This window comes from Leptosomus discolor, chromosome 4 (assembly GCF_034619465.1).
Source record: "Leptosomus discolor isolate bLepDis1 chromosome 4, bLepDis1.hap2, whole genome shotgun sequence".
In the NCBI taxonomy this organism is placed as follows: Eukaryota; Metazoa; Chordata; class Aves; order Leptosomiformes; family Leptosomidae; genus Leptosomus; species Leptosomus discolor.
The window spans coordinates 6,794,965-6,939,143 of record NC_141394.1 but is presented as its reverse complement, the minus strand read 5'-3'; the positions used below and the strand labels follow the sequence as shown (position 1 = coordinate 6,939,143).

The 144,179-nt window shown below is 38.2% G+C and overlaps 1 protein-coding gene across 5 annotated transcripts; it reads right to left on the bottom strand.

The window, feature by feature from the left end:
* Positions 1–31,551: 31,551 nt before the first annotated feature.
* On the bottom strand, positions 31,552–117,406 carry PRDM5 (PR/SET domain 5). Of its 5 annotated transcripts, none has more exons than XM_086464217.1 (17): positions 117,314–117,406; positions 112,149–112,232; positions 101,282–101,404; positions 90,741–90,924; positions 89,858–90,032; positions 88,615–88,707; positions 88,218–88,339; positions 85,855–85,934; positions 79,719–79,803; positions 79,347–79,350; positions 78,269–78,458; positions 72,636–72,729; positions 66,980–67,140; positions 63,704–63,797; positions 50,012–50,097; positions 37,232–37,336; positions 31,552–31,716 (listed from the first exon to the last, which is right to left on the bottom strand). In XM_086464217.1, exons 1-17 carry the CDS (start codon positions 117,404–117,406, stop codon positions 31,552–31,554), a joined length of 1,938 nt encoding a protein of 645 aa, XP_086320343.1. The 5 variants fall into 5 exon arrangements, with proteins under 5 accessions (XP_086320343.1, XP_086320342.1, XP_086320344.1 ...); XM_086464216.1 differs by lacking the exon at positions 79,347–79,350 and adding an exon at positions 74,194–74,280 and having other exon boundaries at positions 78,269–78,426; positions 90,756–90,924; XM_086464218.1 differs by lacking the exon at positions 79,347–79,350 and having other exon boundaries at positions 78,269–78,426.
* Positions 117,407–144,179: the final 26,773 nt, after the last annotated feature.

Genomic DNA, 144,179 nt, shown 5'->3' with positions numbered 1-144,179 from the left:
ACAGCTGAGACATATATTGTTATTTATGTAGAGAGGTCAGAAAAAAAAAAAAAGGACAAGCTAGAAATGTAATATTGCATTGAAGAGGAACGATCACTGACAAATACTGATGATACTAAAATAGCTGTAGGAGAAATACTTCAATATTGGCACTGTCCAAGCCATTCTGAAACCTCATCTGATTACACTAATCCCAAAATAGATAAAACAGGAAACCACATCAGGGATTTCCAGCTAATAGCTTTCCTAACTACTTTCAAAAGTTAGAAAAACTCACGGCTGTCAGACCATACTAACTGATATTCATAAATGTACAGAAAGGTCAAATGTGTTTCATAAATCAAGTGTTAAAAGCTATGTTCAAAACAAGCAGGGTTAATGTCTGAGGCCTGATCATCTGAATATTCTTCAACTGTCTTATCACAGGTTGCCAGAAAAGCACTTGATAGCACTGAACAGCCCTTGTAACGTTGCAGTTCTCAATAAAAAATAATCTGTTTGGGACTAACAACATCCAAAAGGCTTGAAATACCATATAAAGTGCACTGACACAATAGACAGATATAAACCCTGTCCCTTTCAGCAAAAACCATCAGTGCTTCAAGGATGACTTCCTCCTCTCCTTTAAACTTCTCCTCAGAGACAGGCACTCCTTATGCATATTATGTCCATATTACGTTTTATATTACAGGTAAAATACTGCTAGTGCGATCTTCAGGCAATCAAAATAGCTACAACCAATGTCATAGCTAATATGACACGACTGAGAGGAAACACAAAATACACTTTCAGATCTTTTTTGTACTGTACCTGTTCTAGTTCACTTAGGTGCACTTCCCCCACCAACATCCTTTATTCATATACTGTATAAATTATATCAATGTTTTTCAACCATGCATGATGCTGCTTAAGTACACTGTGAAATAAATCATAGCAAAAGATGGGGTTATTAGAATAATGACAAGGGAACACCAAAATCAAGGATACCTGTAGATGAGTGATTTTCATCTGTTTTTTTTTGAGATAAGTATCTAAATTCTCAGCATATATTTTACCCTCGGTTACCCTTTTCCCTCCATTCTTGTCCAGCAACAAAAATTGTCAAGCAATACTTTTGGGCAGTACACACCAGTAACTACATTTCTCAGTGTAGAATTCAGGCATACGTGTTTTCCTAGCAGCTACTGACAGGCTGCCTGCATACCAAGTATTTAATTTCAACTATTCTACCCACCGTCTACAAAATTACAAATTATGAGATTTTTAAAAAGATTGATTGTTATTTTCCAATCTCTACTTCCATTATACCCAGGAGAGTCTCCCTGATGGCTTTAATAGGAGAGACTCAGGCCAACAGAGCACTTTTGAAAATCCCCTCCTCAGTGACAGAAGGGAAGTACAAGCCACCATAACCACATTAAGAAGTACCAGAAACATATAAGCTGCCTGTTACCCAGATCTTTTCAAAATTAATACCCCCACCCAGCAAAAATGATAGACAGAAGGACCTCTGCCCCCCTGTGGAGATGATCACGGGAGCGAGGGTTGCATTTCTAAATAAATCCTTATGCACTCTCCACGAAGACCGCACAAGGCAAGGCAGAGAACAGAAAGAAGGGACCATAACAGCAGCAATTTGATCCATACTCTTCCAGGAATATATTCTCATTTGTTTTGAAACATTCAAGTCTTCTTTACCTTCTCATTACTTGCTCTAAGATCACTAAGAAAACAAGACACAATTATTCAATTTCCAGATAAACTCATATTATAACAATTTAGGGTTATGACAGGAAGACAACCATTCCTGCTATTGCTTGTTATTCAGCTAATTGGTTCTATTTTGGGTTTTTTTCTGACAAAAAGTAGGATTCACAAACAGCAGAAACCATCCTCCAAACAGCACGTTATTCCATTATAAATGCAAGGCTTCGTAAGTGGCGATAATGTACAACAGAGCGTGGGATTCACTGATGTAAGCTGCTGCTGCTGCTGTTATGAAACTGTTGGAAAATGCTTCTTTCCCCTCTGGCAGGGTGCGTGCATGCCGTGAGCTGAACAACCAAGTGTTCATTGGGAATTCTGCCCACAGGAAAGGCACATACCACACAAAAGGATAAATAAACCCCCAATTTTCTGTCAAAAAAACTGTCAGGAAACTTTCTCTCAACCTTTGCACAGAGTGCAATGCCTCTCCGCGGGTGAGATTCAGTTGTGTAAACATAGGTGTCCAGTGGCATTTCAGCTGCCTCGGGGCATGTGAAAATGGCTCCGTGAAGCTGACAAATGAGACAGGACCTTGTGCCCTTCTGGGCAAATGCAGGCCCAAATGAGTTGCCCTAGGGCATCTTCCAGAGCACAATAAGAGTTTGATGCTTAGGCAACTGAATCCCACCCACAGTGTTAGGCCTTACCACTATCAGAGTGAGCACATTCAGATCTGTTACAATAAATTCAACTTTTTGTTTGTTTGTTCATTGGTTTTTGGTTTTGTGTTATGAAAACAATTTGAAAAAAAGAGAGCAAAAAACATTAGTGAAGCACGGAGAGACCAGAAAAGGTATACAAAGATAAAGGGGGAAAATAAACAGAGGAACAACATGGACTGAAGTGTAGAGTCCCGAGATATTCAGACAGGGATCCTGAGGCAGTAAATCCTACCTGCAAGGCTCTCTTTTGCAGCCATCTGCTCCTGCAATTGTCATTCCCATTTGCATTTACTTTCTATCTCACCTTGCAGAGTAGAACAGCATCTGAGTGCTGCACAGTGGTAACAGGTGGTGATAATCCCACGGATTTCCTTGAAGATATTCTGGGAAATGAAGTTTTCACTGCCTGGCCCACACTACTAATGTAAGAATGTGAGCAAGAGTACAGGGGACAGCTGGGAGGGGAGGATCTGCTTCTGATTAGAAGGGAGGAATATTGCACACTGTGTGAAGGCTCCAGGATCAGAAATCATCCTATGCCAATGTCAGCATCTCCCTCTGAATTTTAATGTTCCTGACCCTGTAGCCACCTAATTCCAGCTGGTGGATTCAGGAACAGCTGACGGGTGAAAAGCTCTGCCCTCCAAACACATATTCTGCACACAGTAATGCTCAGACATTTCGGAGGCACTGTGCTCTTCCTGCACTTAAGAAAGTGACCCCAAGGAACATGAAGAATGTATTTCTTTGTCTACCTTAAGCATGGAGAATAGCACTGGAAACTGTATAGTTGAGACTGCACAGCCCTTTCCCAAATTAAGATGACCTGAAAAGTGGGTTTGCCAACTCAGGTCAAGAGCTAGGCTCTGCTGCTTCAAGTATCAACGCTAGTTTATCTACACGGAATTGAGTTGCACCTTACGGCCTCTCCAAATCAGAGCTAACTTAGAGGTCTTTGGACTCCTTTTTCCAGTTACTTTCATCCTAAATATGAGCACAGGTTTATAGAGAAACCTAAGCAGCAAACGTAAAGGGTTGAATGTCGGGATGCACCAGGCACAATGGGTATTCATTGATGGAAAAAAGATGATAAATTCATAGCATGCTAATTTGTAGTGTTAACTAACGTAGAATGAACTGCAATAAGCATCAACAAGCATACAATCTCTTAGCCTATTCAGGAGAAAAAAAAATGAAAAAATGTCAAATGGTATTTAATACATGGGATTTCACTAAACGCATATCACCAGATACACAAATACAATAAATTTGATCACAACAAGCAAGGAAAATACACCCAATTATTTGCAACTGTGCTATTAATGCTAAATATCCTCAAGTCTGAACCCATTTTAAGAGGTTCGAGTTCAGACTGTTGGAACACAACGTATGCATGTTTGATGCTACAGCCAGAAAGAGAGAGACATTACCAGTTCCATGTCCTTGTCTCAAAAGCCTTCCGTCCAGACCTTTGATGTGGATACAGAATACATGCCACTTGATTTCACGTCAGTGTTTCAGTTTACTTTGCTTCTTACTTTACATACAACATATGTTCAGTTGTTGGAGGTTTTCTGCATATTACATCACTTTTACAAGTGACCTCATGAACTTGCACCACTAATTCAAAAGGATTAGCGACATTTGCTCGACATTTCTTTGAACTTACTTCTACTAAAGGATGGGCTGTTGAACAGAAGTTCATCCTCCTGGAAAAATAATAGAAAAGAGGCTTTGGTATCTGTTAAAAACATATGTATCAGCAGGCAACCTCCTGTTACAACAGGGAATAACTTTTGATAACGCACAGAACTTTGATCAAACCCTTATACTCTGTTGAAATACATTCATCCCCATTGTCTCATGTAGTTCCAGTGGCTAAGCTACTTCAGTTTCTATTACTGCAGCCTGGCTCTGATAGATCACAGAATAAAGTAGCTACAGTAAATTATTCAGAGTTCTAGATCATAGTTGTTTCCAAAGTATCCCCAGTGAATTTGATGATAAGGCATTCAGCAATTTAGAGTTCTCAATGGTTTGCACTGAAAATGCCTTTTTCTTTCTGTTTTTCAAAAAAAAAAAAAAAAAAAAAAAAAAAGGGGGGGGGGGAGGGGCATTTTTTGTACTTCAGAGAAAAATCTACCTTTCATTAAGAGGCTAAACAAACCATGCAGCCATTTTTCATTTTCAGTTTCTAAAGCATCACTTCCCAGTGTGGCATACACACAGGGTTGGTTTTTTTTTTTTTTCTTATTCACAGTTGTAAATGGAGAAACATCAGGAGAATGAACTGAGGAACAGACAAAAAGGAAATAAAACAAAGAGCACAGTGCAAAAACAATGTCCATTATTTAGCTGAAAACTGTCTGTGTCCCATCTGGCTTTTAAGACACAGTCTTTGCTGTAGAGTCAGAAACAAAGGTTCATAAACTCAGGGGTCATTCCTTTGCCACTTTGGGATTCAGAGCCTTGGGTTATAAAACCAGCTCTTCCAGGGATAAATACAGCCACAAAAACCATCTTTTAAGGACAGTGATGCACCTGCCTCCCTCACTGTCCTCAGAGTGGCACATCCAAAACCATAACAAACTCCTCTATTCCACCGCGATGCAAAACAGGAAAACCAGAGAGCAAAATCAACCCAAGTTTCCCAAGGTTGCTGTGCACGCTCCAGTCACTGAAACACTGGTTAAGAGGAACAACTGCTTGTTCCTGTTCTAAGCGAAAGCGGCAGCTACTGTTGTGCTGAATTTAGAGCATTTCTCTATTAGTTATATTGCCGGGACTCCTCCTGATACGAGCTTTCAAGAGATACAGGAAGTTATGTGCCTAATAGATGCACCCTACGGGCTGCAAGCACAAGGCAAAAGATCAGTCTTGTCAAAACGAAGGCACCTACAGCAACAAAAGAGCTGCAAGCCTTTACTCACCTCTGGAATGGTATTACTACAACTAACATCCTTCCAGGTTTAGGAGGCAATTAAATGGGGCTTCAGTAAACTACATATTTTAGGCCTACCTTTAAGCAGTACAGACACCCTTCCATTTGTGCGTATTTTATAGAAAGTTACAGTGAATCTAATGCAGTTCTGTTTAAAAAAAAATACATGGAATTAAAACATATCCACATTTCTGCCTTTATTAATCTGTTTTTTACTTTCCCTTCTATTTACAACTCTATTTCCCTGGGCCTGCATTTTTAATAATTTTTGGATCCACACATGAGTATGTAGGATACACATTCTGAACGCATGTATAATCAAATAATCTTTAAGATACTTAGTACCCAAACAACTTTTGCCACACACACATTCAATTACAATTTGTTCAGACTCATATAAGTACTTTATATCATATAAGGACATGGGCATAGAAGGAATAAAATTTTAAAAGACATTTTTATTTCTTGGCATACTTGAAAAACATTTGGTTTAGAGATCTTCCCAGCTACATTGCTGCAAAAGCAATGGAAACAAAAAACCAAAAAGTCTTTGGTCTGAATGGGGTAAGATTTTCACAAAGCTGAAATCACGTATCTCAGTTATCACGTCTGGTTTCCCACGAGTTTATGCAATCTTTAATTCATTACATCATGCTTACTTGATACAGATAGAAGCGTTAATGTCAGGAAGAGAGAACTGTAGGTCAAGAGAGAAATAAGAAATGAAACAACAAGAACAGAAAACTTTGTTTTCACAGGTGTGTTATAAAAGGTAAAAAAAGGACGCACTATGCTTTCATCCAGCTTTTGTTTCGCCCTTCTTCAACTGCAGAGAAGACCAATTTTCTTATTATGTGCATACAGCACTGAGCACAACTATCAAGGACCTCTGGACTTTACTGAAACACAAACGACAAATAAGACAATGGAACAAACACAGTTTAATCTGAACAAATCTATAGACAGAAAAATTTTACCTGAAACAATCAGCCCTTTAAAGAACTATGCATCTTTCACCCATTTGCTGTGTTTCATAACATTTGTTTTATATATAGAAAGATGGCAGGGAAGGTGTTAAAATTAACTAAGTGTAATGTCAGTCCAAGAATTTGACACAAACCAGTACAATATACTGTTATCCTATAAATCTAACACGGTTTGGAAATTGGCCAGTGCTGCTGCATTTGAAATACAGTTTGCATATTTTAAGTACATGGGTAATAATATATATCAAAAGCAGATTTTTTTTCACATGGGGAAAATAAAATAAAGGAAAAATAATTGTAAAACATAGCCAGATTTTAAGTCAACGCAAATCCAAGAATAATCCCCAGGCACGTATGAATTATGTGGTGTCCTCACTCAATTGAAAAGCCACTGCTGCATTTGTGGCTTGGGAGGAGGGATGGGAGAGTTCTGTTGATCAAATAAACCACAATACTTAATGCATACTTAATATTACATAGTTTATTTGAGTTTATATAGGCTGAGAACGTTACTTTAGCCCCATGGCATACAGCAATTATAGCCACTCTCAAGTGGCTTCTCATCATCTACCCTTAGATCCTGCTTGCAGAAAATACCCAATGCCAAGCAATGTCTGAGAAGATGCAGATCCTCTGTGCCTCTCACTTACCCACTGAAGGCTGACCAAACTAAAGAACATCTCTATTGAAGCTGTTACTCACCAGATGGCTATTAATTTTAATGACAACAAAAGAAACTACAAGTGTGTGCTTTGCAATTCTGTTCAGTTCAGTAGATAAGAAATTTAAAGTTTACAAGTCCATGCTATTTACTAAAATAAGCTAGCACAGCACCGTCCTCTCCTCTCCCGCTAATAAAAGACAAAATACAATTCTCAATGTGACTGTCCTAGCCATTAATAATTCACATCTGGGCCACTGTCAATCTGTTGGTCGATGCTGAGCAATCTTTTTTTGGTCAGCAACGTCTGTGTCCCTTCAGCTGGGTCACAGAAACAGACCTTCAGCTAATGACAAGTCAACACAAGTCTCTTGAACTCTGTGCACGTGTTAGTTTACGCACCACTCCTAACAAGAGCTGACAGTTCAATTTCGCAGTTCAGTTTTCTGATTTTTCAGTCTTTAAAATCAATTTTTACACTTTTTTGCCTGTATGCAATTTCCTTCAAAAACTTTATAACAAGATAAAGTTCCACAGGTTGTAACTTATCCTAAAGAAATCTCTGAAGTTTAAAAATATCAGAGAAGGACTTTTAAAGCTGTTAACAAATGTTTTGGACTTGAATGCCAAAACCTAGGTTCAGATCAAAGTTTACACACTTAATCCTCATGGGCATTTAACACTTTTGAAAATGGCAGACCTTGTCAGAAATAGTTGCAGGGTTTCTTGATTGACTTCTGAAATCTTGCTGAGTTTTGCAACGTTGCTTTTCTACAGTGAGCTATAACTAAAGAGCACTATTTGAGGGAAACAAGTTTGTCTTGAAGGTATTGGCATTGAAACACATTGAATGACAGCTAGATAAAAAATAGCAAGCAAGTTCAACAAATTATTATGTTTCCACGAGTTTACTGGAACATGAGTTCGCCTATCACAACATGTGACTTACTGCTTTTATCTTTCAAGAGACTGACTACTAAGCAAATTTCAAAGCTACATGCCCGACTGCATAAGGAAGATGAATTTTGAATCACCTACACATCCCAACCGCAGAGCACTCATACCCTTCTCCAATAGGAAATAGAAGCAGTGCCACATGACTTATCTGAAATTCAATGCTATTTGAATTTCAAACACTAGATTAACATGCTGAAAAATGCAGGCACAAATACCAGCACTGAACGGGCAAGAAAGAATAAATTCAGCCTCATAGATATTCCTTCAGAGGATACATAAGTTAAATTACTCAAAAAGCTATTCATTGCAGACTTTTCACTCGGATCTAGTTAAAATGTAAACAACCCTTGAAAATTCAGTTTGTTTTTCCACTTCCTGTGTTATGCAATATACTCAAGTTACACAAGGCTGTTTTTTCAGCTGGATCACAACATGGTAGCTTTTGTAGACCAGTGCTGATGTTTCATTAATGATCTCCATAAAAAGATGATCATTGTTTTCTTTTATGTAAATGCTGGCTAAGTTACAATCACATTAAAATTTACTACATTCTTTTTGGTGGCCCAGTATCAGAGAGGGTCGTGCTTCATACCAGTAAGGACACTCCAACAATGTGTAGGGTATTTTGGGTGAGTGTCTGGTGATTAAAAAAGCCACACAGTCAATGAAGTCTGCCAGCAAAAGAGGAAATCTTGGTTATTAGTGTCAAAAACCAACCAACCAACCAAACAAACAAAAAGATAACTTGGTTTGTTAGGTGACATTAAAACTACTCCGTATTAAAAAAGGTTTTGTACAGCTGAAACTCTTCCCAGTCAAGGAGTCTGATCTAATAGCTGACTCAGAATACAGTTTCAAATTCTAGCTTTGCCTCAGACTTCAGAGCATGGCCAGGTCAATTCATTATTTCATTCCTCATTTATCAACCACAAACCAGAAACAGTATTTTTCTTCCTTTCTCGTAACTATTGATTTAAACTGTAAGCTCACTAGTTAGGAATAACTAACTAGGTAGGTGCAAAACAGTACAAGGTAAAATATCATTACAGGCTGTAACTGAGAAAAAGCAGACAATCACAGTGCACACATCAAATAAAACTGTAATTCTTAGAGTAACATTTTCAATTGACAGGCAGTGAGGTTTCAGTTCACAAATCACTCAGCAAACGTCTTTTCCCAAATCAAAATCATCTAGCATACTAATGAACTATTATATTAAGAAAGAAATCATACTATGTAACATCACACAGTTTGGGGTACAAACTGGCAGGAAAATGGTGACTGTTTAGGTAACACCCAAACACTATTCCAAGCTGAAATCAAGGTTTTCAGAACAAATGTTCTCTTGCAGCGTTAGTACTAACTTTACTGAATAGAAAATCATGCACAAAAATCCACCCAATGCCCTCCCCACATGCCAACCCTGCTCAACACTCAGAAAAGCAGCGTTTATGCAAACTGGAGATGCTTTAGGGAAAAAACACCACAAGATATAATGAATAAAATATCTGCAATAAACAAATAAGATTTTTTTTTTTAAAAAAAAAGACACAACAACAACAAAAAACCCAAACCACAACATTGCTAACAAATGTTTTCAATAAATATGCCACATTTAATCTTGTAATTGCCTTTGCTAGTTTCCTGAGGCAACAAGTGATGTTAAGAAAATGCTGCCACTAGCTGCAGCCTACACAGGGATGGACACGCGATGGGCTCCTCGTGGCTGTGTAAGGTGGGCAGCAGAGAAGCACTCCCAGAGTGACGCGACACCTAATCATCTGACACACCACCTCCCTCTCTCGTACATACTTGTGGGTCTCATTCGGCTGCTTCTTTTGAAATACTGAAATGGTAGATAACTACAAACGTGGTAAGGAACTAAGTATCTCAATATCTATATTCCCAGTCACTGCTTGGACACATAATCACAAGCAGCCAGTCTCAAATGCTCTCCTGAATGAGCCTAACAATGCTGCCTGCCTCTATTCATGCAGCTCTGAAAATGTTAGAAAAACACGGTTTAAAATGAACAGTGCTTTAGCAGTTGAGTAAAATAGCTACAGCATGCAGGAAATAGTGACAGCTACATTGCATCAAGGATAAAAATACATTATAAGGCGTGTCAAAGATAGCAGAATATAGTTTTCTAGGGACCTTGAACTCTGTGTAATTATTTATAATGCACTCGGATGCAAAGGAAGTGTTAACTTTTCTCTACAGAAAAACATTCCTGCTTTTATCACTTGCAGTCACATTTTCCTAGGTCACATCTTATCCTAGTAATCCACAGCAGCGAGAGTTTGAGCGGGGATCAAGATCTGGCAGGTGCCTCTAGAGGAAGGCTGCAAAAACACTGTGAAAAATATTGGTTCAAGTTGTGAAATCAGCAGGGAATACGCCACTCATTTTGTGCTTTTGTTCTTCTGCTTGGAAGGAAAATAGATGAGTACATCTTTCCAGATTTCTTAGAGAAAGATCTAAACACAGAAAAAGACAGCCAGGAAAGGAAGGGTTGGGAAGTTGACATGTGTAACAGCAACTATAACCTGAAGGGAAAAGGCAAAGAGAGGTGAAAAACAAAAACCCCACAACGTAGAGGGAAACAGATTTTGTACCATACCTAATCTACTCCAAGAATTCTACTAAAACAAGAGAAAAGATTCAGTGGAATTGAGAACACAATGGTAAAATCTTCCAAGGAAACAGTCCTGGCATTTGCCAGGACTTTCACAACAGCTAAAATTCCAGTTCCTTCTACTTCACATGCAAAACCACCTCAACTTAGATGAAACGATGAGTTCCTTCTGCATCTCGTTTACCTTACTCCTAGTCTCCCAGATATTGTCTCGTAAGTTTACATACAAAGCTATGGAAATCTACCTAAGGTTCTACAAACTTCTCTTTTCTGTAGCCTTTCTGATTGTAGCCTACACCTACCTCAGAGTCTTTTACCATGTACACACAAAGATGTACTTTTACTAAGAGTAAGACATCAAATCCCAAGCGTCCCATAGAAATTGTGAATTGCTGCTGTTCTCCCCTCCAGGCACAACCACATAAGCACTTGAGGTCTCTTCAGTACCTGGCAGCAAAAGCTGTTTCAATAAAATCAGCAATTTTCAGCAGGTATTGCAGCAACTATAGCAGATAGTGCAAATAATCTGAGCTCCAAGGAGGAGAAAAGCCTTTCTGTTATTGTACCTCTTTACTTAGACTAACTCCAATGTAAAATGTGGGGTCCAAAGAATCTTGTCATTAGGTGTCAGACTGGATTAAACTTGATTAAGACCGCTTGGAATAACACTGGCCTTTCACTTAAGATAGTTTTATAAAGCCATTTAAGCTGCTTCAGAGTAAAAGAGATGAAAAGAAATGCAAAGCATGCAAAGCAAAACTGCACACAAGGCCACCTCAAAACCTGGGCTACGTAGTGGAGGTGTTTCAGTGGATATGTTTTTGGCAGAACTGTGTATCTGTACATCTGAAGTGAGAAGGCAAAACAGAACAGACAAGAGAGAAGGTAACAAAACCCAGTCAGGAAGTCAGAGCAAGAACGGGGTGCACATACCTAGAAAAAAATAAGCTTTGATGGAAGGAGAGGTTTTTATACTGACCACTACAAAGAAATGCTTGGAATTGCACTCAAAGACTTTTTAGACTTTTATTTATTTATTTTAAATTCTTCTGTATTCAGAAAAAGAGTTTTGTACCTTCCTTGCAAACAAGTAAGATTTCATTGAAGATTTTCTTTATATTGCCAACAGTCTCCTCTCTTACTGGAAATCCCCTGCAAAGCCCCACATTTTGACTATTTCTCCTAGAGAAGAATAACATCTTGCACTCTGCTGCTAGCATGTTCTTGCTAGTTATTCTAGCAACAGCACTGCAATATCAGGGCAGCAAGGTGTGAGGAAAAAAATCAGGCTCTAAAGAAATAAATTTGTGTTAAAAAAGTAAACACGGCCAAATGGAAGTAAGGAAAAGTCTGCTGCTCAATCACCAATGCCTACAGCACTTTGAAACTCAGGAGAGACACTTAAAAAAAGAAAAAGGAAAAAAAAAATCTCACAAGCTGGGAAAAAAAGGCAAAAAATACGAGTGGAAGGTTTCACAAAAGGAAGTAAAGCGTCATTTAGAGTGTTTCCAGAAGAAGAGGCTAGGCAATGAGTTGCATGGAAAAATGAATCACGGTTCATTCAGTTTTGTGCTTAGATGATACAATGCATGCTAAAAGACCTGGGGTCTTTACAATACTCTCTGCCAATATGAAGTTAAATCCAGAAAAGTTTATAATGTGTCCAAAAGAGATCATCTACCTTTCATTCACCACCAGCAAGAAGGGAGTTACCACTGACCAGGCCTCACAATGCTGCATTGAACAAACCATCTCCAGAGGCACTCCCAAACATGCCATTCTGTACATCACTGCTCTAGCTACAGGTTTATTTGTGGGTATGCCAATACTATAAGCCCCCCACTCAGCAGAACAATTTAAGATTTTCAAGGCTGAAAAAGGCTCCTTTGTTGGCATACCCATTCTTCAAAACCCTTCAGACAGGACACAGATGATAGTGCATATGGACTGAGGTCAGTGTCAGCACAAAATCATGAAGTGTTTTAAGTAGTGGACATTTATTACTTAAGTCCCTGTTCCACAAAAAGAGATTGGTACAGCATCTGTAAAGAACTTGTGGGAGGGGCTGAATCTATAGGATGTTTTCTCTGACACTGCCAGCTTGTCAAGTGTCCAGAAATACTGCTGTGATTTCAGTAGCTCTGAGGCCTGTCCGCAGACCTGGTGACAAGGATGCAAATGGTCAGGTTGGTATAGGCAACTTTTCAGTGCGTGCTCATTTATACCTGTGTGCAAAATGCATTGTCCTCTGACATGTTGTCTGGCTCTGGAGAATTAGACTGGAGGTAGGTGCAGCCCCTCTAACAAGGTGGGAGCTGCCTTTCTTCCCAGGTCACTTCACATGCAGGTGACATCATCATCTGCATTTTTCAGCTCTATGCAGCTTTTCCAGTTCTCTCTGGCTCTTCACATCAGTCATTTGTGGCACAGAGGAACTGCAGTGCTTAGCTAGGAAGATCTAAATTGCCAGTACCACTGCAAGGGTTTTTAGCGTAAGGAAACACGATTCATTAGCAGATTTCCTCTGTTCCCCTCCTTACATCTATACCTAGAAGTCCATTCTGTTCTGTTGCTGAATCACTATAGAGGCTGGGCAAATCAGACATAACCAACTTGGTCACAGAAGTCACAAGTTTCTGCAGCTCTTGTTCCAGTCAATGGAAGATGCAAGTGTCTGGATTATCAGCAAACAGGGCAATTAACTGCCTTGTGCTTCAGTTCCCACATCCATAAAATGGGAGCAATTATTCCTCCTTTCTAAAGTGCCAGCAGAATCTCACATGAAAACTGCTGAAAACTTCCTCTTTCCTATAGACCATGGTGGTCTGTCATTATGCCAGTTCCTTTATCCAGTGTTATCGCCTGACTAGTTGCCCTTCTGTTTAATGAAACAACAAGAGCAACAAGCTGGAAGGCCTCAGCACACTTCCTTCCTTCTCATCCATCTTCCCACCCAGTTATTTATGGCACCTCTATCTGGCTACCTGCTCCTTTTCTCAGAGCTGGGGACACCTGTTCTGCTGCAGCAGAAAAGAGGATAAGAAAGTGAAAAAGAAAAGAGTCAGAGAGCTTATTCAGGAGTAACAGGAATTTGAATACTGTTTTACCCAGCCTACTAATTACACGGAAACAGCAGCAGCAGATCTAAGTCATGATTGGGTAGGAGGTGGCCCTGCCAGCAAATACGATAGAGTCCTAGCAGGCTCCGTTCAGCAGCTCTTTTGCTGTAAAAATATTATTACATTGAAGTGAAATATTTTGGCCTCACTCCAGTAATAAGCAAGGCAGGCTATTGTTGCTCTGGAAGGAAATTTTGCTCATGTGGTAGAAGCAGCCACTGCCTACTGGAGAGAAAATTTAGCAGAAATATCTCTTTGTTCTAGTATTCTGAACTGAGACTTGCTTTCTCTCCCCGCTGTCAAAAAAAGGAATACTCAGCAAGCGGGACCTTAGCAGCAGACAGTGGTTTGAATATATGTTGCCTTGGTCTGGCATACTGCCTGTTAAAACAGTTAGGCGTTTTCTTACAGCCCTAAGACCTTCTGGCTTTACTCCGAGACAGACAAGTTCATCTAAAACAAAGCACAGAGTGCATGTTAGATCTAGTCAGAGTGCACACATTTTATTGCTGGAAACTACTGGGCATCTTAGAAATCCAGACACTACAGCCTAAGCGTATAAGATGAATAAAAATAATGAAAATATTTTGATAATTAGACTGTCAAGCAGAAAAGCTAACAGAACACTTAGCTATTCAAACGTACTTCAGATGCTTGTGCATCAGCGCTTTGGCGGCCAATATACTGAAAAGAAAACAGCGATAATTTGCAGAAACAGAACACAGGCAAGACTTAGCCAGACAGTGCTCTAACTGCTAGACTCCTTTACTTCCCATCTCGTCACTGACACTGTTACCTTATAAAGCAACACTAGGCAGCAATTAAGTAGGGCTGTTATTCACCACTAACTTAGCAAAGGAAAAGAAATTAATGAGCTTTCCCAGGTTGCAGTAGTTCCAGATTGTCTCTCAAAGGGCTGCATCAATTACTGTCACTTATTTGTCAGCAGTATGCCATGATTAATTGGCGAGATCCACATTTTTGCGTGCCTTACGTCATACGCAGCTCTGCTCCCCCATCTGTTTTTATTGGTGTTATAGACCAAAACGTTCCACACCATGTACCTTGTCAAAGCGATATTAATGTCTCACAATGGACCCAAGCTAAAACAACTTAAAACCATACAGATTACCTAAATGTGCTGAAAATAAAGATGTAAAGAGAAGTGACTGAAAGATTTAGTAGAATTGAAAGTTGAGATGCAAAAAAGAGCAACAGACTTTAAGCTTTTTTCAGCAAAATAAGAATGTTACATTGGCAGAATAAGGGAATTTGTTGTCAGTACCAAAATATGCGGAAAAGTTTTTATCACTAATTCAGAGTAAGTAGCACTTTACAAAAACCCCCAAGACATTTACAATAGTAAATTGTTACTCTGTTGCAAGAACAAGTATGTCAAAACCAGCCTTAAGTTTCAGTTCCTCACATCCTTACTTTCCTATTTAGGATGGCGTTTGAATGCCTTTTCCTTATTTTCCAAAAACCATCTGTGTCCTATGGACTTTCACAGAAGTCCAACATGCATTTAAATGTTTCCTTGCAGTCTTAGCGAACACATACATACATGTACGTGCTAGGTAGTGAGTAAAAACCCCAATACATATACTAAAGAGCAGCACAGGAGGAGAGCATATAACACCACAACAATTTATAGTTATAACTATAATAAAGGCTTAAACATCAAACAGCATTCAACATTTATGTGGCCGTTTTCATGTCTAGAGATGAATGTGCTGTAAAAAAGAAGTAAGTAAACAAATGTTATTTCCATTCTAGCCTTGACAGTCATCAGGACTTTTTATATGTCTTGTAATACCTTTCAGAAATCATCTTTCTGAGAGTTTCTACTCAGAAATTGTAGCATTTTGAGATTCCAACTTTTGTTCTTTTAAAATACACTTCTCTCTCTCCTAGCTGGAGAAAAGGTAAAATATCTGAAATCTTCATGTTCAGCCACCAGAATCCATCCATTTTTAGAATCCATCTCCTTAGAGCCACAATATCCATTTCAGAAGATGCTGTGAGGGACACTATTGCACTTGTATGGGAATTATGCTTGCCTTTCCGTACTTCCTGACTTTCTGATCACCTGAAGCACTCAGCAAATATTTACATTATGAATATCAGCTGGCTTTTTGGTTACATTGACTTCCAAGTTCAGAATCATGAAAGTAGTACAGTGGGTAATTAGAAGTCTCATAATTATTGGACCATCCATTAGTAAGTCTGCAAAGATGGCACTTGTCCATAGTACAGTGGGAAAAACAAGCTGTTTTGTATATTTTTACTCTCAATATATACAACCTCAATTCAAAGGCACTATTTTTCTTTCAAAGGAACTACATTTTAATACACTTTCATTGCTTACCCTTCAGTTCACAGAAGTGATTGATAGTCCAGGCCAAATGTTAAAACACCTGTATATCCTCCTTTCATTTCCCCACAGCTCTGGAACATTCTCTCCAAGCTCAAATTAGAGTTCTTTTGAGTGAGCTAGATGATCAATTACTCTTCTTCTCCTGAAAATCTGATATTTTCTTCTTGTGTCAATGAAATAATGCAGGGAAGAAGAGGAGAAAATGAGATAAAACCTTTTAGGAAACTGAATATTCCACATCACGTGTTTTCCCTAAGAATGCTGTCAGGTATTTAAAGTTTCCCACTGCTCCACTATTAGCTGGGATAAATAAATTCCTCCCTATAACAATTCCCCCTCAACCTGCAAGTGCTTTTATAGAAACAGAGTCTTCTGATAAACTTTGTGCTCCTTCACCTCAGAATTCTGGTGCTAAACAGAGAAGAAAAAAGCACAGAGAAGAGGACCATCAGCCTTACCAGTCAAAACTGATTTTACAGTTTCAAGAGATGTAAATGGTCTGTAATGTCAAATACAAATACTATCAAACACAACTAATGAAATTTTACTCCCATTTCTATACATGTCAGAGCATAACAACAGCATCTTCCTGGGTTCAGGAGTTGTGGTCTATGTGATCTCTGCAAAAAAAATAGCATAAACTTACTTCAATGTCTTTGTCTCTCAGTTTCTATCTGTTGTTTCACTACTCATAACAGCAAGCTACTACCTCCATCTTTACCAGTGACCTCTAAAACCTCTGCTGTAACACTGCAGGCATGAAAATAACTGCAGACACCATTAAAAAAAAAAAAAAAAAAAAAAAAAACAAAAAACACAGCAAAGAAAAACCAACAAAAGCAGGTTTTGACCTGAGAAATTACAGAGATTAGGAACAAGGTCTACATGAGGCAGCAACGCTGCATGATGAAAGCTTAGCTACCAATAAAAAATGGATTTTCATAGGCTTCACATATTTTTGCTACTTTCTCAAAAATAGGTTACTACAATACCAACACCGTCAGTAAGATAGGCTTTGCCAGTTACTCATCCCATGCTGTTGTGTGGAACAGCACAAAGCCTGGCTCTGAGAGATCTGTCCTTTATCAGGAGGTTTACTGGTCCCAGAAGGCAGGTCCCCATTTTGTGATGTGGAGGTTGTCCACGTCTCCCCTCTCCATCAGCACCTTGGACAGTGCGAGCCTGGGCCTAACGAGTGGCACAGGCCACTGCCCCCCCCTCCCCAGAATGCCAGTGAAACAGCCACCTACTCACACACACCCCCAGAATGCCAGCGAACCAGCCACCCACTCACACACACCCCCAGAATGCCAGCGAACCAGCCACCCACTCACACACACCCCCCCCCCCCAGAATGCCAGCGTAACAGCCACCCACTCACACCATGCCAATGAAACAGCCACCTACTCACACCCCGCAACAGATTAGGGAAATCTCTACTATGGCTTTTTGCCTGAATTTTCATGGCTTGTACCAGAAATATGTTGACTTTTTCCATCAGGTCAGTTTGTGCGCATTCCAGCGGAGAACAGGGTTTCAATAATATAGTGCAATTGATGCAAGCTCTTGCCAGAGACAGTTTTCTGGTGTCATTAGCTGCTGTGCTCATTGAGCTGCTGACAGCAGCAGCGGTAGAAAACTGAAGAGGAAAAAATCAGGATCAGACTGGGCTTTTGTCTTGTCCTCCATTTTGTTATAAAGCTCTTCGGATTGCTCCTCCAGAATGCTCCCCGGTACTAGAACACCTCCTCCTTCTAGGAAACCAGTAACCTATTTCAAATTTCTATCCAGGTCACTTTTCACATCCCGACTTTGATCCCACTCTATTTATTTTTCCTTTCTTGACTTTAGACTGTTATATTTTAAGAGATATAAACCAACAGGCTACCTAAATTATTTTGCATTGACCATTATATTGCCAACAATACTGTCTGACATGTCGTGTCACATTAGCTGGGGTTTTCTCTCCCAGCTGCACACTATGAACACAATACACATCTTTCTCTTCTTTCTGTAGAAAAATTCAAAACTGCACTAGCTTAAAAACCAGAAACACAGTGAAAATGACAGATAATTTGAATGACTCAGAAAACCACAGAATGTACACACAATGTTTCAAATATCTGGGCTTGGATTTCCATTTTTATGCATTATTTGCTATATTTTCACCTTGCAGGCTTACACACTCTAATCCTCCCGGATGTATTCAGCACAGGGAGTGATCCCTGGCCTCCAGCTTTGAAGCAATTTACTACTTCTGCACACACAGCAATATTTTAGATAGAAATTATAGGTAGTATTGGCAAAGTGTTATGCTGTAAAAAACCTTGATCTGTTCACCTTATGACCTTTGAAAAAGTTCCCAAAGCTTTGAATAAATCACTGGTATTTCATATGCCTTGTTATTATCTTTCAATTTGTGGTTTCCTGAGACAGTCAAATTTGAAGAGGAATTGTGTGACAGTAGGGCGATGAGAAATGACAACAACATGCAAAAATCTGGCAGCTGTGCAGGTTTGACAAATATGGTTTAAAAAAACAGAACAAAAGAACTTCCCAAACCAGAGGGTAGGTAGAACAATTATTTTAGTCACACAACACACTCAGAAGAAATACAGCAGAAACCTAGAACAAGCACTCCTGTATTTTTTTCCTCAATAATGCAAATTAGTCATAAGATCATTACAAAGACCTGTAGTCTTAAAACCTGGGTAATATAAATCTACAGCATTTAATACATTTAAAATCCACAAGAGGGCAGAAGCATAGGTAAACTGATGAACATAAAGACAGACACACAGACACCAGATAAAAAGAAGCTCAACATCCTGGTGGTCTGAAATCTTGGTGTGGGCTGGTTGTTTGGTAGGGTTTTTTTGGATACAGGGGAATTTGACCATTTGGTAGCGGAAATTAGATTCATAATTGCATTTAGATTCCTGATTACATTTACTTAAACATATAACCTTCTCATATGGCGAAACACATGAATCTTATTAACCAGGTTCAGACAATTCTTTTTTTCTGAAACTGGCCTGCTTTGGTTTCACAGATATTCAAAATGACCACACTTATATTTGTTCACTGATTTCAGCTGGAAATTAATTGCTGTCAACGACATAATGACTTTTAAGAACACACCGAGAAAGCCTGCATCCTCAGCTCGGCAGTGATACGATCGGTTTGTACAACAGCTACCCAACTCAAATAGAACTGCAGCTGGAGAGTTTAGTTTCTCACATACAGTATCTCATGCTGTTTGTTAACAGGACAGCAAAAATTTGTCCTGACTGACTTGGAAGCCTAAAACTAATCTTCAAAATACATTCAAGTATTTGGGGCTACAACCATAAATAGACTTACTCCCAGACATTCTTTCACCCAGCAGAACCTACTGTCCCAAATTAGACGCCAACATCCATCTTGTAAAACACATGGAATGTTTTCGAAAACAAACTGCAAGGGGGAAGTTGGCTCATGGAATCAGTATAAAGTCAGAAGAATGACTAGGAACTTCATTTCAAAGCAGGTAGGCACCTATCTGATTAGGGATTCTCTATTCTCAATTCTGTTTTCTGTGGTGCTCAAGTAAGGACGCAATTAGACATGAAAGAAACCTGCCCACTGCAGCCTCTCTACTAATGTTATCACTATCTAGAAGATGAAAAACTTGTTTTCAGTTTTCACTCTTCTCCATTAGATTAAGGACTTCAATGTAGCTATTTTGAGAATCCAAGCCACAGGGTCAACATAAATTAGATTGTACAATATAAACTCACACTTTGGAGAATATACATATATAGGGATGCTTCTGTTTGTCTGCAGACATGGAAGCCATATCCTACGTTTCATTAAGAGGTTGTTCAATGAACCTCATAAATGAAAGGCCTTGTTAATACTGTCAGTTTTTCCTCACAGACACAAGGCAGAGACAGACTGTTCTCAGCCTAATAAATAAAGCAGGTTTTCATCCTTTCCAATGTAAAGGTGAACCTAATTTATCTCATTCGGTCATTACGTAAACATTAAGTCATATTCATAACATCTCTTTCCTACTGTGTACACATTTTGATCTGCACATGTGCGTGCATGCATACATATGCAAACTTTTTAACTTAAGTATACTGCTTATGCCTATTGTAAACAGTGAACTCCATTAACATACATTTGCATATATATTGACTACAGTAATTCCTTTCTCTTACACCAGTATAAATCGACTTCCCAAGAAAAATTAAGTACAAGATGAGAACAAGAAAACATTTTCAGTTTTCTCAGACTATATATTGCCAAAATCTACAGCAGCTGTAGATTCCACCTAAGGTAAGTCTGAAATGGAACATAAACCCGAGGATTCATCTGTGATCTATTTTGCTTGGTTTCTAGAAAATGTTGTTCTTTACGTCTGAGTCTTCTCAAAATATGGCGTGAGGGATACCAAGCGGGGAAAAAAAAAAAAAAAAAAAAAAGGTAAAACCAGCCATTTTATCCAGCCAGGGTCTGCTTTTAGAAAAAGCAAAGGCAAATTCCGCAGCCATTTTGAGTACACAGCAAATGTGTAGCTCTAAATTCTTTAAGAGTAAGTGCCTTCACAAGTTGGTTTTATCTTTCTGAAACTACCCTTTGAAGCAAAACATTTAAGTATCTATCCTCTATCGATAGAGATGAACTACAGTTAAAATGAACAACATCCTTGTGATCGTGACAGTAGTCTGTATGCTGAGCAGACCTTGCTGGACTCTAATTTAGGAAATAGCATAATTAATCATAAGAACTTGCAATAACAGAATTGACTACCGACTGGGCCTGTATATTCACAAGGGAAGTTACTAGCAATTATCAGAGAAGTCTGCTAGGAAACACCCACATGTTAAGCTTTGTTAAACAAATTTATTCACCTTACTAATAACTTAATACAACATTCAGTACTACGCTCAGGAGTTACAGTTTACAACCATGACTAAGGACTCCACAATCTGACTATTAATTTACTTTTTCTGGAAGAATCTTGCCTTGTAATATTTAAATGGAAACTGGTTGTTTTACTGGCTAGGAATTATATTTCTGCTTACTGATGGCATTTTAATATTGATGAAGGGGAAATGATTGAAGGGCAAAATAACATCATCTACTGTTAGCCTTTTAAAAAGAAATAATATCATGAGCTAATCCTAAAAGATAAAGGTATACTAATATACATAATAAAGTCCTTGCACTAGTATGACTCAGAAAATAGAACCCCATTCACCATCCATAGTGAGCAAGCACATGGCTGGTAGCCGGTAGACTGAAATCTACGTAGGATGATTCTCTGTAAGATTTCAAAGAAAAACTACACAACCTCAGCTGAAAAGACAGATAACTCATATTGTCACCAAAATATACAGCAGAAAGGTACCATCCTGGTACAAAGCAAATGCACTAATTTATACCAGGGAAAACCAACTTGTTTCAGGGTTTTTTTTCATTTTCTTTCTGATGGGCAGTTAATTCTTTAAGTTTAAAAAGAAACCATTAAACTTGCACACCAGTCATAGTAGTTTTTTCCATCTGACTGAGGACAGCTAACTTTTGACCAACAGGCAGCCCCTTTGCCATCTCTCCAGTGACTAGCTAAGTGACATTCAGTTTTGTGGTGGCACGGAAGGCCTGGTTTCTACGACTGATTTGTAGAATCGGGAAAACAAAACCAATGTCCAAATCATTAATTTCATAGCTTTTTTTCCCGCTCTAATCCTCATTTGAATTCTGAGGCCTCATTCAAACCTTACCTTCCTTACTATAATTGCTAAACTGATGAAGAGTATCAAAGCTGCATGGTAAAGCAGTGGACAGAAGACTTCACAGAAGCTTTGTTTTGCAGGTCAGTACAGCTGGCCTCATTTGTAACTCTAAAAGAGGGCTTACTGATCTTAGGGTCTTTTTCTGTATGGAAAAGCTAAGCCTAAGCCCTGTCATCCCACGCAAATATTTTGGACCTGGGTGAGGAGATAGCTTAGAAAGGGATAACTTCACCTGCTTGGCTTACTGACAACTACCCTCTGGACAGAAGAAACTTTCCACTGCACTCATTTGAGCAAAACCCTTAGGCCAGGTCACTGAAAACAAGCGCACAAATTTATCTCAGACACACAGGGTGAGTTTAGAAAACACAAAAGTATAGGAAGAGATTTAACAGAAGGTGTTCTTACATGACTCAAGGCTGCTCAAATAGCAAGAAAGGATATGAAATTCCGGCCTTGGCACCCTTTTCCCAGAATAACTGAGTAATTCAACAACCTTTTCTTTCTGTAAAAGCAAAGCAGTAGTAAAGGTCCTCTACATAAACTGGTAGCATCATCTGACAAGATTTAGTTATTATAAACTAAACTCTGTTCTTACAACCAGAAGGAAAGGTAGCAAGAAGCCCTGGTTAGAAACAGCAAGCGCCAGTAAACTAACACAGAAAACCTGTATCTTTTCTTTTTGTAAAGACTAGTTAATTTTAATTTAATAATTCATCCTCCTCTTGGATTTTCTAGATTTAATTTGTTTAAATAGCTATTTTCAAACAGTTTTATTATTCAAAGTTTTTGTTAATTCTAAGTAATAGAGATAAAGGAAGAAAACAAAGCAAAAGTGAGATCTGCAATTACACATTTTTTCTTCCACGCCCAAAGAGCTTTTATTATTTCATCTCAGCAGATTTAATCCCCAATCTACCCAATATGAAACTGAACAAATTGCACACAGATGTAGAAGATAGAGATGAATCCTTCTGAGCTTTATCACAGAATAAATGACCTAATATTAAAAAAGTCAGCATATACCAGACAAATGGACTTCCATGTTTTAAAACATTTAGAAAAAAAAAAGACGACATTTTATAAAATAACTTTGGCACTTCTTGACTTATAAAGTGCATTTAAGACCTACCTTGAATTTGGCAGATAAAGTTTGTTAAAGTGTATTTTAAAGTCTGCGGCATGACACAGAAAATGACCACAATATTAGTATCAAAGAATTAACCTGGATAATGCTGCAGTAAAGGTCTTTAATCCAGCAGCAACATTACCTGTTGTAGCACTTCCTCCTAGTTTTGTTTGAACAGCTGTTCAACTGGAAATGAACTTGTGGATTTAAGGGCTTACAGTCTTTTCCTTGTAGAAGGATGACCGAAAAAACCAAACCCACAAACCCAAAACAACTTTTATTAATGCTTCCTTTTTGCTGAATGCCCTTCTCAAAGAGAAACAGAAATGAAAACAACCTCTCCAATTATATTTCAGCAAACATGTTGCTTTGCCATACAACAAACACAAAGAGAAAATTGTGAACCAGTTCTTCACAGTGCACTACTTGCTAGATCTACCTGATGCTGGCTGCTGTAAAACATGCTGAGAGACACTTTCATTCCTTCAGGGATTTTATGGCTAAAGGGTATGAACACATGATCAACGATATTTGAAGTACAGCTCTTTAAGTTAACTGTATTGCTCAACAGCCTAAACACCACAGCTAACTATGTATTTACTTGCGACGCAAGATGCGTATGTCTCGTGGGAAATTAATCTTACATAGAACTGACACGATGTATTAATAAAAGGCCACAGTTTTGTCTGATTGTTGTTCTGATTTTTTTTTTTTTTAAACAAAAGAAATTTCAAATTGAAACGGGGACATATTCTGGTTATTTGTAGCCACATTAAATTCACAGTCCTCAAATACTGGTTTCCCCATCAGGTCCTACTACCCTGTCAGTAATTATCAAGCAATGTTCCTATTATTACTAGTACATTCAGTACAGTAACTAAGCAAAGGCAAGTGCACATGGCTACATAGGCAGGAGAGAGACCTTTTGTCTTGAGGAGCTCAGAGGCTAACCAGGAAGCAAAGAGTGATGACAGGAAAGAGGAAAACAGAGATATAGCAGTTCGCCCAAGTGGCAGACAGTCAAAAAGCAGATCCCAAAAGAGAATACCCGCATGCTTCGAAGCTCCTCAGACACCTTCTATCCTGGCTGTCATGCTTGTTCCAGAGAGTGAAAAGGTCTCAGAAGCCATGGCTCTCTTAAACTGTCTTCTCAGCTAAACGTGTTTTATTTTTAAAGATAAAGGTTTCGATTCACTTCTCACTTGTATTCAAACAACTCTTTTTACTCAAAGAGCAACTGTTTTCCATCTCTGCCTGTGTTTGTACAGAACTGAGTTCCTGCTTACCAGGACGTTCTGTTATGAAAAACCTTAAGAATGCAACCAAATTCAAAAATTTACTTAAATTCCACTGGTTTCCAGGAGCACTCACAGAATCAGGATTCAGAGCTCTACAAAACTATGACCTCACCTTTTCAGGCTAGACTGTCTTTTATATATCTGACCTACTTAATAGTTTACGGATACGCATGCCTAACAGTCTGTGGAATGCCTGTGAGATCACACCATTTCAAAAACCTAGGTGGCAACTCTTACTACTCTTCACTTTCTTACATTGAAGAATAACGCCTAACTCCAGGTTTTCTTCAGGTTAGTTGTCAGAAGGACCTCACAGTCTTACAGGCTAACACCAAGAGGTTTTGTTTTCTTCTTTCAGAAGCATCCCCTCTGAGATTTTGGTTGTATACAGTAGAAAGGTGGTAGGCATCTAAATTATTTACTTGAATTAAACACTTTCAGGCTTTATGTACAACGCATCTCATGTACATTCTAAGATACACTGGTTAAGTAATTTATCAAAATCCTATTCCACTCAGGACACACAAAGACTAAGAGCAGAGAGAATCCTCTCAGAACTCAGTTGATTCAAGTTACAACCGATCATTATATAGTCACTTCAGAATGACTGTGTTAACCAAAATTCCAATGGAAGTGGTGAAAATACCACTCTAAAATGAACATACTTCTCAATAACACACTTCTTGCCCACTTCTGCTGCACCCTCAAATCAAAGGGATTTTGGTTTTGTTTAAGCTACAAAGCACTTGCCACCAGTTTCAAGTCAAGCATCAAAACATATTACCGCATATATTTCTACCAATAAGTTAAACACTAAGTAACTTTGTTTTCGTTCCGCCATCTTACTATCTAGAGTTTTCTGAGGTGATCAGGCCCAGGACCTGTTCAGTGATGGAGATCCAAGAATATTTTCTTGCCTACCTCAGCTGGAGCCTACGTAGACAAATGGACCATCAAGTCTCTCCTCTGCTGTGACATGGGGTGGTGTTTCCTCCTTGTGTCTTTTGTCAGCGAAGGGTGATGACAGTTTCTATATCATGCATAGCCTCTGATCACATTCCTGTTGCAACATGAGAGGTAGCTGAGGTTAGCAAACTCAGAGGCATGCTACTTGAACATAACAAATAAGGCTCAGTGAAAGGGACACAGCACGGCAGCAAACGCTTTGCAGACGCCAAGTCTGCCTGTGTACTATCTGCCCTTGTTCACAGGGCGTTATGGATTCAGTACCAGCTTACAAGGGAATAGGGATGGGAGATAGACTAAAAATAGACAATAACTATTAAATAAAATTAAGACTGGCAGCCCCAGGTTGAAATGTTCAACAAAATTTTCCATGTCAAGGAAACTGTTTTTCAGTGACAACTTTTCAGCTGTTACGGTGCACCCTTACATTACTCCATCTTCCTGATGTGCCACAGTATGTACAAGACACAAAAATAAGCTCTCAGAATTCAAACATGTTTAAGAATACACAGCTGTAAATGCTATCATATTCTGCGTTTACACTAGCCAAAAAACCAAACAGGCAGATTTCAAACCTCACTGTGAAGGGAATCCCTATACTTTTGTGCAACAAGTACGTAAATAAACTTAAAACATTTTATTACAACCTGATTGTGCACTGACAACAGCACACTGAGCTCCTCCACCTCTAAAACTGATGTTTTAGAGAGACTATTATGCTATGTCTTTTAAACTGAAAAATTACAATAAACTACAGTCATAGGTCTTTGAAGAATAACAGTATTGGTATATATTGACATCAATGCAGAGCATTAAAGGTTGCAATATAAAACACAGACCAGAAACATATTCTTACAACAAATTAACTCACAGAACATACAAATTGCTTTGACTACACCATGTCTGTACATTCAAATACAGTGACACAGAATGCCCAGCACACGTTAACTTACACTGTTTCCTCCTTTGTTCAATATCTTATTAGTACTCGCTAGTGTAAACTAAAGGATGCATCAAACCCCTCACAATCGTATAAGACAAAACAGAATTGTAAATACCCTTTGCACTTGCTAATCTTATTAATGATTTGTATCAGCTTTTGGCTGTACCTGTCAGAATGGAAAACAAAAGGAGCAAGTGAGTTTGCTGCTGTTCTTAATGTCAGAGATGGAGTTCTCTCCCAGAGCGGTTAACTGTAATGGAAAAATAAAGAGAACAAATTGAACGTTATGAGCTGCAGAAAATTATACAATTTAGGGTGAAGAAAAAAAAACAGTGTCTTTAAAATTTCAGTGATCACATGTTATTTCAAGAATATCTCTAGCTTTTCATGTTATTCTGCATGGCACAACTTTGCATAAAAAAGTCAGTATTTCAACTAATGATGAATTTTGTCAGTCTGTCATAATAGACAGTTAAGCAAAACAAACACACACAAATTAACAATTACCTTTAAAACAACAGGTTTTGATTTCTCATTTCTGAAAAATCGGCTGAAGGGAATATTCTCTGTCTTTTCCAAAGGTAATACCAAGAGGGAGACTTGGAATTGAAGTTTTTACTCAGAGGAGAAGGGTTTGTTGGTTTGCTTTTTTTCTTTGTTTTTGGATTTGTTTGGATTGTTTTTTTCAAGAAAGCTATGACCAAACAGAAACATATTGCACAATGGTAAGTCTGCACTGTGTATAAACTCAATTATACAGTTCACCACCATGAGTTCAGTACTCTGATTCATATTACCTCCCACGGCGAGAATTTCAAGCACCTCATGGAAAGAACAGGGCAGCTCCTTTCATGGAAACACCTGCAGCTGCCAGCTCGGTAGGAGCTCAGGCAGATCTGCAGCCGCTTTAGCCCAAAAGGAAAGTTCCTGGAGAACACGATCGAAGAGTCATCATCTGGAGCTGGGCTTCAACCTCCTGCACCCACTTCTTGTGGTGCTGATGAAGGTCTTTCACTCACACATTGATGCTGTCCATCCCTTGCTCTATCAAAGCCATTTTCAAGATCAAAGCTTCAGTTAGTTAACTACTGCTATTGGTTACATACAGCATGACTAATCTTAGTATGTATGTTATAATTTACCCAGCAACGATTAAAACCAGAAAAAGTACACTCTCCTCTTCATGTACTGACTTCCAGCAAACAGCTATTTTTCTCAAATACAGTTATTAATCTTAAACACGTAACACAACTTTGCAGCAAAGATCTCTGGCAAAAACCCTATGCAAAATACATTAAATTATCCTTTTTATTTTCCCGAAAAAGATTTTCTTCTTTGTGTTTTAATAGCATTGTCCCTCAAAAATCACTTGGAAGATCTTCACTTCTGAACTTCGTCTGTTTTGGGTGTGTTGTTTTTTTTTTCTTCTGCTGTTGTCTGTGCCTTAGTTTGTATTGACCAAATGGAAGAAGGAAAAATATAATGGAAGAAAAACATAAAAAAAATTGTAATCTCAATTTTTCTATGACTAAATTCTTGATTTTTTTTATGTCAAAAAAGGCGAACAAACAAACAAAAGTCACTTTTGCAATGTTGTCCTACCCCAGACACATCAAAAAAAGCCACCTACCTAATTCTCCTTGCAGACAATTAAGAATATTTAGTTGAAACACCATCAGATGTCTCAATATATTGTACTGACAGATTTTGCTGCCTGAACACTTACATTATTTCTATAGTTATTATAAAAATTAATATAAGTTAAAGTTCTCTGAACCTAGAAATATAGTAGTCTGATAAACTCTCCAACAAAAGCTCTCCAAATAAGGAGAGGCAGTATTCTTTACTTATTTCTACTATATTTGCCTTACACAAGTACAACACATTTGATTTACATGAACAAATTATTTGTATAGAAATGGCAAAGACTCCAAGCTTTACATACCTCTCCAGAAACAAAAAGGGCACGAAGATGACCTAGTACACTTTTACACATAAGTCGTTGTCACAAACAAGTGAAATATTCATAATTACACTGCTTCAAAATCTGTGGGAATCCTAAACAATTTAAAAACAATTAAGTATATGCATTCCAACAGGCAAACTAAAGGCAATAAAATATTCAGTTACTGAATAATTATAATTCACGAAACATCAACCATGAAGTTTGCCTTCAAAACTAATAGTGAAAAAACCTACTAAAATTATAGGAAGATAATTTCTATTTTTAAATAAAATTAAAAAGAGCATAAAGGTTATTACATTACACCATAGAGGTAACAACATAACACAAAATTAGATAACACATACACGTAGCGATACGCTTTTCTGTCACACACCAGTGTAACACCTACGTCACTTGTTCCACACTGAACCGATACATTACAGAATAGGTTCTCTATATGCAGGCCTTCTCCAGGACCCTCTTCATATGAATTTACATCAGTGCAACTGCTGAGGTCTATTTTATACAACCACATTACAGTCTGGACCATATGCCTGTTGTTTTACTACGCTTTATTCTTTTTTTAATTCAGATCAGCCTAGGGGACACTGGATTCCAATTTCAAATCTGCAGATACAGCTGAAGGTTACCCCTTTGCCTTCAAGTGTCCTTGCAGATGGCTCATTCAAGCCTAATTAGTCATATGTATCTTGAGCCAAGGACCTTTTAAATAAATGGGAAGACATCACTTTGAAATTTTCTATAACGCTGAAAATGTTACAAATCTGCAGTGGTAAGAAAAACTTCTCTACACAAAGTTAGAGAAGTAGAGACGTCCTTTATTAACAATGCGCACCGTGTGCACCGGGGACATGGGATCCTTCCCAAAGATGTCCGCCTGCACACTGCAGTCAACAAATATTTAGATATTAACTTCATACATATTCAGTCTATACAATGCATATTCATTATCATTCTCTTGATGATTGGTTCTTCTTTCTTCACTTTCAATGCAAATTTGCGCACAGTCTCTGTCGTAGCCTTCTATTGTTCTCTTTTGACTAGGTGGTATAATTTGGGTAAGTGGACCATGAGTCGGAGGTCTTGACTACTCCCCAAACTGACCACGTATGGTCAAGGAACATGTCCTTGGCTCATAGGCTCTTGGCTCATACCTTCTTTGGTCACGACTCAAAGATTATACACAATGGGTACCATAATAAATCCTGTCTAGCAGACATCTTGGACTATAATACACTACTCTTGTTTTTAATCATTAATAGTTACTGGGACTTTACAGGGGTGTCTTAGCAGCATTGGCAATACAGATTTTATTTTATATTTGGTCATTTATTCCATTTGAGACTTACCTTCTCAAAATAATCATTAGTCTCTCCTACTAATATCCACTAATTAGAATTCTTGATATTCAAATCAAGAAGGGAAAAGCAAGGGGACTTTCAAGCAGTATCCTAAAATCCTAAATCTGGTGATTTCTGCAACGAAAACAGTGACAGTTCCTGCTTGTCCCTGATCAACTTTGTTAGAATTGTTAGCAGTAAGTGCCCCGGTTTCATTGAAAAAGGAAACCTGTAAACTTGAGTGTACATCTTCCTTGTAAGTGGGAAGGACACCCATAAACTTATAGCGTTATAGGCTTCCAAAAGGAAAGAAAGGAGATTGAAGACAAACAGACTCATAACAAAACAGGAGGCCTCCTTGAAAAGGAAGACCTTCTGATATAGCCCCTGTAATTATAATTACCTCTGTAAGTGGCATGCCTTCTTCAGCTTTTGAGAAAAACACAAAGTGTCTTCTGCTTATTTTCTGCAGAAAAGTAAAGTCTTTGGAAAAGATTACTATTGGGATCCAGTGCTGGGTCTCAAAACTGAACATGTAACGTACAGATGTCCATGCAGAAGAACCAAGCTATTAGTAGAGAAGGAAGGAAGTGTTAATCATGAAACATACCAACATCTGTTGCTAGCTATTTCCACCGCTAGCAATACTACTATTGCTATTTTTTTTGCTACTCTGAGTAGAAAATCTACCATGTGATAAACAGATTTGAGTAGAGAGTCTACCTTGAGATAAAGAATTATGCTGTTCATTTCAGCATAATTGTTCCTGCTGCAGTTCATAAAAGAAGCTGAATTCCTTTCCCATGAAAACTAGAAGCAAGATGTCCCAATGGAAGTTCAATTTACAAAACATTGACAGGTCCAAAATGAGTATGAACAGTTTACTAATGACTAATTACTGCTGATAACTCAGGAATTTCACATGTAATCACCCTCTGAAGTTACAGTTTTACTGTTCTTGTAGATAAAAATTTCTTGGTTATCTAACTGTGGTAGAAGAGGGCCTGTGAGAGTTTTACTACCACAAACAACTCAATCTGATAACATTAAGAATTGGATTGTTGCTTAGTTGTAAAGCAGTATTTTTCCCAGTGCTCATTAACAGAATTAAGAAAACAAAGGTAGTTAAGTAGCATGAAGAAATCCAGGGCATCTGATTTGGCAGGAAGAAACATTCTGGGAAACAGCTGTTCACCAGGAAATCAAATACATGTTAACTAGGCAACTGTAGCTGCTCAAGCCACTCTGTTAAGCTGCCTTGCCTGTCACAATGATGAGTATGAATACAGTACTGAAACTAAATTGTTCAGTTTTCACTTCAGTCTTGTTTCTTATAATCAGAAGAAATACATCCTTCTCTATACGAAACACTTAACGTGACAGATTTCCCCAATTTCTGGACCCATACATTCTGGCATCTCAAGAACCAAATTCAAGTTAAAGAGTTTCATCTAGTAATGAGAATGCTGTAAATAAAATGAGACAAAATCATGTTACAACAAAATGCAGAATTAAGATCTGAATAAAATATGCCTGAATGCAACCAGCAGTCAACCAGAATGACAAATTCTGTGCGGTTTCAAATTAAGAATTTTAATGGAGTGTTGAAGCTTAGATACAGAAATATAGTTGCAGACAGCCAAGGGTTCAGTTCCAAATGTCCAAGATTTCCAGGTAATGCCACCAATATCTAAGTTTCTAAGGCTGTAGTTGAGAAGACAAAGTTTGCGTAAAGCTTTTTTTTTTTGTCCTTTTTTTTTTTTTTGGTTTAAAAAGTTCCCAAAGTTCTTTTATCTTCAACATTTTATGTTCAAGTAATGTTTTACTTCAGGCGAATGTATTTCTTTGGTTTTTATCTTATTAGTACATTAAAAAAAATTGGGAATAATAATGTGAACACATTACAGTTGTTCCTTCTGACTATGCTTACTAGTCAGGTGAGAAGTCTGGAGTTTGTACACGTACAAATGGAGCACTTTGGAACGTGAGATCCATTCTTCTCACACACGTCACCGTAATTAGCTGTCAGTTTCACCATGGACATTTTCCATGTGCACTTTGAGGTAGTCATTTCTTGTAAACTTCTTGTGGCAAAGCTGGCATTCCGCCATCGGTCGATTGGGGTTGTGAGTCAGCTTGTGTCGGATCAGCATTTTCTTCAGGCTGAAGGACAGATCACAAACCTAAAGGCAGTGAAGACAAAAGAAGTCTTAAACTTCAAGCACATATAAAGCTCCTTGTGTTACATCACTGAGGCCACAGCCGCACATACCTGCAATACTTAATAAATGAGCTGGTCTTTGGAAGAATAACTCCTTCAGAAAGCACCTTAAAGATAATTACTCTGTCTGGTATCTTTCAGTGTTGTACATTAACAGTGGTACTACAGCCACAGAGGAAAAAAAAAAAAAAGAAAAACGGGAAAAAAAATACTCCATTTTCAAAATATGAACACACTGGGGTGTCACAGTTACAATCTGGGGGTTTTTTAAAACCTATTATTCTGTCTGGGATGCACCAAAAATTATGACAAAACATCACAAGCTTCTGTCAACTCAACCTCAAATGAGGTATTTCCTTCCTGACCTCCAGAATGACATCTGTGGGTTCAAACTGCTCGGTTACACGGAGGGAGGAAAAAAGAGGCTATGAACACTGCAAGAAAGGTTAATAATTATTACAGAGGAAACCTCATTGTTCCAGTCTTCCTCTGCCTGGCCAAGAAAACAGAAAACATCTTGCAAATGCAGGTTCAATTCCTCTGCTATATTATCTGGTGTGCTGCTTCCCTTCTTCCACTGTACTCCAAGCAGTCCAGTTCATTCTGCCATTTGAATAAATGGATAGAGGGATGAGGGACTCTGCCATGCTAAAACCATCACTTCTTATAAAAATTCCTGTACTGAAGCCAAAATGAAAGGTTAAGAACAAGTTCAGCCAAGAGAAATTAGAATGAAAAGTTAAGAATCTGTAGACAAGATATCAAGGCAATTGAAATTGTGCAGTTATATTGTCACATTTACCTTCCATCCAGGTACATATTGCACGCATGAATCTCCCAGAAAAAAAAATAATTTAGAAAGCATGCTCCTGATTTGAGAAATTAAATAGGCAAGAGTCATATAATTAAGTAAGAATGAACATCCATAGGCTTGCAACCTTAGAATTCCAGGTTCATTCCAGACAAAAATATCTTCTGTGCAGAGGAAACTCAAGCAACTCAGTACAAACCCTCTTTAGGAAAATGAAGTTTTTAATTTGTATTGGTATCAAACTAGAAATGAAAGAGCTGAATGATCACTGATTCCTTTTGAAACCAAGACAGACAAGTAGAGCTGACTATCCAAGTAAATAACCTTAACCTGCAGTATATGTATTTTATGCCAATTAATGCAAAACCATACAACGAATATAAAAAGGGCAATTGCCAGAGGCAAGTTTTGTACCCAAAATAATTTTTCCCCAGTCGAGCACTCTATGTGTTGTTGCAATGGAACATTTTTGAATTTATGACATGACGTAATACTGAGGACTTTTATACAGCAACTGTAACTCTCCAACTTTTTTCCCCTCAATGTATAATTACCTCTTTCAGACCCAAGCAACAGCCACCGTTTTGTTAAGCGACAGTGAACATCACGTACAGCAGCCACTGGTCAGGTCTTAATACTGCTTTTGCCAAATTCCATTTTTCTATTCCTCTTCCACCAGACACACAAAGTGAATCCATATCATTTATCTGATCATAATCATCATGCTTGCTCGTAAGTCTTGATATGTTAAAAGTATCATATTTGTAAACACAAACATATTTTTAAACATAAAGTATCATATATTTGTAAACACACATTGCTTGGAAGCCAGGAAGCCAATCAAGGATATACACAGCTACAAGATACATATATCTTCTGTGTATCTTACACGCACCTCTTCATTTTTAAAGTAAACAGCTTATAACACAGTCTTAAAGCACATTTTTTCATTTATAATGCTCATGCAACTAGTATAATGCATCCTGCTGTTCCTTCAAGGCTCTAGCATGTTCTACTACCTAACTTCTTCAGAAAGAGCATGGAATGCACAGGATGATTAAAGATGATACATCTCGTGCTGTGCTTATGCACAAAAGTTTTGGAGGTTTTTGTTTAGTTTTTTTGGTTGGTTGGGTTTTTTTTGGGGGGGGGGGTGTTTTAAGAGTTTGCTTCATATTTCAATTTTATAAGCAAGACTGACATTTTATAGATACAGAACTACGCTGCCAATGTGCACTTGAACTCTAATCAATCTCTTCAAAATGATCAAAGTTTTGATTGAGTAGGGAGGATGGTAAAGACTGACATTTGAAAGTAAGTGTAAGGTCAACTAAAGGCAGAGTGGAGGGAAATACTGTACTGGAAAGAAACCAGGACAGGCAGTACTTGACCTTTCTGCCCTCAAAGAAGAACCTGTTGTCTCTGAGGCAATTGAAGCTCAATTGGCCTTTCAGTAAAAAAATGGGCTGGCCTTAAGAGGACAGAAGTCTAATCTACTAGGAAAAAAACCACATTTTGTATTTCTGTGTTTCTGTTATTTTCACTTTCCTATGTGATATATATTAGAATTTTCACCTTAAAATGGGAATATTCAATTTTCACTGCTATCAGTGGGATGTGAAAGCTTTGAATCACTGACAGTAAGTTCTGAAAATGCTTCTGTTCACTGCTAAGACACAGAAATGGCCACATAAATAAATTGTAGCACCTTCATCAAACAGGGTACAAAGATTACTTTTACATGTAGCAAAATCCTGTACTGTAACCTGTGTTCCACATGCCTGAGAGAGGAGAGTGAGAAAGGAAGAGAAGAGATGGCTTTCATTTCTGATTCTGGAAGAAAATTCTATTTAATGCAAAAATGCAGTCTCAAAAAATTGGTATGTAATAGTTTCTATTGGGTGGGGAAGAGGTGTGTTGTGAAGCCTATTCTTGAGCCCATAAAAAACACATTATTTTTCGATAGCAAAAGTTTTCTTCAGTTCTTTGGCACTGAAGGCAATTCCTGTTTGTAAATGCTAATGGTACTAAGAAAGATAGAAAATCCTGACAGCAAATGTTAATATGTTGTTTAGAAGAAAGAGCTGAATATTTTCTATGACTGTTTCTAACGCCAGGTAGGAAACAAGACCAAACCCCTCAAGTCTCTTAAGACCTTTGTCTTTCAGTGAGACTTCACATACGATTACATTTATGAACATGCTAAACTTTGAAAACACAGCCTGGTTTTCACCTTTAAAGAATTCTTAGTAGGTCTGGGCATTGGCCTTCCAGACTTTTCCAATTAATTTAATGAGGAAGGGTATGCCAATAGTAAGCCTTCACCCCTTAAAACATGCAATGGAAATGTGGAAAAAAAAAAAAAAAAAAAACCAGAAAATAGTAACAAAAAATATTATGAACATGGGAAGTAGTCATCCAAAGTGTTGGAAAGACAAACAACTTCAGAGAAGTTGACTAAGGAGGAATATGGCACATGTAGAAAGAGCAATGAATGGAACAGTTATTAACCCTTTCTGTTAATGAAAGAACTGAAAGACAGTTATTGAAATTCCATCACAGTAATGTGACACACTGTCCCCTCCCCAAAGCCTCCTTCCACAGTTAAGAATTTGCAGAAGTTGTTGCCATAAATTACCACTCGAGTCATTATAAGAAGAAGAATGAGAACATCTACAGCTATCTCTAGCAGGATAAAAAACTGCAGGTGAGAATATTTGAGTGGAAAAAGCAATTTTTAATACCGGGGAGCCAACAATAAATGTCTCCCATCGGTACTTCTTCTGTAACTGTCCACTACTGGTTTTCCTGTAACTTCTGCTGAAACCTCTGGTAACATGCATTGTGCGAGACAGCTCTGCAGGAATAGTTTGCTCTGGGTGACATTTACTATGTCTCCAGCACCAACAGAAGTGGAGCCCAGATGAAATAAGGAGTAACTATTGAAAACAAAACTTTCACAACTCTCCAAGTCTGCATTAAGCAGCAGTCTATGGTAGGCAACTGGGCAACTGAAGAATGTATGAATGAATAATAGTCAGCTGCTGTTTATGTCCAAACCCTGAAAAATCAGCAATCTCTGCAATGTGTAGCTGGCATAAGACTAGGGCTGGAGAATAATTTTGGTGAAACATGGCAGTAATTTAAAGTATTAAAAAAATAAACAAACAAATAAAAAAAAACCAAACAAACAAAAAACCCCAACCAACTCCGGTAAATGAGAGCACATAAAAATTCTCAGAGAAGGACTAAGACTGAATACAGATTACAGTGGCTTCTAGGAATACTATGATTTGGGAAAATACAGCTCTAATTAATGAGGAAAATGGAAGGAATAGTTGAAGCAGGAAAGCATGTTTTCATATAGCTCCTATTTTCGATTGAAGAAAGAAAAAAGAATAAACATAACCACCACCCCAATCTGGTCTGAAAAAGCACAGTGTGAATCCAAGACCAGTGAATCTTGGATCCACACTGTGGGAAAAACTGCGTTTTTGCAATTGCAAGCTAGCCAGCAGCTGATAAACAGGATAGAAATCTGCAAGCTGAAAAAGTTATTGACAATGATTTAGAATAATAGCAATCCTCAAGGTACTATCTAGGGCCAGGCTGAGATTATCCCAAAATATTATAGCAAATCTCCTGATTGTAGACACCAGCAAAATATTGTAGCTGGATTTTTTGATTAAATTGATACATGTATTCTCAATGAAATATCACCAGATTATTTATTAAAAGCCATATCAATTAACAGACCCTTGTGACTTTCATTCCAAGTGGTTATTCTAATTTTGCATCTGATTTTATGAATTTGTAAACAAATGTTCAACTGTTCAGACTGAGCCATCTAGGATGTAACAGAAAGCTGTTGGTTCCTTGTGATTACCTCATTAAGAGCTAGTATCACAAACCAAAGCATCTATACTAATTCTATACCCTATTCTGATGCCCTTCTCTAAATCCTCAAGCAACAACTTAAATTCTGGCATTTGGTAATTCTGAAAGACACTCTTTTCCAATAGTTTCTTCACATTCAGCCTCCCCATCTACCTTCCAAAAGCTGCAAGGTATGCTGTACACAGGATGGGGTATGCCAAATGAAAGGTACTTGACAGTGATCTATGAACTGTAATATGATATGGTGCATTTCAGCACTGCAAGCATCTGGAGCATCAGTGATTTCTTCATTGAACAATAAAAAACCACAACGAGCAGACACTGAAAATATCAGACCAGACTTCACTAAACAGAAATTGGAAATTCTGAATTCACATTTGTGTCGTTCAACAACATCAGATGCATTCAGATTCCATATAACGAATTAAATATCTTCTCCTGTATAAGCTAATCCCCAACTATCAACCTGTCACACCATTTATATGGGAACCCAACCAGCACGAATTTGTAACTTGCAACATCCAAATTGCATTAATAATGGTGAAAATAACTCTTAAGGGATCCAAAACCATAAAATAAAAGGGTGTGCAACACTCTTGGCAGCTGAAGACGGTACATAAGATTCCCTGAATGGTCTTTCATTAGTTAGGCAATCAAAGACCATATGAAGTGTAATGCCACAGCCAAGAGGTGCAAGGCCATAGTCTCACTGCAATTAAGTCCTGCTGCCGCACTGGAGTCAAGAAGACAAAGGGATAGATCAACTCACATCACACTGAAACGGCTTCTCTCCGGTGTGGGTTCTCATGTGCTCATCTAGGCCTCGCTTTTGACTGAAAGCCTTGTTACACTCTGAACATTGGTACGGCTTTTCCTGTATGAAATGACAACAGTGAGTGAAAGTGAGTGAAAGTGAGTCAACGCAGAACCCGAGTCGTTAAAGGAGTGGAATTCCATGCTGGATGGTGCAAGTTTTATATTCTCTCTAAGGGATTACAGTCAGTGAAAACAACAGAAAACGACTTTCAAATGATTAAGTGAAAGCTGGGAAAGCTGTGGCCTGACAGTTTCCACTTCAACACCCACTTGTGAATTAATTATCTGTTCCAGTCTTTCAAGCCCAGCCATTCTGGGAGTCTGCTTTTTGTAATGTGAAAGGTACAGAAACATTAAATTCCAAGGTACTTTCCTTTATCCTCCACAAAAGCTTAAAGCATGAAGACAAGTAAGATGTTTATAAAAACTTCAGGTTTTTTAGCAGGTTTCCAAGCAGGGGAAGAGGTGAGGAGAAGAAGAGGGGGTACAAGGAAAGTCTGTGGTAGAGAAAAAACTTATTTTGAAAAGTGGTGACAGAAGGTTAATCACATATTCATTGCTGAATCTCAAAAGAAGTGCAGATGGCAACCAAGCCATCTGTATTTTTATTAGAAGTATTGGTTAGCAGCTACTGTAACACATGATGTTATAAAAGTTGCAAGCTCACTGACCTCAAATAAATAGTTAGATACGTATGGAAAACCACTTATATAAAGATTTTCTTCTTTAAAGTTCTTCCTTAATTTAGAAACTTACATAAGGTGTAATTCCTCTTTTATTCCATTAAATTTACAAAAGAACTGTATGGAAAAACAACATTTAAATAAATCAATTAAATGTAAAAGTTAGTATTATGGCACTGCACATTGCCTTGCCTCATTGAAATTTTGATGCTCTAGAGGCACCTTTATTATATTTCTTTCACTCTCATTCTACTACTTTACTGCGGTCCCTCATTCTGTATTGCTTAAGTTGTAAAAAAAAAATATTTTAGGCAAAGTAAACATTTTTTGCTGAATTAAATTGCAAACAAAGACTGAATATCAATAGGCAATAAAAATGCTAAGTCTATGAATTAAGAAATAATAGGCAATAATCTTAATGGTCTTTTGAGAGATAACGTGGGATCCAAGGTTAAGTAAGGAGGAACAGCTCCGCTTATACGTTGAAGCTACGAACTTAAGAAAATCTCTGGTTACCGAATTCCTACTCACAATATGTAGGGGACAATCAGGTCTCCATATATTGCTGAAGCCTGCCAGGCACTCTGGAAAAACTGCAGACATAATACAATGGACTAGAAATCAGTGTTGTTCTGGGTACATCCCAAGCTCTCTCTTTAGGGCAGCTCTTTGCAGGTCCAGAGATTTCAGCAGGGGTAAAGGCTAGGTCTTAGTATTGGAGCACCCACCCATGAGGTTTCTAGAAAATGCAGTGTCATAGACAGAAACATCTCAACTTGTAGTAGCAGGAATCCTCTAACTCACCAAAACCAGGTCATAGCTGTGTACACAGGGAAAAGCATTTCTCCAGTAGTTTCAATTTCAGATATGAGCAAATCATGAGATAAAATACATTTCAGTATGATGTAAGACAAATCTTCCTACTGACACAGGCCAAGAACACAGTGCCTAGCTGCACATAATCAAACTGGACCATAGAGGAGCCACTAAGGAGCTTTTCTGTGCAAGATTCTCCTTACACATGTTTATCATCTTTATGTTTTTCCATCGTTATCTTAATTTTGTAATTCCCACAATTCTTCAGTATACAGTAAAACATAATAAATTACCTAAAAAAGATCTGAGCTGATCTTAAAAAAAAAAAAAAAAATCATCATCTAGACCAAAACCTTCATGTACTGGAGAATTTTGCTAGACTAACTAAAGACTTCATGGAGCAGGTCTGTAATTTTTAAGGAAACGTGCAAATAAGTCAGGTGAAAAGCAGGTTCCTGCAACACACCCTTAACTGCTTTTGCATTGTGGTTAACATAAACCACATTTCCTGCGAATTCTCTGAAAACAGCCTTTCTCTGTGTAGGTTGTTCCACAGAAATTGGAAAGTAAAGTATATGATGTATACATCTTAAACACCTGTGAAAACATTCATTATTGCAAACTGTACCAGGTGTACTTGCTCATTTTTTATCATCTTGTTCTTCAGGTATTTGAAGAGTTAACTTGATTATGACTATCGTATGCATTTCAGAGTAAAATGGACTTCAGGATACCCTTTTGGAGAAGAAGCCATTATAAACTGTGGGAAGCTGAAGTCACAAATCTGGGCTGTAATATCATCCCCAAGGTTATGTTTGGCTATTTGTATTATTCTCTATGGCAAAAAAGGGTATATCTAACCATCCCCTTGGCATTTGTATTCAAATTCGCATATGCAGTGCATGAAACTCATCCAAAGCTGTCTTTGATCTAATTTTAGATTCCCTACATCTGTATATTCCAATGACTTCAGCAGACACAATTCTGATTCACACCAGCCCCTTCTCTCCTAAGCTAAGCTGCTCTTCATTCACATCTGTGTCCATTTCAGTAAAATCGGTAGTGTTGTCCAGACCAAAACTTGGCCCTAAGGTTTTCTCCAGAGAAAAAGGTTGGGGGGTTTTGTTGGTTTCAAAGAAGACATCACTCTCTGAGACTAATTGCTTCAAAACAAAACATTCTGTGCTTTTCCTTTTCTTTCTCCCCCTCATATCAAATTTCCTTTGCACAATACTTGGAGAAGGCAACATTTCTAACACAGAAAAGATGATGTTGGCTTGGCATAACCACCACTGCTCTAAACGTGAACAGAAAAAATAAAATAGATAAAAACCACAGCAATAAATCTGAAAGAAAGTTATTGCCACCACAAAAGGACAATAGGGACCAACGATGAGATTAGAACAAAACTGGACAAATTTAAAACATCAAGCAAAGGGGAAAACCTGCTAACTGTCAACAAAACAGGAGGTCATTGGGAAGATCATATAAGTCTGACTTCAGAGGAGTTAGCAACTGCTAGTACTATAAATCTACCCTCTACTCAAAAAGCATCTGCCAGGCCATGACTACGGTGGCAGCAAAGCCAGAGGATTACATGTGTTTTCTTTTATCGATGATATAAATGAGGAAGAGAGCAGGGAGAGCAAGGGAGACAGGATGTAGCTGATAATGCAGTGATTTTTTTTTTTAAGTATACCAGGTATAAATAGAAATATATAGAGTAGGATTTATAACCTTCCTGCCTCTAAGCAAAGAAAGGCCAAGGAGAGCCCAAATGGGACTTCATATTCTGGAAGGTGCTTTCCTGTAAGACTGGTACGCTAACTTAGAAGCTCTCATCTCTGATGATTTTCACTTCACAGTGTTAAAACTGAGAGGAATTCAACATTTTAACAACTATGACAAATAAAACAGTGCCTGCAATACATGCTTCATCTGTCTGTCGATAGCTGAATCACAAATGACTACCTTGGAGTCTGCGCAAATTGTCCTTCGCATTAGGAAGACACCAGAACACAACCAATTCCCAAGGCCATTTGACATCACCTTTAACAGACTGATAGAACATGTGTACAAAGTATATCACAACCACGGCAGATGGAAATACTCGAATGCAGAATATTTTAACTGTTAACTGCTGCTGTATTTGACTGTATCTCCCCACAAGAGATATGAATACGATATGTATTTTTTTCTGTAAACCTGGTAAAATTGATTACACAAGTAAAAGACGAACAACTTTGGTAGGAGTACCTCCAAGTAACTTCTAAAATCTGAATTTAGAACTATTACACGAGCTCAACAGCAAGAAAAACAATCTAGACACTATTATTTCTACATGCTGAAAACTGAAAAAAAAAAAAAAAAGTAGTAAAAACGTTCTTTTGAAAAAAATCGGCAAGAATGGAAAAATCTGGCCTAGAATTAACAAACATGACCTGACAGACAACATTAAAATATACTAGTCAGGCTTGCAGCTACAAAGAACTGACCTCTCAAACACGATCCTGGAAATCCTATAGCTTTGCCAAGCTGAAAATGCAGAAAAGCCAGTCGTGTTATCTGCTTGCAAACAAGGAGGACAGTTACAAATACAGACTCCAGGAAGCATTATCTAAAGGGCACCTTAGGCATTGAGGGAACGATGCTAAGTTTAAGACACCTGTGTATTCCACAGAAACCTCTTTTGTGTGTGTTTTAAACTTTTTCCTAATACCAGTAAGATTTTGCCTCAGTTGTTACTAATTATTAATGTTGATGTGTCCCTCAAACCGCAGTCGGGAGCTCTTCAGCCAGTTGTACATGGCATGTATCAAAGACAGTGACCAGAACAGGTATCATCCTGTCAAAAAAAACACCTGAATGTGAACTGAAGGTTCAGGGCTCTGACAGAGCCTGAAAAGCATGATCTTAGGGGCCTGGAAAGAGTCCAGCCAGAGGCAGCCTAACACAGGGTTCATGATGCATACCCATAAGCAACCTGCAACCTTCACTGCAGCCTCACTAACAGCAAACTTCTACCAAAAGTTAAGCAGAACAGCGATGAACAAGTACGGAAGCCCTGGAGAATCAGAAGGACCTTTTTGCTTGGTCCAGAAACACCCCACAGATCGTGTCAGACCATGCTGATGGCCAGGCCAAGCAAGTTGTTCTTTACAAGAAAACCTGTTAGACAGTAGCTGTGGTAACAGACCTTCAAGCCTCAGCAAATTCCAGTGTCCATGCACAGGACTTTTCTATATTTAAGAAGAGTGATGGGTAGTTTCACCAGCAATGAAGTGGTGACATGCAAGTATTACTCAACTCTCTTTAAAAGACCAGCTTTCAACTTAATCAAAGGGCTGGGAATTGAGGTATAGTGCAGTAAGACAGACAGTAAAGTGCCTACTGAAACAAGGGTGGCTTATGATGTTTAGTTACATTTCAGCCCTAAAAGAAAAAAAAAAAAAAACAACAAAAAATCCACTAAGCTGATTAACCAGTGATACTTTCTGCTAGGTCATCACCACTAGCAACACATCCCCCATTGAGAAGAGAGGCTAAGTCACTTAAGATCACAGATGGTGCGAGTTAATGGAGTCCAGTTTTGTATTTAAGTGTGAAAAACATGCAAGAACTAACAAGATGCTCTCTTAGTAAGTGGAAGGTTTTTGGAAGTTAGAGCAAATGGTTCACCCACAGAGAGAGGCCTACTTAAACTATCAGCCTTGCATTAAATTACTAAAGAAATGTTGACACAGGAAGTCAAAGGCTGATTGAAAATTTACAACTCTACAGAAGTAGTAGGTATTTGAATCTTCTAATGATTAAAACCCAATAAACAACTACAAGTACACATTTCTTCAGTCGAGAAGTAAGATCCTTTAAAAAAATAACTGGAGTAGGCACAGAAACTGTCCTGTTGAAACAACTGTCAAAGAATTTTGGCAAATTTAAACAAAAACATCACTTTCATTAGAAGTTTGTTAGAAAAGTTCTCAATTAATTCAGATTTTGGGGTTTTAAAAAAAACCTGAAATTCTTACAATAAACTTGTAATAAAACACCCATGCATTTTCACTGAAGTGCCGTCTGGAAGAAAAAAAGGTATATTTCTTCAAAAGCTCCAGTATATGCAATTAGTTGCACTTTATTTTACCATTAACTTCCCAATTTCCACAGTCATTCTGCCTGTTTGCTACCTACAATCTGAAAAGATTTGTTTGATTGGTTTTTTTAAACTGCTGAAGTAATTTCTGCTCCTAAGATTTAGTGAAGGAAGTTTTATTTAATCAGCCGTGATGAAAATTCAATAGATGTTGATCTGCTCTTGGAAAAAAGGACAGTATCAATATATTAAAAAAATATGTTTTCACTCTATGAGGGAAAGATGATGATCTTCATCATCTTATACAAAAAAAAGAGTGTGAAAATAGAGGTGCAGTGGGATTCAAACCTTTCACATTCTGTATACAAGCACAGATTCCACAGGCAAGGAAACCACAGCACTGGCAAAGTCATCATCCTCAGACAGATGTTTGGTAACTCACTCATGTCTCACCAATAGGGAAATATAGAGAAAATCTAATATTGAAAAAAATTCAAAATTCCATCAACACCTCATATTATTTCATTACACACTGTCATGTGCATAGAAGACTATATTTAATACCCAGTGTAATAATTTTTTTTTTTTTTTGGCACTAGCATGGTATGCTGTTTCTAGAACACATGACCTTTTTTTAAACTTTCTTAGGCCCAAATATTTCCTACGATATACAGAAGAAGTGAAATTATGTCACAATTTGTTTTAACATTCTTCTGCACTAAAAAAAGAATAGAGGGGCTTGCGCGAAGTTCCAAATGAGTGCCTTAGAAAGCCTGTTTAACTCAGGACCTGGATGAGAACAGTTTTCTTGTATGGTCCAACAGCAAGCTGAAACACTGACTTGAAGAGAAAACCTCAGCAGGAGGCTGCCTATCTTCCATACTTATCACGACTTATACCTATTCCCATGAAATTCATAAATAAAACTCAAAACTAACTCAAGGTTGGCTAACTCTTGCACATACTATATCAGGCCTTGAGTCCCCAGTGTCTAAGGATATCTTTAGACTGAAGTCACTTACGGGACTGCAGCCCATGCAAACATATTCATAAAAGCTTCAGATTAACACTCTCGGCCACCACTAACAAATTAACTATGAGATTAAGGAGTTCAAGAGTTGACTTCAAAACATGTCCAATACTCAGGCCACGAGATCACACCAATCCTTGCAATTTTGAGGCTACACTGCTAACGGCATGTAAGCTGTCCAGCTTTAAATGAACAAGAAAGAATAGGAGACTAAGCTTCCTCAATCATACTGTGAGTGCTGGTAGCTTAAGTGCCAAGAAGCCACATAACATCAACTGCAATCTACTGACCAGTCCACGCAACGTGTGTGTGTGTATAAATATATATATACACACATATACATATATATATACACACATATATATATTAAAAAAAAAATGTACACACACTGGCCAAGCATTTCAACTGTGGACAAATAAAGGTAGTTGCAGAGTTGCAAAGATACGTTTATCACTTAATTTGCTCTATTTCTTACAGTATACTCTCTGAACACTAGGTGCCTTTTCAAACATAAAGATTAATGCATTTTTAAATAGTAGGCATTTATGCATGAAACAAAGAAATGTACCTACTAATACATCTAATTTCCATAATTTTAAATATTACCTCAGAAATGTACAATTTGAGCATTACAGCCAGCAGACTTCCAACCACCAGAAATGAGATTTTTAAACAAGCTATAAAAATTACATGTATCTTATATCTTCAAAGTATAAATATTAAATATTCAAACCAAGTGATGAAAAACCCTTTGCAAATGGCTTCCACTCTCTTTTCCATCACTGCCATGTATCTAACTGAAACAAACTGTAATAAAACTACCATTTTTGAAAGTAATGTAAATATCAATTTGACAACAACCTATCAATGATCATATTTCCGAACATTAGCAATTATATTGCAGTGACATACAATAATTTCTCTACATGTTTAAGCTCAAACTATGCAATATTATGTAAAGCACTGAATAAAGCATTAGGAAAGAGCTGAAGTTTACTGTACTGCGAAGGCTGGAAGTATGTGTGTATTTCCTCAAAGCTGATAGGGTCTGTAAATTCATTTCATCAAGAACTTCAATGAGTTCCTCATTTATGTTTTCTTAGGCTGTTATATTTCTTCTTCTTAAGAAAAAAAAAAAAAGGAAAGTGAAAATACCCCACCAAACCATAAACCAAACCCGTCAGCCTTCATAGAAACAAATCAGTACTCAGGTGACATTTTAATATTAGGTCTTTGCTATTTTCTTCTTACATTGTCAGTAGGAGTTTTGGCTTACCTTCTCTGCTTACTCCAGAGTCTGAGCTGCCACCTGTGGCCACCCAGGTTGTACTCAGTTTAGCAGCTGACAGACTTTAATCAACTTTCTACAATGATTTTTCCAGCAGCCTTCCCTGATCCACAAGATCAGGTTTGGCATTTAATCCCACTGGTAAAATATATCTAGATTTAATCTCTACAATGGCATTTTCCTTGTTGAATGCCATATTATTACTTTTAAGCTACTTCACAATTTTTCTGGCCAAAAGACCAGAATCTTTTTTTCCAAGATATTTACAAGAATAGTCCTTGAGGAAGGGTACTATGGTTGTTTATTTCCACATTGCTAGGTTTAGCTGATAGAAAACCACCTTCTGGATTTATAGACCTTGTTCTTTATTCTTTGAATAATTATTTTGCACACAAGAATAAATTTCAAAATAAAATGTGTGTGAAGGAAAAGGTAAGAAAAGGAATAGCCAACATCCTTACAATCTTTTGTCTTGAAAAGTCAACACATTGGATGCCTGAAGAGAAACATTTCAGGTGTGACTTCCTGGCTTTTCTTGGTCTTAGTACTCAAACATTGGCAAACACACTACAATTTTATTTCCTAATCTTTATTTTTGTCTTTATTTAACTGGCCTAGGCTCACAGAACAAGTTATAGTGAAATAGTATCATGCTGAGGAGTTTCAAGCTATTTCTGCACAGGTATAATCTTTCTTCACTGGAAAAGTTTTTACAAACTTCTATCAATCCAGAAGGTTTAATGCATTCCAGGGAATGCTGTTTTGCATTCAGTCCATAGGACCAGACTACACACAATAGCAGTAAAATCCTTGAAACACATACAAGATAAACATCAAATGCTCAGCACCAACTGTTTCTCTTTACCTACCTACTACTGCATTGTACTACACGTTAACATACACATAGTCTCTGATTTCCAGAATGAAGAATTAGACCATGACTACCCTGAGCACCAGAGGTATAACTGCATGCATTCACTCCAAAAAAAGACTTACACATGAATAGATCAGAATTTTCAGTTCAGCTTATATTCCTCTTGGTTGAAGATTTGAAATGCTCAAAGCTGGAAATTCAACTGTCGGTACTACACAAAGATATGTTAGGCTATCAACCTTGTAAAGCAAATCATCTTCATATCCATAACTCAACCACCTCTACAAAACAGAGTAAAGACAGAATACGACTAAATGAGCAAGAGTACTGGAGAATTCCCACCTTTTCTTCCAGCAAGTAGCATGTACCTACTCGAGAATGAAATGGTGGGAAAGAGGAAAGGAGAGAACACCTCAGGCAGTAACGACAGACCTGCCTGGTCTTAAAGTACACGGCAGAAAGCGTCAAGAGTTCTGCATCTCAGCGCACAGATTTCAGCTTTGCTAGCATCCCTGTGTTCAGAGAAACCTCAAGGCAGGTGATCTTGATATTACAAGACTACTATATAACCTCCATACTAAACAACTGTTTTCTCTACTAAAACATGTTTTTTTGATTGTTTCCTGGATGCTTTTCTAGATTTTTTTTTTTTCTCTCAACACACCAAGTTAAAAAGCATGCATAAACAATATCAAACACAACAGGATCAATTATTTCAGTTTTTCAGTGTCTCTTAATGAGATCCTGAATGTCAACCACTACATTCATGGCAAGCATCAACCTAATACAAACGTTAAATAAATCTTCATATTCCTGCCAAGCACACTATTGCTTTTGGAAATAATGGTCTTTTTTCAATTTACCTCTCAGTACTTTATCTCTCCCTCTTCCTTCTTATTCCTTCCAAATACCCAAACTCCCCTCACCACTCAAGTTCTATTCCACTTATGTCTGAATCACACCACCTAAAATACATATTTATTCCCTTATACCTCTACTAATATTTACTCATCTGAACAAACTACAGCTTATTATTCTACAGTACTGCATGGATAATGCTCTGCAGAAGAACAAACTCAGCATAACCACTCCTTCTGACTTTGAAATCTGTGAAAGTTCATAATAAACTTTCCTTTCTGTTCTGTTGTTTTTATTAATACTACTAGTCAATTTTTTTCCTCTCCCACTAAGACTTTACAATTTTTAGCTGTCCAGTTCTATTTAGATTTTAAATAACGTGTTGAAATGTGAGAAAGAGGGAAAGTTGGGAGATGCAAGATGATAGCAACATGATCTGATTTTCAAAATTACTAGCAATATTAACGTCATCAATACTGATTCCGATTACCTCAAAATACAAAATAGTTATTTGGGGATAAACCAACATAAAATGCCATTCGTAGACTAATGAGCTTCATTGGGAAGCATCAGAACACGAGTAGCATATAAACAGCATGATTGCAAAAAGAATCAAAACGCCAAACCAAGGTCTAAAAAAACCCATGTTGTGCCTGCGTATTTTAATCTTCTAGCATTATTGCAAACACTTCCAGTAGTCTGCTTAGCACACACAAAAAAGAAAAACTGAAATATGACCTGTTCAGGCTTAGATAATAACGACGTCTCAAATATATTGAAACACTCGTACCACATCTGGTGAACCCAGTTCTTTCTTTCTGCAAGGATGATATTTTGACTATATGATACAGCAGAACATTTTGAGACTTTTTAAAATCAAATCTTGTTATGTTCTTAGTGCAACACAAAGTCTGTCTAATTATAATGTATATTAAAAAGAAATCTGCACTCTGTAAAATCTATTTTCCTAAATCTTCTCTTTCCTATTAGCTAATTAACAAACATCAGTTGAATCATTCTTCTATCATTCATAAGTCATGCTTAAATTATTTTCTTCTTCCTCCTGTTTCAAAATTAATGTAAAGTCCTCAGTTTGTCTTTCAGTTCAATTTTATAGAAGCATTTTGGAGCCAGCCTGCAGATTGCAGAGATTTTTTTTTTCTCACATATAACAGAAGCAAAATATGATGAAGTATGGGAATATATGTAAGCAACAAGTTACATAGAAGAGGTAGTAGCAAGTAGCCAAACAACAATAAAATAGTAAAATCTCTACTACAGTCCAAAATTATGTTTCAGAGCATAGCTATGAGCAAGAATCATCCCAAGAAAGTACACTCAGCTAAAGAGCAACTCCAAGTTTTCCATTCAGTGCAATTAAAAATCTCTGCTTTGAAATTACTTTTTTGTTTTAATTGTTAACATAGTATATCTGCATGTTTTATTATCTGCACTGTCCAGGTAATCAGGGCTGATGTATACAACTTTCAAGAAAAAATGCACAGCTTTCCTCCACTGAAGTACTACATTTTCTAAGACTGTAGGATATGCATTCTTGCTGTAAATAACTGCTATCAGTTAATTTACAGCTCTTAAGCAGTGAAGATAATGTTTGTAACCGCACTCACGAGCAGGCATTTTGGAAGAAATCATCACTTGGTGTAAATCATTAGTCAACAGAGATACATCATTACAGGCTCTAAAGGCCCATACTTTCTTCTTTTCTCTATTTTTTTTTTCTCATTCTTTTTTTATCCCCCACCCCGAGGCTGTCGGGATGGTTGTTTTTACTCAAACTGTATGACAAATCAGGAAAAAATTAAAGTTGGCACTATTTCACAGCTAGTCTTGTTTACCGCTCCTCCCACTCACAACCATGTAGAACATACATGGTAATGAAAATTTTCCTGGTGCAAAAACAGTAACATAGGACAGTAAGAACAGAAAGGATTTTATAGCATTTTTTAAAGTGATTTAACAGCTAGAAGGAAGGAGAAACAACTAACATCATGGGACTAGCCTGCTCCCAGTGAACTACCAGGAAGCATTGCACAAACTACTGATAACTTCTAAACTAAAGTTAGGGGTGCATGAACTAAAACTTTATCTAGGACCTCCAGTTAACATCCTCAAGACCTAGGTAGAATAGTAGAATATTAAACAGTTTTGATCTTATCTTTACTTATTTAGACCGCTAATTCTGTGCACAGATTTGCGTATGGAGACTACTAACTTAACTATCATCCTCCCTATTTCCTCATAGATAAAGAACTTTCTCAGTTTAGCCTCAAGGCTACCTTGACTTCTGTGAGCAGTAACAGCTCCCAAGGGATTACTAGTAAAAGCTACAGTTTACTTGTAACTTTTTATTTGTTTTTTTTTTTACAGTGCATGAGGAGGTAGCAGGTAGCATATGGAACGCTAGACTAGCTTAACTTCACTGGGAGATCTCCCTTCACTAAGGGAATCCACATCCAGCTGTTTGAAGACAGCTCTCCATCTCTTTGCTGGCCGAGTGGGGCCAAGATCCCGCCTTTGTCCTCTAGTAAGTATGCACGCATGACAAGAAATTTCCTAAAACAGGGAACCTTTGTGCCAACTGAGACTCAAGGTTCAAAAATAATCTTGGAGGCATCTGCAGTTTGCCTTTCATTCTGCCTTCAGTTAAATAAAAGCTAAATAAAGTCATCAGTAAAGTACAGTCTCTGCAAAAGCTCACAGTAACTGGAATTTAAAGGAAAGAATAAGAATCAATAGTGATTGAGAATAGTGAAGTATTTACAGAATTTTTTACTCAGTAAACAATCGCAAACATTAATTTATACCTATAAATAACCATAGGTTAAAAGAAGATGTTAGTACTGCTATTATTTCAACATATAAGAAATTAATCGCAAAAAAGATAGAAGATCAGTAAGGGAGTTTAATTAGAATTTAACAGCTAATGACTTAAATCTTTGCCTCTTATTTTGGCAAGTATAAAGTATCTCGGTTGGTATAGCCTAATCTCTACACGAACAGTAATTATTTACTTTTTGCCACTTATGATTCATAGACAATCCTCAAGTAACCATAAAAACTAAGATACACTTACCCTTGTGTGGGTGCGAATGTGCATCTTCAATCCATCGTTCTTGCTAAAAGCTTTGTCACAGTAAGGACACTGGTAAGGACGCTCACCTGAAAACAAGAAAAGCATTAGAATCCATAAATATGGCCTCAGTATAGGAAGACCTCACAGCACGGTTATTTGTCAAACAGAAGTACTTTTTTTCCTGAACTTTTCTTCACACTTGGTTCAAAAAACAAGAGAACTAAGCATTAGGAAAATTACAACCAAAAGTTCACCAGAGCAGGATACAGGCCTAGATCAAAATATTACTCTTCGCTGCTTGGTTTTGTTCTAGCAACATATCACATAGAGTGTCTTGAGGGGGGGAAGAAAAAAAAAAAAGCAAAAAACCAAAAACAAAACAAAAAAACACCAAACAAACAAAAAAAAACTTCCCTTGCCCAAATCATGTTCTACAGTGATTTACACATGCCCATTTTTATGGTTAAGCATTAACTGCTCCCAAAATATTTCTGCTATTTCACATCTAGTCATTTTTAGAGCCTTCTGAGTGTCAGAATCCCAATGAAATATAAAAATCTACTCTTCTTTAAGTAGAACTAACTGTTGGGAGTTAGTTAATCAAGATTTTCCTCAATTTTTGTGTCACAATTTATGATTGAAATGGAAGCAGAAGGGTCTTAGCAACTCCCTTGCAGCATCCCATATCTTAAAGGTATTTAGTTTAATGCTCCATTAAACTGATATCATTTAGCATCCATTTTCCGAAACTCACATTACGCTAATACGGATACTAAGCTATTCAGAATCAGAGCGAAGAGTTTCTAAGCTAACTCCACAATTCAGAAGTGATAAAGCTTAGTAATTCCTCAAGAGCATTTTAATTTTTAACTCTTTAGGCAACGCACTGGAATTTGAGTTGATTGTCTCCTTTCTGTAGACAACGCTTTAGGAGCAAGTATCAGGTTGTTCCTAGTACAAAAATATAGTTCAATGAATTAAGACACAACAACTGTTTTTCTATTAACAAAACGAAATTGTTTCTATGCTGAAGGTGTAACAAACATTTATTTGAAAATACAAATTATGCAGAGTCTATTCTAAGTCAATGCGCAGCTTTCTGCTCATGAAAGATCTTTGCATGTACAGATTTAACATAGTCCAAACGTCAAAAGCTTATTAACGCTCACACACAGTCCTGGAAAATAGGTAAGATTAACTACAGTCTTCAATTAAAAAACAAACAGGCAAACAAAACCCAAAACCAAACAGACATATTTCACTGATACGCCAAAGATCAGAGTGTAAGAGGGTGGTGGTAACACAGATAAGCACTTAAAGCTCCACGGTCCCTAATGACAGGGATGCTCATTTTGATTTAGAAAAAGGAAGCCTCATCTGTCTTCTCTTTTCTCCACATGAGGTGCTCCTCCATGATTGCTCAGAGGGACGATACGGGATGTTTTCTTTCTTGGGAACAAGACGTCAAAGTATCACAAAAAGCATGTAACGGAGACAGATTACAGAAGCAGCTCTTCTGTGATACAGTGCAGTTGATCAACTGATGTACATAATCTCCATATAGTGACAGGTTGTGTAGAGATCTGAGAGCAGTTGAGATTAGATGATTATTTAAGTAAGAGGATTAAAAAACCCTCTGTAGTCAATATTCTGTTCTTTTTTGTCATTTAGTACGGTTCAGATAACTCTGTTTATGACAGCAGCAAAAAGCTGTGTGCACAGTACTTGTGAAATACAAATATATTTCTCTCTTGTATTCTGCCATCGCTCAGAAAGCACAATTATGTGAACTTCAGGGGGTTTCGTTTTAGGATGATGACAACAATGACACTGTTAGAGCTGTGTTTTCATTGAGCAGTTTGAAATACAATACTCTCGCTCATGACCCTCAATGTCTTTAATCCATGCGTCTGAAATTCAAACACTCCGACAGTTGTCAGTACACAAGTACTTAATTCAGCCAACATTTTTATCTTTTCGGGCTTCTGAATGTAGAAGTTAAAGCTTTCAGCAGTTTGTAAGCAGATGAGCATTGACAGGTAGGAGTTGTACCCCTCCTCCGTCTCTCCCCCCACCCCCAAGTCTCTTCAAAGAGAAAGACTTTTCCTTTCAAAGAATGGTTTTGAGTATGTCTGAGATGGATTAACAGTGTTCTTCGGAAATTAACCATGGAGACAACGCTACTTGATGAGAAAGGCCCTAACAGCTTTCATCAGATGCCAGTAGAGGGCAACAGTATGACTTCATATCAACATGTTACACCTGAAAAAGGCTGGCTTCAAGCAGCTGTTACATACTGCAAAGTGTCAGAACTCTCCACTGTTCCAAAAAACGAGTTTACCATGTAACACAGACTGCAAGCTCTGACTTGACACTGATGCTTCGTCACATCCTATGTTTCTAAATTATACAAACAACTTCTCGTGAACTTGTGTCGTTAATAATTGTAAAATAACTTAAATGATACCCCAACTAATTTTTGTGTTCCTCTTACTTTTTATGTTATTTTCTTTGGCGTAATCTTTGTAGGCTGTATGCCCAAAACGCATACAACTGCTCTTGCACTTACATAAGCAACTCTTTCCCCAGTCCTCACACATCTTTTAAATGTGTAACTTTCCTTCTACCTCAAAGAGTTTTAGGATTTTACAAAATTAACTGTGGGCCACTTAAAACAAATCTCTGCTTGCGACAGCCATTATTCAAAGACATTATTCTTAGAATAAATGTCTTAGTCTCTCTGTGAGCAGTCCAAAGACAAGTTTCTGTCCCTGTGTAAGAAATATATGGATATATATGGATATTTATAATTGGTTTTAGTAAAAATAACTTGTATTTTAAAATTATTTGATCTGTAAACAAGCGTAAGATTCCTCTCATTTGACATCAGCCCTGTGAAAATATAATGTCTAATTTTAACTAGTTGTTCTGAATCCCAGTGAAATTAAGGATAGAACAAAGTTAGGATGAATTGCTCTTTGGAAATGGCCTAACTCTGTTGCCTGCCTGAGAACTGAATGAACTGTCCTCAGTCAATGCATCTTTTTCTCTAGTTACTGTATCAGGAGCCTAGAAAACTAATTCAGATTAGATGCCTGAACTTAAGGACAGCAGATTTTGGCAAGATTATTACAATCCTACTTACTAATTCTCTATCTCTGGTAAAAATTAACTTCCCTCCTTGCCTCAGAACTAGTCTAAACAAATATTGTTCATGCTACCAGTCAGTTGCCCTTCAGGATGATCCCAGTAACAGATTCATCAATGACACTACTGGGGAAGCAGTCAGTCCCCAAGACAAGTCTTACACAGTCTATCTGTAGCAGAAACAGGAGTAGCGGATCCTTTCTTTAATACTGTGAGATGTAAATGGCATAAGACGACAATAGAGAAAAAACAGATTTGAAGTAATGAATGCTAACTATATTCCTCCCACACATAAAGGTTTGCTGAAGTGCACTGCTTCATACAGAACTATTGCAAGTGTCCACAAATGAGAGGGTTTTGCGCTTCAAAGATTAGGATTGTCGCTAAGAAAAACTGGAGACCAAGTGCGATGTGATAAAAGCCCCTGGGGAAGTGACATTACCCATAAGTGCTTTCATATTTGTCTGCAATCAAGCAAAGACCACTAAAAATCCATTGTAAGTATTGGAACATTAAACTTCAGATCAACTCACACACAATAAATACTTGGAGATTTCCAGATGTAAAACTTAGCAGGTAAGAAAAGGAATGGATCTGTTAGGAGATTAAAAGTAAGAATGACTAAGACAAGCAAGTGAAATGATGTTGCAAGTCATGTACCTTCATCTATTTCTCTTGTCCTCACAAAAAGGAGTTACTAATCATCAAAATAAAAGAAGGCCATTTCCCCTATGACAAATTGCAATTTCTTCTTCAGTTTACTGCTAGAAACATGCTTACAAGACACGGTGTCAGTGCGTGACAACATCATACTAAGACAGGGTACACCTTAGGTGAAGTTGTTGACGCCATTTAATAGTTACGCCATTTGCACTCTACATCTTTAGAGAAATACATTTTTATAGATAAGTATAAATAAAATATAAAAACATCTTTGCATTTGAGGCAATGATAGATCCTTACCAGAGGTATCTATCATACTGAAGTAAATCAGCGCTTTTTTTTTTTTTTTTACTATACTGCCTTTTCAATACAGTGGATAGTAGAGTAAGTTTTCAAAGGTATTATTTCACAGAGTAAGGGTGGGTGGTTGTGGGTTTTTTTTTTTTAAATGTGCTTTATATTAAAAAAAAAACCCACAAAAAAAACAAAACAAAAAAAAAAAAAACCCAAAAACCAACCAAACATGGATAACACAGAGGAAAAAAAAAAATCTTTTCGCTTCCAAATACACTACCGAGCCTTAATCCTAACACTTCATGTTTCGAAAACATCTGAAAAAAGGCCTGACCTTTTTCCTTCTTGTTTGCAACTCTGCCATTGAACCACAACTGAGACTATGATCTGCACTTTTCACTAAAATATTTCACCAGGCTTTCTACTTCAGTACGGTATCAATACATCTTAAATACATCCTTATTTGACAGATTGTCCAGTCAACATGCCCAGAAGTAATGTTGTGAATGCAACAATAACCAAGAACAATTGCTATCGTTAAAATAGCAAAACATGCAAGTAAGACAGACTTAATAAATGCTATGTTTATCCTCAAGTTACAGCTGACTGTCATGTCCCTGCTGTCCGAGAGCACGCTGCTCAACACATTAATGGCACTTCTGCACAAATAACCCCAAATAAATAATCCTTGGATAAATTGCAGTGGATTTAATATAATTCAAAGTCTAGACATTCTACTTCCAGATTTTGTATGAACAAAACCAAAGCTTTTAACATAATAAAAATAAATTTAACCTTAATACAAGGATTACAAAAAACAATTCCATGATTGAAAACCATACGGGATTTTGATCTGAAAACATGTCACGATAGAATTTTTTTTTTTTTTTTTGCTCACATGTGTACATCTCTAGGTTAAGATCACAATACCTACTGGACCTTAACGTATCATAAGAAGTTAAACATCAGATTCTTCCATTTCAGTTCAACCCAGGATGGAGTCTCCTATGAGACATTTGCAATCAAATAAGGCAGTACTTATAGCAAGTTTAGTGCCCAGATTTCCCAAACTTAGATACCTCTGGGAGCAAAACAATTAAGCAACAAATACACATTAGTTCTTCAAGATTTCAGTGGCTACAGCTAGACATTTAATAAAGACTTTGAGATGCAATAATTCGAATTAGTCACACATGTTGCTATTTCCACACTGTATTTTGCATTCCCTGTAATCAGTTTAGCCACAAAAAAAAAAAAAAAAAGCCAATTAGAAAATCAGGTGGAAACCTAATATAAACACCAATGTTGGTGAACACTTTGAAACAGTGACCTCAGGTAGGTTCATCATCAAATGGGATAAATGAAACATGCAACAGAGAAATAGTCCTAACCTGAACATACTATAACAAAAGTGTCTGATGAAACCAGCAAACCGAAAAAGAAGCAGAGGCACAGAGAAGATGCTCAACAGCATGCTAAAGCATGCATTTGCCGAGCTCCTACATTCAGTTTTGGAACTGTCCCCGTTCCCATGGGCTCGGTTGGTCACTTGTATACACTTCTAAGGTACACACGTACCAATTCCCAGACTTTCTGTCTTTATTGGAACTGCTGTATTAAGGAATGAAGAATTTGAACTTCGCAGTGAAATTATCAAGTGGGTTTTTTTATACTTTTTAATATGTCTATGTTTGGTCTGTTGAGGTATTAAGCAACATTGCTCTAGGTCAACCCAAACATCAGAAAAGATACTTATGACGACTGCACTGAACATCAGACCACGTGCAGTATATGTAACTTAAAAGTAATTGTTTTCTTCAATTTTCTTTAAAAAATTTAACGAGTAATTATGGCAGTGTGCTCCCTCAGAATCTTTCACGACTATTTACCATCTTCTAAATATAGCTCCTTTTCAGATGTTGAACCACATATTATAAGGATTAGAAGATTATTTCTTTAAGAAAAATATCTGTATATATATTGGTGTATTATTTCAAAATGTTAATTTTCATAACAGTTGGTAGGGTAAAGCATAATCCTTTCTAAAGGCCTAATTTAAGACTGGGGTAGGGGAGAGGGGAAGAAGGGAGACTCCACCACCACCCAACTGTGGTAGAAGGAAGGCAGTTCACCTGAGGAGGAATTTGGAGGCAAGGGGGCCATCTGGATCACACATGCAACACTCCATACCAGGTGATCAACAGGGCAGCCCAGAATGGGAATTGCAAGAGGGCTTTTTTAGTCAGAGATAATCTGGGGTGATGACAGCATTCAACAGCAAGTAAGGATGGGCAAAAGGTTAACGGATATAACAAAATTATAATCTGTGACATATGCTTTAGAACATTATCTGCTCATATAGAGCACTTGACAGCTTTACACATTTATCCTCAGCTGCTGTTCCTCTGTATATGGTGTTCCCATCAAATTAAGAGGAAGTTTGTGACCTTAACTGTACAGAATTCAGTGAATGTATTATATAAATATGTACACAGAAAGAAACCTAAGATACACAGAACTGAATTTCTCCCACATGAAAGGAACTTCATTAGAAATTAAAATTCAATTGAATAGGAACTCAAGGAACCAAGTGATTTCAACAGAACTTAAATTAGAAAATGCCAGAAAACCAATTATTTAATGAAGACTAAATATTCACACTTTAAGAAAATATTTGGTACATTTCACAACCTTGGTGTTGTGCAGCATATCATATGGCCCTTGAGAAGACAAACACTTCTTCAAAATAATAAGTTTCCTCTTGTGTAGAGGTGACAATTTTCTAGATATTGCGTAGCATTTTCAAAAGTATTTAATACCTTAGGTTTCTTAAGCTTTTTTATAATTTTGACCAGCGATTCTAGGAAGGGAAAGTAAGAGGTGAGTAATCAAGAAGCTTGGCCAACTGCAGCAGCTAGCTGCTCTCTTTATGATGCCTGGACTAGTCAATAAAAACAGTGATCTGGCCTATACAAAATTCTGACCTGCCTTTAAATAATTTTGCCTTTTTTTTTTCTTCACCAATGATTAACAACCCTAAGCCTGTGTATTTGTGAACTTCTAACCAAGCTCTGATACTTGTCTATTTTCCAGGCACAAGGGAGAACTGGAATTGCTTTTATGTAAGTCAACCAAGTGCATTTCCCATTTAAAAATGGTCACATATTTAATAGGAAAAAAAAAACCCAAACAAACTACCTTGAATGTTATTCTTTTAAAAATAAGGAAAAAAGATTGCTTTAACCTTTTTTTCTTTCCTATTAATACCCTTTCTTCTAAGTATTGAGCCATGTTTTTTTTCTTTGAGGCATGGAAGGGGTTTTTTCAAAGCTAGGAAAATTGTTTGGGGTTTGGTTTTTGGGTATTTTTTTGCAAAGTTTTGCATTTATTCAGAAACTGTAGTTAAGATAAATAGTCAAAATGTTTTACGGACGATACCTTGTCCATAAAGGGTATCATGATATAATTCACATTTTAGCTATTTGTAACTAAATGAATTATAAAGACTAGTAAAGGACCCTACTAAATAAGAAGGCTATCTGAATCTGTACTGTAAATCATGAAATAACTACCACTTACAGACTCTCATCAGTTCTACAGTGGTATTAAAATTTTAGTCACAAAAACCCCAACACACTTTAAAGAATAAAACAGTTTCATTCTTTGCATCTATCAGTGGAATTAAGCAATTTGGTTTCCCTATGAATGGAGCATTAACATCTATGACTTCACCGCACCCAATGGTCAACCAAATCTTTTAAAGTATATGCATTAATCAATCAGTAATTCATTTGATCTGAAGATGTCACTAGCATTCAAATAATCCATCCCTTATAAGAACATTTCCTCATTCACGGAAGCTGACAGCTGCATGAAATTTTACAGGTACTTTTAAAGATTTAACTGTTGTCTGGAGATAAATAGGACAATGATGAATAAACTGAAAGGTTTAAAATGCAGAATCCTTACCTTTGAGGCCTTCTGCAAGCTCCTTTTTAAATTCAGTAGATAAAAGAGACATCATTTATAAGTTATTGAATAGAAACAACCTATCTGTAGACATTTGCAAGCTGTTCACTGACTAGCTACAGATACATTTTTTCACATACTTCATCGTGATATGAGAGGAAGTTCCTTCAAGCTTCCCTTTTATCTTTTCTTTTAATGTAAGAAAATATAAATCATAAGGTAATTTGCCAGAAGATTTGCTAGAATGAGGATCCTGGCTGTACATTATTTCTTATGTACATGAACAAACAGTTGCCTGTTTAGCTATTAAAACTTTGGAGACACATTTTACACAGTAATAAACAAAAGATACTGTACTTCAACTCATTACTTCAACTACTCTGAAGTCTTTTATGTTCATAGATGATTAAACTACTGTTAATAACCAGATTTTTATTATAACTCCACAACTAATAATTTGTTTGGTTACTGAATTTTTACACAAAAGTGCAAAATTTGGACCTAGATTTTTATACAGTGGGACCCTTAAATATGATTTTCAATATGCTCAAATGTCTACTTAATCAAATTGTAGAAATGAGACTACAATGGCAAAGTTAGGACCATAACATCAGGCTCTCAATGCAAAGGATGAGAGACATCTCAAGAAGGAATCTTGAAGGAGGTAGGGGATAAGTATGATGAAATGTTTTCATAAGCTTATAAAACAGCCTTTAATTATGGAAATGGAAATTGAAAAGGTAAGCTTAACTGTGTTGACACAAACCACATGAAAGTCCACAGTCTGAATGTTTTATGCTGTTTTAATGTAATCTCTTGGTATTACCTTTTATTCGCAAAACTGGAAGCAAATTTACAAAGAACCTTCTCAAATCATGCTTACAAAATAAAGCCGTTTTTTCCACATACCAGGGAATATAACATGCAAGAACGCCACATTAAGTCACAGCTTTCAAATGGTATAGAACAGAAACATTAATCTTTTCAGAAAACATTTAGGACAGATGTAAAGTCATAGATATCTTACTGTCTTATCAGGACTTTGACAAAATGTGATGGAAAAAGCAAAATAAAGTTATGATTTAACATATATTTGTACGTGTAAGATTTTCTGGAAGACACGTACGGTCATCAGTTGTCCCTCACCAGTCCCTATGTAATGGGATAGGTAAAAGACAGCATAGAAAGGACAGGATTGCAGTTAAAACACTTAATTCTCTTAACTCGAAAATAGATTAACCTGCAAGCATAAACTACCTCATAACAACTTTCATTGTTCCACAACTTGATTTACTACATAGCAAAGATGGAAGGGATCAGGATATAAGTGATTAGGAAAGCAACAGCATAAATACCAGGCAGAAAAAATGCATGTATATATATGTATATGTTACATAGGCACACAAGAATACATACATACACACACAACAGCAATTAACATATTAAAAATACCGATGTATAAGGTGATTGCAAAGCGGCACAAACTCCAGCCAGTAACTGTTAACACTGAGAGTTGCTTGAAACTTTAGGGAAGTAATTAACCTCCTGGCCCCCAGTTTTCAAGCCCAAGGACTAGACCATAGAATTTCTTTTACAATTTATGAACAAGCCAAGGAATTTATATCACAGTCAGAGGATTCTTTTGCTGAATTAACCCGAGCTCCCTCTGACCCCCAGAAGTCATAAACCAACAGGATACGGCAGAGGGAGAATGTGCTCTAGTGTTTCAGCTGACCTATGGAGCGCTGCCTCTGTCATGCCAAGGCTGGAAACCCAGATGATGAATTACAGAGCAACATGCTAGGTTCAGATGCAAACATCAACCCCTTTCCTCTAGATGTGCACATGCCGACATGTTCACTCACCCCAAACCAGCTCCATTTCTGCAAAAGGCCAAGTACTGTTAGGTTCATTTAGAGAGTCTTACTCTAAGATAAAAGAGGGAAGAAAATTGCTTATCGAGGAAGCATGCACAAATCTGTGAGTAACTGTATTTAGGAACACAGGCTGTGTACTAAATAAAAGCCAAACCCCTACTGAGTTTCTCTTTTGTATATGGATTATTAAGCATATCAACAATACAATTCCAAAGCAGATCCCAAGAACCTTGACTTTTATAAAGAACAGCTTTATAAATTTAAAAAAAAAAAAGAAAAGAAAAAAAAAAAAGGCAAAAAAAGAAAAAAAAAAAGGATAAAAACTGATACACAACTCTCTTCAAAAGAACTCTGCCTGGCTTTATTTTGTAAATACAGAACAAAGCCGCTTATACAAAGTAGCTAATAAAACAAAGTCCAGCTGACCACGTGCACAGAAAATGGGATAACACCAATGTCTGCACCAGGACCTCAAACCTAATCAGCTGTAATCACCAGGACGTGAAGGTCTTCACAATATTTACACTTCTGGTGTACTGCTTAGTTGCACCAGCAGCTTAACCCCAGCTGAAGGCTTAGTCACAAAGACGGATCGCCTCCTGAAAGCGGACAGTGGCTGGTTTTCACTTCTAGCTCAGAATGAAAAATGATACTTTGAAGTCTGACCAACAAAAAAAGAAGGGCAAAGTTTTGAGTTGATTAATTCAAAGCCGCAGCATTTAATAGATAGCAAGACCATGAAGTATCCAACACGGTAACATTTAGAAACCAAACACCCCGTCACTGAATAAAATAAGTTTGTGGCTCCACTGTTCGATGAACAGCTTCTCGGAAAATCCCTAAGTATTCGTCAAGGATTTTCACAATGCAGTGAACTTTGTTACTAAAAGCCATCAAAGGAGTACTGAACCTTTTTTGCACTGTTTGCAGAGGACATGGATTTCCTTCACCAACTACCCTTACTTTCTTTGGGAAGGATGCAAGCTATTCCTCAGAAAGCTATGCTTCCTCAGGCCCACTGAACGTTGGACAACAAAAACCACCTCTCCAGAAGTACAGCATGAATGTAATTGTGGCAATTTCTCACCAAATCTCACAGAAGGCATTTTGCCATATAACATACAGATTTTTTTTTTTTAAACCACAAGTCACAACCTAGTGGCAGCTCTCTCCCATTTTTGTTTGTTTTTTTCCCACATTTCATCAGGGTAATCAAGAAATGGTTAGAAACCATAATAGAACGACATCAAAAACAACCATGAAAAGGTAATTCACACTGAAGGATGTGAATTAGAAAATTCTCCACCAAGAATGTGATTGACATCACAATAGCACCTAGACTAGAAGAGGAAAGGAACAGAGTTTATTTATCACAGGTAATTATAAATGAACTTAGCAAGCTGTTTTTCCTGAATTAGTAAATCTCTTTAAAATGAGTGCTTCTAGCTTTTTAGGTAGAGAAAGAGGCCTTGAAATTTTCTCCTCCTTCTGCAGCGTTGCTCTTTCATAAGTTGTTTTCACACATAATTCCAACCTGGCAAAATAGTTTCTCCCACCATATTTAATTTACAAATGTACTGGCAATCTTCAGTGCCTTTCTACTTCAACTAAGTTCAAAATGTCGTAGTTTACTGTTTCTTGTATAATAGTGGCTACAAATTTTGCAATGCTCTACAGTCAAGGTTAGAGGTCTCTGGTGTGTGGTTTCATGCAACTCACCTTAGCCTAAATCCTAAATTTAGGAAAGCCTGCCTGAGAGAGCTGAAACATTAAATGTAACTGGTAGCAGCACATGTGTGAAAAACATTTTCACTCAGACAGCTATAAAGCATTTTCCCCAAGAGCTATCTGCACTATCAACTTTAAAAACTAGGGCTTTCCTACTCTGTGCAATCTGTTGCATAACATCGATAGTACATGGAGAACCTACCTAAAGTTTAAGGAAAGGGCCTGTGAAATAAGAATAAACAAAAGCGCCACACTAGTACAGGCAATAAAGCAGACTTACCTGCAAAAAACATTGGAATGTGAATCCAGAGATTTTAGTGAAGAAATAGAGTAATATTTTGATATTCTTTTAAGCATTCGGGGGGTGGGGGGGTAGGGAGAAATCTATAAAAGTCATAATTTTCATGAAAATCTAGTATGCCAAAATATCAGAAAAGTAAAGGGTAATGTAGTTCCTCATGGGACAGCAAGGTGAAAGTAAAGAAATACCCACAATTAAACCAGAAAATAACTTCATGAAAAAAATTAACACAGATTAGAAAACAAGTCAGTCACATTCTTAGAAGCCTGGATTGATGTGCTGAGTGACTAACAGTGCTACTGAACTGCTTCCTTTTACTCCTGTCTACCTGATTCATTAAAGGTGGGTAAGTGGTTGGTCCTTCCAAAAGGCACAGTCCCCAAGGGTTCTCTAAATCCTCATACCACATGCTCCATGAGCATTGCATTTTCTTTTTCCTTCCTCTTCTCTGCATCTTCAGAAAGTCAAAAAAAAAGAAGAGAAACCCAGAGCTTACAGGACAGAAGACTGAAGAGAAAGACAAAACACACAAGATTGTGCAGGAAGGGCTTTGAAAGAAGTCGCTAAGGTGGAGCAGTAGAAGAAAGAACAAGAACAAAGAGAAGGAACAGATAGAACTACGGCGTTGTGATTCCGGGTCTTGCCAGCTTTGACCTTCAGTATCTTTTGTGTCTATGATTATACAGTACACGCAAACCACCCAAGCAAAATGCATATACAGAGGCTTATATGTGTAGGCTTTTGAGGGATAAATGTTCCAAACATGGGATTTAGTAAAGAATAAGAGCTAAAGATAAAAGTCAATTTTAGACTTTTATTCTGACTGCAAGACCAGGATAAAAATTTGCTAGTGTCTATAGCAGCAAACAAAAATCACAATATATCAAGAACTAGTAAAACCTGTAATCTTAAGAGGTGGTCTTGATAGACTGAAGTGATTAAGACTTTTCCAAACATAGTGGAAAGCCAAATAATTAAAAGCACCAATTCTGTCATCTCCTTGCAAACCAAAATTGCTTATGCAAAGTGAATGGAATGTCATAGGAAGGCTATTTGTCAACTCATGCTTTGACTGCCAAAGGCAAACCTATACCATTTTATGTTGGAAACAAATTATCACAAAGAAAGCCCTTTCAGTTGCCTGCCGTGTATTTGAATGAACGCATAAGCTCACAAAATGAAACCTCTCAACATGACTAATTTATTTTCAGTGTGTTTACAGCAGCACGTATTTTATATTGCCACCCTATCATGTTATATAAGTTGCATAACTCAGACCCAGAAATATTAGGAGACCAGTAGAACAAGTCAGATGTTGCAAGAGAAAATAAATTCTGAGTTAAAGCATACTCAAGGTAGAACATTCTAATTTGAGTAACATGCAGGTTGTGGTAAGGTCAGAAGTTACATTAATATGAAATCAGAGTTTCAAAACACCTTCACAGCTACAGAGATGAATGAACTCATACTGTATATAGATATAAATATTCATGTATATATATACACACATGCAAGTTCATACATAATTACAATTGAGAATAGAATCTGGTTTTATACATTAAGCAGGTAAAATGTCTGAAAAAGATGCTGTGTTGGACCTACCTGTAAGTTTGTATTTCTGTTTGTGGATAGACAAATTGTGGACATACTTACAGATACCTTGTTATATATTTAGAAAGTCTTCTCTATTCATTACAATAAACAACACTGTACCTGTATGGCTTCGAATATGAACTCTCAGTGTTCCATTGCTTGCAAACTTCTGTCCACAATATGGGCAAATCTTCTCTTTTTCTCCTGTGTGAGTCTACATGGGACGAGAAAAGACAAGAATGAAAGCTTCAGCAAAGCTTTAAAAGAAGTGAAATACAGAATATTTTAACTGTATTACATTGACCACTATTATCCCCATTACATATTTTATACTACCACATCAGGCAGAGATTCTAAGGAATTAGCTACAGGTATTCTTTCAGTTTTCTGAAGTTTTCATTATTAATGGCAAAATAAACTGCTTTTTCAGTTCCTAAGTTTACTATTTCCTAAATAGTTACTATTAAAAATGCCCAATTCACCATTGTATATTTTCATGGCTGCAAGACTAAGACACCCATTTTTTCAGTTTGATATCTATGATACTGGTTTCTAAACCAGCAAACAATAGTTCAGTTACATAATAAAATTAGTCTTCATAAATGGGTTTATTTTTAAAAGCTTGTCATATCACAGAATTTTATTACATTATCAAATGTAGTGAAAATTGTTTGCTTAACCTAGTATAACATTTCCTGCTGCAAACTTGAAGTGGAGCTTTAAAAGGTCTCTACAGAGATTTGTGCATATCATTTCTGACTGACTGTCTCATATGAATGAAACACAGCCACCAGTTCATCTCAAGTATGACAACATTCCTTCGAAGTGCAAGTTCTTAGTGATTTCCGTCAACACAAGTTGCTTACTGGATCTATCTAGTTTGTGATAAATGATAGAATCAGATTGCATTTAGAGAACGGATCACGAGAAGTGTATTGTAATTGTCAGTAATACTAAATCATACTCAGAGTTTGCCTTTTGAAATCAAGCTTTTAAGGCAAGAGAACCTTGCTGCTATAAGAACAATTATTTCAAAACTGAAAAAAATTATCACAAATTCTCCCATCCATGATTTGGTCAGCAGTAAAAGCACCCTGAAGTAAGTTACATACACGTGTTCTCATCATTTTTCACACTGTACTTTCAAGGCCCAATTCTGAACTGAAGATTTATCAGCCTGTTGAATAATTTTTCCTTATCACTGTGACTGCTCTTTTAGTGGAGAATTTTGGATTACTTCATTTAAAAGTGTTAATTTAAATGGGATAAGAAAGATGACACATTAAATTATACGTATAGCTGACTATTTGAGTTTTAAGCTTTGCACATGACTCTCTTCAGATAGGGAAATTAATTCTTATTTTTATGAAAGACATTGAAGTGACACAAAATTCTTCATTGCATCATAAAAACCTTATCACACATAGTATGTATTATGATGCAGCTGAAGGAAGAGTAAATTTCAATACTGGACAGACTTGCATGGTTTTCATTCCCTGACATTAGGGATACGAATGTTAAAGTCCCTCTTGATTAGGACAGAGTTCTTTAGAAATTACTTGTATCTCTAACAGCAACATTGTGGGATGCCAGACAGACAGACATTAATTCATTACAAACAAACAACAAAAACCCAGAAAAAAAAAGGATTTCCAGGAGCAATGCATTACAACTACAAGGCTCACAAACATACACCTAGTCCTAGTCTGACAGAAGCACAAAGCAATGGAAATTACAATTAAGAAGGAATGTCAAAAAAAAGAATAAGGATGAACACTAAACAATAACAGCTGCTTTCCATTAAAATACAAATATATGTATATGGCCATTTAAAATGTGAAACAGTTAAGTCACACTGAATTTTTAGAAAGGAATCTGAGGAAAAGTTTAAGAATTTATGCAGAGCTCATCAATGATTCCAGGTAATATTTTTGATTTCTGGACCTTATGATCCATCTGAGCAAGATCTTTTATAAAAAGTTAACCCGAAGTCAACGTATCAGTATTATAGGCTAGGTCTGTTACTCAAGTGATTAAAACAAGTAGATAAGGATGAAAAGCATTGTGTGTCTGAAAAGCAGTCTGTTTTCTCCAAAAAAATCAGTTTGTCTAATAAAAGATACTATGCCTTCCTAACATCTTGCTCCCCAAGAACATAATTGGAAACAAAACAGCAAGTTTATTTTGTATAGCCTTTATTTTTGAGTTCCTTAGAAAAACAAATGTGCTTTAACACTCCTTCTTCCAAAAGTAATATAAGAGAAGAGAGGAAGAATATCCTATAACACAATACATGTACTGAAGTCTACAAACAAGGCAACCCCGTGTTATCCTAGTTCTTCTAAAGTATGGATTAAAATCTTCTACACAGTGTATCTGGTTACACAGTTATATCACTCAATCACAGGAAACTTTATCTTCCAGCAACTGTAATTACTAAGTAACTTAACACATACTAAATATGAGACAAGCAGCATTTAAAACAGACTGAAGGCAGACAAACAGCAAAGGCGTTAACATACACTTCATAGAAAATCAAGACCTTTAAAAGACCACAAAAGACGCCAGAGAGACATTGTTCCTACTTGGTTCCATTAGTTTTTGCAATCTGTGAACATGTTAAAAATCAAATACACATTAAGGAGGCAGTGTCATCCATTACACTAAAGAATTCAATAGTCTGCTAGCTGCCAATAACTTGGTTTAGGCTCCAAAGACATATGCTAGTCCCTACCTTTAAGACACAGCAGGGTTGGTGAGACATCGAAAGACTCCCTTGTATTTTTTCCCCCAATTTTAAATATATATTTGTGTTGTAATGCATAGTACTCCCCATAATCACGTGCTGAAACTATTTTAGCAAGTAACTCAGTTACACTCAGTTTTGTTATTACCACTTTACATGCACGTGTGAAGTGCATGCTATAGGGCAAATGATGTATGATGTTTTCCAATGAGCTCTCTCAGTCTGCATTTGGTGACAACACCTGAGCTCATTTTCCTCAGCTGATTTGTTCTTGATTCAATTATTTTCTTCACATTTCTTCCCTGTAACATGAATCTTACCTCAGGCCAAATTGGTGAGCAAGCTTTCTTTTAAAGTTTACCCCAATTCCATTGCAGAGATCAGTGGAAAGGAGTATGGTAAGATCAGTGCAGCAAGTCCCGTCTTGCCACACACGTGATGCTGGAGTACCTACACTGGATTTATACACGTGCTGCGGATTCTGCATGCCACCAGTAATCCCACTATTGCAATAAGCATTTTAGAATGTTAAGCACCATCACAGCTTTCTACTGAAAAGCCAGAAATGCAGAAACATCTGGGGATTTTATGTTTAGTCACGACCTTAAGGACACAGAAGGAATGAGTACGATAGAACTGATTCTACTCACTTTTTTATGACTCTTCAGGACTGAGGGTGTCACAAAAGCTTTGTCACAGAGATCACATTTGTATTTCTTATGTCCATCGTGTACAACTTGAATATGAACATTTAATGTGTCCTTTCTTTTGAAAGTAGCATCACAGTGATCACACTTGAAGGTCCTCTCACCTTACAAAGAGAAAAAACAAGGTTTAAAAATACCAGATTTTTGTGGAAATACAGGTAAAAATGTCACTGGGAAATTAAGAAAGTAGTCATGACAACAACATAGCTAGAAATGCGAGATTAAAAACAAAGGTAAAATGGCAACCAGTAGCAATGTCTTCCAGTGAAATGGAGCACAGGTTTCATCAGCACCTCCAGTAACAGACTCCCTTTATAGTAGCAAGGAAAAAGATTACATAGGCTTCACCTTTTGAAACCTAAATGGTAAGAGACATCTTCCTCAGTTTAAAAGACTTCTCAAAACAAGAAATACTTGCTTTGAGTAACCTATCTTATTCACATCAATAGAGGCAAACTCATATGACAAAGACTAAATAACTTGTAAGTGTTATAGCAGTATTACTACTAAAACTGTAGTGATGATGTTGAAGATTATGGCAGAGGCCAGGTTAATACTGCTAATAGTTTTAAAATTCAATTAATTACCTAAGAAAGGGGAAGAGACATTGCATTCTGAAAATCTGCATATATCTTTCGAAAGGAAAAAAAGACATGATTCTTCAGGGAAATCATTATAATGAACCTTCTCTTTATCACTACTGTGAATGCAGAAGAGAATATTCTCTTCCATTTGTTAACTTCTTGATTAAAATTGCAAGTTAAACATCTACAGCACGGCATTCATTCAGAAATCTGCAGTCTAAACTGGAAATCAGGTGCCCATATCCCAAAAAATCTTTCCAAGCAATTACATCACAAAGAAAGATCACCATAATCTAAAGACTATGCTCCACTTGCTGTTTTTCAGGACACAGAGCTGATCTGCACCCTCCTGATCCATACGAATAAGACACAGACTTGCATAAGCACAAGCTACTTTCTTCAGTAGCAATGATACACACGTAGAGCTACGCTTATTTCCGTGCTATAGCTCGTTAAAGGATGAAGTCATCCTAGCCTTGGTTGCGGTACAAAGGCCAATAGGAATGGAAATTTATTTCACTATGCTGTATATTAAAGCCCATTTGATGTTACATGTTGAAGCACCAAAACAATTTTTTCTTTATTATATATTATACATGTGATACATATAAGTGAAGCTTATCAATACAGTGGTGCCCCAAGTACCCACAGACATTCCAAAGCCTAGATAACCTGTTTCTCCCCCCCATAAATCAACCATAACTGCACCCCTCCACAAACCTTTCATTCTCTGTTATTTTGGAAACAAAAGTGGGTTTGTCTTGGATGACACGAGAAGAATATGCTAAATGGTATTAGAATTAAGTTGTCTTATCCAAAAATACTTTCAGTGTAGATATTCGGAAAAATTTTCAAGGTCAATGGGGTTGCAATTTAATATGATGTTGTGTAGAGGTTTAACACTGATACTGCTTCTAACTGTTCAGTGAATCATTTCAGTCCTCTTCTTGGGAACATGAGACTACCCTACTAACAAAGTGAAGTCATTACTACTGTTATTGAAGTAACATGCAATTTTCTACTGCTTCAAAGGAAAAATATTCAAGTAATTTCTTTTAAAAGTTAATTCTTATAAGAACTCCTAGGCTTCATGGAATTTTTTTTTAGTAATCATTTTTTTTTCTTCCCGTCACTTAACAACTTAGCTCCAAGTCTGAAAATAAACTGAAGAAAATGAAGCAATACCAGACACAATTTGATGAAATTGCCATGTCTTCTGAATCAGAAATATTTGTATGATTTCCATAAATTTACATGATATCATTATGGTTTAAGGCATGATTTGACATTTGTTGAATTTCAGAAGGATTTGTCCTTTTTATCATGAAAGTTTTGTTTGCAATCACTTCTGTCATTTTCAGTACTGTCTTATATTATGGTTTGAGAAGACAAAATTACTTTCAAACCACAACAAAAAATAATAAGGCAGTAAAAGATCAACCAGTTTTCAAATAAAAAACCTCCAATTTGGGGAAATTTCAGAACTAACATACTGTTCAACCACACCTCTTCTGTGTGTACACATGCAATGCCAAGTATGTATTTAGCCAAGTCCTGGCTTCAGTTTAGCAATATTTTTCAACATGCAAAGTAGTGGGAAGCCTAGAACTGGGTATTTTTTCAAATGTTATCCTGGATGAAGGCAAACAATCGGCATTTCTCCTCAGCTTCCTTACTTAGCAGAAACCCTATATCTTATTACAGAAAAGCCATCAGAACACTGCCTCCTCTCACAGTTGGCTCACTAAATGGTCCTTATGTCTTGTCTAGTTGCGTTTTTTTTTAAGCCATAGACAAAATGGCATGAAAACTTAATAAAAACCAATACCACTAACACACAACTATGGAAGGAGTTTCAGAAGGTTCCTCAATGGCATAAAGCAAAAGTCTAAATCACTTGCAACAAGACGCAAGTACTGAAACTCCTTGAGCAGCTCTAGAAATCCTCTTGTAGAAGACTGCAGAAAAAAAAAAAGCTACACAACCTATTTCATGATAAAGAAATATATTTCATATCATTGTTGTGATAAAGAACAAACAGATTTCATACAGTAAATGTAAAAAAATGCCTGTTGCTTAAGAACTATCACTACTGAAAAACAAACTCTTTCCGCTGCCTTTGGCAGATAAGCATAGTATTAAAGTTCTTATACTTCTAATAATAATATAGATATTTATCTATAAAAATTTCTAATATTAACATATAAGAAATAAAGAATTTCCATTATATATTTTCAGTCAGCAGGTTTGCACTGTGCTAGATCAAGAGGTTTGTTACAAAATAAAATAGCAAAAGATACACACAGATTCTCTTCAGGCCTAGGCACTCTAGACAAATGGAAGTAAACAAGAAAATGTATCAATGACTGCAGGTCTTGAAACCCCTGAAGACGGGAAACTTTTTCAGAGTACTTGACATGAAACTACAATATCAATATCCGTAAATGCCTCCAAAGAAGGAAACAGAGCAATGACATAATATATCCTACAGTGCTTGCTGCCAGAAATACACAACATAACACGTCTTTCCTGGGACTGGCTTTATCTACTCCACTGGTGCACTCTCTTTATGATAAAAAAGTTAATGAAATTCAAGTCTACTTTGCTTTACTTGGAATAAGCAACCTTCAGTGCCCACTTCCGCTGACCGCTGTAGAAGAAGCTAACTAATGTTTCTCTTACTAGCAAACATTCTGTGTGCAGATTTTTACTCTGGAAAGCAAATATAAAAAAAGGACCATGTCCTTCTCAACACATGCAAACCCGCTTGTGCATGTCTCCACAATCCTAGATAACAGAATGATCCAAGCTAAAACGCTCAGGGTTACTCATCCTTGTTAGCCAGGTCTCTTACAGTCTCATGAGCTAGTATTAGCCAAGCATGAGCTACCATACACCTATTGTTTATCGTATGTAGAACCTAGGAGAAATAAAAAACAGTTTGGATTTTTTTAATTATTTGTTAAACATATTTGATCTTGAATTTTGAAAGTTATATACATGATGCCTTTTCCAATTTCAAGACAGGAACACCTGGTAAGTGAGTTTATGAAATACATTTCTCCCAGTAAATTAAGTTTGTAAAATAAAATTTAAGGCGTTCTACATCATTCTCAGTGTCTGCTTCTAAAACAAGGGGATACTGAACTTAAAAAGATAGATAATGTAGGCTGAACTTCAATTATTCCTAGAGGTTTCAAGCTTCACAAAATTTTTTCTTTCCTACAGTACAGAACAGTAAAGCCAGCTAAATACACCCAGAGATTCTGGATTGTTTCTCTCCTTTCTTTATAGAACAGGTATATTTCAGGACTATGAGAGGGACTATCATCCAGCTGTAGCAGGATAATACCTACAATCCTGTGTTATTTCAGATATGAGAAACTCATTATCATGGCAGCACAATCTGTCAGTCTCAGGGTTAGGTCATGAGGGGAAGAGTTCTACATTTCTTCCCTGGGAACACAAGCTCTGCTCAGACAACAGCAGAGCCCCTTTTTTTAATCACAGCCTTGAAATGAAAACTGTTTATTCTTCAGTTCATCCTAGTAATGACTTTCACTTTGCTATTGGTCTGTCAACACTTCTTTTACAGGACTCTACAGACAGGAGCTTTGGTTATATTCTGCTGTATTACGGCCTCCTTGTTAAGTTAGTCAGCTGTTGGGTTGTTTTTTTTCAAAATTAAGCATTAAAAGGTTTAAAAGTCTTCCCTATGATTAATAAGAACATCAAATATTATTGGTTTAAGACTTTGACTCATTTTTGGAGACAGTTTTAGCTAAGCTGGCAGAAGTTACCACCTTCAAGTACCTACTCTGTCGTTTAGCAAGACATGCCTCCTTTTGCACCAAGGAAGACTGACTAGAAAATGTCTGTGCCATTGCAGTTCACAGTCTGATATATTTAGTATTTGCTTAAATAGTGGTGGTTCAGGAACAGCTAAACCTGCCACAGATCACAAACCTAGCTCAAAGATCTCAAATTTCCTGAGGTCCCATTCTCTTAAAAAAAAAAAAGTCAAAGTATGTGTTTTTAGAGAGACCTTTACCAAGGCCTACAATTCTGCATACTGTGAATTACTGCTTTTGGATATTTTGCAAATGCTTGGTTCATTAGAATACACATTACTGAAAAGGTTTTTAACTCCCCCCCCCCCCCCATCATTTTTAACATTTAACATTGGAAAAAGATTTTACAAAATTCAATGATTTATGAAATTGCAGAAACTTTGAAAGATAACTGTAAAAGAACAAACTAAACATGCCAGTCTAATAATTCATCTAATAGAAACACTGTTATACAGAATTAAAAAAAAAGAAAGGTTTGTGGTTTTCTTAATTGTATCAACATAAATATTACCCAAATCAAAGTACTAGCTTCTAAGCCACAAGGATTTTAAGATCATGAATATTTTCTAAAATATAAGTTGCTGACATTCACAGCATTGCATGCTTGTCTAGGGCTCTGTAAATATTAAAGATGGAGAAAATTCCACCAAAATTAAATCTCTACAGTCAGTTAAAAAACAGTACAGAATGCCAAGAACAAGTTACTCATGAGGAAAAATGGCCACAGCATTTCTCTGGGCTGCTAGTTCTATGCCAGAGGCAGGAAACATTAGCTTGGGCTGGCACAGGAGACAGAATCTCCATTTCAAGCTCTAAACCTGATTACCTACAAAAGCTGAGTAAGCCACCAAGTCATCTCTGCTTCCATTTCTCCATTCTTAAAATAGAGGTAACACTATCATACTTAATTCAGAAATAAATCTCATGTCATCAGACCTCAAAGCATTGCTAGATTTTCTACAACATATTTGGATTTGTATTTAAATGCATTTAAAGACAAGGTTTAAATTTGGCTCTGAATTTCCTAGCTCCCTGGGGTTCGAGTTGAATCTTAATACTAATTTAATATAGCAAGTTGCATATTGGAGCAAGTTGCCATATGTCTGTTTTTCTCAGTCAAATGTGAGAACTGAGGAAGTTCTTCCTCTCTGACTTAGCACTTACTGTTATGGATTAACAGATGTCTTTGTAGAGAGAATGGGGTTCGGAACAAAGCTTTGCATTCCTCACACTGGAAAGGTCTCTCTTCAGAATGGGTCTGCAGATGAAAGACAACATATCAGAAGAAAGGCTCAGGAAAATCAGTTAGCTGGCATTACAATAATTATAGCTAATTTTCTAGACTGGATTCAGGAGGGGATATCATAGCAATTTGAAACATCAGGGGATGAAGAATTAAAACAATCATTCTGCCATTATCCAAAATCCTGTAAGTCAGCATAGCAGCTACCAAATAAACGTACATTCCCAGTCCTCAGAAGTGTTACACGAGATGTGCATGTAAACAGAAACAAAATATAGAGTAACCAGGAACAAAACCTACAAGCTCAGTTGCATTGCTTCATCAGTACTAACACTGGCCTTAAGTATTTACTAATATGAATAAATGCTTTAAAATTAAACCCAGGTACACAAAACCCTTTTTCTCAGTTAAGTTTGAAGGTAAAACTGATCTGATTATCTCAAGATAGTATCTAAAATTTGGCAAAGAAGAGTTCTCAAATCATGAGACTAGTCTTAGCTGTCCTTGTTTCAGCTTCTTGTATTAAAAATAAAAAAAAAAAAAACCAAACCCAAAACACACATAGAAGCATCAGTATCAAGATTTTTGTTTGCTGTACAAAAATTCGTCATAGCTGAGTGACATCCTCAAAGCCATAAATAAAATAAAAGGCTAAGCTTAGATGAATCTCTCAAACTGCAGAGCTGCTGAAGCAGATTCCTTTTCTGGAGCTTGGGAAACATCCAGCTTCATTCTGCTTTTGTAAATTTCAAAGCACTTCCCCTGTTTCCTAGGGTTATTAAGTGCTGTCCCACTGGAGATACTAAATTAATCCATACAATTTACTATCAACCAATTTCCTACTATTTTTGCAAAGGAAAGCAAGTTTTTAAAGCATCAGTGTCTAAACATTATATTAGCTCACAATGACCTTAAGTAGAAGCTGCAGTGCTTCTGAGGAAAAGGGGATGGATAGTAAGTGTTTTATAATATGCACAAAATTAGGTAAAAGAGCTAATTTTGTTGACTAAGGGTCAATATAAGCATAGCACATATTTATATAAACTATTTGTGCTATTCAGAACACCATACCACATTTACAGCTATCCCTTAAACTATGGAGAAAGAGGAGACTGTGGGGAGTCAGCATAATTATTTAGATGTAGACTGAGGGCCTTGAACCTAGGCTGGTTTTAACACAGATGTCCTCTTACATGCGCAACAGAACCAAAACATTAGAGCACTTGCGACAGTGCACAGAGGCTTTGGGTTCACAGTCAACTCCTTGACCTCAGCCTATGCCACTTAAAGCAAAAAATGGCAACTGGAGCACCATCAAATGTGTGGAATATATCACACGTTACCTAAAACCTGCTGAATGTTTCAGTCCAGCTTCTGCAGGTTTACATCACAGTTTGCATTAGTTGACACCCTGCTTGGCAGTCTCAGCAATCAGGCCAAGGATTGACAGGACATGAAGAGACTGAACTACCTTCTCACCTCACTAGGTGGTTCCTCCAGAACAGGGTTGAGACACATTGACGAGACACTGTGGGGAAGCTCGCAGTGCTGCTGTCTGTGCTGTACCTGTTCTGTGGATAAATAGAAGGGTTCAGTCTCTAGGGCTGTCAATCTGGCACTTTTCACGAGCGCAAAATTTATGTTGTTTATTTTAAAAAACGCCCTGTTTCAGAACACTCACCACTTGAGTGATAGTTCTGAAGAGTACAGTGATTTCTAGAGAATTCCTTCTTAGCATTTCCTTGATAGTTCTCCTAGTCTTTTTATCAAAATACAAGTGTTCATCTGCACATCTTAAATTCACTACAAAGAAAAACACTTAACTAGGCATACCCACACACAAGGGTACACAGATCATCTGCCTCTCTTGTGTATGGTCCAGAAACAAGCTAGGTCTATTATAAAAAGCCATGCAAATCTTAATGAGGAGAGGTACCCCCCCCCCCAACAAGCATATTAGTTCCAACACTGTCCTGTTTTGTCCAACTAATAGGTTCCAGATCAGAGATGGCTTCCATCCAGTCAGAACAGGGGACAGCCATATGATCAAATTAACTGAGGATGGGCTCTTACGAAATGTTTCATGGCAGCCTTTCCTACAAGAGCATTTGTGGAGGCTTAAACTCAACCCAAGGCCACTTATTCCCAATAGAGAAACTGGGGGAATACAGTTGTTTCAATCCATTAGGCTACCCAGGACCAAACAACTCTGGATTAACCATAAACCCTTTAAAATCCTGTGTCTGCTGACCTATTTCTGCTCACCATCATATCCTCATATTTTATTCTCTGAACTCATCCTCTATAAATAGCAAAAAAAGGAGCAGATGGAACAAAAACTTCGCTTTCTCCTGTATGGAAGTAATCTGCATAGCACAGAACACGCACCTTCATCCAATCTAACCTGGATAAAAGGTGACTACTTTTGTCTGTAGCACAATGCAATACTACATTTGCCTCTTAATTTCAGACACTATTTTCTTCCACTGTCACAAAAATGGAACCATATTCTTATGATCACTTAACCTGAGCTTTTTCAAAAGACATCTGAGCTAGTTCCACATCACATAACACTTCCCAGTGCTGATCTCCCCAAAGAAAATGACAAAGCAAGCTTGAGCGTGCACCTACCCAGAGCAGTGTATGCAGAAGCAGCACATCAGAGGTTGTCTACGTTTAGCCGGTACCTGGGGCTAAACAACAACAGTTGCTCTGTCACCCAACAACCCCTCACCAGCCAGGGAGGGGAATAGGGAAAAGGAGGGCAGACCATAGGTTGAAATGAGAACAGATTTTAATTAGATAACACCAATACCAACAGAGATAGACAGTTATACTCAGCCAAATGAATATCCAGTCGTCACAATCAACCAGTGACCAGTCCTCAGAAGCAGGAAGAAGCCAGAGGAGGAGCAGGAGGAACCCAGCAGGACACCAGCCAGAATCCCAGCAGCAACCCCACAGCAGCTCTCTCTCCTCAGCAAACCTTCCCCCTTTATAACAACCACGACATCACGGTACGGGCTACACCTGCAGCCAACTCAGGTCAGCTGCCCTGGCTGACTCCAAACTGCTCACGGCCTGCCTGGCATGGCTGGGCTGTGGTTCTGTCCCAGACAAACCAGGACAGAGGTACCACAGGAAGACTAACAGTTCCTGCCTCTCAGATCTTTAGCTATAAGGGCGTAATGAGCGCTAAAATTAGGGTTCACGTCGCAGTGTTCCACTGAACAGAGCAGACAGTCTCAGCAACTCCACTGTCTATCTCCTAGCGAAATTCTGTGCAATGCACCTTTGAAACGACCCAACATTCACCCACATGAAAGCACATGCTGTGGGAGCTGTTTTTATTCTGATACTTCTAACACAAAATCAGATTAGATAACCCCCATAAAGGAATCACAGAAACAACAGCAACAGCAAGTTTCCATCTAAAACACAAAACAAGAATTCAAAAGCACAAGATGTGTATGTGTCCTGTTTCTTATTATAAAAAAAAAGTATGTAGCTCTGCTGTAAAACCCAAAGAGTTTTTCAAGCGTGTTGCTATCAAACTTGAAAACATGTTTTCCGTTAAATGTTGTTGATTTAAGTGTTTTTAACTACTATACCCATCATTCTTACCGCAGGTTTCTAAGCTCCCTGCTACTAGCAGGAACACACACCTCAAGAATCATTAAAAACCCAAGCTGAAGAAATACATAGAAGTATGGTACACAATAAAGGTTTAAATTTCCACTGTTACTGGATTGACGCTCCTATGAACAAGCGAAAGAACCATTGTCCTCTTCCCCTCATAGCAGAGCAGTCCTCCCAAAATCATGGCACTTAAAAATATTTTGGCACCCCAAACTACCCATCCTTGACTTACACCTTATGATTGGTTTTGTATATATACATCCATACTCCCATTATCTACTACCTTGCCTCGTTTATATTGTTTACTCAATGGAGAGAGGCGTATCTAAAAAAGCAATTCAGGATTTGTGTCAGTCTCCTGTCTGTCATGCTCATCTCTGCATTTAGCAAGTGAAATTAGAGACCTAAATGTGGATGGGTGAATATTCACAGCTGTTTGGGTAAACTTCACGTAAACATAAGAATAAGTTTCTTTCATTATAGGACCAGGCTGATTTACAGCCAGTACTATGTGCAAACAGGTTCAGGAAATAAGTATTCCAACATGCTTTAAGGAATTCTGTCAAAATTAGGTACTCACTAAATCTGTCTGAATTTAATATTTTTCCCATTATGTGGAGCCTCTAATCCTTGTTTATGCTAGTGGTGCTGCTGCTTTAAACACAGAACTGGGTCAAAGTGTTTACTCATTCATACTTAATCCTGAAGTCCGTTTTCAGCCCAAACTCCCTACCAGTCATCAACTGCAAATTAACCTAAGGAAACATGTAAAAAGTATTCATTTAAGATACAGAAGTATCTTTCCAGGTAGTATTTTACACATTTTCCTTAGAATATATCCAATTTGTGAGATTCTGCCCCATTTTCTTAATGGAGTCTAAAACACAAGATACAATAACAGCATATATGGGAGCTAATCTTGTCCTTCAGCAGGCTTCTGCATGCTTTCTGGTTTAGGCAGTCATCACCATTTCATCCTGCGAGAGGCATTATTACTACTCTTACATGATTTATGGCTGCAAGTGCAAGAGATGGTGCAAAGATCCTGTGCCAAATTCCCAGATGGCATATAACATGAGCCAAACTGCGAAAGGCTTCTAAGTATGGGTGTATCAGTTTCATCAAAAGGGGGAAAGAAAGGGGTAGTATTTAAAAAATGTGAAGAAAAAAATAAAAAAAAGAGCAAAGGGTTCCAAATACCGGGCACAAAACCAGACAGGTAATTTTTTTTGCTTTCTTTCTTACAGTCTTGTAATGCTGAAACAGCAGTGATGGATATAGCCTTGCCATTAAAAATGTAACCCCAGGTTAAAAATAATGACAGGCATTATAGAAATTAGGCCAAGCAGATTTGAGCTTAAATCAACAGAAGTGGAGCATCCCTTCATGAGCCTATTTTTCAGGTAACATTTCTTCTGATGTTGTTTTAATGTGTGGACACTACCCAGTGCAAATCCAGTATAGTTTGAAAGCATCTGCTGCTAAGTCCAACCATGACTGCAACAGTGCTACACTTAGTTTTATTCCAATACAGTGGTTTTTAAAAAACAAAATAATTTGAAGACATTTTAAATCAGTTACATTTTTAACTTGATAACCTAATATTAAAAACCAAAAAACCAACAAAAAAACAGAAACAGAAAAGTCAAAATGGGGATTTATTTGATGCTTTGCACCAAGCATCTGTGATTTCCTTCTGCTTATTTCACTTTTTTTTTTCACTAGGATTCTTTTAGTATTTTGAGATTTTTGGATATAACAAAGAACACTAAGAAAACACATTCTCCAATGCTTTAATCCCATGTTTATAAGCATGCCAGAGCTTAATGATGAACCACTTAAAAGAAAAAAAAAAAAAAAAATCTGCAAATCTGAGGCTGGCAGACCTGTAAACAACAACAGCAGAGTGCTTTACCTTCTTGTGATTCTTGTAAACATTTCTGTGAGCAAATCCCTTTCCACAAAGCTTGCATTTATAAGGTTTATCTTCACTGTGTATTATTTTGTGTGCAGTCACTTGATCAAGTCGTTTGAAGGACTTATTGCAAACCTCGCAGGTGTAGGGGCGTTTTTCTGCAGAAAATGAGTGGGGGACATTTAATCTCCTGTTTATACAGGGGGAGAAGATGAAAGGCAGAGACAGTCATCTCCTCAGAGAGATTTTTGCAATTAAGTCAACCCAATTAAGATTAAACCAATTAGAAAGACATCTAATGCCCTTTATGTTAGACAGTTAAGTCACTTCACAAAAGATGAGCCATGGTGTATCTCAAGAAATTGGCACATTCTTTGCAATAATCATTGCTAAAACTAAATTCTGATTAATTAGCTTAAATCAAAAGAGAATGACTTCAAAGAGGAAAACTCTGTTTCCAGATTACAAATGTGAAAGAGGGCATGACAGTTTAAATGTTTTAAAACTTAATTAACAATATACATATTAGCTTCCAAAACCAAAAGTTCCTATGCAAAAAGCCTTTATGCTTCAACTGGTGACTGCAACTTAACTACATTAATGCTCATCCAAAAGTGCCAAAAGAAAGGAGCCTCTGAGATATAGATTATGTTACAAGGAATGAGCTTTTAGTGCGGACTGATACCAAGAAAATAGTTCAATTATAAGCCTGTGCAGCTGTAAAAACCTGCATTTTTTAAATGCTAATGTATCTGACGGAACAATGTTTGTGTTTCCATTGTGTTGGATGATGTTTCTAATCACTGGCGAAAGACACAAAAATGCTAGATTGCAGTGATCAGAAATCCTGGCAGAGTCAATTTGTGTTGTACAGCCAAACCTACAGACCAGCCACTCCCCGCTCACAGTGTCCTGGCAGAGGACAGGCACAATAAAATATTTGTCTGTGGTCTATGAAATGGTGTGGAGCATGAGCTTTCCTCTGACTGGAAACTATGTGCACCTGAGTCCACTAATGTGTGTGTGTGTATATATATATATATATATATATATGAATGAATGTTTCCCTTTTTATCACAGATCTCTGTCTGACAGCATACCCACCCTCTTCAACATGAAATTTCAACCACTGGTTCTTCACCTCCTCTATAAGCCAAGTAACAATCTTTCGCCCCATCCCAGCTAACTGACATCATCGACCCCAGCTAGCATGAAAAAATAAGTTGAAGAAGCAGCAACAGGAAAAAAGACCACAGCATTACACTTGGATTTCTGAAAGTCTTAGAAAGGATAGCTTAGATGGTTTCCTTGGAACCTGATGTTTGACTGAACAGCTCAGGACAACACAAAATTCATCAAGCCTTCTATAAGAAACTAATTCAGTTAAAATTCAATATACATTAAATACATATACATATATATATAGTTTGTGTTATTTTTTGTACATTACCTGAATGAGTTATCATATGGCGTTTTAGCTGGTTAGCCGAAATAAATTTCTTGTCACATTCCTGACACTCAAAGATCTCATGGACCTGCAAAATGAGTGTTTAATGATAATTAAATACGTGTCTCAAACAAGATCACACATCTTACATTTACAGAAAATCTCTAACAGACCGTAACTATTTCTTATCCAGTAGCTATATAAATAGTCATGGATATTCTGTTATTTCCTCCTTGCTATTCCCTTGGTGAACAACAGTATCTCTCAAAAAATAAATATTCATAATTGCAAACAAAAAATTGTCACTGAAACTGTATTTACAAGCACGGGTTATGCAAATTTGTAATGTCAGATCCATTTAAAATACCATTATTATGAAAGCATTAAAAGAACCAGATCCAGAATACCTTTGCAGAACATTTCCTTCTAGTCAGTAAGACATAAGTAAAAATAAGGTGGTAACTACTTCATAACTGCTGTAAGAATTTTAAAAAACCCAAGGACTATCAAACTCTTTCAGGATTGTTTCTCTTAAAAGCTGTTAGAGTCAAGAGAGTGGAGGGGCAGCAGTGTCTCAAACTGTAAATGCAGTATGCATTATCAGGATTTTCAACAGCACAGCACAAAACTTCATCAAGGACTAAATGTTGGAAAAATAGAAGAGGCAGTTGAGAGCTGAAACTTCTGATACTCAATTTAAAAAAAAAAAATCCTGTGTTACTGTTCCCCAAAATCACAACATATACATAATTCTCCACCTGTCAAGTCTACCATTCACCTGCACTCTATTACATTTGCCATCAGCAGCCTCACCTCAACTTAGTTACAGTGCAACTGAACACACATTTCAGCTTTTTTGGAACTGCAGCCTTAGACAGCAAAACTTTGGGCAGAGATCACATTTCATAAGGCCTTTTTTGAGAACTCTATAGACTTTCCGTAGGAGAATCTAGCAGCTAAAAACAACAAATATCAAAGGTTCAACATAACAGTCTAATGAAAAACATTTGCAGACAGCACAGTAAAAAAGCTCAACTAAGACTTCCATTTAAAATAAACAAACAAATAAAAACTCAAAGAGATTCTCCATAAGTATTCTGCTGCACCATGGTTTTATGCTGCTATTCACAAACAAACTTTAGAGCAAATTAAATGTTCTAATAAACTACAAAGTGATCATGCCATTTCCTACGATCTCTGCAAACTTGCACACTTTGGACAGTGATGCTTAACAAAAGGCTCAGACAGAATCAGGTGGTAAGCTCAAATGAAGATCATTCATTCTAAATATTCTGTTCTCCCAGCTGCATTTTAGATTAATTTATCTTATATGTACACACAATCTACTACTCTACCCTTTCCCAAAACACCTGAATATTTATTTAGATTGTTGACTGCAGTTTACATAATTCTGCAACCAAGTGCTATCAGAAACTCCCTCAACACAATTATTTGAGATAACTTGTAAGGCATTCTTAAACATAATATTTAATATATCAGAACCCAGATTGTGCTTTAACACTACGCAAAAGTGTGATTCCAACTTATAAGCATTGTTTAATAAACAGTCTCATTGAATACATTTGCATCAAAACAGAGACTTCTGTGCATGTGCATTAAAAAGCTACAGCTATTAAATACACATTCTATAGCGGATACTCTTTAATCAATTCTTTAGAAGAGAATCAGACACAGACTTGTGTGCACGTGCACTAAATAGCTATAGCTATCAAGCATATATTCTATAAGCTGGCACTCTAATCAGTTCTTTAGAAAAGTGCAGTTACATGGTAAAACAACAGTAACAAAAGATAGCAAGTATTTTTATGAATAATGATGTTCAAACAGATTTTAAGAAAACTTGTCAAATAACATGCTCTGTGCGTATAGAGGCTGTAATACCACATATGAGTGCTCATGCAACGATTTATTTGTATAACAAAATTAGTCTCATTAGGGGGCTGCAACAGCTATCTACATAAACTTCTGCTACATTAAAGTCAGAGCACACTTACGATTGTTTTGTAGGCACTTGAAGAGCTATCCCTTCAGATAACAACTTGCGAAGTGCTATACAAAACAGCAAGCATCTGATTAATGTATGCACAGATAAATACACTCCTTCACTTACGGGACTGACAATCTTAAAATTTTCATGAGGTCTACTGAAAAGCAAAAGGTTGTTTGAAAGAGTTTTGGGGGTGAAACTGAGATAAAACTTTGAAGATAAAATAACCTATGATGAGCTTTTCCAAAAACTAATCTCAATTTCAATCTACCAGTCTGAGAACTGGATGAGACTCTGTCTGTTGGAAGGCAGTGATTTGAGAGAGTAAGTCTATGAGAATATCACATCCGATTGAAATTACTAAATTTTATTGAAAATTTTAAAGTGGTGTTCAAAATTTGGTGTCCTCTACCTTTCTATGGCTTTCATAGTGATTATGAAAAATAAAGATTGCACAGCAGAACAGAACACCCCCAATGTTGAATAAAAAGATTAGGGAAAAACCCAATGCAGAGACACTTGGAACTGACAGGTAAAAAAAGGCGGGAAGGTGGGACTGGGGCAGGGCGTGGGCACAGCAGGGAGCAGAAATCACAGATGATGTTTAAGAATGACTCTCCTCACCATAATTTTGCAGGAAGGCTGGCTCTACAACAAAGAGAGTTAGGAAAGAATTAAGGATTTTTCAGAAACAATATTACACTCACAAGGTCTTTGAACAAACGATGAGCAGGATTCTTCTCAGTTCTCCGTTTTCTCTCCAGCAGACTGTGCTACAGCATGCCACTTCATGGAATCTTACAGATCCATGCAAGAAATTGGCTAAGAAATTCAGAAGTGCAGCAGCACAAACTAGTCTTATCAGTGAAGCACAATCCTGCATTTCATACAGGTGTTTATTTTATGGCCTTTCCCAAAGTCAAAAAAGCTTTACTGCCTTACACTCAAAGGTGTCCTTAATCTTCTTTCTTAACAGGAGAATTAGGTACTTCACCATTGAAAACACCTGCCTACCACAAGAGTCAGAAACTCGCCCCACAGCTGTACAGCCAGAAAGAGACATACATCCCGCCCCAGTCTACCTACAAGTAATGAAAATGTAGCACTATCAATTCTGACTTCATCAGCCTGGGAAAAGAAACCAGCAATGCTGGGATCTGTTTTAATATTTCTTCCCTTTGCACTTACAGAACAGTAGAACCTCCACAGACAGGCCTGGCAGCCTGTGCTACTCACGTATATATACTCACTTTTAATTTTAAGTTCCTGTGAGCAATTCAGATCCAAAACATGAGACACCAGTATTCAAAGGTACAAAAGAAATCCTTTGGCAAGAATCTGCATGAATGAAGACAACATCTCCCTTGCTTGCTTGTTCACCATTATCACTGTTGAATGATTGAATTTTACATTTTACTTAAACTCCAGAACTTGGTAGCAGAATCTAGTTTAGACTGTGTGTCATTTGCTCTGCCAGTAGACATCACAAACCTGCAGAAAGGAGATTTTACAACAAACTTTTTCTTTCTTTTACCCAGTCTTCTGTAAGCTTCTGCACAGCATTTCCCGAGTTGGCTTGCTGGGAATTTATTTCTTTTAAACTACCATACCACTTAACAGCCCAAATCATGGGCTACAATAAAAATCAGATAGAAGGATGTCACTTAACAATTGGAGGATAAGACAAAAGACAAAAGAGAAAAGCTGGATATAGACAGAATGGAAAACAGATACTGCTCACCGCAAAAAGCGGTAACATCAGCCAATCAACAGCATAACTGCTGTTAAAGTTTTGTGGGAATCATGCAGGAGAAGAGTTGTACTATGGTAAGTAGTTTTGGAAATCAAGTAAAAAATAAAAGATGTAGATAACACTGTTCTGAGTAGGACTGTAATGACTAAGGAAGACAAGATCAGAATCCAAAATTGTTTCCACACTCTGAACGAAGCTCCAAAACACTCAATATTTAGGAAGGAGAAATCAAATGCACAAATGCTACATGGTGACCAACAGTTCACATAGCACCACTCGGAAAACATTAATGAAATCCAAACTATTGCTAACTGTTACAAAGAAGACAGTCATGAATTTTTCTTGGCATTTTCTCAGATAAGACAAAGAGCAATTAACTCAATTTGCAGTAAAGAAGGTTTAAGTAGGATATCAGAAGAAACAAAGGCTAGAAAAATGAACACATTCAAAAATGCTAATGGCACTAAAGCTGAAAGTCAGAATACAAAGAGACACCTATGGAGGTGGTAGAATTTTCTTTGGCAGAAGTCTTCAGGAAATGCGATAGGGCATATCTAGGATGATTTAGGTACACCCTTACTCCCTCTGAAAGCCATGCCACCAAAAATTAGCATGATACAAGCAACAGTCTGGAAAACGAGAAGGTAAGACTAAGGGACCAAAGACAATGACAGCAAAGTTTAATTGTGCATGGCTAAGAAAGGGCTTAGGTTTAAACATTTAGGGCACAAGCAATCCGCAAAACACACAAAGATAAAAATGGGTTTAAATCAAGGATGACATGAAAGCTACAGATCTGAATGACCACGTCTTGAAAGAATAAACAGATCTCTTAATCTCCCCTACAGCCACCCTCTAACTTGGTTCTCTGTGTTTGTCAGATTTCCCTCTTTCTGTTGTTTGGGCTTATATTCTTTTATCTCCTATACTTTACCTTTCTATTCTCTACTTTTGTTTCTTTACACTAACTGAGTGGGGAAAAAAAAATATCTCTTTTCCTCCATGTTTCACCTATTTTCTTACTGGTTTTATTACCTGTCTAAATATTTTTAGCAATATTGGTGACAGATCATGCCCCACTTCATACAAAATCAAAGTCATTCAAGCAAACAGAAGGCATGAGTCCTACATGCAATCTCCTTCTATCTGATGTAGATATGTGAATCTGGAATACCTATTTTCTGGATGTCTTAAAAGAGGAGCCAATCAGGAAAAGGAAATAAAGTTTTAAGCACAAAATCTTCATGGTGATTCTTAAAATAAGTAAGTGCTTAACGGACCTACCATCAATGCTGCTTGAAAAGCTTGTTAGTGTGTGTCATAGCATCTGCACAGAGCTACAACTATTGAAACAAAACAACCATTTTAATAAAAGGGACACACTAACCATGATATTTTGCATTTTCCAGGGCCAACATAAGGTGCACTGATGTGTAAAAATTGTAATTACATGTGGCAAGGCATACCATGATTTGGTGTGAGGAGTAGCAAAGTATAGCCCTGTTAGACAAGAAATGCAGGGCTTATAAATACAAGCAAGGAGAAAAACAAATGAAAAAGGAGGGGCCCCACCATTTCCTTTCCAACAACATCTTTTAATTGATATAATCTATATTCTCAATGGATTCAGGTTATAACCAGGGCATTATTAAAGACTTACAGTTAATCTGATAAACAGTACAATGTAGCTTTTTGTAAAAACAGAATCTCCTGGGTTTTAGTGATTTATCAAATTAATCTTGCAGGGACTTCCTTTGGGTATAATGGATTCAGAATCTCATATTCATAGTCCATCTGTATTTCTATATGAACCCCGTATCTCCAATAGATGCTTTTCAAACTGTTAACCCGTCCTGCTCCGGTTATAAAAGATTACGTGCATAAACAGAAAGACACTAAAAATCTGGTTTTGAGGAAGAAATTTTTTTACTACTACATAACTAAATTACAGATAACACCCTTGCTGGTATGTCACAAAGTAATAAGAACTACTGGTGGTATTTTGCTCAAAAACTGAAGGCTCATGAACATATTTTACGGTCTGTGTGTATGCTACCATTACATATCATACTTTCACATTTAGTTTAGTGTTCAAAAATGCTGAAGAACAGCACACGAATTAATGTTGGAGTGTATAAATGATACAAGGACACGCATCTTTACATTTGGTAAAAGATGCATTAAAACTTTAGGAAGATTTTTAGTTTAACCAATTGTAATTACAAAAATAAATACCCACAATAAAGCACATTGGTTTTGTAACCATGAAAGAGATTACACAAAGGTTTGCATTACAGCTGCTTTCAAGTGACCTGAGCACCAGTCTCACATCTTAGTGAAGTCAAAGCCTGCTGTGGGTTAGCCTTCATCTTACTGACCTTTCGGTGCTCTTGGAGATTTGTCGCTGAGGAACATTTCTTATTGCACACTGAACACATCAGCTTCTTCCTAGAATTTCCTGAAACAGAAACAAAATACCACCAACATCTTAAAAAGGAAGTGCTAAGAACGAACCTAAATATTTCCACTGAGTCTGTGACTTTTCACAGGTCACTTGACTGACATAAGATTTTTACATTTGTGTCCCATCTTCAAAGTGTTTCCTATCAAGAGTTCTCTGTGGGTGTCCAACAAACCAGTTATCGATGGAATGTAAATCAAGACAACTAGAACAATAAAGAAAAACCCCTTCAAATAGATGTTATCACACATCACCATTCCAATATGAAGAGGACAATTCACAACTAAAACCAACTTACTTCAGTTGATTCCTTCCGGAAGTCAATATAGGGAGTTAGTGCAGCAATGACAAAAAAGATCCCAAACTGAAGTCAAAACCACTACTTCCCATTTTTCTTTATACAGAAAGCATTAAGCATTCTACTATATAAAATATCATTATTTTAACTGAATAAGACAGGGAAATTGTATTAGCACCAGATCATGAATTCAAATTTCATCTAAAATGTAAATTAAAAACAAGCTACAGATGTATTTTCCTTCCCTTTTCACAGTTGCTTAAAAAGTGACAGAGCATTTAATTTGTTTATTTATTATTTACCTTTTAGTAACTCACAAAGCTATTTTAACACAAGATAAAGCCACCACAAACCTAATCCTTTGTTTATAATCCCATGCCCATGCAAGGTATTTCCTAGCTTATGTAAAAAATGTTCATATTACATTGAACACTAAAAAGAATGGACATAGAATGAAAGAGGAGGGGAATACTGCACACAGGAAGTATGGATCATAAATGAACTCGTTAGATGGCTTCCAGCTCAATTTTTCAGACTCTTACCATCCTATATCTTTCCTGCTCTTGCTGACCTAAAGAATTCTTATGTTGACTTTTCTTACTACAGTGTACCCTGTCAATTGACTGGTTCAACACTTAAATTTGTAGTATAAAACAAGTACTTAATCTCACATATGCATTTGCTGTTATAAAATGTGATAAGTATTTATATATACTGATACACACATAAGTACAGGAATACACTTTGTATTTCAGCTTACAAGAACATTAATGAGACCTTTTCAGAGGAGGGAAGGGCGATAGTGGATATCTGTTCATAGCTTTGCATAACGAGTAACACACGTAACAATCCTTTCTACTTTCCCTTGCCTCCAGGTAACACAAGGCAGGAAGGAATTCTAGAAATGTCCCTCAACAGTAGTAGGCTATTTTCCTTCCTGCAGTGACACCAGTTGCAATTTCTATGACTCCCAAGTGGCAAAATAAAAGTTTTGCTCATTATGCAGGCAGAGCAAAAATATCCTCCGGGTGCCTGCTCTCAGTCATGTCTGGAGTAATCATTCAAGAGAATTGTGGAATTTGTATACCACTACATAACTCACCAAAGCTAAGTCTAAACATAACAATGCTCATGGATGAAAAAAATTCTTACTGTTCTGAGAAAAGGAGATAATCTTTTACGAGAATGGTTACGGAAGGGTTTCTGTACACTCTAAGAGTTTGGCAGAAGAAAGAGTTTTCATGTAATGGAAATCTTACAAAGCGTCTCAGTGCTGTCATCATCAACTAAAGACTGTTTTCTTTGCACTCTGGTATTCTGCTGTCCCCACTCACACTGATTTTCCATTGACATTGAGAGGGGACATGCAGAGAGAGCAGAATGCCAGAACTGAGATCAGCATTGTGAACCTGAGAGCAGTATTTTGCCCTTTCATGAAAACAGAGTGAAGTTTGATTGAAAACTATTGATTCACAGCGCAGAGATATAAAAACACTAGGGCCTAACAGGACCAGTGGATTGTCTGGTCTGGCTTCCTCCACAACAGAGGCTATAGAATTTTATGCAATACCCTCATCAAGCCTAATCGTTTGTGAAGCATGTCTTCCAGAAAGACATCCCATTGTGTCCTGAAAATACCAAAAGATCAAGAACTCACCACTTCCTGTAGCAGTTTGTGCCAGTGCTTGATTTTCCCCTCTACTGAAATGTTTTGCTTTATCTATTATTTGCCTAGTTTAAACTTCCCCAGATTCCTATCACATTTTCTGCAGTAGACTAATGATTCATCCGGTATACAGCAATTTCTCCCTGGGGGAGGAGGAATAGTTACTCTTGCAATTAGTTACTTCCCAATGTTCTTTTTGATACAAACGAATCCATTAAAAAAGAAATCAAAGACAATGATTTCTCTGATTTGCAAATTTAAGGCTAGGAATATATTAAACATTTTTTTTCCAAAGAAAGATGAAACTCTTTCTTACCACTGTGAACATTTTCTTTATGTTTTTTCAGGGCGTCCTTACTCTTGAACCTCTTCCCGCAGCTATCTGCCTTGCATATGAATCTGGCATCCCCTCTGCATGCCTCCTTGTGCTGTTCATAACTACATGGGATATCCAGTAAAAAAAAAAAAAAAAAAAAAAGCAACACATAAAGCGGTATCTACAGAAACCAGACACATAGCAAGTACTCTGAGCTTAATGCATGCTGCACTGCAGAGTTCCAAGGCCACCTCATGCATTACTTACAGCAAATAGGAATGAAAGCATTTGACTTCTTTCACTGTTAGGATTCACATAAACTAACAAGCTTGAAAGCTAACATGCAAAGGGAGGCCAGCAATGATATGACAGCAGTCCAGTAACTCAGACACAAAACCTCGATTCTGAGCTGAAGGAAGTATTGCAAACAGAGCACTGGAAACTTCTTGAAGAGTCCCCTGGGTTGATATTCTCTGTGCACTGAAGTACACTAAAGAAAAATGAAAAAAAATTCAAGTAAGGCGAACATTGTACAACTTACACAGGCTTGCAGTAGCTAAAAAACATATATACAGCTCTACAAATCTTCAAGTAGGTGAGTAACTATTTCATATGTGAAGTCTCCTGGAAATCAGTGAGACTAATCAAATGCATCAACAGCAAGAGTCAGGATCTCTCACACTTACTTTGCATGATGTAAAAATTTACTTAACTAGCTCTACAGCCCAAATCCCACTTCCACTATAGACTAGAAGGAACAAGTTTAAGTTCAAGAGAAAATATTTAATTGCCTCCACCAAATATTTCTCTGCTATGCAATTTCATTTATTTCTGTGAAAGAACACAGAGTACTTATAGAGCTGCCAGTTCTAGGAATCTTCACAGTATTCAGATGTAAGATGAATTCATTACAAGAGCAGCCTTGAGTGAATTCTATGTAATATGAGTCTGTTTCTTTCCAACATGAGAGAGTTCGATTAAATGTACTATCTATAATCACTTAAGCATCTAACACACTATCTGTAAATGTAAAATAAAAAGCAATGTATCTATTTAATTGCAACCAAAAATACATGAACAACAAAAGACAAAAACAGTTATGTTTTTGTACAAAAATATAATTGCAAGGCGTACAACTTTAGTGACAAAACTGCATATTTATGCTATCAAGAACAGTAAGGACATGCTCTTAAATCTCACGTCTTTCATGTTTTTATTTGGGGTATTTTCCTTCACCCAAATATTTAATTAAGCAAATGTGAAGTATTGTTGTTCCTTGTTTTGTCCCTCTAGATGACCATTTACTTTATTCTAAATCAGACTTTAGTTCTGTAATGGCATCCACAGCTTAAAAATTACATCTCCTAAACTACTAAGTAGTCCACTGATGGAGACTAACAGTTCTGCACCAAACAGCAGCTCTGATCTTGTCTACAGTGTATGACTTTAAAACATAAAAAATTAGTGACATTTTTGCAATTCAAAATGAAGTTTCCAGCAAATATAAGAAATTAACATATTAAAACACTAATGTAAAGGTTAAGGGTACAAATACATAAGCATAAAAATCAAAGCTTAAATTGTGATTAAGCCAGAAGAAATAAATGATCCCTGAAAAAAACACTCCTGTTTCTACTCACTGTCTTTGTAGAGCTTGTTTAACAGGGAATTTCTTTCCACAGTTTCGGCACTTAAATTCCTTTTCCTCACTGGGTTTTTGGTGCAAAGTCTGAAGATGTTCAGCTAGAATCTCCTGGCTGGCAAAACTGGATTCACAGTTTGGGCATGCATGGTCCTCTTTACAGGTGACAGGATCTTCATGATTGGAGGCAAAAACAGTAAAGCAATAGTTTTCAGGGAATATTTTGGTTACATTAAGAGAGAATCTCTGCCAGAAACAGATTATGCAAAATGGCATCACAAAATTCACAAAAAACATTGTCTCTGAGTGGATTATAGACAGCCTATCTTGAGTGGATTACCAACAGCATTATTAAAAATGGATGCAAAGTATTAAGCTGGGTGTGACTGAGGCTGTTAGCCTAAATTAGTCGTCCAGGTTGTCTCTACTTTGGTAAAGAAGCTGAGAATTCATCAGAGAGCTCAGGTCACCTGCCTTTTCCTTGACATCTTACCTTAGGATTGGCTGAACAGTTTTATGAAAAGGTTTATTTCTCTCCCATCTAAGTAAGAGGGAAACTACCCCTCTTAGTGCAAAAACTTACCTTTCACAAAGCTACACATGAGGTGAAATGAACTCTGTCTTTAGCTCAAAAGTTAATGGTAACTTCTCAAGAAATCTAGGCTCACTCGTTCAATTCACTCAGTATTTTACAGGACTGGCTGCTTCTTATTAGGCAAGGAAAAGAACCTCAACTTGAACCAAATTATAGATATAAAGACCATACAGGACCTCAGACTAAACCGGGGGAGCCTTCCTTATCTTATACAGTCGGTGTTCTCTTTCTCCTTGATTACTACTTTTAAGCTCTCAGGTTACACTATTTTTTACATATTACTCACCTGGAATTTTTTCACCAGCTGGTTGCACTTCTTTATTGTTGCCACTGTCTTCATCTTCCTGGATAACAGTTACTTCTTCTTCTTCCTCCTCCTCTTCTTCCATGTCACTATCCAAGTACCCAATCAGAAGTTCTGTGTCTGTTTCAATATCTTCCACAGCCAGATAGAAAATATTTTCTCCTTCCTGTTGCAAACAGTAAGTAGAAGCAATGAATAACTATGTCAGAAAAAGTAAAATCTAGAGACAAGTATGGGACCCTGAACTAATAGTAGCCCTCAGCTGTGGAATGGCTGGCTCCATTCCTCATGGAGCACAATGCTAGAACAGCGTTTCTGAGACTTCTTTCCTGGTGTAACTGCACGGATAAAGTGCCCTTGTATTCCAGAAATGTTCCCCTGCCTCACCTGTGAGGTTTTTCCAATATGCCCTGTAGACTAGACCAAGGTGAAGGTGGTGGTAAACTCCTCCTCTCCCACACTGCCTGACAAGAACTTCAGAGTTTGAAAATTAAACATTTGAGTATTAGAAAAACTGAAATAACTAATACAGCTTTAGCTCTGTCCCCTGTTGGCTGTATGAATTATAACCCAGCTTCCAGTAGCATGTTTACATAGTGCTATTTTGTCTCTCTCTCTTGCTCTCTCCTTAAGATTCCCAGCTTGCTTTGTGAACAGGCTTTCAACTCTGGTCAGTGATCTTCACTATCAAGTTAGCAGGCACGTCTGTAAAACGCACTTAAAACACTAGATCAAAACCCTCTGCTGGTTTAAATCAGTGTAAATACACAGATCCACAGAAGGCCAAAGATCCAGCTCAGATTCTGCAGGAGAGGACAAACTACACAATAGTAACCTCCAAAACCTTCTCCACAATGAATAAACAACCTTCCAAATAGATACATAAGCTAACAACTTTGCTCTTTGCCGATATTTAATTAAAGTTACCAAGGTTGGCATGGGGGGAGGGAGGTGGGGGAGAGAGGGGGGATCTGGATTACAAAACGAGCTGTCTCCTAAACGGATACACAGAGCTGCTGCCTTTTTTTTTTTTTTTTTTTTTTGATCCTGTGTGACCAACTGCTTTAGGCACTACCCAGAGCACCAAAGGAGACACATTTTTACACAATGAAGACTTCCAAGTTCTCTCATAAATCTTAAAGCTTATCAGGTTAGCATCCAGAAAAGTTAATTGAAGCTTCTTTACACTACATCTAGCCATATATTTTGTAACAAGTTTCCTAGCACAAGGACAAGATAATGATTTTTAATTTTTGTAATATACTGGGATTAATTTAAACTGTCAACAGGGACGTGGTATTCATCGAGCTTTAGAAGGTCTGTTATATATTACACACAAGATATTGTCACACAAGAGTGAAACCTATTTAATTCAATAGACTCGATACAGCTGCTTTCAAGGACGCACCACTTTTCTGTCCTTATCTCAACAACAGCATTTGAAAACAAAACAAATAATGCAATTTTTTTTTTTCAAGATATATTCTGCAGTCCAGATATCCATCAGCATGCCACCCTAACTTTTGCATACATCTAGAAATTGCTGTTTTTCAAATGCCTCTGTCAAGTTGCAGAGAACTTTAATTTACTACAGTCTAAACTCTAAACAAATCATGTACTGAAACTCTTGACATGAGGAAAAGTAAAAGGTCTTTCTACACTTAGTCTCCACTTAGACAGGATAAAACCACTGGGGTAAACCTCCAATACATCACTGTTTGGGACAACCTTATTCTAAAAGCAAGACAACCTTATAAATGGAAGCACATATCTATTACTGGCTTGTCAAAAGAATAATTAAAAAAAGCCATGTAACCCAGGCAAAAATAAAGTCCCAAACTTATTCATTAAAGAACCAAATAGCACACCTTTTAATTAGATCATACATGACACATCTTACACCACACAGTGAATCTGGGAGAACAGCAATCAGAACTAATTATTCAGGTTACCCTAGACCAAGTGCATGAATCCCAACAACCAAGCTCTTATCACTACTGCTGGATCCTCACCATCTCTGCACTCCCGTTAAGCGCATCTCGGGCTTATTTTACAGCTCTGTGTCTAAAAACATCCTGGTTCTTTCCCATGTGTGTACTTTTGGTTAGCAAAAAGATTAATGGAAGTAGTACTAAGGACTCTCAATGCTTGAGCACTCTTGGTTGCATTTGCATTGGAAAGAAATTAGCTTTGGTGCCAGACCAAAGTAAGAGGCAGTTCAAACTTATTTCCCCTCCAAGGCTAATTTGTTTGGCTTTTCCAGCCAAACAAATGCTAATAGTCAGGTATTCAGAGCGCTAATTAAACCAGATATACCCACATTGTAGCAGCTCCTCAAGGCAGCATTTTCAGCGAAACCAATGGAAGATCTCCAGAAACCACAAAGGAATTTAAGTCTCTCCCTCCACTAGCAGCACCTGCATGAAGCACATTTATCTGCATGTATGCAGACACAGACATAATAATAATTTTGAATACTTTAAATAATCCTCCCATTTCTTAGAACAAATCTGTTGCTCCACCTGTCCGTCTGCTTAGGCTGTGCTGGTTGTTTTGCCAACAACATTCATTTGCAGGCCACGATGTTCCTTGGGAGAAAACTCCAAGTGCTGGTCATGGTGGTAGCACAACTTCCCTTCGCGCTATTCCTGGTTTATTATTCCACTTAACTTCTCCCACGTCCCGCCTTGACTGTCATCTTTTAAGCTATAAGCCACACTGACCTCCCCAGCAAATACAGTTTTCTTGTTGCAGCAGCTCTTGCTATTGCATTTTTGTTCCACTACAGACAGATCTCACATTCAGATCCTTGGCTTTTCCATCAGTTACGCACCTTGACACGTGCTTTGTAAGAGGGGAGGCTGAGAGGGAATATAGGCCAAGAAGCACTGACAGCCCATCCCACTTTCAACCAAAAGCGCAAGACATCAGTCATCACTCCTGAAAGCTGAAAACACAGGAGAAGGAGCAAGCAAATAGTCTTATGTTACCTGAGGGAGAGTAGGGCTTTTCCATCCTCCAGATCTTGATCAGCTGGCTTCAACCCAGCCTTCCTAATCCTTACCGAGTTCCCCCCTATGCCCACAACCCCACCTCTCAAAATGCTACCTGGTTTCCCTCTACTCCCAATTTCCTGGCAGCAAGCCATCTCTTCAGCCTACCTGTTCTGCCAGTTCTCCTACCTCTCCAAACAAGCACACTCCCTTTCCTGATCTTCACCTGCAGCTCCAGGATGTCATGTTTGCCAGAGTAAAAGTAATCTTGGCAACACCTGCGAGGGCAGAAACCCCAATCCAGGAAATGTATGGAGGTGATTTCTTGAATGATGTGGCAGGAGAAAACAAAGCCACAAAGCTCAGGCACAGGAAAGCTCAAAAATAGCATGTGGTACCAGGAAAGACGTGATTGAACAATGATGCCTTCCCAAGAGGGAGAGCAGATCAGGTGGCCCTGGGGGAGAGCAGGTGAAGCAAGGCAGTCTTCTAGAAGTGCTGCTGGGGCCAAGAGACTCTTGCCTCTCTCAAGCAAGGAAGGGGAAATAGGTGGCACAAAGAGACTTGGGAAAGCTTTTCTTGTTTTCACACTAGTTCATACGTTGTTTAAAGTACATATCCCTGTCCCACTCAGTCTGCTCCAGAGCATGCAGCATGTTTGTGGCGCTCATCAGCCAGGAAGCAGATGGATTCTGGAGAGACTTCCCTTCCAAAAAAACCCAAAACAGAACACTTTTAACACACATGTGTAATGGAGACATTCAGCCCAGGAACTCAGACAATATCTAATCTGAAATATAACACCTGAACCACACACAAGAAAGAGACACACAGAAGCCTCAGCTGTTATCTATTCCTATTGTGCTGTATTGCACAGTAAGGTAGACGACATTTGTGTTATGGTAGACAACCTCTGAGACATGAAGGTGAGGTTAAGCAGAGCACGAGGTTAAACTAGCAGAGCAATTCCTACATTTCTCCCATGTTCTTATGCCATCCTGCAGTATTTTAGTGAGAGCTCCTGGTGAAGATTAGAACATTTTCCCAGCTCAATATTCTGTATTATGCTATACTTTTTTCTTCTTTATTCTTTGGTTGCACTTACTACCTTGCATTAAATTAGAAGCCATTGCTTTTAGTTTGCCATCTGCAGAAGAATATGTTTTGCTGCAGTAATAATACCACATATCCAAATCTTGCAGTTAAACTCCTCACGAATTTGTATGATGTATACAACAGCAATACAAGAAAAGAGCTGGAAGAGTTGGTGGGGTTTTTTTTCTCTGCTCAAAGGTATTCCTCCCACCTTTCCCTGTACATTTCAATTCAGTACACATCTTCCGGTCTTCAAGTTTAAAAATAAAATATTCTTGTTTCTTTGCAGGGTGAACAAAAAAGTAAAGTAGGAGTTCAAAAAGCTAATTCCAGCAACATTGCAATTCTGGTGGCTCTATAGAGAAGCACTGAAACTTTTGATTATTTTACTCGCTGAAATCTGTTGTGAAAAATAAGACTTTTTTTTCCCCCCTGCCTTGGGGAGGTTGATGTCAGCAGCATTTTAATGGCACGTGCTCTGTATGTGCCCAGTATGGCACCTCTTTCAGTACTGGCAGGTATTAATGAACCTACAGGATCCTGAGCTGAGACACTACAACTTACTCTTGGAAGTTTCCTTTAGAGGAACTTTAGTTATACTCTCTCTCAGAATCACAGAACGAAGGCACCTTAATTCAAGAATTGAGCAGATTCCTCATTCTCCCAGCCAACAGCTATGTTCATGTTCCTTCTTACATTTCCTAACAAATTAATCTTTCCTTTGTAGCAGTCAAAGCACCCGTAAGTCTCAGAAAATCCTGAAAACTGTCCTGTAATGTGTCAATTTATTAAGCAGCCTAACACAGTTTGTGCTTGCTTTCCTTGTGTCTTCTCTCACTCTTGCATTTTAGATAGCCCAGTTTTACTACACTTTTTATAGCACTGTCTCTCACATACTGATCTTCCTCTGAAGATATTTAGTGTTACTGCACAGGGGTTTTTTTACCTCAAGATCAACCAGGACTTCATGGAATTTTGCCACACTAACATTTGTGAAATGTGACTTTAAACACTCGACCACCTCACAGTAAGTATCCTCCTTCACATTAGTTTTTGCTGTTCATTATTCTAACTCACTGGCTTTTAAGCTACAACAGACCGTCTCAGTGTCTGCTTGCTAATGAAAAAATATTTGAATTTAAAGCTCTAGCTGGCTGCAGTTCTGTTTATAAAACAGTTCTGATGTTAACAACAGGATCTGTTTTGCATAGTAATCTCCAGTAGACAGTGTTTAATAACATTACAACTGACAAACAGATAAACTGATCCATTCTGGATAAAGAAATATTGAAAATATAATACTCTACCAGCCTAAAAACTGAAAAAACAAAACTGTGGAATTTTTGATAGGAGCCATTTCCTTTTGATTACAATAATTACAATGCACTTTTGCTACATATCGGAACTGGTATTTATAAGTAAATAGCTAGGAATAGCCCAGGGCAAAAGAGATTACAATTCATAAAATTTCTGTTAATGCAAAAGTTGTAATTCCAAAGCTACTTTAAATACAGTACAGGGTTAACTCATTCAATTACTATTTGAAATAAGTTAGAGAAGCCTCCAGCAATTCAGCTGTGCAAAATGCTCAGAAAAGCAATTGGTACACATGCAGGTACACTCCAACTTTTCCGTCCTCCTCTAGCAGCCACACAGTGGTACCACTCGCCACATCGCTGTTAAAAATACTACCTGTGCCTTCCCAGTCAAAGACAACACAAACACCACAGCTCCCCCCAGGAGCGGAGGCAAACCTCAGCACCCAGAATGCTCCCCACAACACCACCAAGAGCTCCCACCAGAACCAGGGTTTTCTAAAATACAGAATATTACAAGGAAAATGAAAAAAAAACCCAAAAAAACCCAAAATAAACTCAGAACCACACAACACGAATACACACGCCCCCAAAACACAACCCACCAAACTTACTCAAAAAAAAACAAACCAACAATCCCATGGCCTCTGAGCTGCTTTTTTTCACCACAGGTAGCATTTTGCACAGTCTAAGCATGATCATTGGATTGCAGTCAACCCAGGACGTGGTTTACTTTATTTGTATACAGGGGCATACGCATTCACTTCATCTTCTTTTAAACTGAATACCGAGCCCTAGGCAGCAAACCGTAAACTGGTTATCAACCACTTTATTTTGGATGTGAGATTATAACGTTTATCACTACTAGAGTGATGCCATCAGGATTGGAAATGTTCTCAGAGTAGACCCAAAAGCTCCTGTTGGAGTATCTGGAGACTGGAAAGAGAACTAGTGGGAAAAATAATTACTCCAAATTAGCATTAGTGGGTATAAACAAGGAAACTGTTATTTTCCATGCACATTTTTGTTAGTTCATACAGTCTCCTAGAAAATTGCAGAGGGGCAGCTGTGAAGCACACAATCCGTGTTAAGTTCTTAAGGGTTTGTAGAATAGGCTTAAGACAAGCAAAAAAAGCCCCTCTTGTACCACTGTGCTTTAGTTTATTTTCACATTTTTATAGGCTAGTATCATTAATCTTGGTCAAATATTCTCAATGAATCAATTTTAGCCTATGAAATTTTCTGCTAAAGATTCACTTTAAAAGTAAGCAGTAGAACGAAGAGAGAAAAATCAGACTTGTTTAAAAATTCAGCCAATCCTACAAAAATCTTCCTAAAATACAAATGGCTGGAGAAAATTTACATTTCACAAGGTTAATTATAATGTGCTGGTTAGAACATAAGGTCTGTAACCTTCTCTAAATATTCTGTTTTCTCCTCTTAGTTAGCAAATTAGCCCTTTCTGTAACTACACAGACATATTCTACTTTATTATATAATATGTAATAATTCGGTTAGTTTAAGATTAGGAAATTTTTTTGCTTGATGTCATAATCTGTGTTATGAATTGTTCTGGTTTTTTAATTATCTTAGGTACTTTTCAGCAACGCAACATTTTTTAAACAGCTGTGTTAACTTGAGTAATGATAATGAAGCTAAAACAACTTTACTGATGTAATTCATAACTTCCTCTTTGTAAAACATAATTTTACCATCTTGGTGGCAAGCAGACAACTCTCAATTCAAATTAAAGGGTATCACTAGTGGAAACATTCCACCAATGTTTTGCCCACTGATAAAAAAAAGTGCTATTGCACTAAGTGGCCTTAAAACTGCTTATCATTAAAGGCAAAGATTGTGAAATTAAAATACTGAAGGATCTGTGGGCTGTGCTGCTTGTTGTTGTTTGGGTTTTTTTTTCCCTAAAGGAACAGCAGAGCTTTGGGATTTGCAGTAAGATCAAACCCTGTAAAGAAATATATGCATATTCAGCTTTTTTCAACACAAGCAGTGCAATTAAATACTTATAAATATATATGTATCTACACAGCTTCGAGGTAACTCACATAGAACACACAAATTACTTTGGCAGCTGATTATTGATGGTATTAAAAACATCTATGAGATAATTTAGTAAATTTTTGTTTGTTTTTGTAACTTTGCCTTCACTATTCTTTTCATCATTTTGTACATACTGATCACAATCATTCTATTTTCCCCTGTAATTTTTCCAAATGGAAGCTTTTATATGACTAACATTCTTGCCGCTCTTTTTTTCTTTTTAAACCATCCTTTAACTCCAGTATGATCCTATAAAAAGGCATGCAAAAAGCACTAAGCATGCTCTAAGCAAGTTATAATATTATGCAATACAGCATAACAGTTTCTTTCCATTTCTTTATTCAAATGATCATTCTGATTAACAAAAACCCCACTGTTACACACTGGATGTTCCATTAAAACTTCTATTCAGAAGTTCAGGTCATTTTACTGAGTGTTTTATTTTAAATACAATAATGAACATTAATTGTTCACACTGCTCCCTCTTGTAAACCTTACTTTGCATTTGCTAACATTGACTGTAATTTGCTATCCCATGGCCTATGCACTGATGACATGCTAATCACTGTCTAATGCCTAGGACTCCTCATATATGAGGACCTTTCATATTTGGTACTATAATCAGGACAACAAATCTTTTGATAGATCGTGGTATAACAGAGACAAAGACAGAAGGAAAACATACAGAAACAATTGCATAGGCAGTGGTCATACTAAATTAACCACTGACTTGTCGTAGACATCAGGAAAAGCATAATAAAGCAGTCATTCAGTCAGTGCTGACAAGAGTGTTTGCTGAATGGATGAATAGTGAACCCTCTTTCTTATGTGTTACTCAAAATTCAATTGTAGCCTGAATTGTTAAGACCTAAAGAGGACTGAAACAAAGACGACAACCTAGAGCACAGGCCCAGAGGAAAAGCAGATGATGAAGCTGTCCACAGTAACTTAAAACAGGAACAGCAACAAGGTCCAAGGAAACAATTTCAGCAGCGGAATTGCAGTCAGGCTCAGCCAGCGATATGTGATGGAATGGCACAGGCTGGCATTCAGTAAAACTAGAGCTTTGGAAAGTAGGAGGCACAAACCAAGTGAAGTCTGGCAGATAACCAGCGAGGTTTCCCAATGCAATACACTGCTAATAGTGGCATTCAGCTACTGTGATAATGGAAGAAAAGCCAGGCAGAAGAGGTGTGGTAGGAGGTACAATGGCAGGGTAGAAATCACAGAAAAGCTCACAACTGGGACAGGAATAGGGAGGCTGACACCAGGTCTGCAGGGGAACTGGCAGCAGCAAACTCACCGGGCAGGACTTGCTTAAGATCCAAATAAGCATACAGTCCCTCTGGTGAGTAGGAGACTTAAGAAGTCAGACAGGTCACCGACACAGAAATTGAAATTACTAGTGTTGAGTGCCAACAAGTACAAACAGAGGGGAAGGGGCAGAGGGGAGAACAGCAGAAATGCATCTTTCACAGAACTACCTGCTAGGGCTTTACTAGTATTCTTTTTCTACTTAGTAGTTTTACATGTATTTTTTCCTGTTTTATTTAATCAGAAATGAACTTTGTTTTCTTGGCAATGAAAAATATTTTTTTGTTGTTGTTTGGCCTCAAAATAGACTATGTTTTTAAATTCTTTTGTCAAGGATCTGCAGGTGAATTCTAGAAAAAAGTCATCTCATGATGAAATAGTAGAATAATAATTTTAAGTAATGCTGATATATAATTATCTTCTTCCTAATTTTTTGCAAATTTGGATTACATTAGCAAATAGCTCGGGTTAGCCTGAAATAACATCTCAAAAAGTATACATTCTGAGCAAAAAACTTTGCACAGCTATGTAATTCTTACTTATGTGGGACTGGAAACGATTTTACTGTAAAACAGCTGTTAAAAAAAAAAAACGCAGATAGTTTATTTCTTTCATCATGCCCAAAAGGACAACAGCTATAACTAGAAAAATGTTGCTGACTTTGTGGCATTCTGCAAAGTCACAGAATGCTTCCAAAAAATGAGAGATTAAACAGACTCTTCAGCTTGAGAAAAAAGCTGTCAAATAAGTGCGAAAGTATGTAATAGGGTTCTACAAAATCAAGGATGGCACAGAAAAGTGAACATAAAGTAACTATTCACTGTTATACAAGGACTAGGGAATATAGTGATATTAAGAAGTTTCTAGAAGAAAAACAGATGCATGTTTCAACATAATGTGTAATTAAAACAATGGAACTTGTTACCATACAATGCTGCAAATGACAAATACAAAAATGTAAAAATAAGCTGGATAAATTCAGATCCACGGCCAAGACTAGAAAAAGAAAATTATCTTTTTTTAATTAACTTATCCTCAAGCGCTGCCTGATCATCCTATTGGATAATTAGATCCTTCAATTCTGTTTTCTACCAGAATATTTTAAGCACCATGCTTGCTTTCAAACCTGTCACACTTTTATATCAAATTTTAAACTGTAAAGCAAATCCATGATTCTGCTTTCTGCACACCTAGGCCCGTACCTGAGTTGCGCATGAAACACAGCTAGGCCTCTAAATCATTAGTCCTGTTTCATCCAAATGTATAATTACCTAGTTATCTTTTTAATTTCCACAATGACAAGCGAACAACTACGTTCAGGCAAAAGCTTAACTCAACTGAATAAGGCTGTAGTGAGAAAATTAAACTGTTGTTACAGTACTGAGTTAACTACTTTGGAAATGATTTATTATTGGTTTTTAATGTAAATTGTTCACTTTGCTTTAAGCCAGGAGAAATAGCTCATGTAAGTGATTCAATGCAGTTCCATCACAGTGGATTAATATAAACCTTTCAAAGAATATCAGATTCTATCTAAGGACCTCATTGGTTTTTCATCCTACCAATCTTAGTTATGGTATTATATTTAAGCACAAGAGTTCACTTCTGCAAAGGTAGAAAAAGAAAAGCAGTTTGCTACTTTTCTCAGATCATGAAATTTTACTGCAAGAGAAAAAGATCAATGAGGAGATCAAATTAGTAAATCAGTAATAGGAAGGAAATGGTAGGAATCCACCCAATCTACCTGGATGGCTGCCAGGTTCTTCTGTTCCTGTGATGGAGCCTCGTGGACAAAACGCAGCCAATTAGAATGGCGTGGATTGCTTGCATCCAGGATATAAAGGACCTCACCTTTACTCCCACGAACCTGAAACATTAACAACAACAACAAAAAAAAAAATCAGGCAAAACTAAAATTATTTACCAAACACACACAAACATGTAACACACTAAGGCATGCTTGTGCTCAGCATTCAGCGGGTACTCACAGCTGTGGTGCACATTCACCTTTTTCTACAGGTATATTTATGCACCTTCAGAATAGGGAGGCAACTCAAATCCAGCAACTGCTGTCGGTTTCTTTTGCTAAGCTCACCCTCTCTTTCCTTGTTTACTAAAGGAAAGGCTAAGTATTACAATTGACTCTCGGGTCTCCCTAATCTGGCAGTAGGGTCACTGGTGCTCATGTTCCTTCCTCTCTCTTTGTTCCTTCAAGTCCTACTTTTCTTTATGATCTTGCCAGAAACCGATACATCCTGAGAGGTCCTTTCCTATTCCAACCCTATCATCCCTTTTCCAGTTTTCCTTTCCAAGTTCTCCTCCTTCATGTGTTCTGATGCCAGCATTTTACTCCTACAGTCTACCTAATTCCAGCTTACACTGAAAAAATGAAAATAGTAGAAACAGAAACTTAATCTTAATAAAGCCATTCTTCCCCCTCAAAACACAGACATACTGCTGAAAAAATACAGCTGCCACTGCCACATAAAAAAAAAAAAAAAAAAAAAGGCTTGGTTTGTTTTAAATAATAGATCATTTGAATCTTTACTGATATGAAAGACAGAGCGCCATGCAAAAAGGTCATACAGCCATACTATTATTCCATGTGATTTATTTATATAAGGAACATATTTTCTGCTCATCTGTCAACAAGAAGTATTCAGAGCAGGTATTTCCTAAGAGCTAGGGCTTTATGCTGTGTAACATCAAAATTAGATTGTCTTCATGGCTTTGTATTTAAATTGCTCACATTCTTGCTTTAGTTGTTTCTAATAGATGCAATATCATATTTCTTCAGTATGACTGCTTAAATTACCTAAACATTCAGGATATCATTAGAAAGAAAAAACTGTATTCCATTACCATAATAACTGGTGACAGCATGCTGTTCTCAGATGAAAACAAACAAAAAAAACCCTACTGTAGTTCTGCAAACAAATAACAGTCTTCAAAATTTATTCCTGTTCTTCCAAAGGAAGATTTTGTATATTAAGGAGGACACATCATGAAAAAGTGTCAACATTTGAGACTTTAGAAGTTGTTTTACTTTCAAACACACAGACTAACCACAGTAAAAATTGTCAAACCTACTAAATGCACCTGGAAATAGTATTATCTAACACTGAGCACTGCAATGGGTTTCCCAGAGAGGATGTGTAGTCTCCATCCTCAAAGATGTAGATACTCAATAGCTGTCCTGGGCAGCTGGCTCTAAGTGGCCCTACTTGAGCAGGGGAGCTGGACCAGATGACCTCCAGAGGTCCCTTCCAACCTCAGCTGTTCTGTGATTCTGTGACTGTCACCTTGGGAAGTAATGCCTGCTTGTTATTGGAACTGCTGTTTTCATTAGGAACATGGGCAGAATGACTGCAATCCAACCATAACAGCAAGCTCCAAATTTACAAAAAAATACAGGCTAACGGTGTGCTCACCTCCTGAAAAGCCACCTGCCAAGCAGAAGCGCTGCTTTGTTTATACTGCAATAATCATACAGTTCTAAATAGGTAATCCACAGAGCAGAACCTCACCTTGGGTGAAAACAGTTAACACTGCAGATTAGCATCTTCGAGTAACTAAAGTCAAGCTAATGGCTTTGTGATTTAGCTACCAAAGCATGGGTTGTAGAAGCCCACCATGTAGGTCCTATAAAGGTTTCCATCACATCTTGACTTGAGTTGGAAAGAGAAGCCATCAAGACTCTATTATAAAACCCGTACATTACACTGTCTGCCTTTTCATCTATTCTTCTTCTTCATTTGCTTGATCCTTAAATTGGATAAGAATAATTTATATTCACTTCAATGATACACGATCATCTCAGTTGTGCTTTCTCAGTCTCTGCCAATCCATAAAGGGATATCAAACACAAAGCAAAGACTTAACACATAAGGAAACTATTGATAAAAGAATACAATAAATCCCTTAAAGACATGCTGTATTTTCTATTGCTTTCTTCACCTCGTAAAGAAATAATGCTGCATCAAATACACAGATGTGAGGAAGAAAAGTCAAGAAACGGTCAAAACACTGTACTTAACAGGGGCTAGACTGGTGACATTTACCACTCCTTTCCTCACTGGTGTGTGGATAGGCAAGTTTCCTAAATGAACAACCGATCTTTGAGCTCCATGGCAGTGAATCCCAAACTTAATCAATATTTAAAACAAACAAACAAAAAGACCAGCTCTTGATTTGCAAATATATTTCTCAAACTCAAAGCCAGTAAAAACTAATCATGGTGGTTAAATGAAATAAACACCTAGAGTCTACATTTTCAGTTTAAAATAAGTACACCTAAATATCATCTGTATTGAATTATTAATGAATCAAAATGAAGTTTGGAATATGTCCCAAAGGGTGCTCCCTCCAATAACAGCCCACTAATGTCCTCCGTCATCCTTCTGCTTTGTGGCATGACCACCAAACAACAAAATCAGCTTAATTAGAAGATATATCAATAAACGGAAGCTAAAATGCTTACACCTTGGGCTGCCTGTAACGCTGTTCTGGTATCCAAGAAGACAGGATCAGAGACGGCTGTCCCTAAGACAGATGTCGCACCATAGGCCCACACAATTCTGCTAGCCACAGCAACAAGTAATTTTCCCTCCTGCACTCCTCTATCAGCAACACTGGAAAGTGCAAGAAATGTACTGTGTAGCTTCAGTATCTCCCCCCAGCCCTGGCAATTGCACCAGCTGTAGCAGCAGGGGAAGAAAATGGGATAAGTGTCAACCTGCTTATGTGCTCCTCAAGAAACTTAAAGATACTGCAATTTACCTCTCTACACCACAGAACTAAGACTCAGCACATACATTTCTGGAGCACAAAAAAAAAAACCCACCTCCCCATATTGAATGAAGTTCCTTGTCTTTCTTTATCCCCGAGAACCCTCTTTTACAAATTTTCCCACACATATCTTCACCACTTACTCCATATAAGACCTGGAGAACTAAATATGATTCATTCTGCAACAAAGTTTCCAGTCCACTCCCAGAGGACTCCTTTCCAATTACTCAAACACCCCAAGAATCTTCAGGACAACCTGCCTACCACAACTACTGCTTGCAGGAAATTGTTCGAAAACTGAGGATGTCTTTCAGGGAGAGGAAATGAAAAATACTTTTGTATATCACAAATTAAAGTAGAAAATTATTTAAGGAAGACTTTCTTAATGTATCTGCAAGAAAATTACTGCATTTCCCCCACACATCTGAACTACTACAGTCTTTTATAGTTGTAAGGTACTTAAAATAGAGGCAAAAGATTTTTACATGACTGAGGTTCCCTGATAATTATATGAAGTATCAGTCTCACAATGCTAGTGAATCTATTTGTATTTAAAAATTATGACATTTGATCCTGTCACTTGTTTACACAAATAATTCCATGTTTGAATATTATTTTCCCAGTTTCTATACAGTTGCTATTAGCTGGACTAAGCAAAATCATCCAGTGAGCTTGAGGTGTGCTCCTTAAGATCCTTAAGCTACAGTGATTAATTCAGAAAGGATTTTAAAAAGCATTTTAACAGGACCTGAACTCAAGTACGAAAGTATTTCTAATTCATTTGCTAAGGCCAAACTAAAAATGCTCTTAAGTTATGAGACTGTATTAAGTACTAAAGGCTTCAGTTATCTTCATATTTTGACAGAGAACTAGAAGGATTGTATCATATGCCTATGGTCAACACGGAGAATCAACGAAAGAGCTAGAAACAGACCTCAAAAGCCTAGCCACCAGTAGATGATGTCATACTATAATGTTTTGTTTAAAATCAGGAAGCGGGACCTTATCCCTATTTCCTCCAAATAAAGCGGTAAATCCACAAAAGTTGAGTCCACCGCTTGTAGTTCAATAGACCATCTTGGTCTAGGACCCATTTACTGCTGAGGCCCTTTTGACAACCGAGACCAAGATGTTCTTGTAGTTTCTGTAAGCAGTGGAGATAATTTGGAGTTTCCATTACCAGTGAGTGATGTCACCAGACATGCAATCACCTTTGATTTCCCAGGCTAAATAATTAAGTAGCAATTTGTTTCATATTTAAGTATAGGCAGACTTTGGCTAGAACAAAGCTGATTCAAATTCATGCCTGATAACCCACAGCAAGATATCTCTCCATTTTACTACATCCTCTTCAATACTTGTTTCCTCACTACAATCGAACACCTAAAATGGATACACATATCCAAAGCATGCAGAAGACACGAGAGCACCTCAGATTGAGGTGCCTAGGAATTATCTTCTTGGGAATCAACACAACAGGTGTCACTCAACTAATTCAGTCAAATATCTTCACAGTAAGATGAAATATCTGACATTCACTGTTACCACACAGGAGGTTTTACCTCAAGATCAGGACATCGTTGAATTACGCCACATTAACAAACACGATGTCACTATATATTCAGAAAAAAAAAATGCGCCCCTAGTTATTGTATAAGCTACCACATGAAACTGTACACGGGCCTGAATAATGTCCAAGCTGCTAGCAATGGCCATCAACAACATGCACTACTCCATCTGCTAGCCTTTTATGCTGCAACGAAATTATCTCCAGATTTTCAAAAGACATCCAGAGTTGTCATGTATGCTACTTCAAAACACGCATGAGTGCAATTGCAAACGCTCTACCATGCACACCTGGCAAGAGAAGCAGCAAAAAAACTTCACTGAAAATAAGCAGATGGTTATCTTTGCTGAAGGCAGTAAACACACTGCCTGCTTTCTGGAAACCATTTTCTAAACATTTATAAATCTAAAAATCTATGGTCACTTGTTTGACTCGCGTAACAAAATGTACTGTTTTCTGCATCGCATTTTTTTGATTAGCTGAAAACATGATTTTTATTGTTAATAGTATAAAACAGCTAGACGCAATACTTCTGCATCCTCAGCTTCAGACTTCCGTCACAGAGCCCACTGCAGAGTAGAAACTCACATTGCTGCAGAAAGTATTAAAATAACACTTGCAAAGGAAACCTGAGGCAGCAACTGTTGATTCGCTTACTCACTAAGAAGTATTGGGACGTAGACAGCGTGCAACAGTTTCCTTCAGCCAAAATACACAGCAACAGTTTTTCATGTTAATGAAGTTCCTCCTGGTGCATGACATATTTGACCTTGCCAGAGAGAGAATGGTTCTGAAATGGTTCCCAGACTTCTGCTAACTTTTTGTGGAGCTTTCATAAGAAGGGTTTGTCCTGGTTTGGGCTAAACCAGAACTAATTCTGTTTTAGTGCTTTAACTTTTCAGTTAAGTCTCCTCTAACTAACGGCACTTTCTGAAACAGCAGCCTGTTTTTCCAGACAGTGACTGCTCCCAGCAATGACAAGGCCTGATGTTTACAGTTCATACCAAGGAATGGGATGCAGAGAGGCCCTTGCTTGTACTTGTTCTTATAGTGACCAAGGTCACTGCTAAATCTGGTGCTCCATGTTGGGGTGCCAGGAGTGAAAAGGGTTGTGGGCACGTAAAAGGTCGCACCTGCAGGGAGGAGCGAACTGGACAAGTGACCCAAACCTGACCAACAGAGTGTTCCATCCCATAGACGTCATGTTCAGCGTAAAGCTGTGAGATCACGAGGGTCTCGCTCTGTTCTTTGATGGCCCCCATCTGGGAAGGACTCTGTCTGTTCTTCTGTCATCAAACCCAGTCCGTACATCCCTGAATCCAGTGCCCGAGTCCAGCTCCTGCATCCTGTTCCTGTCTGCTGCCAAGTCCAGCCTGGGACTGCCCCAGTGCCAGCCCTGCAGTGTCAGTGGTGACGTGTCGTCATCAGGGTGGGGGGAGTTGGGTTCAGTATGGGTTTTGTATCTATTCGTACATATTGATTATATATTTCATTATTTCCTTATTCTTATTATTGTCTTTTCTTTTATTGTTATAGTTTCATTAAAGCTGTTTTAGTTTTCTTTTCCAAACCGTAAAGTCTCTCTCCCCTGTTCTCTCTCCTTTTTCCCTTTTGGGAGGGGAGAGGGGTTAATAGAGAGTGTCTGTCATTTGTTAGTGGCCGGCCCAGTCTCAACTCGTGACAGGGTTGAACTTCATGTTCACTGAAGGGAAACCCAAATCTTCTTAAAAAAAAATTCTGTGTGATCTTCTACAACAAGTTCAGACTAGAATACGAGCACCTCAATCTCAAATGATGTAACTGAAGATGGCAGGCTAAGATTCTCAGTCACTTTCAGGAGTAAATTCTTCTCATCACCAAAACCAGAAAACCATTAAGGTGCCTGTTCCAAAAGTCACTAAACTTAATACAAGATCATACACTTAACATGAATAAAGAAGACTAAATCAAGCTTTAAGGAGCTGAGTAATGGCATTTAGCTAAACAAACTGGTAAGGATATTAATAACTACTTCAGACACCTATCTATCCCAGTGGGGATTATTTTAACAAAACTGAAAATACAGGAGGCAAACCTGCAGCTGAGATAGGGCATCAATGGCTGACTTCTGTGTGGCAAAAGTTATTTTAAAGGCAACATGCAGGAAAATGCATCCAGATGCATTTGTCTAAGAAATAAGAAAAACATTTATGAAAATTAAACAAAGATTCACACAAAAATATTAAAAGCAAATGATTTTAAATGTAAATACTACCTGAGTAGTAATGACTGGGAAGGTAGTCTTCATACAGAAAAAATAAAGACTACACTGCTAAGACCTAGATTTCTAATATTCCGTTCATCTTGAAAGCAAACATACAATTCTTCAAATTAAGATTTATCATGAAACTCAGAACATAATTTGTCTTAATGCCTTGTATGTAAAAGCTTTCCTATGCCAGAACCACATTTTACAGGCAAGATATCAAAGGGGAAAAAAACCCACCACCCAGCAAAAACAAAAACCACACCAGCATTAGCTTAGTGTTTGACTTCTTGTACCTCAATCCTAAACATTAAAGCTCTGATCTAAAGCTGGTTGTAGCCAAAAGCAGATTTTCTGTTGCCTTCACTAGTTTTCAGGCATGCTTATTTAACTGAAGACAATTGTCACTGCAAAAGTGATGAGAGTTAGCAGTAGAAACATAAGTTCATTTCATTTTCTCATATAAATAAACATGAACATTAGCTTCCATTGAAAGACTGACTTCCAGCATATCTGTTCTTCTTGGTCTTAGTGTAACAATTAAGAAAACCTAATCTTGGCAGACAGACAGAAACCAAACCTGAAATATGTAACATTCAGCATTACACAGTGTATTATGTGCCATCCAATCCTGACCAACTTTTTTTCATGATACATCAGAGTATTTGAAGAAGGACTAAGTCCTTCCAGCCCTCCCTGTTCTAACATTTGCCAAAGTCATCACCAAAAGTATATGCTTGCCACAATCCAATAGTAGTGAAATGAATCCCACTTTCTTGGTTAGGGACAATAAAGAAAATAAACTGAACAGACATTGTCCCTTTGTAAAGGGACATCTGAGCCTCCAGAGGCAAAACCTTCTGTGAACTTTAATACCTAAAGATTATTCTGTTCTTGCCTTAAAGCACTTGCTTTTCCAGCAAATATACATAGTTTAAAATTGCTATGCCAAGTATACCAACACGAACCAACAAGCTGTATTTAATCAAGGTGTTAGTGGGATACTAAGAATAAGAACAAAACTCTCAATTCGTCACCAGCAACTAGCTGCATACTTAACTAGCCCAACATGCAGTTCAGTCTCAGAGATAATGACATGTGTATTGAGGGATAACGGGGAGGTGTTTTTGACAGAAAGAAAGAAAAAGTACAAAGCCATTTGGACATTTTCTTAGCTTTTTATTATTACTCCTAACTAGAAGGTTACCACAGGTTTGGGGTTTTTTTCCTTTTCACATCACTTGTAAATAAAACATTTCAGCATGTAGCTCTTTACAAAGAAAACGGCAAGATGAAGAATTCTCCCCCCCCACCCACCTCCGCAGTCCTCTGGAATCTGTTGCATGAGCAAGTGTAAACCTTTGATTTCTTCAAAACTATGCAAGTTACAGGCAGACTAATGGCATTCTGCTATATTTCATCTAAATACAAACTCAAAGAACATCCTCAGAACTTTATTTAACCAAAATCACTGGACCAAATAAATTTTTTTGGGCTCCATGTTTTCCTTAAGACCAAAAGAAAACATAACATGTACAATTCTGTCTCAACGTGACGTCTTGAAGATGCCAACTCACAATGCTGGTCTCGGAGAAAAAGGAATAGCCCGATGAAAACAGACCACGTCACAGACGTTCCTCTACACAACTAGAAATGTATGTGGCAAACTTCCTCACAGAAAACTATTCCACAAAACTGAAGCTCAGATCGCAGGCATCACATACCAAGGAAGAAATGTTCCACTAATGTTCATTTTTACTTGACTTACAAAAAGTCTCTACTGCTTAGCCTTCTTTCTAAAGGTGTCCCCTCTAAAACTCATTTCATTGACTGCCATCAGACTCTGAGGTCAGGTTTTAGCATGCCTTCATCCAAGAGTATTCAAATTAATTGTTTTGAATATCTTTGGTACAGCTGACTATGCACAAACTTGGCTAGTTGTTGTGACTGCCTCCCACAGTCTCTGGAATAACCATCTACTTGGACTGTTCAGCTTTTTTACTTTCTGCATTCCTGGTCTTGATTTTCAACTTAAGACTATCCTCAGCATGACTTAGATTATATTATAAAGCTCACATTCAGATCAACTTCAGTAAACATGAACAACTTGAGTTCAAACATTCAGGAAGTCATAAAATTCGGTATGCAAGAATCCTTTCAAGGCTCTCAAAACTAGGTTACAATAAGGTATTATGAAATGGTTTTAGAACAGCTCATAAAAAACTCATTTTCTGGTTTGCTGTCGATGGGGTCATATTAGTGTCATCAGTAAATACATGTATTTGCCTTTTATTTTCTGTCTTACAGAAACAGATAAATCTCATTTAATCATCAGCAATGAGGAATCTGGAAAATCATATGGCTTTCCAACAAATTTAAATTAAAGACATTCTCGTTGCCATAATCCACCCACCATCCCTTCTGAAAACCTTGTTTGAGCTCAAGTGTTTTACTGATTTAAAATAACCTGCAGAAACACCATGGAAAGGCAAGTGAGCCAGAGCACATTAACAGGGTATTCAGCAAACATTTGTAAGAAAAGCACATTATGTTGCTTTGTTTTCAGCTGAGAACAAAGAAGATTAAACCAGTTGCTCTGAGTACAAAACCAAAGAAGAGAGGTGAACGAATTGTCCACACCTCCCTTCTGGGAAAAGATATTTTGGGCACACCCCTGACTAAAAAAAAAAAAGAAAAAAAAAAAAGAAAAAGAAAGGGGAAGGGGGAAAACAAAGGCACAGACTTGAGTTGACAATCATCTCAGAATATTTTGCCACTCACTGTATTTATATCGAGTTTGGGTTTAATGAGATGGCTTTTAGCATTCTCTCACTCATTGTTCCAGTGTATACAACCTATTTATAGCTCTGCTAAGACTGTATCAATACTATGCTGTCTTTGTAAGCCGCTCAGCAATGTTAATGCTAGAGGTCTTTTTCAAATAAACATTTATTTTGTAATAAATGCAGATAGTGCTTTAAGCCAGATGTCAAAGATCAGCTTTTTTTTGTACAGTCGCACACAACATAAAAAGGACTGTCATACTTCCACCTCTAACTATTAAGAAGGTGAAAAAGTAGGGAATGAGTCCCCTTCTCAGTGTGAAACAGGACTAAATATGCATTCAATAGAAACTGTTTGTCTGGGGGGTGGGCAGAAGAAAAAAAAAAAAAGGAAAGGAATTCTGCTCAAAAAACTACAGGAGAAAAAGATTATGAAGACAGAACAGAAGCATTGAAAAGCAGGTGTTTATAACAAGTTAGAAATGTTGTTATTGTGAGTATTTTTCAGTTAGTGTCATCTCCTCAACTGGTAAACTCAGATTTTTGCTACAGACAAACACAGCTATGACAGGAATTAGGATGGGGTTGAGGATCTAGTTACAAGATCTAGTGTGTAAACTACTGTTGCTGCCTAATACATATAAAAAGTTTAGAAGAGCCCTGAAACTCAATACGCCTTCATCTGCCTACTGCACCAGGTTTTCATTTTGCTAAAGATCTCACAGTTACACATTGCATTACAAAGCTGCTAAAATTTAAAAATGTCACTTATACAATTGCCAAACCCTAGCACAAGTGTCACAGCAGGAAATGTTTTATATTACAGCTGGAGGAAGCTATGAGCTGACACCTGTTGATTAGCATAAATCACTATCTCAGAAACTTAGATTTCTATCCAAATTATTTTGATTATTTTAATTATTTTTATTTTGACAATTTAAATATTTTTTCACAATGTTGTTTTATATTTTTGTGTTTTGCTTGAATTGATATTTTTCATACTTCATTGATTAGAAACTATCATTTGCTATTTCTTTATAGTTTTAAAGAAGTCAATCCTCCTCTGGCCAAAAAGTATACTTTAAAAGCATCAATAAGTACAAAATCTCACTACAGTATCTTTAAGCTAGGAAGGAGAAAAAAAAAAAAAAAAAAAGATTTGTTACAGTAAAAACTTAATTCTGAGAACACTTTGCTAGGTGTGATGAAGTCACTCTAGACTACTCACTTCCCACATGAGCCTGCAGTCTGTACTCTCATCCAGTTCCTGTGGCATTCGCTTCTCCCCTGCAAAGGGACCAAATTTTTCACCCTAAGGAATAATTATAAAAGAAAAAAAGGCAAGTGAATTACCAAACTCCAGCAGAGGTATCATTTTTAGCTTCAAATGGAAAAGGATAGTATTCCTTTGTCATCCTACAATATGCCAAGAAAGTGCACATCCTTGAGGGTTCAACTTCAAGATCGTTCTCATTCTTTCCAGAGCTTGGAGAATCTCTTAAAACCAAACCTTTCCTCTACATGCTTATTTCCCCTTTGGGAAACAGGATTTTTCTTTATTTTAAATAAGGCTGAAATTTACAAGTCAAATTTCTTACATTTCTTATAAGGTTTTCAGGAAGTACCTTGCAATAGACATCCAACGAAAACATAAAGTATTTGGCAAGCACGAAGTTTACGTTAGATTTATTTGCAAGATTATTTGTAACACTACTTTTTGAAGTGCCACAAATCAAAACACTAAATAACTGAGATTTTGATCATACAGAGAGATTCCTTTAAAAACATAGGGAGCATGCACGTGTCTATGAATTAATTCAAGCTTTCATAAACAAAACTAAAATGTTATAGCACCTGCTAGTCATAACACATGCTGTGAAAGCATCCATTGATATGTTCTTCCAAAAGTATTGGGTGTAGGTGGCTTTTTCCTTCACAGACGTCACACTAGCAGCAGGGTAAATTATTTAAACATGACTTTCTTCTTACACAGGCCTATCTTTCCCCACACCCCCTGCCTTGTCCTTTATTTGCAGTGACAAGCCCTACAACCCAGGATGCAGAAGGCTATGTTCCTTGCATTCCTTTAGGCAGTATTCAGATTGAAAAGCTCTATATACTTTAAACCATTGGAGATTATAACTACATAACGAAACACAACTTTGGTGTTTCTTTAAAAGTAACAGTATTTTGGCTATAAAAGCATCTATCTTGTCCATACATCCCTTCCCTCAGGCACATTCCATGATCACAGCCTGCTACATGTTTTCCCTCTTGTGTAGTTTTTACTGACTGCCTACAGGTAGAGCACGGAGGGAGAAGTGGAATGGAAAACTTCCAGGATCACTCCTCTTCAAAATAACCAACCAAACAAAAAAATCCTTGTATTTAAAATTAGACCTGAAGAGTCTAATTTTAAGAGAAAATTGGCATTGCCTAACAAGGCAACAAAATTGAGGAGCGATACTTTAAAACGTGCACAACAAAGATTTTATTAGAAAGAACAGCAAAGCAGAAAGTAAAAAGACAAGAACAGCAGAAAACTGGAGCCCAGAGCAGTAATCAAGACACAAACATGGGCAATGATAGCAAAAACTGGAATTACGGGGCTTCACCTGCTTCTCCATACCACCCTTCAATGTTTTGCTAATCAAATGAGGTCAGGGTTCCTCCGCTGCCAGCTTTACAAATCCTGGGATTTAATACTCAAACTGAGACATCCTTCTTCTTTTACCTCATCAGCAATGAAGGTGAAAATAGGTCAATGCCGTTCTATGGGTACAGTCATGCACATTCTCAGCTCATGCTGAACGCCACCCCAACAAACACGCTGCTGTCCAACAGGGGCCACGCAGGCGTTACGTGGGAGGAGGCCATTTGCTGCGATTGCGTTGTTGGCTTAGACTAAGGAGAAGGAAGAGCCAAGATGGTGGCAGAGAAAATCTGCTCTGGAAATGTATGGCCCTGTCAGTAAAGATAAGGTAGGCGCTCTCTAGAGCGGACACCTCTTGCCAAGCTGAACTGGCTTTCCCCGTTCACTTAGAAAACTGCTTGTTTTGCACAAGTTTTGGTACAAGAAGGAAAGCAGCTCGCTACAATTGCTGAGCTCTAAGAGAGGGCGTAACTATATCTGCAGAATCTCTCATTACTCGTATCAATTATCAAGATGAAAAGAAACTATTGGATTATAATCTAGATTAGTTCTACAGAAAGAAACAGAAAAAAACCCTCCATAAATTTAATACAGAAAATATTTGAAGATGTTATGAATGAGGAAACTGAAAAAGTTAGTCTCCCGCACTCACTTCAGCAGCAGACTAACACTTTCTAAGACGGCATAAAGAGATTAATTTCTTCCTTAAGTACTTTGGAGGCTTCCACAACCCTCACCTCAGTAATACTTTCATCCTTGCAAACCAAAGGATCCCTAGATACCTCATAAAGCACTTACAGTGTTAATTTTACCTGTCACTGAAGCACACATCACCTCTGGGACAAAGCACAGCAACAGCTTAATACTGCGTACTGACTCAAAACAAGAAACACCATACATCATTCCTACCTCAGCTACTCCAAAGCAATAAACCTCTACTGCAATATGTTTAAGTCCTTCCAGAAGTTCAAAACAACAGCAAAAGCAAAAGGCAGGATGCCCACCTCTAAATACAAAGTGAATGTAACACAAACAGTAAGTGATTCAGACTTCTAAGCACTTTTTATAGCTTCTCAAATTTGGAGAGAAAGCAGAAATTAGAGACAGCAAAATCTGATGTCTTGGAACACAAAGGTCCATGGGGATAAGTGTCATTATTCATTTAGCCTTTCAGAGCATTTTCTTCATATATATATATATATATATATTTATTGGTTAATAAACATGCTGTCATATGCCAATATATATTGACCAAAAACATACTAAGACTTCAACTTTCTCTCTGATCAATAAAAGTGAGGCACACAATACAGTCTAAAGTCAACCACAGAAATTATTCAAGATACAAAAGGCACATCATTCAAATGTTCCAACGGTTTCAAGAAAGCAGCAGTGGCTAATCTTCTTCCAGTTGCAGCAAAACACTGAGAAATGTAGTGGCTCTCTGATGATCATACCAGGAGCTTTATGATACTGGTGCTGTAACCAAAGGCCAGCTATTGGGGAAAAATAAAAAAGGAAATTACAAGAGAACAAGAGAATCACAGCTTTTGTTAAAGTAAAAAAAAAAAAAAAAAAAAAAAGTTACCAACTTTTATGATTACAGATAAAAACTTGAAAGCACAGCATAATGCCTGAAGGCACAAAAGCAGGCGGCAGACAACAGCAGTTCAACACACATCATTACCAAAACTTTGCTAAGAGCAGAATTTTCAGAGGCCCACTTCATGATTACCTAGCACTTGGGGAGTGGGTACTGTGATTTCTGATTCTAAGATCATCTGAAATGTGTTTTACTTTCAGTGAAGACAACTGAAGTTGTGTGATAGCAATAGAAAGAAAATGGTACAGTGTTTCTAACTCAGCAACAGAGATCTTACTTCACAATTAAGTGTCATACTCAACACCTCACAAACCCAAAGCTCCAAGGAATTAATCTAAGAGCTAATAGCTACTCTGTATGACAGCCATGAAGTGTAGTACTGCTGCCTCATCACTGGACAGGACAACATGTTGAGAACACTTCAGATGTGATTTTTCTTTCCATGGAGAATAGTAACACACAGTCTGGCTACACCTAACATACCATTTGTGTTATTTACGCGTCCACCCTTCTCTGGACAGCCCTGGTATCAGTCTCCAAACATTTTTAGGAATACCTGTTTCAACCACTGCCCACAGAGCAACTCAAGAGCTGGTTCCTCAGCCTATCAAAGAGCAGCCTGCCTGTCAGACACATTCTTCTGGTCAGGACTTTGCATACCACAATCTCCTGTGCTAGCAGATTCACCGCCAAACAGTGGGCAAGCCTGTAACAAGCACTGTCACCAGCCACTAATACAAATAGATCTGACTACAACTGCCTCTGCCTTTACCTTCTGCATCCCACACACAATGCATGTCACACTTGCACACTCCAGTTTTGCCAGGGTGTCCTGTATGACACTCTCACACTGGCAGAGCTGCACAGGCAGAGATCTGACAGCGTATGCTTTGTCTGTATAAAGTTCCAAAGCAATGCAGAGTAACTCAGGCAAGAAAAATGCTCTGTTTTTTCTAGCATGCAGCTGTAATGGTTCAACTGACAGCAGCGTAAAGGAAGGGGGCTCAGGCCCTGAACTGACATTCAGCATTTATATTGACATGCAGATGATGATTTCCATGAGCTTCACTTTAGAGCTTGCTCAGTTTCAGAGCCAAGGGATTAATATATACTGGTAGCCCACAACTTTCCTTGTTTGAACTCTCAAAATTTTCAAATGAAAGCTCAGAACCTCAGTGGAAAAAAAATTAAGCCAAGTGATATAAAATTCTTCCCCTTCCACTCCCTTTAACACTCAGGAACACCTAAATAATGACAGGCCCCTACCCTGTGGTGTCCAAGCCTTGATGAAACCACTGAAAAATTAGGCAGCCCTCCCAACTCACTCAGTGCAAAAAACAGGACAAAGATGGAGAGAAAAACATACAAAATACATGCAAGTGTGTACTACTGCAAAGTTCATAGCTTTACATATGCCTTTACCTGTTCTAACAAGCCACCTGGATAGTTATAATGGGGATTTACATGTAATCCAGAGACTTTCAATTCAATTATGAGGTGTCAAGAGACATGACCTGGCTGGGGTACGAGAAACCTGCAGTTCAGCTGAGTCAAAACTTTCACAGGCCCAGCTTTATCATCCCGAAACGATGCATTCAGTCACCCGTCCCACCGAGCTCCAGGAGCAGGGAGGCGACAGGAGCCCGCGGCAGCCGGGCGGGTACCTCTGCCTCAGAGGCGCAGAGCGGCCTGGGGCCGGGCGGTTACCAAGGGGGCAGCCCTGCCCGGCGGAGCTCTGCCCTCAGAACGGTGCCAGAAACACAAACGAAGCTACAAGGAACGGGGGAAACAAAAACCCACAGAGAAAACCCTCCACCGACCCCGCAGGGTGGTTGGTTGCCCGGCCCGGCCGGCCTCCGCGCCCCTTCCCCGCCCCAAGCGGCAGCGCCCCGGGCACCGGGAGGCTCCCTTTTGGGGGGGGGCGGGGGGCCGGGCTGTGCCTCCCCTGAGGAGAGGGAGCCCGGGCGGACGGAAGCGGAGGCAGCGGCGCCAAAGCGGGGCTGAGGTGAAGTTCGAGCGCGGCAGCCGGGCCGGCGGCGAGGGGCGGAGGATCCGCCCCGCTCTCCTGTGATACGTGGCAGCCGCTCCCCGCCGGGCCGGGACAGGCCGTTACCCCGCTCTCCCGGCCATCACCCACCTTTTTCACTCTGCGGGCCGTGTAGAGCCCCATCCCGTCCTGCACTTTTGACGACTTCAGGGCAAACCTATCCGGCACGTACATGCCCAGCATTTTGCATCGACTCGTGCTACCAGGGAGGAGGATTACCGGGGACTTCCATCCCACCGGGAGACAGAGAGAGAGAAAGAGAGAGAGAGACCAGGGGAGGGGGCAGGAAGAGGGGCTGGTTGCGGGGCTTTCCCGGCTCCTGAGGAAGAGGGGAGGAGCCAGGCGGCCGGAGGGCAGCGGCGGGACGGGACGGGGCGGGGCGGCTGCAGGGGGCGCGCGCGCCCGGCGGGGCAGCGGCCGCTGAGGGGAAGGCGGGGGGGGTGGGGGGCGCTGAGGACGCGGCTTCCCGCGCTCGGGGGCTTCGTGCCGTCGAGGGGCGCCCGGCCGCTGCCCGCGGGTTTGTTCAATGGCATCGTGAGGGGAAACACCAGGCCTTTGGGTTTCCAACACCCCTGGCTGCTGATGCCTGGCCCCAACGGTGCTCTCCGGTGCAGATCACAGCCCTGGCAGCCTCCTAACATGCCCGGAGGTTGGCCTTCATGTCCAGAGAAAATGGCTCTTCCGCACCCCGTCCTGGCCTTGTGGCCCAGCACCATTCTGATGACCAGCCTTCATCAGCAGGTTGGTTTTTCACTTGGGTTTCTGCAGCGGTGCAACCCAAAGTCAGGTGTGAAAGGTGAGCAGGCAGCGCTGGGACTCTCCATCAACAGCGCTGCAGTGGATGGCAAAGCCAGAGAGAGAGAGGTGGGCTTCACCCTGCCACAAAAATCCAGAGCTGTTTTCTTTAAGAACTGGGACCTCTCACGTACGTGCTGAAATATATATCTGCTGGTACTTACAGAGTAACGGGAGTCTTCACACCGTAAACAATACCCAAACATGCTTCAATGCTACATAATGCCTTCCATGAGCACTATGTTTTCTCAAACATCACTCAGACTTATCTTCATTATTTTTGTATTGCAAGAATGGGTGAATCCAGGTTTAGATTCACTTTCAAAACCACATAAATCTTCGATTTTGGAGGCAGTTTTTGAGAGAACTCAGATGGAATGGCAGAAAACTAGCAACCCTAAAGGAACCCAAATATAACACTGGTTTTGACTAAGAACTAACATCCTATATATTCTTACCACGTACCCAGCAGGGGCATTGTATTCTAATACTGCACGCAATCTTGTTTGAACAGGGAGAAAGAAGTTACACTTCAGCAGGTTGCTAACATCACACCAATACTTTTTCATAAAACTGCAATATCTAACATGGACGTTTCTATAGAAAGCTGCTAGTTTTGGTTGGGATTTCAGCCCATGTCATACATATTGTTGCTCTCTAAATTGAAGTAGCATTGTAGTTAGAAAAGGGATTTGGTTACTTATGATTATGCAGTTAAAAGCAAGTACGAAGGCACACGAGGCAAGCAGAGGGAAAGGGAAAATGAAAAACTGCTGTCTTTATAGACATATTTTAAAATTGTGCTGCTAATGTTAATAATTAGACCACTGGAGTGTAACAACCTCTTTTCCTTAGTGTTCTTCCAGAGACATTAACAGATGTATAAATAGTAGAAGTTAAGTATTAAAAGCTTCTAGTTTCCACAACAGTATTAGAAAATTTTTGTATTGTGTCAGTTGGAAGGAATGAAAAAACGTCCAGAATTTTAGTTAGAACATGACAGTGAAAAGATCAACATAAAAATGTGTGTGCTATTTTGGATCAGCTGGATTTCTGCCAGTCCATAGGCAGACATCTAGGGAAAAACAAAACAAAAAAAAACAAAACAGGGCTAGCTGAACATGAGACTCCCTTTGACTACTTTCTAATGCCCTTATATATTGCACACAATGATGCCATTTGTGTTTAGTATCTGCAAAGTCATGTGGTAGATGTCATAAAGCTTTAAAAAAAAAACCATAACAAAAGGTAATGTATATTCTCACCAACACACATGTATATACACAAATATGTATACAGTGCTGCGTGATATCATTCAATATATGAACAACTGCTCCAGTAAATTAGATGAGGCCCTCACTTTGACATGAAAACCAAAAGGGAGAGAGAATCCAACAACATGGTTGGAAGCATGACTTTGGGAATGAAAACAGACACACAGGTTTTACACCTAGACTGACAGCCTGGATGCTGACTGTTAAATTAGTAAAAAAAAAAAATGAAAACAGAGTATCTAGATCTATGTAAGTAAGAATTCTAACACCTCAAAAACAAATACGTTGAACAGAGAAGAAATAAGTTGCCTGGGGTGACTGCTTCAGTTTTGAGAGTAAGAGGAAAATTTAACTATTCTTTTAATTAAGATCCAACTCCCAAGCTTCCATAGAGTTAATTGAGCATACTTAATATTTTTGTAGACTAGAATACTTCCTTGAACGGAGGCCAATCTGTCTTGATACTTATATCGGATTAAAATGTTGGAGTCATTTTCCCTGTCTCTGACCTTTTCTGAGGTCTATGAATATTTTCATATCGTTTTCCACTCTATGAAGGCCTCAGTATTTTTCTCTTCAAAAAAACCCCACAAACTTGGGGGTGCTTCATTTTGAACCTCAAAAGATTACATTTAACTTCACATAAAAAATAGCACAGCCTAATTTGCAATGTATTTACATGTTTTGGTCTTTTAGTTTTAAGCTCTTAAAGTACACAAGACTAGTTATTTTCATTTATAAACTTCATCCATTGCTATTCCAACATGAAATGCAGTTACCTGTATCTCATTCAGTTTAAGTAAAATAGGAAAGAGGCTGTAGCACTGGACAAAACATACAGCAGTCTCTCCTTTTGTAGTGTAATGGGTGCTGTGACGTTAATTGGATATCCACAACTGACTGGCCACTTGTACCAGCAGTTCTTTTTTTTTTTTAAATTTACATTAGTCAGCCATTGACCATAAGGTCTTATAAATGGGCTCCATGCACCGTTGCTGTTGCTATTTGTCCTTTCTGGTTCATACAAGGGCCTCTGAGGGGAATAAAATCGGCCTTCGTGAGCTGACAGCTACTACTTGAGCAGACGCGTATGTTACAGCTCTGTTCTGTTTTGTCCTAGCTGCTGTTGCAAGGAGGATGAGGTCTGAAAGGTCCAAATGAATCAAATGGGACAGAAGAAAGTTGAAGGACATCACATCATGCTGAACGGACACTGATCACTAGTCAATGGCAAGAGCAGAGCCCCGTAAGTCTCAACATAACTCTGTTTTGTACTGGGTGCATACACAGCATGGGTGCATGCACAGCATGGGTGCATACACAGCATGGGTGCATACAGCCTCCTGCAGTCCTCTGTTTGTTGTGAACGAAACCAACTGCAGAAGGCGCCTATGCCAGCAGCGCCTTTAGCTGAGGTTGCAGCATACACCAGTGAAAGGAATGCTCTCACTGACATAGCAAAGCCATCTCTAAAGCTACCAACTGAACCAGCAGATACACCCTTCTGTCAATTGCTGCAGACACACCAGGGTTTGCTGGCATAGCTGGCAGCAACTTGGGAGCGTGAAGAAGTGACACAACTACACTGAGAGCGCTTCTCAGTGCCGACGAAGCCTCAGACTCATGAGCCCCTAGTACCCAGGCACAAAGCAGCACTGCCAGGGCTCCCTCCACAAGCAGCCACCTGAGAGCATAGAACAGGTGAAGAGCTTTCCACTTTCTTAGTAGAGGCTCTGTTGAACAAAGCACATGAAAAAATTTTGTCAGCCGATTTTCCCAGAGACTGAGAAGTATGCCTTGGTGTGCACCTTCCACAAGCACCTTACCAACAGGCTTTTAGTCTCTGTCTCAATGATCCACATTGACACATCCATTTCTTCTTAGAAGGTCACTGCCAGACAAAGGGTATCTTTGCATTAAGTATTTCAGTGGGTAGTATCTACCCTGCACAGTTAAATCACCACCCTTCCCCACACTTACTGGCTTGCTGTTTTCAAGTTCCCCACTCCTAAGCAACAGAAACACCTGCCCAGGGAACGTTTTGTGCTCTGTTTTCAAGTATTCTTTCTTGGCACTTACGTTAAAACAGGTGCAATGGAAGGGAGGGTGACAACCAATCCAGGAATGTTTGTGCTCACAGAAACAACCAACTTCATTGCCAAAATGCTGTCTAGGTGGCTTAACTGAACTGATGGGTGGCATTCAAACAATGTCTGAGAAACTGGGTTGTGTGCACAACTCGGACGAAAGATCACCTGCAGAAACCACAGTCACATAGAGAAAATACAAATGACTTCTCGGAGTCCTCAGCCCAGATTAGTGACAACACTGTCATTATTCAATGGAGCTGATCTTCCACAGCCTGGTTAAACAACAGGAAAAGTTCCAAAAATAGGAGGAAAGTAGCTTTGATATGCACACAAGATAAAGTTAATGGCTCCCATAATTAAGAATAGGCCTACTTAATAAGGTCCTCCAAGATTTCAAATAGTCTTTTTCTCTTTAGCCAGAGTCCTGGAAAATGGGCTGTAAAGACAATCCAATACAGAGCAGTTTCTGAATCTGAAAACACACACAGGTTTTACCTTGTGTTGCAAAGTGGAATTAATCCAGAGTATCAAAAAAACCCACCATCAAACACACTGTTGAAATGACAGCATTGGAATTATATGGAAAGAGTGAAAAAATATTACTGTTTCATTGTGAAATCCTAAAACAACCCAGATGTGTGAAATCTCAGTGAATCCTCTCCCCTTCCTGAGGGAACATTGTGTTTGTATGGAAATGTGAAAGTGGACAAGATTCACGTTTTCAGTTCTACTGCATATAATGCACCTGATTCTAATCTTAAAAGCACACTGGCATGTACATGAGCGTATTCACTGTTTGAGATGCATAAAATACATTAAATAACACAACTGTGAGGTTTAAAGGTAGAATAAAGGATTTTTCAAACTTGACACCAGTCACTGAACAATCTTCAAACATAGAAGTTGTTTTTTTCAGGGGGTGGGGGGTGTTTGGTTTGGGTTTTTGATTGCCCCTTTAAGCTAAAAAGTTGTTTGTACCATGCCCGCATAGGGCTTTTCAAAGACTCTTAGAAGTAAGTTTAATCATTCTTTCCCAGTTGCTACTATAATTTGCGGTGTTTCTGCTTTATCTGCTCCATTACAGTTTTAGTTATTTCATGTACACAATTGTAATGTTTTGTTTCCTAGTGTTAAGGTAACCTCATCACTTTTGTTTTGTATTCTTAACTTGCTGTTCCTACTTAAGTTGCTACTTACAAAATAGCAAAAAATATGGAAAGAAAGACATAGGCACAGCTGGGTTCCATTTTTGTTGGCCTAATTCTTCTAAGAAAAATGCTTTGATAGTTTTAGCATTCATTTCAACTGAACCAGTCGGATGAACTGATGGGGAATCAAAAAAAAATCTGAGGAATATACCTCAAATAAAATTTATTCTGAAGTAATGCATTAAATAAAAGCCACATTTTGGTGATAGCCTTAACCGAATAACACAGCAGATAAGTAACAACGAAGCACAAGTAACAAAATTATGAGGAATAATGTACAGTTTGAGCTGTTGTAAACTTAGCATAGAGAAATGCTATTTCTTCTAACTTTGATATTCTTAATTCCTTCTCTCATTACCTTACTTCTTAAATAAAGGTACCTTTAGTATTTATGTAGTAGTTATATACACGTTGTCTTGCAAACTACTACAAACTGACTTCACAGAGGATACCCTTCATACCTCTTGCTGTCCTGTAGTTCCGCTTTTTACTTTCTTAATAGCTTGGTCATACATTGAGTTAGTTATGTTTAGGTTAATATGGAGCTATAAAGCCTTCTATGGCTTGTCCTAGGTCATGCCCACAGCCTGCACAATGCCAAGCAGTTGGAAAAAAATCCCACCCCTCCTCAAAGAGCAAACATTGAGGTATAGCTCCTTTGCAGTCCAGCACAGAGAAACTGAACATGTTGACCACTGTTTCTATGTTAGTCTGTAGCTGCTCGTTTAGAACTACATGGAGTTCTAAACTAAGGAGAAACACAAGGGCATCCAGCAGCCTTCAGGTCTGAAGCCTGATGGTGTCAGGAACTATTTACATAACTTCCTTGGAAAGAGAAAGAGGTCTTTTCAGAAGAAAGCTCTAATATAGTCATGGAAGATGCTGTGCCCCAAATCAAATTCCATGGCAGGAATCCACATGTGGTGACAAACAATATAATTACAAGAGATGCTTGTCTGGAATTACAATACTTGTTGCAACATCATACAGAAGCATGGTATGATATTCCCTCCACCCGAGGAACAGTTAATTAAGGGTCGCACTTAAGCTAACATGTCACATTCTAAGAAACAAAAAGACACAAATGGTCTTCAAGATTCCAGAAGTAAACACGCCAGCCACTGAATTATCCAACAACTTAGAAGAAAAATGTGTTCTCCAGAAGAAAGGATGGCTTTTCATAGCTAATCCCTTGTTTAGATTATGTAGTATTGTCCCTAAAGGTTTTCAGGGACTTCACATTTCTTTCCTCCCTCCTCCTGCCCCTCAGGCAGTTGGACTGAAATCGAAGAGGCAAATGGGTTTTTATGGTTTTTTATTAATTCCTTGAATCCTTAAGTATGGGCATATTAGCTTTTGCAACATCCATAGCAATACCAGAATTTGATTCTGGCAGCTGACAGATCTGAGAAAGGGTGTTGATCATGGTAATGGTTCCCCCTTCCTAGCTTGTACATTCACTGGTCCACAAAATATTTCTGCAATGCAGATTAATGAAGTTTGCAGCTACTGTTTTGAAAACTTCCTTCCTGGATCTACCTATCTGCTTTCCAATCCCATCCATTTCCTCTTAACCTGGTAAGATCAGGAGCAGCACTTTAAAAACAACCTTTAGCTTACCTGGATTGTACCCGATTTGCAGGACACCTACAATATTGTTACACAATTTCCTCTTTCTTCTTGTGTATCTGCACATTTCCCGTGTGCAAATAACATTTAGCTTTGACCAGGTATGCAAAGCTTCTAGTCAGATATTTCCCTGGAATTTGAAAAGCCCACTTCTCTGACTAGGTACAAGGTCACTAACTTCGTATGGGAACATTGTTCTTTTTTCATTATAAATTACTTCCCAGACCTTCTACACTACATTATCTGGACCAGGGTGGAAAAAGGGCTTTGCACTGAAGTTTTCAGGAAGCAAAGGTTTCAGCTGGTCTAACGACAGAATCTGAGGGGAAGATGGGAAGAGGAATAGCATACAGACCTTTCAGGGGTTTTTGTTCTTTTCTGAGTTGTACAGAGTTCAGCTTAAAAAAAAAAAATTTTTTTTTTTTTGACTACTCCATTCCCAAAAGAAACCAACTAATATATATGGGGGAAAAGCCTCCCCTTCTTGAAAGCCAGTAGCAGCAACTATGGTATACAATGCTGACAGGCTGAATATGAAACCATACACAACACGCCAGCGCATGCAAGCACAGTGACTCGTCTATTGTTTCTGAAAACAAATCCGAGAAGTGTAATACTCTCAAATGAAAGATTTAGAAACAGAAGCAGCAAGTTAACTAGCAGAGCTTAGTAAGAGCTGTGTATGCCTTCAAAGTCTGCCCTGCTTTGGGGACAACGGCACCCTTGCTACTAGTAATCACCAGGCACAATGATTCTAAGTACCTGGAACAAATTGTGTTGACATGGAGTCAACTTAAACCATATGTTATACTACCAACTAAGAACTCAATCTCTTATACCTAAGACAATCTACTTTCCTAAACAATTAAATGTGCCTTTTGTAAATACTACGATAAGCCCCATCCACTCAGTGTGTCAGGGTTTTTTTTCCATTTCTAACAGTGTTTGTTTTGTCTGTATTTTCTGGTCCTCTGAAAAACCTAAGTTATTCTTTCCCTAATGCACTTTGATTTGCTGAGGAAAATTCCTTTCAGAGCTATTTTTAAGGGCTGTTTTGGCTGTCGTTGGTATTTTGTATACTGATTCTTTTACAGCTTTTTGAATTCAGTAAACATTCCAACCTAAAAAATATTTTCCCATCAAATCTCTTTTCTAATCAATGCACAGTTGGTTTTTTTGGTTTTTCTGTAAGCCAATACAGACTTCTTGTGTTGTGACACTCAAGGTCATGCAAACCAATAAATGGCAAGATTAGTGTTTAAGTTTTGACACTTTCATTGCTTACATTTACAAAGTAGTTACTGTCAAAGTTTCCTTCTCAGATATTTGAAGTCTGGGAAGTTAGCTCCAGGATTTTAGAATTAAGAATTTTCTCCTTCCCCTTTGAAAATATTGAATTACATGCATGTGTTTCCTTTTCCATTCCCAAGCTGATTGCCTATTAAGTGTTCACTCCTATTGTTTCAGAGGTTTTTAAACTAGGGTTTAAAAAAATTCTTCAGACAAAATTTTCAGTGAATAAGTACCAGATTAAGCTAGTAATTCAGGTTTCATAGCAATGTATTAAGTAATGACCACTTAATTAATCCACATCATATAGACCTATGAGAAGCACAATATAATTTGACTGCAGTATATTTTTGTTGCTATCTCACACAACAACTTCACGTAAGCCATATAGGAAAGAAGTCTAAAGAGCTAGTAGAAAATGGTTAAAAATACTGAGTAGCTGTAACTCACTTTTAGAACAGCGGGCTCTGCCCTGAGCCCTGTAGTATTTACATGCATACCTTGACAAATTGAAGGTGTGATCTGATAAAACAGCTTGCAGTTCAATAGTGAAAAGATCTCATACCTACAAAACATAAGCAAAAGGGATACAGAATACAATTGCATGGGTAGGAACTCCTTAGAAAAAGTACTGGAAGCACTAGTGGGTCTTAAGCTGAACTTGAGTCAAAGTTATTAAGCTGGTGTGAAAATATATACTCTTATTTACATACACCAGCATGAAAGACAGCAAGAAAAAAGTCATCTTCAGTATTGGTTCAGCCTCAGCTGGAGAACTGAGTTAATTTTGAGGCATCACATGTCTAGAAAAAAGTGGAACAGCAGACAAAGTTCTAGTATATTTTTGTTAAGAAAAATTGTGTCAAGTATATCTAATTTCTTTCTGTAGCACTTACAGGCTTTATAGACAAAGGAGAAGTAAAGTCCAGACAATAACCATAGACATTGATCAAAAGTCTGGTAGATACGGCCTCAGAAGAAAGATTGAAGACATTCAAGTGTGTAGTTCAGAGAACAAAAAAGTCTGGATATGTAATAACAGTCTTCAAATACATTTAAACTACTTTAAAGAAAACTAGAAAAACATTTTTCTTTTAGTGACCACTATGGACATGAGAAGAATGAATAAACAAATTGAAACAAGTCAGAATTTGCATGTTGAATACACTTTCTAATTGAGTAAAGCATTTGCACAGACAGCCTAGCGAGGTCACTGGGCTTTCATCAGCAGGGGTCTTTGAGAACAGGCTAGACAAGCATATGAAGTGACACAGGCACAGCCGGTGCTTGACATCGCCCTACACCAGATGATTTCTTGAGCTCTTTCCTAACTTCCTCCTGTGATTGTATGAGTTTAAAGTGGGAGGCACAAAAAGCAATGGTAGACTGATACATGAAGTATCAGTACATGGAGAAAGAGATTGAGGTAGCTTTCTGATATCCAAAAAGGACCTCAGGCCCGAGCTTTCTCCCTTCTCTGATTTGACATTGTTGCTTTTTCTAACTCCTCCCCTGCTGGTGTCAGTCAGTCAGCTTTAACTAGGAAAAACCACAACACAAAACTGTCCAGCCTTCATAGCTCTGGTGGTTTGCTCAGGTTTAAAGGGCTATTCAACAGATTGACTTGAGAAAAGCCTGTTGAGGGTTATTACAGTCATAGAAGCTGTGCCTAGATAAAGCCTCCATGCCTCAAAAACTTGGAGGCTAGACAAGTACCCAGGGGCAACACCATGCACGCCTGACCTAGTCCTATACTTTCTCCTAGACACCTGCTATTGGACACTGCCATGGAGTGACCCTGTTATGCTCACATGTTATGGTCAGGTATAAAAGAATCCAGAAAAACATGAACTTAGGGAATCTTGGACATTCAGAAATTAGAGCACAAAACTCTTGTTTTAATATATTTAGTCAAAGTAATCTTATTTTCTTCAGTGACTTGAACTGTCAGAATCACTTTATGCAGTAGCAAGTGAACTCCTGGGCCCCATCCTTACACATTCTAAGAGAGTCTTCCTCAGCTCAGTGATATCCTATTTCAGCTTGAGAGTGACTTCCTAAACTGATCTCACCCACCGTGTTTTTCCTGTCAGCCCCTTCAGGATCAGCTCAGCCTTTTTTTTTTTTTCCCCTTCATTAATGGAAAATGACTTTCCAGATCCAGCTTCTCCCTGGTGAGCTAGTTCCTTCAATCCGACATTCATATACATGCCCCATTGCATAAAGGTCATACCTTCTCAGGCCTCATTTCTCATTAGGCCTTGCATTGAGTTGATCATATGCTCCTTCTGGGAGCAATAAATCTTAAACTTACCTACTTCCTCTCCTACTCGCAACCTAATCTTGAGAGGGATCTTCATGTAACACGAGCTTTGTCATCAAGCTGATTCTTATTCTGTGCAACTATTTTTATTTGTTGAAAAAACAGAGAAATTAGGCTCCCTTTCAGTACCTGCTCTGTGCCTATCATTTAACTCATCATATTTGAAAGCCCAACCACACAATAAATTCTTTATAAAACCTCAAAAAAGTTTTAATGCTGTGAAGTATTTTACCACCATTCCTGAACAGGACATGGAAGCTGGAACACCGTGTTGGGTTTTCCTGTAGCAGGAAGACAGCCGACTACTGTACTATGAACTTACAGTGGTTTGTTAATATTATTCTAGCAGATGGATGACAACTCTTATTACTGACCTCTACCTTTCATGTCTGCCATGTGGTGTTGGATATTCATATTTTCACTTCTCCACGAATCTTTAGCACTCTACTACGTAGGGTATCATAAAGCTGCTACACAGAATTTTTTAAATCCTTGGAGATTTCAAACATGCAGAAGACATTTCTCAGAACCTCCAGCTATGGAAAATTAATTTTAGCACTCTAAGCATATTTTCAAAATCTGTCCTGTCCTTTGCTTGAGGCCTTGTCTCAGGTCATCTTTCACATAATTATGCTCTTTGGCCTCACTGTCTTCCTCCCATTCTCAGAAAAACAGCACTTGAGTTACCCTCTTTTCAACAGCACAAATGTCCACTACCCTCCACATTTCAGTATTCTGTTCAGTGTGTCTGAACCACCAGCGGAGGGCTTAAACCCGTTGATTATCCACACTACGTACTTGTTTCTTCCCAAATTGTGAGCTGGAGCAATTTAATTCCTCTGGTCAGGAAACCTAGTCACAGAAGAGAACAGTTTGCTCTAAGGCCTACAGGAAATTGGAACACCAATAGATCTACATCACTTAGTTGGGGAGCTAAGCCCAATTCCCAGGTCCACATAAGAGGCAATACATAACTGTCATCATTTTAGACCAGATCCCACGTTCAAGTATTACCTTCTTGCGCTGCAGCCTACGCACCTATTACTTTCCCTTCTGACCTCTTTCCAGCCTCTTTACTCACATCTCCGTGCCTGCTTCAGTTTGGCATTTCTAGTATTCCTTTCTGCTGGAAAAACACCCTCAACTTTTAGCCACCAAATATTTCCTCCCACCCCCATTCAAAGAATTTGAAACTCTTTTTCCATGAATCCTCCTCAATGCACCACTGGTCTCGCCACCAGCATGGTGTCAGTCTATCTTGCAGTCTTTGAATTCAAGGAGATTGCGTGTTTCAAGGGCAGCATATGCCTCCAGTATCTACAGACCCTGACTATTTTTTCCCCCTTCCTTTTACGAAGTGTTCAATTCACAGCTATCAATGGTATTTGGCCTTTGATATTAGACAAAGACCCCGGTGGCCAAACCATTAGGCGTGGACGCAGTAGATTTGAAATGCAAGGAGAATTCTCATTGACTTCAGAGGTCTAGTGTCTGGAAGCACGACTTAGAAGGCTGTTGGAATTTTTTTTCCTTGGCTTTGGTTATTTTTAGAACAGCTGAAATCAGTGCACCATGCAATTTGAGGTGTATTGCCTCATAAGAGGCAATATGACATTCAGCCCCATAAATGAATGCTCTTTCTTTTGGGTTTTGAGTCCTAGGCACAGTACAATGTTGCAAGGAGGACCGGGTCCTGTGACTACTTCTGTGAAGTAGAATTATATTGTATTGAGCTCTGCTTTGACTCTAAGCTGAAACACATCCCCATACCATTCCTTAGTTATTCTGTATTTGTTTATATTTTTAAATTATGTTAGATTTCTGGTAATTCTGCACCATCTTTAAATTGCAAGGTTACAATAAGAGATTCGGGAAAGTTGCATCAACATGGCAAAGCATCTGTCTTCTAGTCAATTTTTTTTCCTTGACAAACAAACTATATGGGGTTTATTTAAATCCAAATATAAATATTAAATATTGTTCTAAACCTTTTTGGTAGTGTTATGTGAACTCTTCAAAAACCATTTCCTTAGAGCACACACCAATATGAGAGCTACTAACTTAAAAATGGGCAAGAACTACCTTAAACACACCCTAGTGCTTTCCTTGGTTTGCAATCTCCTACCTGCCTGTCCTCTACTCAAGTCACTTTCTCAGCTGATGACATATTCCCCCAGGAAATACATACTTCTCAACACTGTAACAAATTCCTCTGGAAGAATGGGAAATTCTTTCTGCTTTAACACAGGCCTAGGGGACAGAGTCTTGAATTCTTCGGTGGTTCTTTGCTTCACTCCATCCAAGTGTATGTTGTATTCTGAAAAAGAAGCCAGAAGACAGTCCTCCATATTAAAATGTAAAACCAATCTGAGAGCTTTCCACCTAAAGGCTTACCAGAACCAGCTTCAACATCCATGGTTGTGAGCTGCTTTATACAGCTTCAGGACCTGCATAGTCAGGGGTACCATGTACATCTATGTTTAGAATAAACTGAGCCTAAAAAAAAAAAAAAAACAACCAAGCCGACCACAAATGTTTCTCTGGACTTCAGTTTTCATTAAACCATGCAAAGTGAATATTTAAAAATGGCTTTTCTGTTGAATGCTTCCATTTGAAAACTCTAACCCTTATTATATTCCACCTGACACGACAGGTACTCAAAAACTCTGTCCCAAACACTCAGAATTCAAAGTCAAGTCAGCTGAAAATGTAGGGCCAGAGACAGAGCTGCAAGTTACCTGTCGGTATGTGCTGTGTATACTTGTGGAGTTTGGTTTGTTTTTAGAGCAGCACAACCAGCCATATAGCCTATAGTTTTGCAGAACTTCAAATAAACAGAGAAGAGTCATCTTAAAAAATGAGATCGTGTATTGGCAATATTTAAAAAGCAAATGTCATAACATTCTGAAGAACTGATTTCAATAACTGTTGTTCTGATTTATGACCACCCACTGAATAGCATCAATTTCTGTAAAATTAAGTTGTGCACGCCATTAATCTTTGTAAATAAACTTAAGATTGCAACTATCTAAAATTTCACTGTCCATCAGACAAATAAAAATACTTTTGGATGCTTTAATGCGCAAGTTTCTGGCTACTGCACTTCTTGGGGCACCGTATTTCTTGTTAACATTATTTAACTGAGGTGCCACGAGGTAGATACAATATTGTGAAATGCACTGCTTTGGAAAGTTTATGCCAGACGCTAGAGACTGCCCAATTCCACTCCCTTACCCCCTGGATACAGTCACAATATCAAATAAGAAAAGCTACAAACATAGTACTTCTTTTATTAGAAAGAAAAGTTACACAAGTCTTTCACAATACTTAGCAGAATTTATTTAACTGTAGGAGTCTGATTTCCAAATCCGTATTATACAAGATGTCAGCTTAAACTAAAAAAAACACGTAAGAGGCAGCAATCAATTATACAACTGCAGCTCAAATGATTTTCAGATATTGTTGCCAATGTCTATAAGGCTCAATTGTAAAATGACTTATGTACATTAGGAAAACAAGCAAACAATAAAAAGAAAGACTAAGAAAACCAATAGCTATTTCAAAGATTTAGTTGTGTTTTCACAAATATTTTGTGCAGTTTAACACCACTTAGTAAAGTTACTCAGTTTTGAAAGCACTAGAAGGATTAAAGACAAGAATATAATTTTTCTTTTTATTCCCTTCAGTATTTTTATGTTTTCAAAATTGAGACAGAAATAAGAAACACGTTCTTTCTTACAAGCAAGGGTAGAATGAGTCAAACAAGTTCACTCTTTCAGACAAAGCCTATTTAAACTTTACAGGTCTACTTTGCTTCACAAAGCAGAGGTGTCTGGAGACTCTGAAATAACCGGGGGAAAGGATCTCATGTGGCACCCTTTCAGGAACTACTTTCACTCTTCACCAAGAAGAGAAGCTGATACAAAAGCTCCATACAAGCCTGCTAAACCCACACTTGGGGCAGAAGTTGATTTTGAGAGCAGATTAAAGTCAGCAAGGAGTTCTGTAACTACCTGAAATTAGTAGAGAAGAGGGAACAATGGAAAAATGTGTGTATACGTACAGATTAATCTAATGATTGATAAAAGGACAAGTGTACTTGGAAATCATGCTTTTTGAAGAAAAGTAATAGCTCTAGAAAGACATTTGAAAGATGTCTGTCACTACGTTGCTTCCTTTCTGAAGTATTGATCCTCGGTTAACAAGACGAACAAATCCTGCTGCTCAGGCTAAAGCTGGTTCTGTTTCGCCATGTGTGGAGCCTGCCTATATAAATGCTTTCTCTTAGCTCGAGTGCGTACTCCTCTCTGACATTTCAGAGGAAACAATGGCACCCCTCTGCGTCAGGCTGCAGAGAGTTTAGGTTTGATATTGTTTGTGGGACGCTGTTCTATTTATCACACAATAGGGTTCCTGTTTCTCCATCGGGCCTATTGTGTTAAATCACACTGCTTTTTTTAAAGTTACGTTTTAAGTTATAGCCTGTCAGGCGCCCTAAGGCTTCTAGACACTGGGTGCCCCATAAATTTCAAGTTATTACTGCTCAGTATTGCCGTAAATGAGTTAGTCATCTTTTCTCATAAAGCAGCGAGGGAACGGACTGAAAATACAATGCAGCTGCATCTTATTTAAAAGTGTGTCTTTCAAGAGGTACAAGACATTAACATGCCCTTTCTGAAGTTATATGAAAGTCTGCCCAAACTATAATAATTCATCACAGAAAGGCTGAACGAAGCCCTGTCTACACTCGAGAAGCAGCCGTAGTTAGTCCTTGTTGTACAACACGGCTGTGCGGCCAACCTGTGGGCTGAACACATGTCATTGTTCTGCTGACGTGGATGAAAAGCGGTAACCTGCACACAATCACAGGATACAACGCAACTAACATCTTTTTTGCCCGATCTGTGCCTCAGCGAGGTTATCCTTACAGCATGAAGGGAGTCTTACAGAGAAGTGAGAGAGAAGGCACCACAGTGGACGCAGAGCACTCAGTATGCAGCTGCTGCTACAGTCCTGCCTGTCTAACCCGTGGATTTTTGAACTCACCCAACCTGCTCCTCACAAAGGCACAGGCATGCATCTGTACACACAGAGCTCCCAGCAGAGAAGAACAGAAGCAAAGTCTCCATTTCCCTTCTCATACTTTCTTAGAAAGAAACCATCTTTTTTCTATTTAGAGTCGCTAAATTTTATTGTTTGTGCAATAGTTCTTGACACTGCATTACTTCCATTTAATTTACAAACTACAATAAGACTTATGGGTTATAAACCATACATTTTAATTCTGATAAAACACCAAACAAGAATGGCAGTAGTTTATTTTTGTCTCATGTTCTGCCTGCAAGTCCAGAAAGATGCAATAAGCATAACCATGATTTCTAATGACATTTTGAAGGTTGGAGAATGTTTGTAATAACTAACTTTGAACTACGATAAAAGACATAGGAAAAAACAAGAACAATCCAAAAGGTTGGGAACAAAACATTAAATAGGCATAGATGAAGCATTTGTCCATTGCAGGAATTTTAACTCAATAGTCTACACTTAGTTGAGCGCAATTAATCGCTAATGCTCTTGAGTTGGCTTTTGAAAATTTCTTATTAATAGACATTGTTATGATGAAGTCACATAACCCCCTGGATTTAAGAACCAGATAGTTATTTGACCTCATAGATCCCATTGATAAAGGCTGTTAGCAAGAAGTGAGAATTTAAAGATTTCAATAAACTAAAAAATACATCTGAAATACTTTCTTCATAAGAAATCTACTGCCTTGAGAAGTCTAGGAAGGAACAGCATGATTTTGGCATCATCCCACATGATATTTTGTGCCCCCTCTCCAGCTTACAGTATCTGCCCAATGGTACAAAGCAACTGAAAAAAACTGTCATCATAAATCAAGACATTTATCCATTTAAAGTGCAATATGCTATTGACGAGTGCGACAGCAGCCCAACATCAGCAGGAACTAGAGCTGCCTTGGGCTAAATTCAAAGTCATTTTTAGTAGACTCTAAACATACCTTTTATGACAAATCATTTACCAACAATTTTGTTCCCCCTCCTTTCCCTCACATAAACCCAACATAAACAATGAAGAAAACATCAAATGAGAAAAAGTCACATTCAAATGGAGAGATAGATTATTGGGAACACGGATTTCCTGCAGGTTTGAGTAACCTGCAAGCTCTCACTTGTTCGTTCAGCCACCAAAGGGCACATACTCACAGGCCTTGTCCAAAGGAGAGACGTTTGGACTGCATTAAGCTTCCAGGGGGGTATGTGTGCAAAACTCCAGTATGAAACCATTATTAAAAAGGCTGCATGTTTGCTATTTCTGTGGTTTGTCAGAAAGGCCATTGTTTAAGATGTTTTCATTTAATGAAAATGTGACTCTCTTCTTGTTATTGCTGTTTGATTGTTTCTTTCGTGTACATTCCTCCTCCTCAATATCATTGTTTGCCATCGTATTGTGAAGTATCTTGTGGTCCCTCTAGTTGTCCTGGACTGGTTAGATGTTACAGATTTGTGCAACTTCTCATTACACTAGTGGTTAACTTACAGATGGGTATGTTTCTGCTGTAACAACTTCTCTGAACTCACTAGGAAGTTTTAGACTGAGTAGGATAAAAGCAAGCATACTCATTGTGCAGAGTAGTGTGGGAGCTGCCTTACTTCAGCCGATAAAGACTTGTTACACTTCTCAGGAGCTCCTTATCAGATCTTTCATCTTAATCTGATCTAAGCACCTGCACTTGCATTCACACAGGAGGTGTACTGTAACAGTAACACATGTAAGCAAAATTATTCATCCCATGTAGAAAATACACCAAATACTGAACTTCCACTCTTCATTATGAGCACATCTGCTGAACTAGCAGAAATAAGCAGCCTAGACAACAGAAAAACACCAATTAAGGACTTAAAAGCACAAATTCCAGCTGAGGTACAAGGTAGTCAAAGCGATCTCACAGTTAACATTTGCACAGACTGGAGATGTGGATAACTGTACATTTTCTCCATTATATGAAAAATCATAAAAACCTGCCTTTCGTATTTTGAGACAGAAAAGATTATTTTAAAAAAATCATACAACGAAGCACACAAACAACTTTGAAAAGATAGCCAGAAAACATTAACAGAGGAGTTAACGGTAGCTAAATATTTATATTGTACATTTCACATTTATCACAACATACACTTTTTTTTTCCAGAAAAATGCCTCTGTTAGGGGCTAGGACAGACAGTATCCAATTTATTTGTTTCCCTTGGTATATAATCTTCCTTTAAAGAGAGAGATGGAGCCAAGTAGGCCCCTCTGCAGGGGAAAGGATGCAGTATCTTCATTTGACAGCTACCGGGTGCGCTTAAGAGGGGGAGAAGCAAACAGCAAGGAGACATGAGCATGTAGTTCAGGCTCAGGAGGTAGCCAAGAGCAGCAGGAGAAGCTAGAAACAAGCCCCAGTGACAAAGGAAAAATACTCACTAGGGACCAGAGTGAATTCACAGTCTGCTTCAACCCCGAAAGCCACAGAGCTGACTGAAACCAAGACTGGAAGCGAGGACAAAGCGAGCAGCAGGAGATTTGTTTATAAACCCTTCCCCATGTCTAGTCTGTCTTTTCTCTCTCTCTTGTCTCTGTTGCAAGAGGTTTGTCTAATGTAGGCTTTGTTCAAAGAAAACCTGAGGTTTGACTTTAAAAGTTCTTTGAGGAAAGAGTTCTGGACAGACCTACCTCAAAGCTCTGGTCAAAGATTTTTTTAACTTTTTTTTTTTAACGACAGAGGTACTTTGGAATTTTGTTTAATCATGATGAAAATACTTAGCTACGATGTGCAGCATATAAGTAGTGATTTTGTCAAGCCGTACCTCTTAGAAAAGGGTGAGTGAAGCATCACAAGCTATACTCAAGGACAGAGTCTGAGCTCAGAAACAGCAACAATCTCAGACGCAAATCCTGCATGCTTGGATATGAAGTCAGCATGAGGCTCTAGTAAAAAGTATTTCATAACTTTCCAGTTGTTCTCCACTTCTCCCATACTTCATCCAAACTAGGAGCTGCTGATCAAAACCTCTGGGCAGAGCCTCCTGCAAAGCACACTATGAATGCTACAGCAAGTTACTGTACAATAAGCTGTAATGTCACGTGAGCAAGGCGAGAAGAAAGCGATCAAACATCTGCAGAACACAACAAAAGGGGCTTTGTCAGTACCAACAGGCAACCTGTGACTAAACGGGATCCAGAAACCGTCGTAACTTGCTTTAACCTACTGCTCCAACCAAATCAGCAGGCACTGCCTTTTCTCCACGTCCTTTAGGTCTGCTCCACCCTCCCTGGAGAGGGCATGAGGCAAATTACCGGCACTCAGCAGTCACCAATTACAGAGGAAACAGAACCGCTGTATTGTCTATACACTGTCACACGTCATCTGCCTGCAAACCGTGTTGCACCAGCCATTGTCACTGCGCTCTCCTCCCTGGCAGCCAGCTGCACAGTTTGAACCAGAGAGGGTGAAAGAACATAAGGAAGCCATTAGAGGTTAGGAGCAGTTGCCCAACATGACTCAAAAAGGGATCTGAGGAAACATAATGGAATCACTCATGAGCAACTGCCCGTCCGGTCAACCTCTGCAGGCAGCCTGCAGCTGCTCCCGCTCTCAAGACAGACTAAACTAGTGCTCTAGAACAGCACAATATATGCATTAGCTTAGCGTACCTGCCCATTAGTTTTAAACGTGCCAAAAAAACCACCCGAAACTTTTACTCTGTGAAAGAATGGCTATGAGGAGACAGTACTTGGGGAAAAAAGAAAAAACAAGAGGGGGAACAATGCCTCACTATTGAACGATGAAAGGGGAGAGTTGGCTCCAGCTTCTAATTATAACCCTATGCAAAACAACTTGAAGTAAATGTATTTGTGTTTATTTCGCATTCAACTTCCCAGTTGTGTGACGGGAAATTGAGGAGCATAAACACATTAATAGTCATGGGTCCAGACTGCAGCTGGCATATGCATGGGCGTGTGGGAGGAAAAATACCAAGAGTGCCCACAGCCTATATGCAAGCCCTGCCTACACTCAGCAGGGTCTTCACCCTTGTGTCCTCAAAGAATTAATTAATTCCCCAGGGTACAGAGCATGAGTAAGTCCCGATTCCACCAAGGAGCAAAATAAGAACCACACTTAACAGCCTGAAAAGGAAACACCCACCAACATCACCTCTCCATGACGATAAGTTATCTGGCTTTGAGATGGAGCATCCTTTTTAATAGGCACACTGTTTTGCGTCTATAAACAGCAAGTATTCAAGTAATAACATTTCCACCTGTTCTTTTTCAGTTTTCTTCACAGTAGATAGGATCAGTAAGGGAAGTCTTCAGAGGAGGAGATGATGTCTTTTTGAAGTGAACAATAACATTTATCTAACAGTTCATCAAAAGGCACCTCAACTCTATGCTTTTCAGCAGGCAGAAATCAAACTGTAAATCAGCGGACTTTCCAAAATACACAACGGCTGCAAGATCGGAATGCCAACTCTACATTCAATATTCACTCATGCCTATCATGAGACAGATTAAGTCCCTTTTTGTTAAACAGATACCTCCCATTAAAGAGCAAGTTTTGCTGTAAAGTAATAACTGGCTGCATTCAAAAACCTATCAGTGTTATCAGATCACTTAAACTTGCATTTATAAACATTTCTCTCTAAAAGAAATGGCTTAAACAACAAGAGGGAAGTATGTCCCACACACCCCAGTATCAGCAGTGGTTGTCCAGGCAAGCCGAGAATTATGATTTTTATAATCAGTTATATGGACTTTAGAGAAGCGGTAAAAGCATTCCTCCAAAGTAGACTTTGGAACCATCAAACAGATAAAATGAAGTAAGAACTTGCATCTCCAACAGCATTAATACCACAAGTTTATAAGCCGGCCTAGACACTTATTTGGAAGACTAAAACATCTCTGAATTCTATCAGTTGCTATCACGGCCTTTCATGGATTCACAGAAAGTCTAAACAGACTCTAAAATCTGGGTAAAGACAACAAGTGGAAGGCTCTCCTTAATACTATGGAGCTACAGGTGAAAAGGTTTATTATGGAAATGATGTGAAAAGTCCAGTGCAGCTTCTCTACATATAGGTTTAAATTACACAGCCAGAAACAGCTCCTGCAGCTTAACAGGAAAATGCAACATTTGTAAAACAGCAGCTTGAAAAGGCAGTGGGGTGGAGAAGTGAAGCAGAAACCAGTGTGCTGTAAGCATTAACACTTAAAGAAAATGGGGGGAATCAAAAGAAAATTAAAACATTTTACTTTACAAAACATTTACATTTCAGGTTTTGTTCTATATCCCTGTTTCATCCGAAATAGTGTGCAATGCCGGGTATGGAACAGCACAGGTAACATTAGATATGAATTAGGAATGAAGTTAAACCACTGAGGACTAGACATCAGATCATTTTTTAATCCACACTCTCTGATCTTTTCACTCAATCCAAAACACCCATACTTTTGCTTTAAGCACAAACAGGGTAATTTCTTATCTCTCATTCTAGAAGCAAAGCAAGCTAAAGCAGTGGTTCCCATTTGTGATTTAACGAAGAAGCAGTCCTACTCCCATCTAACAACCTGATTTTGCATGCTCAATCGTACCCTTCACTAACAGGCTTGCTAGACACAGAAAAAGCATTTTGACACCATTAAAATGAGAATTCAGTTCCTTTAGGAAGGTATCCATTTTAAGATTAATAGTTAATAATCCTGTCAACATTTAAGTTAAGCCATTGGAGCAAAAATTTACAGTTATTTCAGCTGCCTCTTGCTACAAACACACGTTTCTCTTAATAGAGTAAAACAACTGAGCACGTGCCTGCTTTCTTCTAGCAGGTGTTATACTACCTATTACCAGTAACTGAGAGGTTTCACTCACCACATGACGCAAACAGCATGTAACCTCTCCTGTCAAAACCACCCTGTCAGATTCTGTACCTGCCATCACTTACCTGACATCCAGAGTGCCTAGGGCAGGTCTTTCAAAAGTGTTCAGTGATGGCTGGACCGATTTCCTATCCCAAAAATTAGTAGGAGTATGTTTGATGAGAACTAATGCCTTCTGGAAAAGCCTCATGTAAAACTAGTTCACACATACCAAACGTGGGCTGCTGGAGTGGGAAGATGCTTTAGTATCTGCTGAACCTAGGCTGCAGCCTTTTTGGAGCACGTGAACTGCAACCATTTATAGAAGTACAAGACTGATGTAGCCAAGAAAGCAATCCATTGTCTTCAAAAGGCTGAGGATTTCACTTCAGCTTCCCAGTAATACTCAGAGGCTGGAACAACATCAGAGAAAATGCTCACGCTTCTACCTGATACAGCAAAAACTAAGACATTTTATTTTTTTAAGAAAATTTAATTCACATTTTTCTTTCTTATTTCAAGCACTAAGTCCACAGCTAGCACTGTAATCACACAACCACACAATACAAATAGAAGGGCACGGATCATACAGATACATTTAGTTCCTATCCAAATCAAAACAAATGAAGTCTCCAAAAACCTGTAGCCTTAAGGAGCACAGTGTCACAATAAGAAAAAATAACTCTCTCTGGCAGAGCTAAAAAAACCCCAAAACACTACAGATCTGAAAATTCTCCTTTCACTTAAAAACACAAAGACTAACTCATCCACCCCTAACAACCTAGTTCTATCTTCCCCCCTCCCAGGGCAGGACAGGCATCTTTTATAGGTCATGTTAAAAGGCTTGTTGAAGGAAGCAGGGTCACTTGGCCCCGGTGGTGGGGCTGGTAATGAAGCCCAGCTGCATCCTCCCAGGCTCCGCGGGGCTGGGGGGCAGCCACACGCTCTGGAGAGCAGGCTGACTTTTCCCTGTGGAACCGCCTTGCACTTTGGGTAGCTGCTCAAATCAGTGAAAGCAAGGCAAAGGCGGATGGAAGAAGCCATCTTCTTTGGTGTGGCTTTATTTCGTGCCTGTATTGCCTTAAAAAGTCTGCGTAAGAGGGGAGGCCAGGAGGGAAAGGGGTTTTTACAGGGTTTTACTCGGGTTTCTATGGCCTCAGTAGGTGCCTTTGCTGATATGCCAGAGCCGCGCATTTTTTAACACGATCGGTTATTACTTGTCTCCCCGAAAAGGAAGTGAAATTGCTCTGAGTTTGTTTATTGGCAAAAACTGTGCATCTTACTCTGCTGCACCTTCTAAGCAGATGTGTGTGCTGGTGAAAACCAGCAGCAAGAAGTAACTGGCAAAAAAATGAAATGTGTATCATAGGCAAGAAAAAAACATTCACATTCATCTAGCCTCCTTCTGACATTGCTGGAATGCCAGGAGACCTCTTAAGTAATAGCAAACATTATGAAATGGAAGAGGACATAAAAGAAAACGTTAATTCCTCAGGAGTACGCCGGTCTTTCCCGACTTCCCGCACTAGGGTGAGAACTTCATGTATACTTTGGCATCCAGAATCTTATCAAATATTTTCTTTGCATATGCCAAGACTTTATCTGTTCATTTTAGCTTGGACCTGCAGGAATGCTTGCACAGTGAAACTCAAAAAGGGGAACAAAAGTGGAAATATGCAGTTAAATTGTCCAATTCATTTCACCTTAAGCAATTAGTTTGTGGTTCAGAAGACTATAGATTACTCTAGGTGGAAAAAGAAGCCAAACCACCTCACTTTCCCAGATAGTCAAATATATTCTTGGCCAAAGAAACAATTTAAATTAGTCTACATTATTTATCAAATGCTGTCCTTTCACATGGTCCTTGGACTCTCTAGAGGGACTCATAGTTCAGAGCCCAAATCCTGAAACGAGATTTGCTTAGGGGAACCGCTGCCCCTACACTGCCTTGCAGCCACAGCAGGTCCCTGTGTGGACACAGAGCATTATGTTACAGGACAGGGACCCAACTGACATTAATTGTACCGGGTAGCTCCTAATTAAGTTGATACACTGTGGTGCCCACCAAAGCCACTCTATCACTCCCCTTCCTCAGCTGGACAGGGCAGACCCTTTACATACATGAACCAGGGGAAACTGCCAGGCAGGCTGCTTTGGGAATAGTCCCTTTACTTTCAGCAAAGTAACCCTTCCCCAGCGTAGTTTCTTCGTTTGCCCATTTCATTCATTATGCCGAGAGTGAGCGAGTTTGACTTCTCTGGGAAATGGGTTCGCGCTTCTGAAGCAGATAAAAACCCTGTGAGGAGGTTTTCCACACTTTTCAACCATGAATTATAATTCCTGGTGCTGGCCAAGCGAGAAGATAAAATACGCATTCATGCTGAAAGTGTGGGTTTGAATTCTTTTCTCTGAGACATAAAAAGAAGGTCCCCCTGGATTAACTCCTAGAAGTGCTTGTTGAAAGTGGCCTTAAAACCTAAGAAGGCTCGCTGGCCAGATTAGCAGAACTGCATGACAACTGGCATTTGGAACGAAACACTGTGCTCAGGAGTACAAGGTTTGTTGCTGTCTTTATTCGTAATAGTATATTTTTTAGATGACAAGATAAAAATGAGTACCACTTGTAGAAAATGGAAGAGAGGGCTTCTCTAACTGAGCCTAACGGGTGGATGAATATTGACTTTTCCTAAGACTCTGTCAAAGACTGACATCTTACTAGTATATGAGTAACTTTTGATGACTGCCAGTCTTTATCCTATGTCAACAGCTTTTCGTAGTGTACACCAGCCTTCAGCCTCATGTACTCACTCACTCTACTGCTACGCTCAAGTGTAAATTATATGCTTTATTGAAATGTGTCTTTATTTCTAAATAACTCTGAAGTCACTGTAAATTGAATTAAGAGATGTAGTACTGAGAAACCGAATTACTGGATGTGCTGTGCAGACCTGGGACAATCTCTGTGTGGTCAGTCAGACCAAAGATGTTTGTGTTGCCACAAAACTTGAGGGCCGGTCTCTGCTACCACAAAGGTTTACAAATAGGTTTCCAAGCAGAGAGAGGGAGAGAAAGAAGAGTTCAAGGCTCCTGGTACACGGTCGCTCATCATTGTTTATGTACTGAATTAGCTAACGTGCATTTTCACATCTCATTTAACTGAATGTATTCAAACATGATAACTTGAAAGCTGAATATTCAAAAGATTTTGAGCAACCACAACTATTGCATTTTCTGCCAAGTGCTCAGATAAAAACATTTGCTGTTCCAAATAAGGATTTTCTTTCTCCCTGGTATGTTATCAGTCTTAAAATTGCTGCTTAGAACCCCCCAAAAATATGGCTCTGAGACATTGTATGTCTGTGTGTATAATCCGACCGATATACTCTGCAGTTTTGCTACCACCATAACCTTAACTTGTGCTGGGCTCTTTGAAGCTTACATTGCAAAGGCTGCTGCCAGATTTGTCAGTAAGCACATCAGGAGAGCCAGGTAAGCTCCGCTTTCATTGATGTAGGTGTTGAAGACAATCCTGCTGTGGCATGCAACGGCTCAATGGCTCTTTACTTGTTTTGAAACAAACAACAGAAAAATCTGTAGGGGATTTCTTTGTTACATGGTCCTGCAGTAGATATGCCTTAACGAGGTGCTGCTGCCAGGGTGGGCCACCGTATACTGCCTTCCTACAGCCCTGCATGTTCCTCACCTGCATGTTCCAGCAGCACATATTTTCCCAAAGGGACGCATACCATCAATACGAATGCTGAACTCCCTTCAACCTCCTATTTCCGAGCTTATGTTTCTACTTTAATTACCTCTACAGCCTTGTGCTCAAAAAACCTTTTATATGTTATATATATTTGTATGTGTATTTGATATACCGGCTTTTTTTACCTTTTATGCCAGCTATCGATCTATTATGTTCTTTAAGAAGATTTTCATATATGTTTTGATGTGAAAACAGGGATACAGATGTGTCAATGAATTAACAGCAGGATCCAGGTCTGTGACTAAGTCAGACCCAACGCGGTGCAGCAGTTCAAAGTTACTGTTGTTCTGTGGCCCACGCAAAATGAGTCTGTAGATTTGTTTTGTTTCTCAGTGGACAGAAAGCTGTAAATTGGTGATGAGGTAAGCCAGAGGACGAAGACACGTACAGTCTGAACTGCATTCATGGCCAGGCTGGCTGGCAGAGATGGAGCATGAGGAAAGCTCTTTGGTTGCCCACTCTGTGACTCCTTACGTGGATGATACCTATTTCCCTTTAAAACCCACTTCAGTCACCTCCCACTTCAGAGTGACTTATATTTGCAGTGTATAAGAATTGCTGCCTTTATTTTTACTCCTTCCTTCAAAATAAGAACCGCCTCTCTCAGATCCACTTGATTGCATTAAGACTTGAATAACAATGGGCTGATTAGTAGATGCAATACTAGCATGGTCTCAGTTTCATCCAGAAGAATAGAACTAGTTGTTTGGGAAAAGAAGAATTTCAGTGGGAATAAAAACAAATATTGTGACATTTTTCTTTGAAAATGTAGCGTTCAGAAATAGAGGATGCATGCATCTTGGGGAATTTTTTAATTTAAGTGACATACTGCAAACATAAGTGGTTAGCAGGCAGGAGAACCAAGTGAGCTGGATGAATATCCAACAAAGAAATCTGGCTAAAGGGAACAAATAGAGCTGGAGTGGTGACGAAACATATGTTTTCAAGTAAACACTGTAGCAGGCCAACGGAAGGGGTACCATTCCCCACAAAAGTGGCAGCAGTGAACAGAGAAATGCTTAAAAAACCTCAAGTTTTTCCTTTAACTGCAGGATTCGGTAACTTTTTGGTCAGTGAAATGTAGGGGAAGTACCTCCCTGGCAACTGGTGATCTAATACTGGTACCACAGTCCTGTTCTTGAGAGATTCCCAGCTGTAGTCATCTACTGCTCACCTACGCCCTGGCACGGTGATCTAGCAGGCGTGTGTTACTGAAGCCGTTTGCTTTAAGAAATCAGAGAGATGTTTTCAAACAAGGAGAGATCGTCTGTGAAGAAATCTAAATTACAATTATTAGGTTTATTATATAATCACATTAAATACAGCAGGCGTCTTCTGATCAGTCTTCATACGGTATGTGCCTCTTTGCTGGAGAACAGTCGCAGTGAACTCGGCACGTGGAACGGCGTGGGAGCTTGTGCAGCCCCAAAACCCTGCTGCCGCCCGCCGGCGTGCAAATTGAAACGTGCCGGGGGGCAGCAGAAAGGACAACCTGAAGAGCTCAGCACTGCAGGGCCAAGGAAAACTGGGGCTCACCTCTGCAGGGATGGAGAGGTCTCATCTCCCCTGTGAGCAGCCTAAGAGGAATCACAGCAGTGAGATGGTTTGCAGACAGGCACCTAAGGAAGAGACAGAGACTGTCTTTGAACAAGCCCCAACATCCG

What these genes read in the sequence shown, in the direction of transcription:
- PRDM5 (XM_086464216.1), bottom strand. Translation starts at nt 117,406, where the DNA reads ATGCTGGGCATGTACGTGCCGGATAGGTTTGCCCTGAAGTCGTCAAAA. An exon ending in AAACAAGCTCTACAAAGACA is followed by an intron (nt 88,708 to 89,857) that starts GTGAGTAGAAAC and finishes ATTTTTCTTTAG; the next exon opens with TGTACTTCAGTGCACAGAGA. An exon ending in ACATTCGCACCCACACAAGG is followed by an intron (nt 37,337 to 50,011) that starts GTAAGTGTATCT and finishes CATTTCATACAG; the next exon opens with GAAAAGCCGTACCAATGTTC.